At 51.2% G+C, this 123,293-nt stretch overlaps 3 protein-coding genes across 6 annotated transcripts; 1 reads left to right on the top strand and 2 right to left on the bottom strand.

Moving 5' to 3' along the window:
• Window positions 1–27,667: 27,667 nt before the first annotated feature.
• On the bottom strand, window positions 27,668–45,963 carry Zdhhc7 (zinc finger DHHC-type palmitoyltransferase 7). 2 transcript variants are annotated; one of them, XM_021654465.2, is made up of 8 exons: window positions 45,556–45,963; window positions 37,387–37,471; window positions 34,134–34,464; window positions 32,793–32,917; window positions 31,414–31,510; window positions 30,984–31,065; window positions 29,803–29,933; window positions 27,668–29,294 (listed from the first exon to the last, which is right to left on the bottom strand). In XM_021654465.2, the coding sequence occupies exons 3-8, from the start codon at window positions 34,446–34,448 to the stop codon at window positions 29,118–29,120; spliced, it is 927 nt and encodes a 308-aa protein (XP_021510140.1). In that variant the 5' UTR covers window positions 34,449–34,464; window positions 37,387–37,471; window positions 45,556–45,963; the 3' UTR covers window positions 27,668–29,117. The 2 variants fall into 2 exon arrangements, with proteins under 2 accessions (XP_021510140.1, XP_060247861.1); XM_060391878.1 differs by having other exon boundaries at window positions 34,134–34,264; window positions 45,556–45,779.
• Window positions 45,964–46,073: 110 nt separating this feature from the next.
• On the top strand, window positions 46,074–106,732 carry Kiaa0513 (KIAA0513 ortholog). 3 transcript variants are annotated; one of them, XM_021654463.2, is made up of 13 exons: window positions 46,074–46,288; window positions 85,527–85,998; window positions 89,896–89,995; window positions 90,713–90,786; window positions 91,783–91,853; window positions 93,121–93,316; window positions 94,102–94,142; window positions 94,827–94,905; window positions 97,111–97,188; window positions 98,256–98,285; window positions 100,765–100,845; window positions 101,098–101,192; window positions 102,003–106,732. In XM_021654463.2, exons 2-13 carry the CDS (start codon window positions 85,670–85,672, stop codon window positions 102,050–102,052), a joined length of 1,224 nt encoding a protein of 407 aa, XP_021510138.1. In that variant the 5' UTR covers window positions 46,074–46,288; window positions 85,527–85,669; the 3' UTR covers window positions 102,053–106,732. The 3 variants fall into 3 exon arrangements, with proteins under 3 accessions (XP_021510138.1, XP_021510139.1, XP_021510137.1); XM_021654462.2 differs by lacking the exon at window positions 46,074–46,288 and adding an exon at window positions 57,084–57,301; XM_021654464.2 differs by lacking the exons at window positions 46,074–46,288; window positions 98,256–98,285 and adding an exon at window positions 57,083–57,301.
• A 1,109-nt stretch (window positions 106,733–107,841) lies between these two features.
• Window positions 107,842–118,281, bottom strand: Cibar2 (CBY1 interacting BAR domain containing 2). Its single transcript, XM_060391879.1, has 9 exons — window positions 118,141–118,281; window positions 114,833–115,067; window positions 112,701–112,769; window positions 112,514–112,615; window position 111,960; window positions 110,482–110,591; window positions 110,000–110,113; window positions 108,782–108,883; window positions 107,842–108,123 (listed from the first exon to the last, which is right to left on the bottom strand). Exons 1-9 carry the CDS (start codon window positions 118,158–118,160, stop codon window positions 108,007–108,009), a joined length of 870 nt encoding a protein of 289 aa, XP_060247862.1. The 5' UTR covers window positions 118,161–118,281; the 3' UTR covers window positions 107,842–108,006.
• Window positions 118,282–123,293: the final 5,012 nt, after the last annotated feature.

The raw sequence follows: 123,293 nt of genomic DNA, 5'->3' as shown, positions 1-123,293 counted from the left end.
CCTGAGCCCAGGGACAGCCCTGCCACCTTCCCGCTCGGAGGGGTTGGTCTCCTCCTCCAGGGACGCTGCCATCTCACACTCTTCCCTTTTAATGGCCACGCTGAGATCACCGCTGCAGAAGTTCACACACACAGTGTCAGAAAGCTGAGGTGGTGGTGAGCAGGGATCACCCGGTGGACCAGGGTGCCTGCCAGCCCACCCCCCTCTGCCCTTACCAGAAGACACTGGCCAGATCACCTGAGCCAGGGGCAAGAGGAAAGGCATGGAAGGAACGCCCCAGCCCCACCCATGGCATCTTTGCCAGGAAAGACAAGGTTCCTGGTTTCCTTTCAGGGCTGCTTTTGGGGTTTGCCGAAGTTTAATATTTGTTTATGCATAATTTGATTAGTTGTTTGGTAACATTGATCGATTGCTTGGCTATTTGGTTGTCTGGTGGATTTGGCTGATTGGTTAGTTGGTTGTTAGGTAGACTGATTAGTTGAGTGATTGGTTTGTTGTGTGATAGGTTTGGTTGACTGGTTAGTTGTTGGTTAGTGGATTGTTTGTTTATTTGGTTGGTAACTTAGTTGATTGGTTGGTTGTGTAGTGGGTATTGTTGACTGGTTAGTTGGTTGCTGGGTTGATTGGATGGTGGGTCTGCAGTGCTGGAGATTGAGACCAGGACTCTGTTTATGCCACATAAGCACTTTCCCTCTGAGCTACATCCTAGCCCTCAGTTTTTATGTCCCTTTATAAATGGGCCACATGCCTGTTTCTAGAACCATAGCAACGGGTCAGAGGTCAGACAAGGAGGGCTTAGGGCCATGAAGGTCACCTCTACATACATGGACAGACTTGCCTCAGGCAATGGTTAGGAGTTGGGACTCAAATGCCCCACTCGTCAGGCCTGACACTACTCAGTGCCCTCTGTAGGACACCAGGCAAGCAGCTGCAAACCTCTGACGTATGTCACCTTGCCAGTCAGAGGCAGCACCAATAGTGTCTTGTTGCCTATGATCTTGTGAGGTTATGGCTGAAATGAGGCTGAGGTGAGTGCCACTGAGCACGTGGTGGAGTATCACTCTAGCTGTCACACATGAGTGCTAGCATTGTTTTGCTATGCGTGGCTGCTTCCGGTGGGTGTGTATCCCAGGGAGACACTTCACCAAGTACAGGGGAAAAGTTCTAATGGTCAGAATCATCACACACAAGCCCCCATCTCCCGCAGAGGACAGAGGCTGGAGGAGCCTGGCCTGGGTTGGGATCCATTCTCTGCCTCTTCTTCTCCCTCCCAGCCCTGCTTCTGCACATTTGTCACCATTGTGCCATGGATGGTAGGTCTCTGCAGAGAGCCGCGTGTGGCTTATGTGTCTTGGACATCCTGGCATCTGGAAGGGTGTGCTTGGCTTCTCTGTTCGTGCTGTTGGCGCGGCACAGAATGCCGGCAGATGGCTTGTAGCACGTGCCTGCCTCCAGTGAGCTTGCCAGTGTGTGTTTGTAGTAAGACTCAGGGTGTGGATGCTGGGCAGGGGCATCAGGGAAGGCACGCTCTGTCCTTCTCATGTGTCACACCAGAGGCCCAGTTGGTATCTATTCTGCTCACTTGTTAAGAAATCCCAGATGTGGGGCTGGAGAGATGGCTCAGCGGGTTAAAAGCACTGGCTGTTCTTCCAAAGGACATGGGTTCAAATTCCCAGCACCCACATGGTAGCTCACAACTGTCTGTAACTCCAATTCCAGGGGATCTGACATCCCTACACATACAAGCAGACAGAATACTGATGTACAGAAAATTTAAGAATAAATAGATTATCTTTAAAAGAAAGAAAGAAAGAAAGAAAAGAAAAGAAAGAAATACCAGATGTGAGACTCCCTTTCTTGGTTTTTGTTTTATTTTAACAGTAACTCACTTTGTAGCCTAGGCTGGCTTCCAACCTGCTCTATAGCTTAGGTTGTAAGTCTCTGCCAGCTTGGGTCACATAGTAAGTTTGAGGCTAGCCTGGAGAATATGAGACCCTATCTCAAAAAAATCAAAATGAAACAAAAATAACTAACTAAATACATACATACATAAATAAAATTGTATATAGAGAAAGCTTGAGGCTGGGTATTCTGGTCTCTAGAAAACCCTCGCTCACTGGTTTTAGCTTTTGCTGTCTCTTCCCTGATACAATCATCTGGCTATGACTACAGAGCAGTGGCCCGTTTATAAAAGCAGGTCATTTTAGTTCACATTTGTTGTTGTATAAAAACCTTTGGTGGCCAGGCATGGTGGCACATACCTTTAATCTCAGAATTTAGGAGGTAGAGGTAGGAGGTTCTCTGAGAGTGTGAGGCCAGCTTGGTCTACATGGTAAGATCTTGTGTCATATAAACAAACAAGCAAACAAATATTAAGAATAATTTTTTTAAAATCCCTGTGTGGTAGCTATAGCAAAGCCTGGGTCCTCTGTGTTGTGGGTTTTCACTAGATGTCTAGTGAGTTCCTGATAGGGAGACTTGATGGATATGGTCTTTTTCCAGAGGTCAGAGGTCAGGTAGGTGGTAGTCTCAGTGGCATCTGTGGGTGTCCCTTAGAGGCTCATATATTTGAGTGTTTAGTCACCAGGAAGTAGATCTTTGAAAGGATTAGAAGGATTAGGAGGTGTGGCTTTATGGAGGAGGTGTGTCACTGGAGGTGGGCTTTGAGGTTTCAAAAGCCCAAGCCAGGCCCAGTCTTTCTCTGTCTCTGCCTGTGGATATAGTTTTCAGCTAACTCTTCAGCATCATGTCGGCCTGCCGTGCTCCCTACCAGGTTCCCTGCCAAGATGGGAAGCCCTCAGTTAAGTGTTCTCTTTTATAAGAGTTGCTTTGGTCTTGGTGTCTCTTCTCAGCAACAGAACAGTGCCTAAGACAGCGTCCACGACAGGCTTGGTAACGTTGCCCAGGGTTGCTGACATGTAGCAGTCACCAATACAGGCCAGCAGCGGCAGCTTCGGCCTCTGGTACGGCACATCAGCATGGAGACACAGACCCCATCACCATGCATAGGACAGTGTGGGGCTTGCCAGTTTTGCTCCCCGAGTAGCCTCTCTGTATGGAAACAACAGAAAATTTGGCAAGTGATGGTCCTTCAGATGGTAGAGGCTACCTCCTTGGAGCACTTACCACCCAGGCCAACATGGCTCTTGTCCCAAAAGCCTTAAACCTGGTGGGCTCACAGATGCCCCAGGCACTCATTCAAGACACAAGGTTTCTGCTATTATTCTCCTGACCGTGGAGGTCCAGCAAAGACTTGTGAGGATGGGCCAGCCCTGCCCTGACCAGGGAGCAGAGTTCTCAGCCTGCCCTTGGCCCCTGAACTGACCATCTTCCAAACTCCAAACTTCCCCTTCAAACAGTTATGTAAGTGTTCCTTGAGACCTGGAAACTTCCAGATGGCTTTGAGGCCCACCCCAACAGCTGCCACGGGAATGTCAGTGCTGGCTACTTCCTGGGGACACGGACCAGCTGTCAAGGATGATCATGCAGGCTGAGGGTGGACCTAGCCCAACCCCACGCAGTCTTTGTATCTTCACGGCCCTTTATGAAAGCCACGAGGCCAGAGGACAAAGCCAGGGCTGCGTGACCCCAACATCTGGGCCACAGCCCCCAGCAGCTGCCCATCAGCCTCAGAGGAAGGTGCGTGGGTGACTCCTGTCCAGCCAGAACAATGGGTCTCTTGTCCCTTCCCCTGCCTGCGTACAAATCCTGGAACCCAAGCCATCATCACCCCTGTGACCAGGAGGCACAAGGCTCCCAGAACCCGGTGAGGCAGTCACCTGGAAGGCTTGCAGAAGTTCCCGTTTGGAGACATCACTTATACTGAGGATATGGATGGACAGGGGTGGAGGTACTTGCCTAGAATGCACGAGGCCTTGAATTTGATCCCTGTCATCACAAAACAAACAAAAAAGGAGGCACTTCATCCGGAAATGCCTAAAGGTAGGCCAGGAACCCAAAATTTCGACATGGGTCCAAGCAGTTTGTCCATTGCTCTCCACGGCTTTTGGGAGGATCCTCCCTTTCTCTACCTGGTAAGTGAAGTATAAAGGCGAGAATGGAGCTTTCCTGTCCTTTAGGCATGAACTTGGGGTTAAAATGGCAGTCTCCCCCAGAAGAGGAGAATCAAAGATTTTGAGCTTATTTTTTACTAAAGTGCAAAGGGCTGACAGCACCCCAGTTTTCCAAAGAAAACAAGTGTGAGCACCCTGGCTTTAAGTTCCAGAATGCAGGGGCCCCACTTTGAGGCTATCATACCTCCTGAATGGAGTCAGTGTGTAGATGCCCGTGGCTGGGAGGCAGCAGGTTACCCAGGACAGTGTGTAAGAACCAACAGAGAGGGTGGAGATGCCTCCATCTGGGCTGCTCCCCCTTCCTTTTCCTCCTTGCAACACATGGCAAGGGGGCAAGCTCCACCTAGGGGAGAGCTCAGGGGATTCCTAGGACGCAGCACCTTCTGTCAGGAAGACAGGATGTGCTGGCTAATGTTATGTCAACTCTACACAAGCTAGTCATCAGATAGGCAGGAACTTCAATTAAGAAAATACCTCCTTAAGACTGGGCTGTAGGCAAGCCTGTAGGGCATTTTCTTATTTAGCGACTTACTGGGGAGGGCCTAGCTCATGGTAGATGGAGTCATGCCTGGGCTGGTGGTCCTGGGTTCTACAAGAAGGTAGGCTGAGCAAACCATAGGGAACAAGCGAGGAAGCAGCACCCTCCATGGCCTCTGCATCAGCTCCTGCCTCCAGGTTCCTGCCCTGTTTGAGTTCCTGTCCTGGCTTCCTCCAGTGATAGACTATGGAGGTGGAAGTGTAAGCTGAATAAACCCTTTCCTCCCCAAGTTGCTTTTGGTTATGGTGTTTCGTCATAGCCACAATAACTGAAACTAAGACATCAGGAGAATGGGGTACTACTGTGACAGACCTGATTGCATTATTTTGGGGAGGATTGTAGAAGAACTTTGAAACTCTGGGCTAAACAAGCCATTGAGTGTTGGGCTCAGTGGACTGTTCTGTAGGAGCTTGGAAGATAAGAGTGTTGATAGCAGTGCAGTTGCTGGAGGCTTGGCTTGGGAAGTTTCAGAGGGATGCAAAGACTCTGCTGGCCCATTTGTGTGAAGATTCAATGGTTCTGGTCACCTGGGGCTGAAGAATCAGCTGTGATTAACAAGAGACCAGAACCACTAAAGTAAAACCTTTGCTTTGCTGGAACGATGGATGCTGGTCAGCTGGGTTATGATAAAGAATCAGCTGTGCCTGAGAAGAGACCACATCGCTGAGGTGAAATCTGGGAGATGTTTCCTCAGGGTCAGCACACAGAACATGTGGTCCAGAGGTGGCCAAGGTTGTACCTTATGTTGGCAGCCGGACTTGGTAGTGTAAGAGTCACCCAGGTGGTAGTGGTTTTGAAGGCATAAAGTTTGGCACCGTGGGATGCCAGGAGAGGCCACGGGGGAAGATGCAGCTGGAGCCACAGGGAAGCCAGTAAGCAGGAGAGAAGGGCTCATGGAGAAAAGTTGAGGCCTTGCACTAATGAAGAGAACCTATGGGTAAAGTGCAGCCCAGCGGCAGCAGAGGACCCCAGCGTTTCAGAGGTGCCGTGACCACCGTGACGGTGGAATGACCACCAAGAACAGCAGCCGCTGTGGAGCAGAGCCAGCCGGAGCTTAGAAGACAAGCTGTGTGTGCTGCAGAGGATGGAGCTGGAGAAGTGACCCACGCCCTCTGGAGTAGCCCAGAGGATCGTAAGTGAATCTCAGACACTGGGCGCTGGGTTATTTACACGGCTGGAGTTCGGTTTGTTCAGAGTGTGACTGTGCCTGGTTCTTCCTTCTGGAAATAAGAAAGTGCTTAATTTGTTTTTTATTTTCTAGGGGCCCACAGTTGAGAAATTTTGGATTTTTACAGAGACTGAACTTTAAACGTGTTTGACTTGGTAAAGATTATAGGACTTTTAAGTTTGTAATATGTTTTAAATTTGTGGTATTTATCCATCTGAGATCTTTGGAATGAACCAAAAAAAGGGGGAGAGGTTATATTTTAAAAAGTGTGATGGGTCAAGCTGACAAGGAGTTAATTGCGCTGGTCAATTTTATGTCAAATTTAGAGTCGTGTGAGAGGAGGGAACCCTAACTGAGAAAACACCTCCATAAGACTGGGCTGGAGGCAAGTCTTTAGAACATTTTTAATTAGTGATTGATGGGGTAGGGCCGAACCCACTGTGGGTGGTGCCATCCCTGGGCTGGTGGTCCTGGGTTCTGTAAGAAAGCCGGCTGAGCAAGCCATGAGGAGCAGGTCAGTAAGCAGCACCCCTCTATGGCCTCAGTATCAGCTTCTGCCTCCAGGTTCCTGCTCTGTTTGAGTTCCTGCCTTGACTTCCTTCAGTGATGGATAGTGATATGGAAGTGAAAACCAAATAAACCTTTTTCTCCCCAAGTTACTTTTGGTTATGTTGTTTCATCTTAGTAACAGTAACCCAAACTAAGACACAGGGCTTCTTAACTTTCTCCATTCCCAATGTCCTTTTGACCCCACTCCCAAAAGCATATGCAACCCAGACATAAAGGTGCATACAATGGGTACAAACAAACCCCTTACTGACAGTATATCATAGCAACATTTATTGTAAAGAGCTCTTTGAGTTGAACTGTTGAAGAGTGTATCTATAATCTCAGCACTCCTATAAGGTGGAAGTGGAGATGAGTGCCTGAGGCTCATAGTCCGTCTAGCCTGGCTGGCATACACAATCCGTACAGGAGACTGTCTCCAACAAGGGGAACACCCAAGTTGTTCTCTGACCTCTGTATGTGCACTGTGTCACATATGTGCCTGCATACACACACACAGACACACACAGACACACACACACAGACACACACACACACACACACACACACACACGAGAGGCAGGGGAGAGAGAGAGAAAGCTCCGTGGCTAAGAGAGCTTGCTGTTCTTGAAGAAGATCCAAATTTGGTTCGCAGCAGCCACGCTGGGTGGCTCCTAACCACCCCTCAGGGGACCCCATTCCCCTCTGACACCCTGCCTGGTAGAGAGCGGTTAGGACTATGGCACAGTCACCATTCAATACATCAGCACGTTCCCTATGAACTGTGAAAATCTGTGTTTCTCCATCTGGCTAGAGGTTATGCATTTGGCAACACCCCTTGTCAGTATCCGCCCACAGGAAATGGACACTTGTGTTCACACAAAAGCTTGCACGAGGGTACTCACGGCAGCCCTAGCCACAAGAACCAAATGCTTGCTGCCCAGATGCATGTCAACATGATGGCTAAAGACAAAGTGTGGAATATTACACCGGCCATGAAAAGGAAAGGAGATCTGGTATGAGCCACTGCTCGGATGCAGTAAGAAGCCAGACCTGACCCATCTGGTGTGATTTATATGAAGCATCCAGGGCAGGCAAGGTTGGGCCCCTGAAGCCCAGCAGAGCAGAGCAGAGCTGAGCCATCTAGTTGGGGATTTGACCCTCAGATGGTCAACAGAGACGAACACCAGCCTTGGCTAGATTGGGTCAGTTGATCAGGGATTAAGTCTCTGGGCAGAACCCACCAGCCAGGCACAGGGAACACTACCTGGCTGGAGGAGGAGAAGGCTACAAGAATCTGCCAGAATTCGGGGTATTTGGAAGGTTTAGGGGAGCAGGGGGCTTTGAGTCAGAGCTGTTCCATCCAAATTGGATGATTCCACTTGCCGCCAGGAAAAGAGAGCTCTGCCCAGGCTGTGGCCAATCCCAGAGTCAGTCCGTCAGCAAGGATACGGTGAGGGCCACCTGGCCATTTGATCATCGCCCTATTCAAGTCTTCACCAGCAGAGACAAGGATGGCTGCTCGAGGCTGAGCAGCAGGCAGCAAGGGAGGGCCTCCGGCTGCCTGTGCTTCCACCCAGGAGAAACCCTCAGCCCTGGCTCAGGGCCTCTGTGTCTCCTTTCAGTCCTGGATCCAGTTCTGATACAGGAGCTGGCTTGTGTTCTCTAGGAGGCCAGGTCCCCAAGGCCTCCCTGACTAAAGAAGAGCTCCAGACTCTCTGTGCCATCTTCAGCTCCGCAGACGCTGCCTGCTTCCCCTCCTCGCAGTCGGTTTGATGGTTACTATTGACTATCGCCTGGATAGGCTCTAGGATCACCTAGGAGGCCGGCCTCTGGTTAACTGAGGTGGGAGGGCCCTCCCTGAATGTGGGTGGCACCACCCCTGAACTGGGGTCCATCGGCTGCGGCTGCGTCAGAAGGACAAGGCACGCTGAGCACAGGCATTCACCTCTCTCTGCCTCCTGAATGTAGCTGCCGTGTGACCAGCTGCCTCAAGCCCCCGCTGTCAGGCCTACCCGCTGACGCCCCTCCCCCCATGATGGACTGCATCCCTTCCAACTGTGAGCTGAAAGGAACCTTGTCTTCCTCCAGTTGCTTGTGTCAAGGATTTTGTCACACCAGTGAGGAAGGTGTCAAATATGGCCATTCCACCATCTTCGCACTCCATCATCTGTCATCATGGTCATCATCCCCTTGACTCTGACGTTCTGTCGCCTCCTACACAGACCCTTTTGCTCACCCTTCCCCCACCCACCCACAGCCCAGGCTCCTCAGCTCTCTCAAGGTCCTCACTTGGGCCACTGCTCTGTATACCATGAGGATTCACTTAACCTCGGCTTTGAGATGTGACTCTAGAATCATGTCCCCAGCATCCATTCCTGGCTTCCCTCTGTCATGTGGAAGACCTCAGTTATGGACTACGTTTCTCAGCCTCCTTTGCGACCAGCATGAGAATATGACGGTGACTGGCAGGTTGCCTATGAGCAGAAGCCCTTTTCTTCTCTCTTGCTGTCTGGGATGTACATGTGATGGCAGGAGCTAAAACAACTACTTTGGGTCAAAAGATGAAACTCATGGGACTACCTGGTACCTGTCTTGCTCAGACCAGTTTGTTAGGGTGTCTCTTTGTCAACTGGTTCAATATTGTGCCACAGTTCAGATACATGGGTCCAGGGATCTCTGCCTCATTTCCTGCCTGGTCCTTTGGAAACTACTGAAGCCACTGCCAAGGGCAGGTTTTGGGCTCATCAGACCCTGGGAGCTTATGGGAAATAGGCAAGCTTCATGCAAGCTCAAACCTTCTGTGCCGGAGTCTGTGCTCCAGGAAGACCCCAGCCACCAAGCGACCTCACACTAGGCCTCAGCTCCACCTGCCCCATGCCCCCAGGCTGGCCTGTGCTTCCTGGGAAAACTCCTTCCTCTGAACTGTATGCACTCAGAACCTCGCTTCAGGCTCCACTCTGGGAGCTCTGCTCGCCACCTCATTGACCCTCCCCTGACTCCTCAGGGAATGGCTGGCATGTTGGAGTATCCCTGTCCTGAGGTCCACCCAAGCCTGTGCTCAATCCTGACCTTGAGTTAGAGCAATCCAGCGACAGCCCAGGCACCTCCTCAACACTTAGCTCATGCTGTTCCACCCTGGCTCTGCCCCCTCCAGCCCCTGCAGCCGCCAGAGTCACAGCCAGCGTGAGCAGCTGTCCTCAGGTATACTGCTGGGAACTGCTGGCCAGGAGCCCGTTCCCTGCCCAATGCCAGGCCCTTTCAAAGCCTGGTCAGCATCTTGGTACTGGCTTGGCCTGCCTGCCTGGCCTGGTCTGCTTTTGCTTGGTTTGGAACCCACACACTGATCCTGGATCCTTGCCTGCACTTGCCCCAATGGCTTTGCTTGGCTCTGTCCATGCCGACCTCAACTCACTTTCTTGGCCTCCAGCTCCGACCTCTTTCCTCTTGCTGCAGTGCCCTGACAAGGTAATGGACTTAACAGGGCAGCCCAGCACTCAGCCCTGAGTTGGACCTGGTAGGAGCCAGAGCTCAGCCAGGCAGGCTCAGGTCAGTGTGGACTTCACTGGCCAGCTGGCCTGTCCCTTGGCTGCTCCTTGCCAAACCCAGGGGCATCACTGGCAGTTGATTTCCAGTGCCCCTGAAAGGGTGCAAGGCAGATGACCCCGTCTTACTGCCACATGTCAAGCCCACAGACCACTCTGGCCATCGGGAGATACGTGGCTGGCTGCCTCAGGCTAACCTGCTCTCTCAGCCTGCCTCCAGTGAGCATGCCTTCCAGAAACTGCACGTCCTGTGCCTGAATCTCACCCCACTTTGATCTATAACTTCCTAGAACTGACAGAAGATATTTGGGGAGCGGGGGAATACATTGGTGGGCTGTGAGAACAAAAGGCACCCCCCCATCTGTGTGTGTGTCTGCACATTTGTGCACCTGTGTATGTGGAGGTCAGAGGTCTGCCTTAGGTACCATTCCTCAGATAGCCACCCCCTTCTCTTTTTTTTTTGAGAGAAGTTACTTCTCTGGCCTAGAACTTGCCAACTAGACTAGCTGGCTGGTCCCAGGGACCCTCCTGCCTCTGTGCCACCCACTACTGGCTTCAGGTGTGGGCCACCAGTAAGTGCTGGGGATCAAACTCAGACCCCCATGCACGCATGGCAAACACTGCGCTGAGCTTCCTCTTCCCAGCCCCAAAGCTATTTTCCCCCCTCAGGAAGAATCTCATTTTTCAGATGAAAATATTCTTCTGTCTTAGAGTCAGTCTTGTTCATAGTTGAGAGAACCCTTGATTATACGACACCCACCCACCCCATTTCCCGATAGTCTCATGTAGCCTAGGCTGGCCTCGAACTCAGGGATAACCGTGAACTCTCGATCCTCTTACCTCCAACTGTAGTGTGGGGGTGGCAGGCATGTTTCGCTTGGTCTGGTCCCTTCTCTGTTCCAAGGTTCATCCATGACGGCCACTACCCACCCCTCTGACCCCACCCCCCGTGTGAGCATCCCTTGGCCTGCCGAGTTCCCAGTCTAGCAGGATGAGAACTGCCACTCGTGTGTGCTTGTTGGTAAGGGCTTTAGACGCATGGAGCCCAGTGTCCGCTCACACCTCACCCCCATGAGGTGAGCTGACTACTCTCCCCACTTAGAGACGATGGCCTGGAGCTCAGAGAGGTTGAACCAGTGTCCAGAGTAAGCACAGCAGGGCCTATACGAGCTCTCAGGGAGGACAGAGGTGTCCTGGTGACTCATTCAGGAATGTGTGTCTTCCTGTGGGTTTTGTCTTTCCAAATGAGAACCAGTTGTTGTTGTTTTGTCTTGGGCTGGGTGCTGGTGACCTCTTGAAAGGAGAAGCCAGGGCCTTTCCAGAGTCTGTGGAAATGTTGACCCTGTGTTTCTCAAATGCACTCGCAGGAAATAAATCATATAGAATCACGTTAGCGAGACTGGCTGGGTTTAACCCTCAAATTGCTTCCAGCCCTTTGGAAGACATTTTTTCCTCACATTTGTTTATTTCAACATTTTTTTCCTCTTGTGCAAAATTTCCAGATCTGGCTTGGTGAGGCTGTTGACGGGGGCACATGAATCTACCCTGTGCTCACAGGGGCCCCTGGCTCACCCCGAGGCATCACCCAGGGGTAGGGAGCTTCATCCAAATGCCTAACAGGTCTTGGGGTCCTGTCTCAGTGCCCCAGGTCATTTTGTCACCCTAGGTCCCACAACCCTCCCTGTCAGAGTTCCTAGTTCAGCTGCCCAGGGTCAGGGTGTCCCTGCTCCCCACCATTCCTCTCCTAAGAAAAACCCTGGACGGGTGGCTCCCCAGGTTCCCGTTCTAGTGGACCTCATGTGACTTCACTGCAAACCAGCCCCCTGGTGGTGTTGGGCCCCGTCAGCAGATCATCCTGCCGAATGGCCCTCCAAACCATCTGCAGACTGTAGAAGGTTCTGGAACTTCAGAGGAGACTCGGAAACTACATCGATGGCCCTTAGTGCCGTGTTGCCTTCAGCAGATGCCTGTCGCTTGTTTGAGCTTCTTGTGTCCCTGGAACGTCAAGAGCACACTGCAGGAAGGGAGGATCCAGTGCATGCCCCCAAACAGATCCGCTCCAGTTGAGGCTCAGAGAAAAACTGTTTTTCCTGGGTTCGTTTTTACCCAGGTGCAAATTCCTCCCCCAGTTTCTGCTGAATACCAGGTAGGGGAAACAGAAAGCCAGGCAAGGCTAACCCTTGCCTACCCAAAGCAGCCATCTGACATACAGACAGCCAGACAGTGGTCATAAAAGCAGTGGCATCCAAGTACACTGAAGCAGAGAAGGGAGCCCATCCAGCTCCCACCCAGGAAAAGAGAAGCAGACTGTGGCTCTGGGGGACCAGCACCTGGTGGGGGTCCCTGGGGAAGGTGGCCATGGTGGTCATATCTCATCTGGGCCCAAGGGCCTGACCAGACGGAACAGTGCACACATGAAGTGGGACTCACACTGGCCTAATGCATGCGGAGCCCACTAAGGCTGGGGCTGCGAACTTTAGTTCAGACATCCAAATGGAGAAGCCCGGTTAGAAGTGTGTGAGCAGGAACAGGCAAAGTTTCATCAACAGTCTTCATCATGGTGGTTTAACTGGTGCCCAGGAAGCCCACGTGAGGCTCTGACCCAGTTTGGGAAGAGGATGGGCCTTTCTGAAAAATCTGAGGGTGTCAGGGAACCCCTACTCCCAGAAAGCTAAAATGGAGTTGCAGACCCACCAGGGAGGGCCCCGGGTGGGAAGGGACCAAACCTCAGATTGGAAAGGCAGCCCACAGAAGGTTCCAGAATACCCATCTATTAACCTTTTCTTGAAGACTGGGAATCCATGAACAACTCTCTGTTGGCAGCATTCAGAAGCTCTCTGTGGACCCCTCATGGCTTCTCTGACTCAGAGGCACCCCATTTTTGTTCTAAATGGTAGATATGAGGAAACTGCCCTACCTGACCTCTAAATGGCCAGATTCTAGCCCCAGAGGGACCAACAGTGGGTCCTGGAGACCTGAAGAGGCTCAGCAGCATGGTCCAGGCCAGCGTATCATGGAACACAGCTCCCTGCTGCTTGTATTTCAAATTCATGGGCTCAGCAGGCACCCCTAACACCCACAGGCTATGCTGAAATACTACTTACAGATGCTCGCTCAGTCCTGGGAAGGAGGTGGGGAGGCTGGGAAATGTCATACCCCCCCCCACCATCCTGCCTCATGACTCACACCTACCCGAAGGCACTCACATGAACAGCACCCTAGCCCAAGGAGGCACCAACTCCTCAGCCCAACAGAAAAGCAGCTCATTTCTCCTCCCAGAAGCTTCTGGGAGCCTTTGTACTTCAGACCCTAATGTACACAAATAAACACTTTAGGGACAGAGGGTGAGATCATCAGAGAGTGCTCAAAACTACAGAGCAACAAGTTTTCAAATAATAGACTATTTATAGACTCAAAGTGTCTCTTCACTAATTATTTATTTACCAAGAGGGGAATTGGAAGTCATCGGTTGACAGACATACCCCAACAGAGATAACACTGCTACTAGGTACTAGGACAAACTCTCACTAAATGTCGCCTCACAAGATGACCCACGAGAACCCCAGGACATTCTGCGCTGGCCTTTCTGAGTGCTTAAGTGAAAGCTCAGCTTGAAGGCTGGGCACAGTGGTGCACGCCTTTGATCCTGGCACTTGAGGGAGCAGAGGCAGGTGGATCTCTGTGAGTTTGAGGCCGACCTGATCTACAAAGTGAGTCCAGGACAGCCAGGGCTACACAGAGAAACTGAAAAACAAACAAGGAAAAAAAAAAAAGCTGAGCTTGAAACATCCCAGTCTGAAGGTATATTGCAGGGTGCCTTGGCCAAATGCTCAGAAAAGATCAGTATCCCCAAAGTCAAAGAGGGGCCACGATGGGCCCATGAGAGGACTCGGTGGGAAAGACGCTTGACTTGAGTTCGACTTCCGGGACCTGCACGGAAGAGTGAGGGAACTGAATGTCTTCGTTAGGGTTTCCGGGGCTATGAAGAGACACCACGACCGTGGCAGCTCTTATAAGGAAACCATTGAACTGGGGCTGGCTTACAGTTCAGAGCTTCGGTCCATTGTCACGGTGGTGGAAGCATGGCGGCGTGCAGGCAGACCCGGTGCTGGAGGAGCTGAGAGTTCTCCATCTTGACCCTCTGGCAGCAGGAGACAGAGTCCCACACTAGGTGGTGCGTGAGCATAGGAGACCTCAGAGCCCACCCCCACAGTGACACGCTTCCTCCAACAAGGCCACGCCTCCTAACAGTGCCACTCCCTATGAGCCAAGCATTTAACTGCATGAGTGTGTGAGGGCCAAACCTCTTCAAACCACCACACCGAATGGCTTCCAAAAATTGTCCCTGACCTCTACAGGCATACCCACACATAAGTTAATACAAAAGATTAAATGAAAATCGTTCTATAATAGAGGAGGAGCGGGCCATGTTCTAACTAAACGCAATGGGTTAGCTTAGGAAGGAAGACCCAGCTTTGAAGGCCACCTGACATGGTTGTTCACACTTGAGTGAACAAGGCTTTGATAAGGGAGCTGACTGTAGCAGTGCTCATCCCCAGTTGGTCATGAAGCGGGGGTTAGGAGAGCACCCCGCTTCTGGGAATTGCTCACAGACACGGCTATGATGTGCTGTCAAGTGGCTTGAGAAAATCAGTGTGTGTATACATTGAGTGATGGTACAGACGGGCACAACCTTTGGTGAGTCTGTGTGAGGCCGACTGGCCCATTCTACATGTTTTCCGAGACTTTGACATTTATCTGCTGCGTAGCTTTCTCCTCAGAAGGGAAATGCATCTTCCTCCAGGGAGCGTGGAGGCTCCGAAGACTCAGTGATCGAAGCTCAGAAAGGTCCATGCTGTGTGAGGCCCGCCCCCAAGCTTAGACGAGCAAGAAACGGTTGCTGGAGGCCACACTTCCATAGTTATACAGGGCGCCTAACCCCAGGATTCACTTGGGAGGCATCGCCCATGCCGGGCTGTCCAATGAGGCAGCTTCCTGAGTCCCCCGTGCTCCCGTGACTCCAGTAAGCTCACTGGTTCACCAGAATGGACTCCGGTGGATCTGTTGACAGAGCCGTACCTGAGGCGAATGGGCTACGTCCTCCTCAGGAAAAGTTCCCACAATTCAAATTCTAAAGCTACTGTTTGGTTTGAACTTGAAATGTGTTCCCACCGTGTTCTGAGTGCTGGGTCCCCTGCTAGTAGCACTGACTTGGGGAGGTGGTAGAACCTTTGGGGCCAGCGTACCTGAAAGAAGAGGGTCAGGGGTCAGGCCCTGGAAAGCAGGCCACCTGCCTGCCTCCTGTACCCTCTTACTTCATAGTCAGTGTGATGTGAACAGCCTGGCATGGGCTCTCACAGCCATGATCTAAGCATGGCTTCCCACTGTGATGGATGGAAGCCTTTGGAAACCCTCCTCAAGCCCATCAACCTCTCCTCCCTTGATTCTGTCAGGCACGGTGGTCACAGAGATTTAAAAAAGAAATCAACTAATGCAGTTGCCAAGAAAGGAAGAAAGGAAGGAAGGAAGAGGAGAAAGAAAGCAGGGTCCCTGCTGCTTCCTGGCCTGGACGAAGTCCAGAAGCTTCTCTGGCCTGGTATGACTGCACCCCTGTTTTCCTGCGGTTCTATTTGGGTCAGGCCATGTGCAGCCTGGAGCCACTGGCTGGAGACCCGGGCCTCTGTCCAAGCGCTGTATCTTCTTCACCAAGAGGATTGAAGTTCCACTTGGGAAGACATTGTCCAGCCTGGAACAGCCTGGACCAGCTTCCTGCCCGCTGCTCACTCAGCGGTGGCCTGGGTCCAGCGTGCTCTCCATCCCACACATCTGTCTAAAAGGAGGTCCTGGCCCCACTGGCCCATCTTAGCTGCCTTTGGCCCCCTTGCCATCTGTAAGCAATCCACCACCTGCCACTCGGATCTCATTAACAAGAGGCGAGCAGGAGGCCGGACTGCAGGCCAACCTGGGAGGGGCCTTCTGGAACTGCTGGGCTTGGGCACAGGCTTCTTCTTTGTCTCCATCACCTCACCCACCTTGGCCAGAAAAGCATGTGGCTAATGAGATGCTGTGGTGGCCCCAAGCCCAGCTATGCACCACAGGGCCTCTGTGCCAGGCGTAGGTGCAGAACTGTGCCATCTCATTCATCTGCAACACATCAGGGCAGACTTACGCTCCTGTGACATTTACCAAGGGGAAACTGACACCGCAGGGTCACCCGGAGGTAGCCAGGTGTTTTTCTCTTCCTTCTGTTGTCAGGGTGAGTTTTCGAAGGCGTTTTTCTTTCTCTCTCTCCCTTCTGTGGCCTCAGAATGAGGCTGCAGAGCTCACACATTGTCACACACATGCCCCACCAGTGAGCCTACCCGTGATGTAACTGCTTTCCTCGAAAGCATCCAGAGTGGGTAGCACACACATTGCAGGGGTCAGAGGCCACAGAGATGTGCACAGGTGCCCAGCACCTGTCATGCAACTGTTAGACACTGTTGTTAGCTATGGGAGGAGGGGATCAGGGCAGAGTCCCCATGAGTGCATCAGGTTTCATAGACTGAACTGAGACTCTCAGTCCTAAGCCTGAGGCCCGTTGTTCTGAGCTGGGGTACTAGATGGGGATGTTGGACAGAAAATTCTAGCGATCCAGTGTTAGTGAGGTCAGTGTCCTATCTTCATGTCCTACCTTCAGGCCAGATTCTTATCCCATCATCCTCCACAAGAGAAAGAGCACACAGTGAGGAGTACACATGGGAAGTACTTTTTTGTCAGTTCAGGATTAACAACCTTCACTGGATGAAATGATTTAAAACAGATTGACCATTTTGGATTTAAATAAAACAGTGTGAATTCTCAATAGCAACGGGATGCTACCCAAGAGGGGTCACTGGCTGCCACGCTGAGAAGTGCTATAGCTTGGGAAGTGCAACATCTGAGGTTCCATGGTAGAACTAACAAAACAAAAGGCTGGTGGGGAGGAGACAATAGCTATCTCATAAAACTAGATCTGCCATTTGGGTGAGAGGCACCTGGCTGGGGAGGCATGAAAGTAGGGAGGCAGGCTTCTGGATCTCCATAGAAGGACTGACCTGTGCTACTTGGGACCTCTGTCTGAACTGACACCCCACCCCCACTTTCCACTCCTGCCCCATGCTTTCTCCTTTCAAGGCCTGCCATGCTCCTGGGGCTGCTTCTAACCATGAAGCTGGCCTCAGGTTTGGTGCACTCTGTTCTGTATTTATACCCAGCACAGCTTTCACTCTGTTCTGTATTTATACCCAGCACAGCTTTCACTCTGTTCTGTATTTATACCCAGCACAGCTTTCACTCTGTTCTGTATTTATACCCAGCACAGCTTTCACTCTGTTCTGTATTTATACCCAGCACAGCTTTCACTCTGTTCTGTATTTATACCCAGCATAGCTTTCACTCTGCTCTAGATTTATACCTAGCAAAGCCTTCACTCTGTTCTATTACTTATACTCAGCACAGTTTTTCCTAGCCTCTCACTTTACTATCCATCTCCTGACTTCCCTGGCCTTGTTAAATGCTACCCCAGGGCAACCAAGGCACCTAGCTGAGGGAGTGTACATCCATTGCCCTTCCTCCATTGCCTTGGCTAGGTTTCTTTTTCCTACAACTTCAGGAAAATACAGTGTGCATAAGGAGCCTTCTCTAAACCCTTCACCCATCCATTTGTATTTGTTAATTTATTATATTAAATGATCAACTGATATAACAAGGTTATTCATTCTCAGACTAATAGAAATTATATTTAATGCAAGTCAGGATCATCTTGCACAGGAGAAAACATACCTGCAGGCCAGCACTTGAGAGGTGGAGGCAGGAGGATCAGGAGTTCATGGCCAGCCTCAGCTACATAAGGCCTATATTAGACTTTGTGTCAAAATAACAAAACATCAAAACAATAAATCAAAACTATCTTCTTAATACATGTTTAACAGAGGTTTCCACCAGTCTGAGCCACTGAGTCAAGCACAGTAGGAACACAAACCAGTGTAGTGGCTGGCAGGTTCTGACCCCTTCATCTCTGAAGGCTCAACCCCCTCTAGTGTTACACCAGCTCTAGCTGTCTCTAGACCAGGCTACCCCAGCAGCCTTCCTCAGCCTAGGCTCCTGGGCTCCGAACCTCATCATTCCTGCCTCAGGCAGAAAGTGGGGTGTCTCCGGAGAACAACTGCAAACACCCCCTGTGGCTGAGATGATAAAGATCTCTCTGTCCTGTGTTCCTCTCCAGGTTGAGCCAGGTCAGCAGAGGACATGACATCGGGCAATGTGATTTCACTGGAGGTGTCTTGAGAGACTCCCTTTGGGCTGATGTTTAAAGTCACACCTAAAGGAAACCTAGTGTCCTGTGGGCAAAGGGACTCTGTACTCAAGAGTCCAGTTGCTGCTGAAAGCCAGTGTTTCAGGGTTGATCATAGGGCTAATAATAAACATTATATAGCCCAACATCATTTTTAATTTACTTTAACAGCTGGCAGTATTGGGCCATAGGAGGGTGGCCTGGAGGGACACTGCACTTCACTGCAAGGTCCTGAGAGATGCTGTCCTGGGGAGGCCAGGTGAAGACAGCTCATGAGGGCAGCCTCCCCACAGAGGCAATACCTGTGTTACCTACAGGAGGTGTCTGAGAGAGCTGTGCCAACCTATTCGCTGGGCAGTCTGGTGCTCCCCAGCTGCCCTTAGCATTCCCAGACAGAAGGTCTGGCTGCTCCGTCGTTTTTCCTCGGGTCTGCCCTCTGAAGTTAAGCAAGGGATGAGTGGAATGTGATTACCTTCCCAAGCCTTTCTGGAGGGGTTATGAACCTCAGACTTTAGACACACGTGTATGGTTTATGTCTGACAGACAGATGAACACATGGCCCAGCTCTCCTCCTTACAGGAGGGCACTCAGCCAGCCTGTTGCTCGGCCATCCCCTGCCCCGCTGGCCCTCCATCTTACAGGGAGGCCTGGCTCTGTCTGAGGTCACAAATGCTTATCGCTGCTCGCTGCTCGCTGCTCGGGAGAGGCATTAGTCATGCCTCGGCATATCCTCAAAGCCCAGCTTCAAGCGAAAGATCTCTATCTGCCGCTCTGCTGTAGCACAGGCCTGTTACTGGAGCCAGTGAGTCCTTCTGGAAAGTAAGGCGAGCATGTTTGGGTGTAGATCCAAGACCCAGCTCCTTCGCGGCCAGAAGCTGCTCCTTTCCCTTCCTACCCTGTTTCCTCCTGTGGTGAATGTTTGAGACCCTGTGACCTGTCCCTGCACACCTTCCAGTTACACAAAATGAATCACATCCCCCAAAGCACAAGGAAGGAGCCAGCTCTCAACCCAGGTGGAAATGGCCATTTTCTGGGGGAACTGAAGTCAGACAGACACGCTGGTACTGGCTAGTGGGAGAGATGGGCTGTTGCCACGCCACGCTCTCAAGAATGGCTGTCTTGAGGGCTGTAGCCAGGACAGGGTGGCAAGGGTGGGTTCTTTCCCAAGCTGACCTCTGTGGTCCTAGGCCAGGGTCAAGTTACCCTGCCTACCCACCAGGACACCAACCGACCAAGTGCCTCTGTGTTTGGCAGAAAAACAAACCAGAAAAGGACACATCCTACAAGAGCCGTGTTGGTGGGCTGCCTGGAGTTTGACTTTTGGGCAGGTGAAGAAAGGGAGGGGGAGGGGCTGTGGAAATTTCCTAGGTCCGTGTCCCGGGAAGCGGGGGTTTGGCAGTCCTGCCTGTTTCCTCGGCTGCACAAGGCTTCTTTGAACAGAATCAGAAACAGCAGGGAGATGGAAATTACTGGGAACACACTGGTTTTGTTGGGATCCTCTGCTTCCAGAAGGAACACGAGAGGCCAGCAGGATTCAATTCTATTTCCCCGTGGTTTGCAGAGAGCTTCGGACCCCGGATGTACCTACCCTAACTCCCCAAACCTGGGCTTTCGTGACTGACTGGCAAAGGGGTTTCACACGTGTGGTGAGGGAGGAGCAGCCTGGGCTGCCAGGTGGATCTCACAAAACATCAAAGTCCTTCAGGTGGGAGAGCCTTTCCCAGCTGTGAGCAGAGGGCACGGGCCTAAGAAAGTCAGAAGAGTGCAGCTGGTTTGACAGTGAAGGCAAGCAAGGCTCAAGGGCCCAAGGGTATGGATGCCTGCGTGATCTGGGATAGGCAAGGGCAGAGATTAGGACCCTGCAGAAACGGGGCCTACCCATAACCAGGAAGTCAGCGCTGGGGTGAGGTGCCGGGCCCTGAGCTGTGGTGGTCAAATGGCGACGGGCTCTCCCTACAGCTACGGCAGCAAACTCAACTGTCAATTCCCTGGTGCAGGCCCCGCGACGCCCCCCCTCATCTTTGAGATCACCAAGTCTCTGGGAGATGAGCTGATGCAGCCAGTGAGGAAGTGGGACCCCTGAGCCAGTGAGCCCCAGTGCTCCAAGGTAAGCAGGTACATGGCCATTCAGGGATGGGGAATGAGTGCCGAACTGGGGTGTTCAGTCAAGGCGCCTCTGACCTAGCCTCTTGTCCCAAACATCCCCTGGGCTTTGGAATGAGGATGGCTCTGGGTTGATGTCAGCTTTCTGTCCCTGTGACAAAATGCCCGAGGAAGAAAGGTTTATTGGGCCAGGAGTTACGGTCAGCACACCGTGAGAGGCAGTAGGTAGATCTCTGAGTTTGAGGCCAGTTTGGTCTATGCAGTGAGTTCCAGGGCATCTAGAGCTACCTTGCGAGACACTGTCTTGAACACACACATCTTATTTGGACCCCTGTTTCAGAGGGTTGATCCCCACGAGCAGTGGGGACTGTGTGAGGGACTTGAGCGTCCCCCGCCCGTCATGGCAGCTCAGGACACCTGTGGAATGGCTGGAGACAAGGTGTGCCTTTGGGGCACGCCTCCCAGTGACTCACTTCTTCCAGCTATGACCCACTTAACGTGATCCGGTTATGGGCCCCAGGGGGTAAGCCCACTGATAGGGTCCTTCCCCAGAGCCCCGTCTGAAGGCTGCATTGAAGACCAAGCCCGCAGTGTTAGAGCCCATGCCAGGCACTCCATGGGCAGTGATTGTAACTGAGTGTCTTCTCCAGGCGATGACAACAGTTTGAAACTGGGTGGTAGGCCAGGGTTTCTCTGTGTAGCCCTGGCTGTTCAGGAACTCAGTCTGTAGACCAGGCTGGGCCCCAACTCACAGATCCATCTGCCTCTGCCTCCTGAGTGCTGGCATTAAAGGCGTACACCACCATTGTCCAGCTGTCGTTTCATTTCATTTTATTTTTGTTTAAGATTTATTTTTATGTACATGGGAATTTTCCCAGCATGTGTGTCTATGTGATTCTGTGCATGTCTGGTGCCTGCAGAGACCAGAAGAGGGCCTGGATTTCCTGGAGCTGAAGAAGGCCTCCAGGTGGGTGCTGGGAATTGAACTCCAGTCTCTGGAAGAGCACTGCTCTGAGCTTTTGAGCCATCTCTCCAGCCCCCGCCCCTTAGGTGTCACTTTAAAGTAGCTGCTCTTGCACCATGTGGACTTCAGTTATCTCTTTTTTTTTTTTTTTTTTTTTTGAGGCCAGCCTGGGCTGCAAAGTGAATTCCAGGACAGCCACGTATACTCAGAGAAACCGTGTTCCAAAAATCCAAAAAGCAAAACAAAAACTCAACAAACAAGAATACATGCAGAGGCCCTGTCCTGGGAGGTCCTGTGCAGGGACACCAGGATAGGGGGGCTACGCGTCTAGGCATGACTTGAAGACCCTTTGTTTGCAGATCTTAGGGACCAAGGGGAGGTCTCAACACTTTGGGAGATCAGGGTCTCGGGCACTCTTGTGCAGCTCAGGCAGAGGTGACTGGGGTCATGTGGGAGCTGCCATGCCTCACCCCTCGGCTGTGTGAGGACGGGAGGAAGGTAGAGATGGAAAAGTACCTCTGCTCCAGAGGACCGGGCAGGACAGGGCTGTGGTTTTAAGTTCACGGAGCCTCTGCCAGGGCGAGATGCTCTCTGCAAGACTGCAAACGTTAGCCCTGCTGGCGTGTGTTGTAAATGGACTCGGTTTTGTTTAGTTGGTTAAATTTTTATTTACTTTTAAAGAACCCACAAAACCCCTGACAGAACCGCCTTGAGGGAGGACACCATGTTACCCAGGAAAGCTGGCTTCCAAAAGCTGAGCTGGGCCGGTGGGGTGGGAAGCCATGCTTGCCAGCTCAGGTAGGAGTGGCGAACACCCCTCAGCCATCGCTGAGAGTCTGCTGTGTGCCAGGGTGTCCCCTCAGCTGTGTGACTTCCTTGTTTCTGACCCCCAACAGCTGCCAAGGCAGGAGCACCAAGAAGCCAGGGGGCTCCCCCTGAGTCACGCGGCCAGGGAGCAGCAGGTAGGTAGCCAGGTTTGCCCATTTCTGACTTCAGTGAGCTCAGAAAGCCTGCTGCCTTGCACCCAGGAGCTCCAAGGGCCATTGTTCCTAACCCAATGCTGTACCCGCAGCACAGATCCCAGCTCAGGAGGTAAGGGTGGCCTTTCTCCTGTCTGGCAGTGCCTGTGTGGCTGACCCCGGGGTCTCAGGGTCTCAGGGGAAATTGCATCCTAGAAGGAAGCAATGAGCTCATTCAATGAGGTGTGGGTGGCTGAAAGCTTGGTGCTGGAGACTCGCAGGTAGGTGTGCTGCTCAGAGAGGAGAGACAGAAGGGAAACCCCCACAGCCCCGCCCCTCAGCAGATCCTTCCTGTCTGCAGGAGGGGAGGGAACCCCGAGGGCTCCTCTCTGGAAAGACAAGCTGGGAAGAGGGGGTGTTTTGTCCCTAGGGCGAGCGCCAAGGTCCTGCCAGGAGTTGCAGCGCAGCTCAGGAAGCCTGGCTGGGCTGCCTCCAAGGTCACCCCGGAAGCATTTGTCCCCCAGCCTCAGATGGCGGGGGCCCAGCAGACAGCCACTACCCACCCACTGGCTTGGCAACCAGGAAAGTGAAGCCCCCGGCGTCTCTGGGCTGGGACAGTTTTCCAGCTCTTATCCAGTGTTCTGTGGTCCCAGCTAGCCCAAATTGCACACTGCTGCGTGGACCGCCTCTCACCAGGCCCTGCCCCAGAGCCCTTGCACACACTGCAGTCCCCGCCTAGGGGCTCCTCATCTGGCCCTCAAAGCCCTTCCTGACTCACACTTCGAGGGTCCAGCTGATGTGTCCACTCCTGCCATCCATTTAACTTGTATGTGTAACTGCTTCTTTTAGCGGCTTGGCAGGCTGTGTTACACACACACACACACACACACACACACACACGTATAATTTTCATGTGCATTGGTGTTTTGACTGCATGTATGTCTGTGTGAGTGGAACAACTGTAGCTCCTGGAACTGGAGCTACAGTTGTGAGTTGCCATGTGGGGACCTGGAAATTGGGTCCTCTGGAGGAGCAGCCAGTGCTCTTAATCACCAAGCCACCTCTCCAGCCCCTCCCCCATTGAAAAATAAAAGATCTTAGGAGTTATTTTATTTTACACGTATGGATGTTTTTCATGCATGCATATATGGGTGAGGCTCTGCGGAGGAGGCCAGCAGAGGGCATTATACTCCCTGGAACTAGAATTACGGATGATTTGTGAGCCACCATTTAGGGCTGGGAATCAAACCCAGATCTTCCAAGAGAGTACAAGTTTGTTAACTACTGAGCCGTTTCTCCAGCCCCTCCCCCCCTTTAAAGATTTATTTCTTTTTATTTTCTGTGTAGGAGTGCTTAGCCTGCCTGTATCTATGTGCGCCATGTGTGTACTCAATGTCTAAGGAAGCCAAAAGAGGCCATCAGACTCCCTGGAATGGCAGCTATATACCAAATGGATGCTGGGAATTGAACCCAAGTCCTTTGAAAGCAGCTAGTGAGTGCTCTTTAAGCTGCTGAGCTAAGGGGACTTACTTGTTGGTTCTCCTCCTGCTTTTGGGGACTGCCTCCCAGCAGCTCATGAAATCAGGAGGAGCAGGAGAGTGCTGTACAGAGATCCCGCACCCCAGGAACAGCTGAGGCTATCTACCCCCTGGGGAGTGGGTGGGAAGCTAAGTGCTTGGTTTGCATCATACTGCAACCTCCTACCATTAAAAAAAAAAAAAATCTAATTACCATATAGGCACAGGGTAGGGAGAGCTAGCTAGCCCAGAGCCCTGTTGTGCTGTCGGAGGCCACGGAGGGGAGGCCACGTTTCAGATGTGGTTAGAGGAGCCTTTCTCTGAAGACACTCTCCAGATGAAGTCAGGCAGAGAGCCGGGGCCCCGCTGAGGGGAGGGAGTCCTGCTCACAGTGGCTATCATCCGGACCAGGCAAGAACTGCAACCTCAACCAGCAGGGTAGCTCCAACTGGGACTTTCTCCAGGCCTGGGTTAATGGGGCTGGAGAGATGGCTGATATGGCTCATAAGTTAAGAGCACTTGCTACTCTCCAAAGGACCCGAGTTTGGATCTCAGCACCCATGTCAGTCAGGTAATTCCATTTCTACAGGATCCCACACTCTCTTCTGGTCTCTGCAGGAGTCCTCCCCCCCTTCCCCCCCCCCCCCCCCGCCATGGGACAACAGAGACACAAAAGAGAGAAAAACCTTATTTGAGGGACCTTTGCAGCACCCAGGCATTTGCCGACTTCTGGCGCCCCCTCGTGGCCACCACCTAGCATTGCAGAACCCACTTCTCTTCCAGTCTGTTCCTGAGGATAGGATGTGCCCACCCCTTACGCCTGGGTATGTTCCCCAGTGACATCAATTTTCGGGGTTTTCCTTTAAACTATTACACATTTACTTATGTGAGAGGGAGGCAGGTACACGTCATGGCATGGGTGTGGAGGTCAGGGAACAATTGCTGGAGTCTGTTCTCTTCCACCACGGAGGTCCCAGGGATGAAGATCAGGTCCCCAGGCTTGGTGGCAGGTGCCTTTATCTACCGAGCCAGCTCTCATGGCTTCACCTTGCTTTTGAAGCAGGGTCTCTCACTGTCCAGAGGCTCACGTGAGAAGATGAGGCTGGCCGGCCAGCAGGCCTCAGGGGTACACAGGACTCTACCATGATTTCAGCTGGGTGCTGCCACGCCCAGCTTCTTCTTCTTCTTTTTTTTTTTTTTCCTTAAACATGGGTTCTTTTTTGCAAGGGACCAAACTTGGGTCTTCATGTTTGTAAAGCAAATGCTTTACCAACTGAGCCACGTGTTCAGTGGGCAGCACTGTCCTGAGGAGGTGTTCAGTGGGCAGCACTGTCCTGAGGACCTGGTACGCGTCCTGAGCAGTGTGTGGAACGATGTCCTCAACCCAGCAGGACACGCTGGGAAGATGTTGAGCCTGTTTCCCTGTCTGTGAAGGGGCCTCTTGGCTGTGCCACCTCTCAGGGAGTGGGGAGTCCCCAGTTTCTGAGTGCAGTGGTTTGGGAGGGCTCTGTAAGCACGTCAGTTCTGCTCCCTGACACAGGAGAGGAACTGGAAATCTGGGGTCCCCTTCACCTCACAGTCCAACCTGCCCCTCAGTGTCCTCCTCCAAGACTTGAGGAAGAGGCTGCAGAGCAGCCGGAGAGCATAGGACTGGAGGAGGGAACGGAGGACAAGGACGAAGCCAAAGCCTTTGGGTGCCACCCCCATCTCCATGGCAGACCCCAGATGCCCTATAGCACAGAGCACAAGCTCCTGTGCCTGAAAACTGTCACAAGCCCAAGAAAGACATCTCAAGGGGTGCTGCGGACAGTGGTGAACACCTGTACTCAGCACCCAGGAGGCTGGAGCCTGGGCTACACAGGAATTCTAAGCCAGCCTGGGTAACATGAGACAAAAGGGCTCCTGGCCTCATGGTGGCACGTGCCTTAATTTCAGAACTGGAAGGCAGAGGCAGGTGGCTCTCTGTGAGTTGGGGTCTAGACTAATCTACACAGCATGTTCTAGGTGAGCCAAGGCTACACAGTGATACCCTGCCTAAAAACAAACAAGACACATGAGAAGAATTGGAAGACAGAGATGAGGGGTTTCTTTTTGGGGGGGGGAAGATGACAAAAGAGAAGAGGGTTGGGGGGTGGGCAGCGGTGGGTCTAGGCAGCTCCAAACTTGACTCACAGACCAGAGAGGAAGATGTACACTTACACATTCCCCAGAACCAAATGGGCAGGAGCCCAGGTGACCAGCACCACAAGGCTAAACCTCGATATGGAGGATAAAGTTATCTAAAACCAGACACACAAGGGTGTGTGAGGGTAACACTTCCACAGTAATCTCTGCCCCAACTCCCTTTTAAGACACTTTTACTTGCATTTCTTATTTACCTATCTTTGTGACAGGGTTTCTCTGTGTAGCCTTGGCTGTCTGGAACTCACTCTGTGGACCAGGCTGGCCTCAAACTCAGAGATCAGCCTGCCTCTGCCTCCCAAGTGCTGGGACTAAAAGCGTGCACCACTGCCAACTACAGGCAGTGAGCCCCAAGCCAACAGGAAGCAAAGGGACACCGCCACCTCACCTGTGGGGGTGTCCCCGGAACCACCTCCTCCGTAGCCTCCTGGACTTTCTAGCAGGCCATCCATGCGGGTAGGAGACTGGCCCTTGCTGCTCTCACACAGCCTAGGTTGCCCATCTTTCTGCCTAAGCAGCCACAGGGCCAAGGCATCATGCGCCTTCCCTTCTGGGTCTGTGTCTTTGTTCTTAGGTAGTCAAGAGCCAAGGAGCCACTGGGTCCTGGAGTGTCTGTGGGGCTTATGCCTCTACTACAACAGCCAGGCTGGACGGCAGCTGACTGGAGTCAAGGTAACAGAACGGCAGCTTGAGCCACATCCTACCCACGCTGTATCCACGCTCCTCTGCAGTCCTTGCTGCTGCGTGGTGAAAGCCTCCTAATGTTGCAAGAGGGACACAGGGTCACAGCCTGAAAGCCTCAGGCCTGGAGCTACACTGGTAGCCATACATCCTGTGTCTCTGTCAAGGCCACCACGGGCTTCACAGGTGCCATCTGTATAGCAAACCCAAGGCTGGGCAGATGAAGGGGCCATCTTGGCTCCCTCCTCATGAAGAATTTTTTCTTTTTTCACATGTGTATGTAGGTATCTGTGGAGGCCAGAAAAGGGTGTCCAGTCTCCTGGGGCCAGATTTAAGATGGTCATGAGCCACCTTATGTGAATGCTGGCATCCAAACTTGGGTCCTCTGAAGGAGCAGTAAGTACCCTTAAACATGGAGCCTTCTCTCCAGCCCTAGAAAATGTGTGCAAACTAAGCTGTAAGGTGCTGGGCACAATACATACCTGCTAATCCTGCCCTTGGGAGGGCAGGGCAAGATGCTGAGGTCAAGGCCAGCTGGCTCAGGTTAGGAAGGCCCTAAAGTGGGTCAGGGGGCTATCCTGGCAGCGGACTGGAATCCATAGGTAGGCTCTGCAGGGAGAGTTGGTTTGGTTTGGTTCTTTGAGACAGTGTTTCTCTATGTAACTCTGTCTGTTCTGGAACTCACGGGGTAAATCAGCCTCACTTCAAACTTGGAGATAGCCACCTGCCTCTGCCTCCCCACTGTGGAAATGAAAGGTTTTCAAAAGCATGTGTTCACCTGTTTGGGGCAGACTGGCCTCTGAAGCACAGCAATAGGCCCCGTGTCCTGGCCTCCTAAGGGCTGAGGTCATGGATACCAGCTTCTGTGCTCAGCTTTAGTGTTTAAAGTGCATTAAAAAAAAAAAAAAATTCCCCCAAGGTTAATTAGGAGAAAGCTAAGGGGTCTTAGGGTGAAATCCAAGCCAGGCAGCAGCTGCACCGGTACCACTTGGAGCTGTGCCCAGATGCCAGGCACACAGCAGCAGGGCCTGGCAGAAAGCACGGCAGGCCACCCAGGAAGAAGAGGGCTGCAGGAGGGTGAGACTGTGGACGGGTTACTTTATTTCATATAAAATCACACTGAGGAATTGAGAAGTCAAGTATACTCAGCTTGGATTTGCCGCCATAGACTCCGCACTGGAGGGCGACACCACCAGAGCCTGCATGCCCAGACACATGTGCAAACGAATGCAGAGACAATCTGAGGCCTCCCTGTCCCTCTGCAGTGACTCGGGCCCCACAGTTTGCTCACTGCATGAGGGCCAGGCTCACAGGTCCCTGGGGTTCACCTCAGTAGCATAGGAGCCCAGATTAGGGCAGGGCACAAGCAACTGACACCAAAAGAACAGTCATGGTGTCACAGGGACAGAAAGGCAGCTGGTCCCAGCAGGGAAACACTGGTGTCTGCGTGGGAGAAGACTCACAGGAAGTCCCCAGCCTCTGTCAGACCCGCTCTCACCCAGCAGCAAAGGAACAACCTACGAGTTTAAGGCAAGTCCCCGGAGGGGAGCTGTTTGTGTACTAATTCTAAGCCTGCACCAAGGCTCCACTGCAGTGCCATGGGTAGAGAAATAGTCACCATGTCACAGCTCTGACAGCTTAGGCACCAGGCTGTCTCCCCCTGCAGCACCTGCCCAAAGGGGCCCAAGGCGGCTTGCTTCTCATGCTGCGCTCCCCACAGCCCCTCCCAGACAGCGCCGGGCCTCAGCCCAGGGCCACCACCTTCCTTGTTGAGGGACTGATGCATGCTGCTAATTTGGCTGGAACAACAAAACCTCAGCTCCACACCCTCAAACACTAAATTTTCAGTGAAATAAAAGCAGGAGGCTGGGCCCATGCGCAGGCATGCCTGTTCTTTGGATCTGGACACTGTATGATACATTCATAGAAGGCCAGCAAGGGCCAGCAGTGCGTCCCACTTCCCTGAAACACTGGAGTCTGAAAGACAGCTTGTCTACCACACACGTGCCTGAACAACACTGCTGATCCTGACACATGCGCACGTATGCGGGCGCACTCACACAGACACAGACACACACAGACACACAGATGAGCACACACGGACTTGCTGGAAGGGTCATAGGATGCCCGATCTGGGATAGCAGGGAGTGTTCTGGAAGCCGCCTTTGCCATTCAGTGCTAGGTGCTGGAGCCCTCCAAGCCACAGGGTCACTGTGGAAACCCCTTCCGGTAAGGAGTGTGCTGGGGGTGGGCCAGCAGGACTCCAGCAGCTGCTGTGCTGGCTTTCTTCATGATGAGAAGCAGCTCCACCTGTGGGGTGCTCACGGCCCACGTGACATCCCAAGCGTCAGGATGGTGAGAGGATGGCCTCCCGGGGCCGCATGCTTCTCCTGGCAGTACACAGAGAAATCACAAGTGCCTGTGGCCCTAGGTCCCCATCAGCTGGCCAGCTCCATCTGCCCACAGGGCTGCTGTGCTCGCAGGCCAGTGAGCATTGAGATGTCTGCAGACATTCCTGCCCTGCAGGCTCACACAGAGAACTCAGGGCCTCCTTTCCTGGCCCTCATCTGCAGTCGCCTGAATCGGAAGCCAACAAAGGGGTTCATCCAGAGGAGGGAGGGGGGCCCCCCGAAGACAGACTTCATCCCTTCCCACCGCAGCCTTCGCTCCCACGTGGGCTTCTCACTCTTCAGCCTCTCGATCTCCTGGGGGCAGAAGGAGAAGCCGCAGGGGCAGTGAGGAGAGACTCTCAGCCAGCCTGCTGCTGTACTCGGCAGCACGTGTCTCCAGGTGCCGCCACCAGGCCTCCAAAGCCTCGTGGAGCTGGGCACCGTGTGTACTCCTTCCTCCCTGTCTCACATGCACAGCCAAGCTGCAGCCATCTACATGGACCAGCCTCCAAGGCAGCCTGGCTGTGGCTCCTGGCAGACACAGGGGCCCTTTGCATGGGACCAATGCTTTACTCAGCCTGTATTTAGGCAGCACCTACCCCAGGCCTGCCAGGGCACGCTGAGTGTTCTGGCTAGGAGCCAGCCTGGTTTTACTGACCTAAATAGATCCTGGGCCCAGAAACCACACCGTGCCAAAGGAGGGAGCAGCAAACACAGGCCTTCGGGGACCAAGGCTGCCGGAGACCCCACATCAGTGCACGTGTGCCATTCCTGCTGACAGTGCCCCCCTCCCCCACCCCCGCAGACCCGGGCCGGGACTCACTGTTTCATCATTGCATATTGAGTGAATCTGGGTACCGAACATGACTGCGGTGAACGTGAAGAACAGAAGGCCCTCAAGGCACAGGAAGACCAACAGGATTACAGTTATGGGAGGTGAGAAGTCGCTGCACTCTGAGGACAAGAGCGAGGCGGTCAGCGTACCACAAGCACCCTCCACCACAGGCAGCGCTGCCCGCGCACACCCCGGCACCCGCAGCCAGCTTCCTGGAAGGGATGTGCACCAGCAGCACCGGCCCATTCAGGCTCTCCAAGAGGCTGCCCGGGACACCGCCCTGCCCAACACAGCCTCACCACCCTTCCCGGCAGCTCTCTGGGGAGTCCACCTTCCCTGAAGTTTCTTCCTGCACTGGGGACCGTACTCCGGGCTGTACAAATGCTGGGCAAGCACTCTACCACTGAATGCCCCTCATTTTGCTTTGACAGGGTCTTACTAAGTTGCCTGGCTGGCCTTGAACTTGTGGTCCTCCTGCCTCGGCTACTTGAGCAGCTGTGCAGTTTCCCTGAGGCAGGAGACTGTCCTGAAAGGGTGCTCCTGCGTCTCTGTCTACACTGTGTGGCTGCAGGGGGCTTGGAACACTGGAGGCGCTGTCACAGCAGTTCAGCCCCACTTGCCTTTCTGCACCCGCTGAGCAACACTTGTCTGGGCTACACCTGTCTGGATGCCCCATCAAGCCACGCCAGGACAGCTGTGAACAGTGATCGGCTACGCTAGCCAGAAAGCCGATGCAAGGCTGATGGGAACAGTGGTAATCCTGTCCCCCGCAGTGTCTAAAGTCTGGAAGTAGCTAAAATGATTTTTCAGAAGTTAGGCATGCACTGACTGAGGAAGTCCAATGAGGAGGCTTCAACAAGTGGGCCGGATGGCAAGAGTGGAACTACCACATTCTGATCCTAAGAAATGTTAACTTCTTCCTGGCACAATGGCTTATACCTGTTACCCCAGCACTTGGGAAGCTGAGGTAGGAGAATCGTCCCTGAGTTCAAGGCCAACCTGAGCTACAAAGTTAGGCCCTGATTAAAAAACAAAAGTAAAAAGAACTAAACAACAAAAACCCCTTAGATTATTAAGAGTAAGGCTATGCTCCCATCCAGGAGCCCAGTTCCCTCCCATCCCCCCCGCTCTGCAATACTTTCAGGAATGACACATGGAATCTTAGTTACCTGTCCACTGCCCTCGGACACAGGAGATGAACTGGAGCCCACAAAGAATCAGAGCATGGACTGAAGACAGAGCTATGTACATCTAGAAGGAGGGAGACGGGTTAGCTGATTTCAACAATCTGTCATCCCACCCCCAATGGGGAAAGGTGGCATGGAAGAGTGACTTATGGGCAGTAGCAGCTGATCCAAGACCTCAGTGGATCAAGTCCAAAAGTTACGTGGCAAAATAAGCAGAGGGGAAATAAACTCTAGGATGGGGGCCCTGTGATGACAATGATGACTGGGGAGGGACAGACAGTCACCCCTGCCCTGTGCCCTGCATGTGCCAACACAGCCATCAGCCCTGGGAAGGTGGGGAGCCAGGTGGCTGAACCCCCCTCCCCCAGTTCCACCAGGCTCGCTGCAGCCTCCACAGAACATTGGTGCTCACGGTGAAGAGAACGAAGAATCTCTGGTTCTTCTCTCCCACGCAGTTGTTCACCCACGGGCAGTGGTGGTCCATCTTTCGAATGCATCGTTTGCAAATACTGCAAAGGAAAGGACACTTCAGGACCTTGTGCTCCGGGGGAAACCATAGTGACACCAGATGAAATCCAAGGTGGGAGAGGCTGGGCACCTCCTTTGCACAGCACTCTGCTGACCTCTCCAAGTCTCCATGTAGCACGGGCTGACATCAAACTCATAATGATCCTCCTGCCTCAGCCTCCTAAGTGCTAGAATTACAGGCATGTATTGTGCCTTTTCCTACACTGTTTCACAAGCCTGACTCTGCTGCCAGCTTCGTTTCTGAAACAGTCTACATCACTGACTGCATCCAGCGAGCACTGTGGCAGCCATACTTGGCTCTGCTGGACTCCGTAATGACGCCACTCTGTCAGATGTATTTTTTGCATGTCTCCCAAATGCACTTGCCATTCCAACAGCTTCCAAAACATCCCCAGCTCATCTCTAATGGATCTGAGGAGTAAGTTCCCTGCCATAGCAGCTCGCCCACTCTAGAGGCCCAGCTCAGTGACTCCTGCACTTGCACAGCTGGGATGTGACCACTTGTGCCCACCCTCCCCACTGCCACCCCAGCCCAAGGCCACTACTCTATCTCTCTGCCACCTGTGGTCTGGCTGGGAAGATGTACACCTTTCCGCACTTTCTCCACAGCCATGGGTGACAAAGCCCTATTATGCTGGTTTTTCCTCCCTGGGGACCGCTGAATGGCCCTGCTCATCTTCATTTGCTGCTCCTGGAAATCCCATCCCATTAGGGGGAAGACACTTCAGGGGGAGGTCACGCTCCATCTTTGTGTACACACAGGGACTCAGTACAAATCCAGGGAAGCTCAACAGATTTCCAGACTGGAGCAGTGTCGCAGGCTCACCCGCACCTGATATCAGCTCCCCTGTCTAAAATCAAGTCCTAGCACAGCAGGGCAAAGGTCACACTATAGCAAGGCCACTTGACGGAGCCCAGGAAAGGCTGACATTCAAAAGGCACATGTTGTGAGCTGGGCTGTTTCACCTTTTTCTTATTAACTAGCGTCAGAAAGTGGGTCTACAGCAGCCTCATTTCGTCTGCAGACCCTGCCAGGCATGATAAGGCAGCAAGCATACAGGGCCCTGTTTCTCCAGCTACAAAATTCACGTGCCGACCCGCAGTAGACAGGCCGGGAAAACACGCAGAGACCCTGTTGCTTCCTCTGACTGGTGCCCAGCTTGTCTCCTGCAACGGGGAGGGGCCCGAAGCCTGCGCTGTCGGCAGACTCCCACAGGAGTGCGGGTGCTGCCTGGGCTACTCCGCCGAGCATGGAGGCCTTACCTGCAGTGGTGGGCGCGCTCCGGCTTGATGCAGCAACACTTGGGGCACTTGTAGATCACCTCGCCTGGCTTCAGCTGCAAACTCTCCATGTACTCCTTCGTGGCGTTGCCTTTGGGGACAGCCCCCTGCGCACACGGATTGAGTTCAGTTTGGGCGAAAGGGAGGCAGAACTATAAAACAAGGCTCAAGCCATAATTTTAGCACTCATGAAGCAGAGGCAGGAGGTCAGCAATGCTTCACAGGGCTTCCCTCCCTTAACACCCCCCCCCCCAATCTATAAAACATGCCCATAATCCCAACATTGGGGAAGCAGGTGCAAAAGGATGGCTGAGTTTGAGGCCAGCCTGGGCTACACAGTACAGTGAGACCTTGTTTCAGGAAGACAAAGGCTTCTGAAGCCCCGAGTGTAAGTTTGAGGAAGGGAGTTCGTATGGCCAGAGGCCTCACAAGCACACTGTGCGGCACAGGGTGTGTGCTATGACACAATTCTATTCTCACCCATAGGCTGGCCAAGGCCACTGTGAGTCAGACATGGGAGAAAGCAAAGGCTTATGCTGTGGATCCCAGCACAGCAGGCAGGCAGCCTGTGAGGCCAGACAGCCTTGCCTCCACCTCAGAAGACAACGTAAGCTTAGAGCAGTAGTTCTCAACCTTCCTGAAGCTTCGACCATTTAATACAGTTTCTCATGTTGTGGTGACCCCCAACCACAATTACTTTGTTGCTGCCTCATAACTGTAATTTTGTTAGTTGTGAATCATAATGTAAATATCTGATATTCAGGATTCGTGGCCCTCCAAACGGGTTTTGACCCACAGGTTTAGAACTGCTGGCTTACAAGGAGCTGCAAAGCCAGCATTTCTCTCGTTATCTTCCTGGGAGGAGACTGACAGACACAAGCACAGCCACTGTGCATGCAGAGACCAGGAGTCCCTGAGCCAGGGCCACAGTTAATGCTGTAAGGAAGCTGAGAACTTCTCAGAAGCACAACACATGGCCTCATCCGCCTGCAGTGCAGTGGCTGCTTGGGGCGACTGCTCTCATGTGGCCTTCAGATTGCCCTCGCCAGAGGAAGCCCTGGCCACCTTCCCTGGATCTGGGTGGCCACAAAAAGGGTGTCTCAAGTTTCTGAGAAGCAGCCATCCCAGACCTGGAAGCTCTGAACTGAGCCTTCGCCGCATCAGGGACCGAGGAGCGGAAGTTCAGGTCTGCCTCTCCTCACAACCCAGCGGAATCTGCTCCAGGGGGGCCCGACCCACTCTTCACACTCATGCTCATCTGTGCTGTGTGCTGCTCCTTGACAGCGTTAGGCCGTGCTCTAGGCAGAGAGGCCGTGGACTCACCGGGTCAGTGAGCATGGTTCTTAGGTGGGATGACAGCGCGAGCACCGCCAAGCAGTTGAAGATGACTCCGTTCACCACAGAGTACCAGAAGTCTTTGGAAGGCAGCAGCATGACGAAGGTCACCACGAAGTCTGCATAGACGACGAGAAGCCATGTCATGACAGCACAGACCATGCCACAGCCATCACGGATGAACCACACCCTGTCTGCCATGTCGGCCTCGGAGGACGAGGAGGAGGCAGAGTCGTAATTGTCATTGTCGGTCAGGAGAGGATGGTGCTCGATGTCCCGGAGCCTGTGCCCTGACGGCTGCATGATTCCCTGACACTCCCTGCGGAAGGGGTGAGAGCTGGTGAGGCTCCTGGGCAGGAATACCCGTGCTCGCGCGCACACACACACACACACACACACACACACACACACACGTAAACATGATAAGCCACATGTGTAACGTCAGCTCAAATAGACCGAGCAGAAAAGAACATAAGTGCTGCTGTGTGAGGTCCATACTGTGGGGTTTGCCCGTGCATGCACAGCTGTCACCCACCACATACAGAGACAAGGCTGCAGAGAATCACAGCACCCACCCCAGCACACCTAGGGACCCTGTCCCCAACGACCTCCACTGCCTCAGCCTCCTCCTTCCCAGGTTAGCGAAGATGTGTGACCGCTTCTGTCGAGGGTTCCTGTTTTCACCTCTAGATTCCTCAGTCATATGCTGCTTCTAGCATATGATTTTTAACCTTCGAGAGGTCTCTTCTGTTTATGAATCCATTCTTTCTTTCCAGACTTTCCCCGTACTTCCTGTGGTCTCTGACTGCCCAGAACACATAGGTCAGAGAAACGAAAGAACCAGGCTCTTTGGCAGGAACTGCTCCGCCTGCGGCGCCTGCCTGCCCAGTCACCCTTCTCTTATGTTTGCTGAGGGTGGGAACACCCGTGACAGGCACGTCAAGGGGAGGAAGAGTCTGGCTGTGCCTTGTACGTGTGAAATGCTGACGGGCACCGAGGTGAGGCTGCCCCCTCCAGAGCAGCGCTGAGGCGGGCGAAGGAGAGGAGGGGGTGCTCCTGAGGCTCCGCCCAGCAGCAGCATGGCTTTTTAGGTCTGGCTATAACCTTTTTTCTTGATTGCAAGTGGAGCACACCTGCCCATGGGAGTCCCCACTTGCAGAGTACAGAGCTTGGACACAGCACACAGTAGAACAAGAAGAGACATCTGTTGCCAGAGCCGGAGAAGATCAGAGCAAAACAACTTCGAGGCAATGTCAAGCATCAAAGAAGGCGGGACAATGGGTCCATCTGCACAGCGCCACCTGCCTCATGCCCCCATGCAGCTTCCCCAGGCAGGCCCCTGGAAGCACTCAGGGCCTTGCTTCTCTTGCCCGCAAACACCATGCGTAGCTCGTCCCTCCTGGACACTCTGACGGGGGTCTCAGAGCCTCAGTACCACTGGCTGAACCTGGGTCTGAGGAGCCAACAAGAGGTGGGGTGGCTCTGCGTGGCCTAAGTGCTCTATCTGTTCCCCCCACCCCCCGCCAGGCTCCACCCACCGACCACACCTGCTACCTGCCTGACACCAACATGCTGGAGATGTGTCCCCTCCGAGACAGGACACCTGCACGCAGCAGCAAGAGCTGTCTGCTTCAAGGCGGATGTGGCAGGAAAGGGCCTCTGCAGATCCGACAGTCTCCTCTGATTCCCAGCCCCTCTTTTTCCTTTCTCTTTTTAAGCACAGACTTCATTGTGTGACCCTGGCCGGTCTGGAACTGGTTGTGTGGACCAGACTGGCCTCAGTCCCCACAGAGATCTGCCTACTTGTGCCTCCCAAGTGCTTGCATGAAAGGCAGTGTGCTACCACACCCAGGTAGTTTCTAGTTCTTTGGGCCCAGGAACATCAAGGGCCCCAGCTAAGGGCTTCTACAGGCCGGGAGTCCTTTGCTTTCTGGTTTCCTCTGCAAGGCGTGCTGTGAGAAACAGCCTGACTGGCATAGAGAGACAAGAGGTTCTCGGGTCAGAATTCAGGTTTACAGTCTGAGCTCTCCCCAGAGGGCAGGGCACTGCAAGCCATACGGGTACAGAGCCACTACTGAGTGGTGCCAGCTCTGCTGTGCTTCCTGGCTCTGGTAGAGGGGCCGGGGCACGGAGTGCTCTGCTCTTCCTGGGGTACTTATATAAGAATGGCACACCTAACAATGGCCGTGGCAGGATAGTCTTAGATGAGCACACCAAGCTGGCAGTGTGTAACATGTGAGTTCAGGAGCAGTCCACCTGCAGAATACATGGACGCCAATGAAGGAAAATAGCCCAAGATTCAGGCATCACTTCATTTTCCTGTGTGTTGGTGTGTATGCTGTATGCGTGTGTGTGTGTGTGTGTGTGTGTGTGTTTGAGACAAGGTCATGTAGCCCAGGTGTCCTTTCACTCTATGCTCTATGTAGCTCAAGCTGTCCTTGAACTCCTGACCCTCCAGCCTCTACCCACCAAGTGCTGCCATGCCTGCACAAAATCTGAAAGAAGGCAGTGAGTGAACACAGCAGGACTGTAGTTATTTTTGAGTGCACTCCTTCCCAAGTCACTGTGTCTGCTGCATTAGTGCAATGGGAAAGGGAAAAGTGAGGAAAGTGCTCCGTACACAAAGAGCACGTGACTGGCACCCAGAAATGTGACGTGGAGCTGCACGACCCACTAGGAGCCATGTCCCACACAACCAACACTGATGTCTGCTGGTGCCACACTCTTTTGATGGTCGGATCTGGAAGAGCCCCGAGAACACTGGCGTCAATGAGGTGACAGAAACAGCACCATCTTCCAAGTCTAACAATTAATGGGGTTTATCTGCACCTGAGCCTGTACCCCCACACAGAGTAAAGCTCTGTTCCTGCTGCGTGTAAAGCACCGACTCCTGAGACATTACATTTGTTGTCACAGATCTCCATCAGCCCTGGTGACAGCCACACTTGCAGCCCTCCTTGTCTTGTGATACTGGCCAAAGGGTAACGGCATTAAGCAGACTCCTCACCCTGGCGAAGGCAAGCAGACTGGCAGAAAGGGAGGCCTCGGCCTGCAGCTGCCTCTGACCTTGACCGCACACACCCCTTACCTGCCCCACGACCCACAGCTGCCTCACAAGGGGCTGGACTGGTGGCTTGTGCTCGTAACCCAGCACTCAGGCAGCTGTGACACAAGGACGGTAAGTTCAAAGTCAGCCTGAGCTAGAGTGAGACCCTGTCATGCACAGCAGCCATAGACTCACCTTACAAACTGTTTCTAAGCATGATGGGAGCTCTTGTGCCTTTTTTTCAGGACCGTAAGGCGCATGCTGTCCTGTGTGATGTGGCCTGAAAGATAATAAACCCAGTGACATGTTACTTGATGTGTGACACAGCAGCGCATGCCACAGGCTGTGGACCCTGGATGCCACACACACAGCCTACAGCAGCACCGTGGCTCTGCATGTGGGGCTGTCTACAACAACAAAGCACTGGACTTCTGAGTTCTCATCACTGGCAAATCAGCAACCCCAGAGACAAAATTACTGCTTTTACTACCATGTTTTTGAGACAAGTTATTATAGGTTGCCCAGGGTGGCCTCCCACTCCTGGGCTCAAGCCATCGAGCCACAGCAGCTAGGACTAGGACACGCACGACTACAGCCAACCAGAGCTTACGTTAGTGTTTTACCCTCCTCATGTTGGATACAAATCCAGATACCTGGGTCCTTCAAGAAAGCTGCAGGAGTCTGGTGTGGTGGCACATGCGTTGGATCCGATCACTTGGGGAGACAGAGGCAGGCAGGACCTTTGAGTCTCAAGCCAGCTGGGTCTACACTGTGAGGACTCAGGACAGCCAGGGCTATAGAAAGACCCTGTCTGAGTTTTAACACAAAACAAGCAAATAAAAACAAAACAAAAGACACCTGAAAAACCAAAAATGAAAGAAAAATCGATTCAGGATAGGCATGTCCAGCCTGTTCTCACTAGCCATGGAGAAAGACACAGGATGGCCAGTGTGCCTAAGAGGTGACTATAGCACCAGGCCTAAGAGAGGGGGCTGGGCAGAGAAGCCACAAGAAGACACTGGGACTGAATGAGGGCCACTGCAGATGGAGTCCGCAGGGCACAGGCACACTGTGGCAGTCATACAGGGTAAGAAAATACGACTCAACGAGCACCGCTGGTCAGTCTCAAACACCCAGAAAACTGAAAGAACACGTACCGAGTGGCTCTCCTGTGGGAGTAAACACCAGACAAGTCAGCAGGCTTCTGAAGAGACTGGAACAAAAGGCTGAGGCGGCCTTCTGGCTGAAGCAAGTGACAGGGGCGCATGGAGCTATCAAAGCAAAATGTACTAAGTAGCCCACTCTGGTGGCACAGGGCTGTAACCCCAGCACTCAGAAGGCCAAGACGGGAGGACTGCCTCAAGTCTGAGGTCAGCCCGGGCTACGTAGTGAGACTATGCTTTAAAAAATTCACTACGTTGTTTTAAACAGATAAAGTACAGACTTTAAATGTGTGTTTCCTGTGCATCTGTGAGGCTACCGTGAGAAAAGAAGCAGGAGTAAAATGGCCCCGTCAGGGATCTGGGCAGAGCCGGAGGAAAAAGCTCCAGTAGAAAGGCATCCTGAGCAGTGCATTCAAGAGCCAAGGCTGCCTTACTTGATTGTGCTCAGGAAGTAGAACTCAGGTAAGAGGACAGGTGTTTAAAGAGGAGGAAAACAACAGTATTTGGCATCGAGGCAGGATGAGGCTGGCAGAGGAAGGCTCACCCAGGAGCCTATTGCCTCCTCTCACCCAAGCAAAGATGAGGAGAGGATGGAAAGAGTGGGGCTTGAGGGAATCGGCAGTCACAGGAAGGGCAGCAATGCAGAGGATGGGCAGGTTCAGTAGCCTCTGGAATGCAGGAACTGCTGGCTAGTGGGGAGTGATGAGACTGGGGCTCATGGAATCTGGTGTATCTGTAGGGCATGCCCAAAAACCTACCCAGCTGCCGACCACTGCTCTGACTTAGAATGAGAGGCGGCAGCACAGCAGTGTAGGGATAGGGGAGACAGGTGAGCTCACCATAGCCGTTGGGGCTCTGGGAACATGAGCATTCCAGGGAGGAGGCAGGGCAGGGCAGGGAAGCAGGAGGGTTAGAACAGTCAGCCCCCATAGGCAATGTTCACTGGGTCTCCAGGGACCTCTTCCAGGAAATTTCAGTAAAGTGCTGAGGGCCTGGGCCACTGACTGCTTTTCCCGGGTGGGACTCCATTCAGGGCCTCATACATGCCAGGCAAGCAAAAAAAGCATCATTTTCACTGCAGTTAAGACAGAAGCACCTGAAGCTAGAGTAAGAAGAGGAAGTTTTGGCTTTCAATCTCTCCAGTGTCTCTCCTTTCATACTGGCAGGCACACAGAAACAGTCTTGATCTCCCTACCTTACAGAAGAGCTTCCCCACGCCCGTGGCACCTTGCTATGACCATGCCACATTTCGCCCACAGTGGACACTATGGGGACAGAAGAACAGATGCCAAGTAAGCCGATTAAGGCGCCAGACTGAGCGTGAGATAAGGTTCATCCTAGAGGCCCCTTTCTTTCATCCTTGTTTTGAATTTGTCTAATGGCCACCGAAGTGGTGCAGGCTCACAATAGTTCTAATTCTGAGGGACTGGGGCTCATGTGTACAGGCCCAGGGAATGAAGCCACAAAGGAGAGGGAGGACAAGGAGAAAGCTGACTGTTAGAGGGTGGACCTCATATCCAGAACTCCCAAGTCATCCAAGACAGCATTCCCACAGAGCCCTGCATGGGAGTGTACTCAGCAGTGGTCCTCACACTGCTGATGGGCAGAAGTCACCATGGCATCCTGCAAAAGGTGAGTGAAAAGCTGCCTTTGTCTGTATGATGCAGCTTGGAAATGATGCACTTCTGGAGATTCCAAGAACACAGTGTTTAGAGTGCAGAGTGAGCACAAAGGCTCCGCACTGGACAGCTGTCACCAACTCAACAAAGCAGAAGGCCCAGATATCTAAACGCATCAGCGACTGCAGGGGCTGGAGGGTGGGTAGCGTGACTGTCCTCTCTGACTGGGATGGATGGCGGCATGTAGTCAGAGGATGGTGGGAACTTGCTAAAATGTACAGTTGGGGGCACACCGCATACATGTACAGTGCATGCCTTAATCCCGGCACCCAGGAACAGAGAGAGGACCTCTCCAAGTTCAAAACCACTCTGTCTACATTGCAAGTTTCAGCTCTCATAGGGCTAGCTGCAAAGCGAGACCCTTTCTCAAATAAGCCAACCCCAAGACAAAAGCCTTTGGACGCTGGAGGAAGGGTCTGCAGAGATGCAGAGTGAGCAGAGACTAAAGCACCCCACCCTTGGAGAGAGGCAGGCTGGGGAGCCAAGTGCAGTGAGGTTCAGCTGTGGAATGCAGGGAGATCTGGAAGAGAAAGAGCAGAGATATAGCCCTGAACCCACAGTGCTGAGAACCCGAGGTGCTCTGAAAGCACTGTAGAGGGTTGGCCTCTGTCCAAAGGCCCTGCCAGGGCTCACGAAGGTCTAAGGAGGTTGAAGGCCAGCAAAGTGCTGGTGACAGGAAAGTCGGTGTTGAAGGCAAGATTTGGCCTGGAATTGTAGAACAGAGCCCACATTGGAAAGGCAAATTCTAGAAACGCGGGTAGCAAGAACCTGAAGGCGCCCAGGTTCTGAGGAGACCCAGGAGCAGATTCAGAGTGAGGGATGATGCAGGACTCCTTAAGACTGGGTGGCAGTGGGAATCCTGAGCATTCAGAGGGGCACTATCAGGGCAGTAGACTCCTCCATGTGGTCAAGTACACCTACGCCTCATGACAGTGTCCTGGGCATGTCACCAGCCAGGTGACGATGGGGACAACCTCAAAGGGAGGCTATCTTCAAGGCTCAACCTAGCACAGGGCCCGTCTAAAGTGCTCCCGAAGCATTCTTCATTCCAGTGCGAAGCCACGAGTGTGGAGCTGCCTCCCACGACATGCTGAGCACCTGTGCACATGAATCTGTTATTTTCTCCTCTAATTACTAAGTCTAAAAAACTATTAACCTTGAAGAAAATACAGACACACCTAACAAAAGCTACGTGTCAACACACTGGCAAGGGCTGTACATTGCAAGCAGTAAGCAGCCTTAGTTAACCTTTCTAGAAGGTTTCATGTCTTTTAAAAATACGTCGTCACAATAACAGCACTTGGAACACTGCAGGTCACAAAGGCTGCAAGCGGAGAACACAGGCGTGGAAGTAGGGGGCTAGGCAGGGAGATGCCTCAGGGGTGGGAGGCACCGCTGGGCTTTCCCTTCCACAGCCACACTTGCCCGCAGGTCTCCAACCAGGGAGCACCTAGAATGGGGCCTCACTTCTTTACCCCTGTGCTCTCTGAAGTGACCTCTTGGGGAATCACAGGCACAGGGAGTTGGAAAGGAGAACTGACCCTAGAAAATACCCACACTGGCGACATGACTGTCTAGTCAGCTGGCTTCAAGCAAATTCCACTGCAGGAAGGTGGGAGCAGAGCTCCCACTGTTAAGATCTCACCCCTCCCCATTTCAATAACTAGCACTACACCACCCAGCCACCAAGGTCAAATACTAGGAATCACCTTCACTGGCCTCTTCCTCCAGGCCCCACTTCTAAGCCAGGAGCAAATGCTGGGGTCCTGACCTGCAGAACTGTCGTAAACCTGACCACATCCCCACCAGCCCTGCACACCCAGATCCTGGCACTGTGAACACAGCTTGCCTCTGACAAGTCCCCTGCAGACTCGGTGGCTCTATTTACCTAACCAGCCTGCCCCGCTGGCATGCAGTGCAATCCTTCAGGGATCAGGTCATGCCAGTGCTCGCCTGTCCACAGGCCCCTCCACAGGCTGCAGTCACAGCCACTCAGAGTCTACACACAACCCTTCTTGTTGGCCTTTCCCTTGCTGCCTGTTTCCCATCACCCCCTCATCAAGGTAGTCCGTGAGCATCTCCCTACACTACAAAATGATAGGTGAGTGAAAGAGAAAAGCTGAGTTGTGTTGTGTTGGCTGGTGTTGGCTAGGTGGGGGATGGGGAGGGTGCTCGAGGCAGACAGTGTCCATGAGGCTCACCAAACACAGGGCACTGCTGTTAGGATGGGGACTCGGGTCTTAGAAATGGGTCAGCAGCTCACTCAAACCCAGCCTAGGAATATGGGGTTAGGGCCACTCTGCCTCCACTGCTGGGCTCTCCTGCTCACATCCACTCCCTCCAGAGCCCAGGGCTGAGAAAGGATACTCTATGGGACAGGAGAATTTTGATAATTCAAAACTCTCAATGACACTTTGAAAGTTTGTTTCCAGGGAAACTGGTACTTCTCTAGCTAATGGCACTTCTCCACTGTGCTCTATGAACGGGAGCCTGGCTTTCTCAAGCAGCCAGAAGCTTCCAACCTGTATGTACAATGGCCCTGCTCTCTGGTATGCCAGAGGACACACCTACTTTGGCTCTGGTCCTTGTCACTACCTCTCCATGACACATGTGACGATAGCCCTTACGCTATAGAACTCAAGCTTCTGGGCACTAGGCCCCAACAACTCTCTATATTAGTTGGTTAGTTAGAAACTGGCAGTTTCAAGGGGACAGACCCACCCTTGACAATCAGCAGCCTGTAAAACCAGGAGCTGCAGCTGCAGGACTCGGACCTGGTAGAATGGGATCTGAGTTATCTCTGGCCCTGGGTGGAGACATGATTTTCTTAAATTCCAAAAAGATCCCCGGATTCCAACCTAGCAGAGGCTTTCTGGTAAAGAATGAGGACATACCTTGCCCATCCCTTCAGGATTAATCCAGTGGATTAATCAATCACCTGCACAGGAAAGCTCTCTGCCCCAGAGACTTCAGTAGCATAGCACAAAGCCTGCCTAAGCATGCGGGCCAGCGTGATGGGCTCTGGTCACTATCAACCTGCGTTTCTTTCCATAATGGTCCCTTGGGCCACTGTCCATTCTCACCCTTGAGAGTGTCCCGCATATGATGTGTCTCTTCTCAAGTCTTTCCCCAGGAATAACAAGCATCTCAGAGCAAGATTCCAGTAGCAAGAATTCAAAAACATTTTCAAGTAGGGAGAGTAGAAAAGACTAACAATATGGTGTGCTGTGAGGCTCTGGGTGTCAGAGTATCCATCTACCTAGAAGCAAGGCCACCTGCTACACCATTGCCAATCCCGTCTCTGCATCAGAGGAGGCTTGGGTTGGCAAAACTCCATACACACTGTCATACAGCCATGTCAGGGAGCTGGGGCCCCACAAGGAGGATGGCAGAAGCAGAGACCTGAGACCTCCCTGGCTTCCATTCTTCTCCCCTGACCAAGTTTAACCTTGCAGTCTTTTTCTATAACAAATCAACTAACTGTGGTGTCTTTCGGTGAGTTCTGAGTCCTTCCTCTGAACCATGACCGAGAGGATGGCTTTGGAAAACCCCACCCCACCTTGCAATGTGGAGAGATACTAAATTCTGTATCTCAGCAATGCCCACAGTGGACCGCAACACTCAGCTGTTAGAAAAGAAGTGCCCCATGGCAAAGCGCCAGCGTTCACCCTGCCCTGGAGCTCAGTAGGAAACAAGAACTTGATCAATAGTTGTGATTTTATGTGTTCTTTTCTGTTCCTGTATTTCAAAGCATTCTTTATAAAGGGAGCCTGGAGGTGGTGGTGCCCACCTTTAATCCCAGCACTTGGGAGGCAGAGGCAAGTAGATCTCTGAGTTCAAGGCCAGCATGGTCTACAGTTAGTTCCAGGATAGTCAGGGCTACACAGAGAAACCCTGTCTCAAAAAACAAACAAACAAACAAACAACAGGCTGGAAAGATGGCTCAGTGGTTAAGAGCACTTCTCTTCTTCCAGAAGACCTGAGTGCATTTGCCAGTTCACAACCACCTGTAACTCCTGTTCCATGGTACCTGATGTTTCTTCTGGCCTCTGCAGGCACCTAGACCCACACATGGGGCAGGTGTGTGCACGGACATACACATACATACACAAACACAAACAGAAAACAATCTTTCTTAAAGCATTTGACCTTGGTTTTCCTAGACAGCGTTTCTCTTCTGTGTAAAGCTGGCTGGCCTTGAACTCACAGACATCCACCTGCACCTTCTTCTCAAGGGCTGGGACTAAAGGTGTGCACCTATATCCATCTTAGAGTTTCGATTTGTTAACTCATCAACCAACCGAATGCTGAGGCACTCAAGAGTCCCAACAAATTAGTTGGACAAATTTCTAGTGAAACTACGTCTTCACTCATTTTTGTTCTCTCCTCCTGTTCTCAATTCAGAAGCTAGTGTGCCCTACCAGTTACTCCACAAAGTACACAATCCAGTTTTAACACCTCTCATCTATTTTGTGCAATGTTCAAAAAATAAACTTTAGTTAGCATTCCCATTAGCCCATTTTGTAAAATACCCCAAGAACCTTTCACTTTAAGGAATTCTGCAGGGAAAGTTTAACAAGGTATCCTTTTTGTTGTTGTTCTTATTGTTTTGTTTTTGTTTTTTGAGACATGGTTTCTCTGTGTAACAGCCCTGGCTGTCCTGGAACTCGATTTGTAGTCTAAGTTGGCCTCGAACTCATACAGATCCACCTGCTTCTGCCTCCGGGGTATTGACATTAAAGGCATGTGCCATTGCATAGCAACAAAGTATCTTTTTAAAAAGTAGCTTTAGTTAAGTGAAAGTTGTACACAACGAGAAAGATCAGAGCAGCGATGGGCAGCTGGGAAAGATTTAAGGAAGAAATGAAAATGACCTGCCACCCAAGCCAGTAAAATAAACACAAGTGCAGTCACTCAGGGACTGTAGCTTGGATTTGGACAGCACCACACACAACAATGAAAGCCGCTATTGAGCTGCAACTCTCATTACTCCAATTTAATTGCCACAATAAACTGGCTGTTCACGAGCTAATAAAATGTGCCTATTTAATGGCCAGAAGGGACTTAGTTCTAGAAACGATGACTGCTCAGAAGAGTTGAGTCTTATTGCCCTGCTAACTGACCTGCTTGTCCCAGATGCCCTTCTGGATAACTATCCCCTTAACACCATGGGCAGGGACAAGGGTGGAAGAGAAGAAAGATCAGTAAAGAATAGAAGAGTCCGGTTAAAGAGAGAGAACAGAGGATTGGAGCAGACGTGCGACAAAGCATGGCTGCAAAAACTTCACAGCTCACAGACGGGTGACAGCACTTTATGACAGCAACCCTGATATCAGCCACAGAAAACACCTGGGTCCGGAGCGGAGTGTCGCGCCCAAGGTCAGGCAAAAGGCTGCGGGGTGCAAATGGGGCCCGATTCTGCAGGATGGGCAGAGAAGGCAGGAGACCCCTGAGAGGACTACGGGCGGAGGTAGCCGCCTGGGGCCCGAAGCCGCTGCATGCACTGCACTCACTGCACTCACCCGAGGCCCGGGCGGGGTCGCCCAGTGTTGCGGCTTCTCGCGGCCGGCGGCTGCAGCGGCGCGGGCGGCGACGCATCATGCGGCAGCGCTCATGGCCGGGCCGGGTGGACCCGGATCCGTTCGGCTCCGCTCGGCTCGGTCCGGCCGGGCCGGTGTGCTGGATGCAGCAGCAGCCCAGCAGAAGCCGGAGACCGACGCCGCGGCCTGGACAGCGCAGCGGAACGACCCCGGAACTGGACCCGGGGAGGTCAAAACACAGCGCCTGAGTCCTTCCGGCCGCGCGGCCCGGGGCTTCCGTGAGGAGGTTCGTGAGGGAACTGGGGTGCTTTCTTCCAAGACCAAGCTTCCACAAACCTGGTGGTCCTTGGAGAAGTGGCAGCATTGAAGGCAAGAATGCTAAACGGAGAACCGGGAGGAGAGTGGCCCGGAAGAGAAATCCGGTGCCTACGGGCCGCCGCGAGGGTCACGCTGCGTCGCCTTTCGCGCGAACTCAGCCACGGCGCCTGAGAGCTAGCAAGCGGCGACGCCGGTTCTCTCGTAGGGCTGGCCTGTGCCAGGTGGAGGAGGGAGGCGCGAGGGTGGAAACAACGGAGTCAGGAGGCGTTTGGGAGCCCGAGGAGGCGCCCTGAACTGGGGGATAGGGCGCCCGGGTCCGGACTTGCCCGGCTCCACGCCCTGGTCGCCAGAGCGTCGCTGCGACCCCTTCCTGATGACGGCCCTGAGTTTTGCAGAGGTAGAAACGTGTGTTTTATCCTCCTTGGGTCCCCTGGTAAACTCGACACAATTTATTGTACAGTTTGGCCAGGGCAGAGACGTGTTTGGTAGTTAAACTGGCGAACGCAGGTTGTGCTGTAAGATTGAAAAAGGCTCTCGTGACAGCTCAGCTAGCCCGCTGGGGTCTGCACGCCATCTTCGCGGAGTTTCCCATCCCCGTGTCCAGAAACTGCTATTCGAGCCGTACTTTTGGAAATAAAGGTACATTAGATTAACTTTTACAAAATTACAGCTTTTTAAAACTAGGCATGGGGCCGCACGTCTATGTCCCAGCACTAGGGAGGCTGAGGCAGGAGGATCCTGAGTTCGAGAGCACTCTAACTACATAGTAACGCCATCTCGAAAAATGCATCTTTTGTGTTTAAACTTTTATGGTTATATCTTTTTAATTTAATTTTTTTTATGTCTGTGGGTGGTTTTTCTGCACCATATGCATGTAGTGCGTGAGGAGGCCAGAAGAGGGCGTTAGATATCCTGGAACTGGCGTTAACAGTTTTGAGGGAATCAAACCTGGGTTTTCTGGAGAGACAACCGGGCTCTTAACAGACGAGTGGGTTCTCTAGCCCCCCCCCCCCCGCTTTGTTGTTATGTCTTGTTCACTATGGTACCAACCTTTCAGTCAGCTCTTGTTGGACCTGCCCTTTGTAGCTATTTCCTCAGTAGGGAACATTTGCTCTTAGAGGGGAAGGGAGGCTCAGGAAACACAGCCTTCAGCAGTGTTTTCCCATGCTAGGGTGGACTCTCCAAGCGATGCTGCCTCAGTCACCCACCCACCTCTAAGCAGCCCCTCACCCATGCACTTGTAAGTAACCCAGTGAACTCATTGGTTTGCCAAAGTGGACAGGAATAGAACTTGGGCAGAATAGAAAGACAGGGGCATCGAGAGACATGGGAAAGGAAAGAAGCCCCCTCACCCCAGGATCTAGCTGACCTTTCCTGCTGGCTGAGAGTCAAGAAACTTCAGCATGATTGATGAAGCCCACTTTGGCTACAGAGAGTGTGCTTTTCTCAAGACAACTCAAACAGGATGTTAAAAACAGGAAATAAACTGTGCGCACTCATGGCCAGGATATTTGTGACCTTGAGTATCTAGCCTAGCTAAATAACAAAATTACCCAATTAAGCAAGAGACCCTGCCTCAAAAGGAATAAGGCAGAGAGTAGTAAAAGACATTCGGTGATCTCTTAAGAACGTGTAGCCACTAAGTACCCAGGCAGACATGCAAATACACACACACAAATAAAATATAAGTCAACCTTGGAGCTGGCTAGAGAAATGGCTCAGTAATTAAGAGCACTTGCTCCTTTGCAGAAGACCAAGGTTTGGTTCCCAACATTCATACAGTGGCACACAAGCATCTGCACTCCAGTTCCGGGGATTTACAGCCCTCTTCTTACCTTTGAGAGCCAAGGTGCACATGCATGCGTTCAAAACACTCATATACATAAAATTAAAAAAGACTTAAAAAGTTACCGGCTCATATTTTACTTAACATTTACTTATTTTGAGACAGGATCTCATAGCCTAGGCTAGCTTTGAACTTACCATGAAGCCTGGGGTTCCATCCCCAATAATGTATAAAGTTGGGTATGGCGGTGGTCATGAGAGCTCATGCCTGTAATTCCAACACTTGGAAAGTGAATATGGGAGGATCAGAAGCTCAAGGTCATCACAGCCCTTTACTAAATTTTAAGCCTTGCTTAATCTTTAAAGCTCGTAAACTACATCTTTTAGGAATTAACTGAAAGGGCTGTAGGTTCATATGTGTAGCCACTGTGAGGAAGCTAAGTATGACTTTCCTAAGAAGCCCACACTCCTGTCTTGAGATTGTGTATTATCCTTCTCTGTGACTCTCTCAATACCTAATAAACTCACTGACTGTGCTTCTGTCTGACTCATCCTGGAATTCTTTTTTACAGCCAAGTATCCTAATACTTGCGTTGAAAGCCCTGGGCAGGAAGGGAACTCCTCAGGCTGCTGCTGGCTGTTGGGCTGTGTCTCCCACAGCCGCTCACAGAACCATTTCCTCAGTCTGTCCTTGGCGCATTATCTAGGGGGAACAGGTGCTTGTTCATGTCTTTCCAGGAAAAGTCATGCCAACAGCCTGCTATCCTGGTAGTTTTTGACTCCATGACCACTAGCTGGTGGCCAGGCTTTTTTGTATGTGGTGAAAGGAAGGTTTTGTTCCTTTAACATCAAGACTGAATGGCCACTGTAAGTGGAGAGTATTTTCAGAGAGCAATGCTAGAAAGGTCTCTTCCTAAAGAGGCAATATTGGGTTTTATACAGAGGGAAAGGAACACGTGTCAGTGTGCAGTGGGATCAGGTTCTGAACCTAAAGACAGACGCATAAATAGGAAAGCTGAGACGGCTTTGCTTAAGAAATACAAAACTGACTTTTTTGGGAGGGAGAGGGCAGCTGAACTTGTATGTGACAGGTTCATCTGTATGTCTGATGTCTGGACAAGATCATTTTTAACCAGTGATGGTGCTCACTACTGTAGTCCCAGCACTTAGGAAACCAAAGCAGGAAGATTGCTGTGAATTTGAGTCTAACCTGTGCTATAGAAAGACACCTTATCTCAAAAAAAAAAAAAAAAAAGCCACAAAATATGTAACAAATTGATAAGAATCCTTGTACTAACAGTGTAAGACAGGGTCACAGAACCAGGCACCCAGAAAGGTGTTGCAGACAGGCTTTTTGCTTTCTCAAGATATCTCAAAGAGATCAGAGCATGTCACCCCAAATAGACCTCTAACTTCAAGTTTATTTTGAGCTGAAGGCCACTGAAAAGCTTTCTCTGCCTCTGCCACCTCCCTGCCTAATGGCGGTGAGATCATGACTGGCGACTTCACACTTCTTCACTCGGGAGAGGGCAAAGGAGCCTCCCATGAATTTCTGAGAACATAATTGAGCTGTTTGGTCTGCTGCCTTTAACCCTAACACTGCTTTTCTTTGACCTGCCCTTCTGCAGATGTATTCTTTATTGACAGTGTTAGAGAAACCAACTTAAGTCCTTCTTGGGTTTCCTCCAAGTGTCCAGTGAGGTACATGAAGATAAATGCCTGCCTGTTTTCCTCCAGGCACTCTGCCTTTGTTTTAGGGCTCCAGCCCAGAACTTAGGAGGAAGGAAAGGGCTTTCTTCCTCTCCTATGTGCCCACCCTTTGAACCCATTCCAGAGTTTTCACAAGAGTATGGAGAGTGGAAGGATCCTCCTCCTGGTCCTGTGAACCACCCTCCATGAGAGCCAGGAACTTCTAAAGCCAAGGGCATGGTGCCTTCTTACAAATGCCAGCTGGAAAGAGCTGCAGTTTCTGGGGCAGGCTTTCCCCAACATCTAGGCTCTGTCAACAAATGCTTCTTGGACCTGAACTAAACGTTTTGTTTTTCATTTATATTTATTTTGTTTTTTTGAAACAGGATTTCTCTTTGTAGCCCTGGCTGTCATGGAACTCACTCTGTAGACCAGGCTAGCCTAGAACTCAGAGATCTGCCTGCCTTAACTCCCAAGTGCTGGGATTCAAGGCGTGTGCCACATCACCCAGCTGTTTTTTCTTTTATCGAGATAAGGTCTCACTTGCTAGCCCTGGCTGGACTGAACCTGATGACCTGAGTCTAATCCCTGGGACTCACATGTGGCAGGAGAAAACCAACTCTAGCAGGCTGTTCTCTGACTGCATGAGCACTGTAAAAATCATCAGGGCTGAGCTGGAGAGATGGCTCAGCAGGTAAGAGCACCATTTGCTCTTCCAAAGGACAGGGGTTCAACTCCCAGCACCCACATGGCAGCTCACAACTGTCTGTAACGCCAATTCCAAGGGATCTGACGCTTTCACACTAATGCACATAAAATAAAATAAATTATTTAAAAAAAAAATCATCAGGGCTGGTGTGGTGGATGCCTGTACAACAGGATGGAGAGAACAAAGATCCATCTCAGAAAACAAAACCAAACACATCCCATTTTATTTATTTATAATGATGGACCAAATTAACAAAACAGTTCAGTGTGTGTGTGTGTGTGTGTGTGTGTGTGTGTGTGTGTGTGTAGGCCAGAGGGACAAACAAACATGGGTGTCATTCCTCAGGACCTACCCACCTTGTTTTTGTAGGTAGTGTCTCTCCCTGCCTGGAGCTCAATGATTTGGCTAGAGTAGCTTGCCAGTGAAACCCAGGGATCCTCCTGTCTTTGTCATTGTTCCCCCAACACTGGGATCCCAGGCATGCCACCACACCTGGCTGTTTTTTAAAAACATGGTTTCCAGCGGTGAGACTCATATCTTCATCCTTATAGAGCAAGCGCTTTACTAACTGAGCCATCCATCCCCTGAGCCCACCTCTCACTATCTCACAAAGCATCTCTGTCTCATTCTTAGGACCGACGTTTGATCTGCCAGTCATTTCCCCTCTCTCAGCCAGAGCATTTTAAAATGGCCAAACAAAGCTTCACAGCAAAAGATTAGACTTGATTGCTAAAGGTTTCTTCCTGTTTTGTGACTGTGGTGCATCAATCTCATTGACTTCTCTGAAGGCTGTGGGGCTGAGGACTTCTTTTTCAAAAAGATTTATTTTCAATCATGGGTCTGTGTCTGCATATTAGTATGCAGACAAGTGCTGTGCCCCCAGAGGTCAGAAGAAGGTGCCAGATCCTCTAAAGCTGGAGTTACAGGCAGCTGTGACCTGCCTGCTGTGGGTGCTGGCTGCCAAACCTGAGTCCTCTGCAAAGAGCAACAGGTGCTTTTAGCCGCTCTGCAGCCCAAGACCCTGTAATGTTGGCGCTGGCAGGAGTGCCAGGCAGGTTTCTTTCCTTCCTATAGGTGACTCTTGTTTATTCCTTAGACAGGAACTGGTCCCCAGCCGAGTCCTTTCTCTAGCAAACAGCCCACAGAGGTTCCATTCAACAGTAGAGGGAGGCCCCCCACTGGTCAGCGCAGACGGGAACATCAGTGGCACCCTGTGCTGCCAAGGCAGACTGTTAAGATTTGTTCTCTCTCCAGAGCATGTCAGCAGGGAGGCTCCCAGAATGTGAGCGTGCGCACCCTGGATCCAGCTTCTGGGAGTGGATGTGCATAAAGACTTGAACGCGGGCACCTGAGTGTTGACACTAGCACCAGCCGCACCCCCTGTGCCTGTCAGCATGTTAGTGTGTTGTGCTCACTGCAGGGCGTTTGACAGGCACTAAAGGCAGCTGCTCTCGTGAGTCGGTATTTACGGTCTTTAGGATGCACTGATTCTGTTGTATAAAACTGTTTGAAAAGAGGATCTGAGGGATGTGCATGCTTATGTAGTCAGAGAATCCTATGGGAAAGAAATAAGCCTGAGGCTGAGTGATGGCTCAGTGGATAAAGGCATATGATGCCAAGCCCAACAGCCTGAATTTCCGTCCCCAGAAACCACATGGTGGAAGGAGAAAACTGATTCCCTTGGGTTGTCCCTCTGATCTCCACACCTTGCTGTGACATATGCATGAACACATATGCACACCTTTTTAAAAAAAGGAACTGTGCCTGTAATGTCAATTATATATACCCATGTATGCATATATGTGATTTGGTGTCTCTGTAAAATCTAGGGGCTGGAGAGATGGTTCAGTGGTTAAGAGCCTTTGCTGCTCTCGCAGAGGACTGGGGTCTGATTCCCACCACCCACATGATGGTTCATAACCATCCATGACACCTGTTCCAAAATATCCACTGCTCTCTCCTGACCTTCTTGAGTATCAGGGCACACACGTGGCACATACAGGCAAACACTCATAGTCATAAACATTTAAGTTTTGTTTTTGTTTTTTGTTTTTGATCTAGGTTCTGCAAGCGAGAGAAAACACACTGTTTATTCTCCTGCAGTTAGTTTGATGCACTTAATGTGCTTTTTGCCATTGCATCCATTTCTCTGAAAACAACACAGCTTTGTTCCTTACTGCTGAACAAGTCCACTTGAACCCACATTCTCTTTAGCCATCCTCTGTTCTCAGACACCCGGCAGTGTTGCTAACAGTGCTGCGGTAAACTGGTGTACGTGTGTCCCTGACATGGAGTTGTTTGGGTAATGAGTAGTATAGCTGGGACTTCCGTAGAGGCTGCGTTAGCCTTCGTTTCCAGCAGTGCATAAGGACTCCGTTGTCTGCATCCTCGCCAGCATTCCTTACTTGTCTTCTTAATGCTTGCAGTTCTGGCTGGGGTGAGATGGACTCCCACTGTTCTTCAGGTTTCGGTTTCTCAGGTGGCTAATGAAGCTGGGCATGTTCATCATGTGCCCTCTTTATAGTGTTTTTCTGAACCATGACTACTTTACTGGGAGGGGCATGTAGGATATGGAACTAAGAGCTTTGGCCATGCCAAGCCTGAGCTCCACCACTGAGCTTTACCAAGCCCCCTTTTTAAAAATTTATTTATGTGGGCTGCAGAGAGGGCTCAATGGATAAGGTTACTTGCTGTTCTTCCGGAGGACCTGGGTTTGATTCTCAGCACCCACGTGGAGATGTACAACTGTCTATAACTCCAGTCCAAAGAGATTTTATGGCCTTTCCTGGTCTCCCTGGGCACCAGGCATGCCCACGATACATACACATATATGCAGGCAAGACACCCATACACTTGATAATAAAATTAAAAAAAAAAATCTATGCCTATGTGTTTCTGTAGATCAGTGAAGAACTGGTGAGAGCTGGTTCTCTCCTTCCACCACATGGAACCCAGAGATTGAACCCACACCATTTGGCTTGGTGGGAACCACCTTTATCTTCAAGCCGCCTCACTAGTCCAGAGCTGATTTTAAAATGTGTCAGCCGATAGAAATAAGCAGCCTGACAGAACAGTTAGCAAAACACCTGAACAGGTCATCTCAGAGCAGCATTCCCAACACATTGCCTGTCACACGTTTTTATTGGTCAGAATGAGACCACGGTGTAGCACTGATCACAGTGCTGCGATGAAAACCCCCAGGTGCAGGAGCAACCAGACCTTCTACAGTCTCTGCCCCTAAGTGCCCCACACTTGCCGTAACCTAGACGGCCCTGAAGGACAGGGCAGATAAATAAACCGTTGTACAGTAGGACTACTCTGCAGTCATACAAATGTAGAGATGGTCTACAGTAATGAGAAGGCACGAGCAACAGCTTGAGTCACATTCATGACATGACATGTAGAAGAAGCAGAGTGCCAAGAATGTATATGGCATCCCTGTTAAAAACACGTAAGTGCGGCCTCAGCAAAGCCAAGGCCTCAGCAAAGCCAAAGCCCATTAAAGGGAAGGCGCATGAAGCGGGCTCTGCCCGTGGCCTGGGTGCTGTTTGACGTTCTTTTGATATGAATCCATCTAGATATTAGGGTTTGTAGCCTCCTTAAGCAAATGCTGGCGGGACAGCCCCCAAAGACAGCCCCCTGGGGAAGCAGAGCTGTGTTCTGGAAAGCTGCCTTGGGTTGGTTGACATTTTCTGCTGAGTTGGTGGGAGTGAATTTGTCAACAGCCAGATTAGGAAGGCCCGAAGACTGAAACTCCACACCCCATAGTGTTGAGCAAGGCCCCGGAAGTCAAAACCCAAAGTGGGGCAATGTGTTCCTCAAATCTTTTGTTCTGGGCACTTTGCCCCTTCTGTGGGCAGAGCCTGCTAGGGGCAGCCATCTAGGTGGGTTAGGTGCTAGGTAAGACGGGTGCTTGGTGGTATGCGTGCTTAGAAGGTGAGGTACTCAGGAGGGCAGGTGTCTGGTATCACTGTGCATGCTTGGGGCTGGGGATGGCTGTTCACTGAAAGCTGAGCCTATCCACTCTTCCCTTTGTGCCCCACTAACTGTCATGTCCCTTAAGACTGAAGTGCTTTCCTGCCTAGCCACCTGTAGAATTACTCCCCCTGTCCCATATTCCACCCCCTTTCAACCTGTCATCTCTGATCAGCCCCATCTTTCACTCATTTCCCTGGTTGTTCTCCTCCCCCTTATGGAAGCCTCACAGAGTAGAGACATGTTGAAACCTTGGCTCTGTCCTAGATACCCATTCCTCCCCCTCTTCCAGCAAGAGTACCCCTGTTTCCTGGAAATCACCTTCTTCTTGCATGAGTCAGCCTGGTGGGGCTAGCCCATACCACTCTTCAGATTTGTCCAAACCAGTTATCCAGGTGAGCTGTCCTCAGACAGGCTCTAAAGATGGTTCCGACTAAATTCTGAGATTTTTCTGGAAGAATCAAAGAGAAAGCCCCCTTATTTCACTGGGCTGGTAAGGTGAGACAGTATAATCCTGGAGCTGCTTGAGGCTATTCTGTGAAAAGATCTTAATCTGAGAAGTCGATTTAGGCTTCAGTGTCTGGTTAGGGTTTCTATTGCTGTGAGTATCACCTCGACCAAAAGCAACTGTACTTCCACATCACAGCCCATCACTGAAGAAAGTCAGGCCAGGAACCTGGAGGCAGGAACTGAAGCAGAAACCCTGGTGCAATGCAGGTAACTGGCTTGTTCCTTGTGGCTTGTTCAACCTACTATTTTATAGCTCCCAGGACCACCTGCCCAGGGGTGTCACCTCCCACAATGAGCCGGGCCCTCACATATCAATCCAAAAATGCCTCACAGGCCAATCTGGTGGGGCCATTTTCTCATTTCACCTCTTCCCAAATGACTAAAACTAGCCATCATAGGCAGGCCGGGAAAAGGTGAGCTCTAGTGACATCTTTTGTGCCCCTGGAGCTTGCCTCGGAGCTTTTTAGATGTGGGAACCCACCACTCTTCAAAGGAGCAACTTGAATGGAGTCCCCTGCTTACATGGGAAAGAATCCTGGAAGGTCCCGTCTATCAGTCAGGGTTCTCCAGCAGAGCAGGATGTTCTTGTTTTGTTTTGTTGTTGTTATTGTTTGTTTGTTTTTAAGACAGGGTTTCTCTGTGTGGCCCTGGCTGTCCTGGAACTAGCTCTGTAGACCAGGATGGCCTCAAACTCAGAGCTCCACTTGCCTCTGCCTCCCAAGCGCTGGGATTAAAGACACGTGCCACCACTGCCTGGCTGATTTTATGATTATTTATAAGGTGTGATGACTCTTTTCCACTCCCAAATCATGATTGTCCACATCTCCCTTTTAGGATTTTCCCATGATTCTCTTGAAAAACCCACAGAGGGACGCACCACCACAGTATAAGTGATAGCATGATGAAGCGACAATCTTGTAAAGATGCAGACCTTTTGTTAGTACCTACATGCTGGCAACTGGGAACGGTCTGTGGTACCTTAGACTCTGATAAAGTGGACAACCTATCTGCTGATTCAAGGATGTTTACCTCTAAAGGAGCATCCTGTCCACCAGAAAACGCAGCAACCAAGGCACGTTCTTTATCTAGCCTATCGTATCTCAGTGCTTCATTTTCAGAGGGGTCACAGATGTTTTCTGAGTCATCTGCCCTGAATACTTCTAGGTCAGTATCAAGTTCACTGGTCTGTGGCTTACAGACTGTTCTTCCTCATTTTTAAATGTCATGTCATCTGTCTCTGTCCAAGTTCCTGAGAAGGTCAGAGGCCTGTTAGAAAGCCTCTGAATCTCATGAAGAGAAATGGTAAAGTTCATTTGTTTTCAGTTCTCCCCCACAGTTGTCCAGGTGAGATGAGGGTTGCAGAAGTTGGTGCCTACTGCCAGCTTCCTTCACGGAAGCAGGGGAGGGTGCCCTTAGCCCCCGCACCACCCTCTTCCATTCTGCAAGTTTTCTGTGCCTCATCTAGTCAGTTCTCCTCCACGCAGAGCACCTGTCTGTAGCATCCACACAAGGATGAAGGCTCCCACCTACCCACCTCCACCAGAGCTGCCACTAAACACTCACCCCTAGAGGTCTAGCTTCTCCTTGGGGTGACCACAGGGACCTCGAAGGTCCCCAAATCTCCAGGAACGGCAGTTCCCAGCCTTACCCTCACGATCTCTTAAACTTTCCCAAGAAGTCTTAGTGGGACAGATCTTCCAATGTGTTGGCAGCAAAGGGCAGGCGCCTGGTTACCTTTACCTACGTCAGCTTCCTGAGTGGCAGAACTCCAGTCCCCCTGCCTAAACCTCATGACTTCAGAAAAATCCCTGAAGAATTGGCCTTGGTTTTCTCTCATTTTTGTTTTCCTCCCTGGCGCTGAGCATGGGCCTTGGCCATGCAGGGTCAGTGATCCGCCACTGAGCTCCACCCCCAGCCTCTTTGTGTTTCTTTATCGAAGAGATGTGGAAGAAGCTGAATGGCTGGACGTCGTTTATTGTTATTTATGAAAAGAGCCAAATCTCCCGGCCTTTTAAGACACGCCTTTCAGAAGACAGGACGCCTGCCACTCGAGCCCTCAAAGGCGTGTCGGTCGACGGGATCTTAGCTGGGACTCTGCGACCTCAGGCTGGGTCAGGAAGTGACCCGGACCTGACCTCAGGGAGTCGCTCCTTGGGGGACTTTTCCCTCTCCCAAACCACTCTTGAGCGGATAAAAACAAAACAAAACCAAAAAGCCGTCCGTCTGCAGGAACTCTAACCCGCGCGGCTGTCAAGCGGCGCAGGGACGGAGGTGCGCTCCTGCGCCTGCGTACAGGAGTCGAGAGAGGCGGGGAGCCCCCTGCAAAGTGACAGCTCGCTAGCGCGCCTCTGTGGGACGCTGCTGCTCGCGAGTCACGTGGTGTTCCGGAGGCGGGGCGCCTGGCTCGCTCCGGGGCTCCGGAGAGCTCGCGCAACACGCGGGGAAGGGGGGCGGGGCGCTCCCGGCTGACTGACAGCTCTCTATGGGACACCTCCGAAGGACCCGGCTGCTCGCGCGTCACGTGGGGCCAAGAGGGGCGGGGCGAGTCCGGCTGACTGACAGCTCGCTCCGCCGCGCCTCAGAAGGACCCGGCACCGCTCGCAACGCTCCGCGCCTTCGCAGCTGCTGCGGACCCGACGGCGTCCGCCCCCTGGCCGGTCCCGCGGGCCGCTGCGGTGAGAAGGCCTCGGGCCGCCGTGCTGCGTCCCCGAGCGGCTGGGCGGCGTGGCTGCCTGGGGACAGGTGAGGAGGGGTCGCTGGCGGCGTGGGCGGGTCGGCGGGACGGCGGGTGCGGCGGGCAGGGCTGTCACTCCTCCAGCCTCGGTGCAGGGCCGCCGAGGGCCGCGAGCTGGTCAGAGGCCAGGACTGCGCGAGGGGCCGCCGGGGACGGCTCGGACCCCGAGGCCGCTTCCAGGATTCGGGAAGACCGGACCCAGTCATGCACGGGGCTGCGCTCTCCCGCGTTGCTGGTTGATGATGGGATGCGGGAAGGTGACTAGGGGAGGAGGAAGGAGGCTGGGCGGTCGAGTGCGGCACAGGAGAGCGACCGATCCAGTGAGCGGGAACCTGTGCCGGCACAGGTGCGCTGGCACGGGCTGGGCCCCCGACGACGAAGTGGTGACTCAGAGGTAGAGGCGAGCTGGCAGCTGTCAGGCTGGGCTGCCCTCTCCAGGCTGGGATCCAGTAACCCGAAGCTGAGGTTCTGATTCATTCCATTCGATCTGCCTCCTCCCCAATCCTGAGAGCAGGGCAGACACATCGCATGAACCCCATCACAGGAGCAGAGGCTCACCCTTCCCTCTTTCCCACACTGTGGTCAGAAGTAGGGATACTTAGGCCTTTGAGGAACAAGATGGCAGATAAGATGTTTCGATGGACTCCGTGGGAAAAGTTGACACCTGAGGTTTTCTTTCCCCCTCAAACACTAATGATTTCTTGGTCGGCGATGGTCGGCTACCATAGTCTCTGTTGCATTCCAGAAGTTTCTTGTAATGGTTGTCATTTGGATGGTTTGTGTCAGTTCATGTGGAGTGGATTCCTATTTCTTGAGAATGTCACAATTATAAGCAGTGAGATGAGCATATCACAAGCCTTAAAGACACTGAAGTGAGGTATCTCCACAGACGCTAAATGCAAATTCTATCTTCACGGCAATGTTTGCTTCAAAGGTAATCTGTTTTATAGTAACTCCAAATGGTGCAGAGGGAGTTATAGAGTGGGCAAGTCATGTGAATACCTGGCTTTCTTCCCTTTTCTCCCTTCTCTTCATCAGGGTAAAAGAAATGTCAAGGGGCTGGAGATACGGCTCAGCAGTAAAGAGCATGTAGTGCTCTTTCAGAGGACAAGAGTTCAGTCCCCAGAACCCACCTTAGGTGAATTACAACCACCTGTTACCCTAGCTCGACAGAATCTGACTCTCTTCTTTCCTCCTCAAGCACCTACATTCACATGCGTACACAAATTTAAAAAAATAAGAACAACTCTTAAAAAAATAGGAATGAGATATCAAAAGCCAGATACAGTGGCATAGGCTTGTAATATTAGTAGTCCAGAAGCTGAGGCAAGAGTTACCATGAGATCAGGGCCACCCTAGGCTGTATAACAAGACCCAGTCCAAAAAGAGGAAGCAAAAGCTGAATGATTCCCCAAAATCAAAAGCCCACTTCAGGGAGGAACAGCAATAGGGGGATGGCTCTCACTGTCACAGTGTCCTGTTGCTCTGCTAGCTTCCAAAGTATTTTCAACAGGAGTTCTTGTTCATCTTCACCATTAATTTGGGAGTGGCAGGTGGCGTTCCTACTGTGTCACAGATGGAGAAACCGAGACTCACTTGTCCAGGACAACTTAACTGTTGGAGGCAAAGAAAGCTCCTCAATAACTTTGTTGCTACAAGTGCTGGATATAGTAACTCATCACAGAAGAGGACATGAGATGGGTCTGGATAGATCATGCCTCGTTCTGGGCTGGGGGCCTGAGTGGAGCATCCTTTTCTGCCCTCCTTGCCTCACTGACAGTCAGCCTGGCTGGTCAACCAGCATCACCATACTGTTACCTCTCCCTACCCTGGCTGTGGCAACTCAGATTTGTTTTCAGGCTTTGAGAAAGCCAGTAGGAAGTTCATTGCAGAGCATCTTTGCTCAAGTGCCTCGTGTTTCCAAACAGGCCAGATGTCTTCAGTTATGATGCAAGACAGCATGGTAGACCTAGGGAGACCTGTCCCCAGTAGTTTTTCCCCATCTCCCATCTGAAAGAGAAGCACTGTGGAATACACGGAGCTGCTGTAGGCTCTGCTGGTTTCACCTAGATTGTGTACGTGGCATTGTTTGAGGTTTCGTGGCATTTTCTCCCCTATTTTTAGTATGCACAGCTGTTCCTGTTAGGGAAGAATGGGCTTTTTATCCCATTCTCTAAATCCAGGCCGCACCACAGGACTGCAGGGGGTTGCCTTGTGTCTGTCTCAGCAGGTCAGTGGTTCAGGCCAGACTGAAAGCCAAGGTCTGACCTAAAAGGGGACTGTGTTCTTTCCTGGATAGCATGTTTAATGAAGGTCACAGGAAGCCATCCTGAGGACTCATTGCTGCAGAGGTGCAGGAATTAGGACTGATAAGCCAGGACAATCTTGATGGCCAGAATTACAGAACATTCAGGACTGTTTTTAGTAAGATCCCAAAAAGCAAAGGACAAACAGTACAATTAGAAAGTCTTGTTTGAAGAATGTCATGGTCTCTCAGGATGAACTTCAGGCTTCTTTTAGGCTGCCAGGTGCTGACTGATCTCACCTGTTTCTCCAGTGTCAGCAGCTACCCAACTCACTCCCAGAAGTCCCTCCTTAGGCATGCCCAGTTTGCTGGGCATGTACACTGGTTGTTCCTCCTTCCAGATTTCCCTGTAGCCACCTCCCTGTCATTAAGGTCACCACTCCTACATCACTCCTATATCACATGTTAAATGAGACCTTCCCTGATAGTCAAAATGATCTTTCTGTTTCCTCTGGTTCCCAGCCCACTCCCTTCAGCATATTGCACTATTCTTTCTCTGTATTGGAAATGACCTTGTTTCTTTGAGAATGTTTTTATTATCTGTTCAGTATGTGTTGCTGTATCCACAGGCCCAGAACAGTGGCTGGCTTGTAGTAAGTGCTCAATGCATACTTGCTGCAAGACTGTTTTCTATCAGTCAGAGCCTTGCAAGATGGGAGGAGGTGTTACCAAGGTAGACACTGAATTGGTTTTCTTTTACTGGAGATAGGCTGGCAGCCGACCACTGGGCAGGAGAGTTCAGGTATAGGTGGATGGGACTAGAAGCCAAGAAATGGGCTGTGTCAGTCTCCTGGAAGAGCTAGCTATGAAAAAGTGCCACACACTAGGTGTCGCAAAACTAGATAAGTGTATTCCCTCAGAGGTTTGTAGATCAGAAGCCTAATGTTGAGGCATGAGCAGGGCTGGTTCCTTTTCAGGAATTCAGACTCCAGCGTTTTTCAGCTGCTGGTGGAGGGGAACCTACATATACTTCCCTTGCAGCTGAAGCACTCTAGTCCCTGCCTCTGTGGCCACGTGGTTGTCTCCTTTTGTCTTTGGGTCATCTCTTATAGAGGAAGCAGTTAGACTGAAATTTGGGTCCATTGTATTCCATTGGGGTCTCAGCCAGCCACATCTAAAACTATACTTTTCCAAATGTCACAGATTTTGGGGGATAAAGCTTCAATTGACATTTGGGGGGAGGGGCATAATCCAATTTAACATCTCCCAACTACACGATCTAGTGACCTTTAGTTGGGCGTAGTGGCACTCACCTGTAATCCTGGCACTTTGGAAGCTGAGGCAGGAGGATTGAAGCAAGTTTGAGACTAGTAAATTTGCAGTTAGTCATAGCTACAGAGCAAGACCCAATTTCAAAACACTAACAAGCAAATAAACTTTAAAAAAAAACTACAAATGTGGTGACATTTTAACAGGGAAAACTGGTGGAAGGTGCTTGCTGATATTTAGGGATGATGGCAGTGGTATATATGCTTTCTTAGAAAGTGTCCATGATCTTCCCATCTTCAGGGGAAGGATGCTCTGTGTACATCATTGCAGGTCCTGGGGCAGGACTTTCTTCCTTGGCTTGTTGCTAGATTCCATTCAGTGAAGTAGAAATAGTTTGTCAGTGTCGGGTATTAAGAGGAAGATATCCCATCCCTGTTCTGTCTACTGTGGACTTTCCTGTGTCTCTGTGTGGAGGAGGTGATGACATCCGGGAAGATGCGCCCTCCCTGTATGGTTCCCAAAGGCTGAGCTTGTTGGTGCATGTGTTCTATGACCTTGACCGTTGACTAGGTATGAGCCCTTCAGGAGCTCCTGCCAGGACGATTTGAGGTTTGTGGGGAAAGAACTTTGCCCTTCCCCTTCTGGCTTTCTAAATCCTTGTCTTGTTTTTATTTTCTTTGAGATGGGAATCTTTCTGTGTAGCCCAGGCTAGCCTATAGCTCACAATCCTCCCTCAGCCTTCTAAGTGCTGGAATCACAAATCCATGCTACAATGACCAGGTTGTGAGTATTTTTAGATTAGGTAATCCATGTAGCTGGAGATGTTAGTGAAAAGTTGCTTTGGTCACTCTGCTGTCCTCCTCCAAATACACAAGCTACCATTATTGCCAGCATCTTGGGGCTCCTTCCAGAGACTTGATGCTCTTTTTATATTTTCATTCCCAGTCACTACAGGACTGTTGTCTCTCCTCTCAGCCTTCTTTCCTCCTGCCTCTTTGGTGCCCAGTGGACTGGTCCATGTGTTTAGAGATGATGACAATACCCTTGCCAGTTCTATATTGGGAAGGAGAGTGCTAGAAGAAATGATTCAGTGGTGGCGCATTTGAGAACATGTGAGAAAAGCGCTTCTCTGGAGGGTGGTTTTCAGCAGCCTGTTTCTGCACCCTCATTAGCTAGGTTAGAGCTGACAGGGGTGAGGACAAGGGACCCTGGAGGTAGGGTTGCCAGATCTTCCGTTCCAAGGGTGAGAGATTGTCCAGAGCCTTATTATAGCTGGTGACAAGCATTGTGCCCAGCTTTATGAGATTGTCACCTCAGTCTCCACAAGAGCAGTCTGAGGTAGTCACTGGTAATATCCCAATTTACAGCTGAGAAACTAGGCATAGAGGAGCCAAGGAATTTGCAAATCCAGGTTCCCTGGCTCTAGGCCTGGCTCCTCAGCTTGACTACTCCACTTGCTGTTCTGGGCTAAGCCCCAGTAACCTATGAGACCCCCTCTTCGTGTGTCTCTGTCAGGTGCTGGAAACAACACTGGCCCTCTGCATTCTGTGCCTAGGAATTCCTGTTGCCCTACCAGCCCTGGCATGTAGTTTCTAGCCCTTATGAGCCCCCTCCCCATCAAGAGCACTATCTCAACAGCCTGCAGCCTGGCCAGGTGAGCCTTCACCAACCTCACTCACTTTCCTGCCTGGTCTCAGCACTTCCTAGCACTTTGGGGATGCAGGGGTGCTGAGGGTGGAAGGCTGCAGATGGCTTGAAAGCCCTAGCTTCTCTGAGCCTGGCTGCCATCCTACTGCCCAGTTCCTTCTGGGATGATGCTCAGCTCTTGGCTTCAGACCTAAGAGGTCACTCACTCTTCATATGTCTTCAGCCTCCCCTTGCCCTTTCTTTGCATAGACTTTAAACAGCCTCCTCCCTCCCCTTTTTCTTTTCTGTTTCCTCCCCCTCCTATTTTAAAGAGCTTGTTGAAGTACATTTTACACATTATAGAATCTACCCATTTCACGATTCAGTTATTTTTAGTAGCTCTACTGAGTGGTAAGGCCATCATCATAGTCTAATTTTAGACCATTTCCATCACCACACCCCCTAAAAACCAAGTCTCTACTGATAGCAGTTACTCTTCGTCCCATCCCCACCCAGGAGTCACCATTTTCATCCTCATCAGGGTTCTGCCAGTCTGAGCACTGGGAAGTAGGTGGCCCTTTGCAACAAGCATTTCTAGCTGAATCTTTTTGGTGCATGGACCAGTCTTTGCTTTCATTCAGCCATTATTTAATGCCTTCTGAGAAAGTGTCGTGCCTTCTGTCCCTCTGTCTTCCAGCTCCACGTGCCATCTTACAGACATGCCTTTTGCTGTAGGTGGGCAGGTGAATGAGGGTGCCCTTAGCATCCTTGTTGACTCAGTTGTGAACTTTAATTTGGGGATGGTATTAACATCTATGTATCTCTGACTGGTTTGAACCCACATCCTCCTGCCTCAGCCTCCCTAGTGCTAGGATCACAGGCAGGTGGCACTAGATCTGGCTCAGATCTTGTTTGAATTGCATGAGTTTGTTCATGATTGTCTTATTTGTATCCTAGGAATCCTAGTTAGGGTCTCTGTTGCATTTCTGTCATAGCCCCTTTTTCTGGGACCCCTCTCTGACCTCTTCTCTCTCTCTTTCTCTCTCTCTCTCTCACACACACACACACACACACACAGGGGGGTGTAGAATGATAGTGCCTGTGAGAATCACCAGCTTTGGTAAAAGAGATACTTAGACAATGTCCATGAAGCTACCTACTTGCATTGTGGAGGAAGGATTGTCAGGAATAAAAGCTGCTGTTGGTCTTGGCTGTGTGGGCTTCTTCCAGCAACTTTTTCCAGCCTCTAAAGCCAGAATTGGGTGGCTAAGACCCACTGCAGGGCAGGAAAATTTCCAGCAAAGACTGGTGCAAGGGTTGTTTTTCTCAGTTATTTCCCCCATTCAGAGCTTTGTGCTGTGTGCACCCTAGGCAGGGGCTCCTACCCAGCCAGGTGTGCTAGAGACATTTCCCTGGCCTTTGCATCTTAGGCAGGCATGATTCAGAGCAGATGAGTCACAGCTGCAAATTCGCCACTGAGCTTGGGGGAAATGGGACACTGGAAAGAGCAGATGCAGTGCAGATGGAAAATACCAAAGTAGACAGGCACCAGTGGCTGATGTTGAGCCAACATCCTTGAGCTGGGAGGGGTGAGCTAAAACTGGGGTGCAGAGCTGGAGATCCTAAAAAGAGATAAAGGTCCTGGAAGAGGAGGAGCCCCATCCTAGTTAAACTATCAATGTGGAGAAAAGCTTTAAATGAAATCCAAACAGCATCAAATCAGAGATGTCCTCCCCTGGTATTTTAATTTGGGGTGGTCCAAAGGAAATGGAAATCCAGCCAATAACCCAACCTAATGCTGCTTCTATTCTGGGACTGTGAATACTTACAGCTTACAGCTGGGCATGGTGATGCATGCCTATAACCCTGGTGCTTCTAGCACCTAGGGCCTGAGCTATAGGGCTGGGGTCAGTGCCTCTGCTTGGTAGTCCTAATTTTGTGATGCTAATGTGCAGTCTGCTCCATGAGCAAAATGGAAATATATCCTAGGATATAAGTCTCAGTCTTTAGCTGACCCTTCAGGACTAGCTTGGAACCCTCCCAGTCCCAGTTTCTGACCCAAACCTTTGCCTCACTGTTGGCTACATGGTCAGGTTCCCTGCTTTCTCGAGCTGGAGTCTCCCTGCCCATCTAGCTTCTCACTCAGTACCATTCAGCAGAAATTTAAGGTAACCACATGGGTAAATTGTGATAGAAGCCACATTAAACTTCCTTAAATAAAGGGGACAGTATAATAAATTTAATTATTTCTATGTAGCCAGTATAACTGACTTTTATTTCCATATGATATAGTCTTTTAGAAGTTTGTTTATTTTTGTGTGTATGGGTGTTTGCCTGTACGTGTGTCTGTGTACCACATGTGGGGTTGGTGCTCATGGAAGCCAGAAGAGGATATCAGATCCCTTGAGACTGGAATTACAGACAGCTTTGAGCCACCATATGGGTGCTAGGAATCAAACCTTGGTCCTCTGAAAGTGCAGCCAGTGCTCTTAATGGCTGAGCCATCTCTCCAGCCCACAATATAGGTTTCTTTGGTTTTGTTTGTTTTGTTTTTATTTTATTTTATTTTTTTAGATAAAGTTTCACTATATAGTCCAAGTTGAGCTAGAACTACTGTCGCCTTTCTTCAGCCTCTTGAGTGCTGGGATTACAGGCAACATTGCCACACCCACCTTATGATAATTATTACTGAGAGACTTTACACTCTTTTTTTTTTTTTTTTTCTTGTATGAAGTTTGAAATCCTATGTCCAGGACATCTCAGTTTGGACAGCCACATGTGGCCATTACCACTGGGCAGTTCAGCTCTTATCTGTTCACATGTGTGTTTCACTCACAGCACTAACAATGATACTCAGGTTTCTGCCTGTTCTTTGGTGCCTCTGACTGGAGCAGAACCTTGCTCTTTGTTTTGCCCCCTCCAGACAAAAGTGTGTCCCACTGTAAATGCATGGTGAATTCTGCTCGGTAGCTCAGGGGGCATGAGGCCAACCACATAAAGTCTCCACTGTGCATGCAGAGGCAGCTTAGTAGTTAGTGCCTTTGACACCTTTTCTCACAGGACATCTTAGTGTCCAGGCAGGAAAACCTGCCTAAGGGCAGTGCTTTGAGACATTTGCAGTGTCACACTGGCTCTAAGAGCCCTTTGCTGGGCAGGGAAGTCCCTGTTATAGAGACCAGTCTGCTGAAGGAATACCATGCTACAGTGAGAAGCCCAGCTGTGGCCAAAGCAGACGGACAGCTTGCAGGTCCACCATGCTATGGAGAGATGCCATGGTCTGCTGTCACCCATGGTGCCTGCTCCATCACCTCTGGTGAAACCAGGAAGGTCCTTATCCAGGAACTTGACAACTCCATGGAGACCCCACCTTCTCATTCCCTTTTGTCCCAGGTTGGAGTCTCTCAACCTAAGGTCTTTTTCCCCTCAGAGGACAGAGCAAATGGGAGCAGCCTCCACTGAGAGCAGTTGAGCTGAGAGAAGAGAAAGGTGCCTATAAAATGAGTTAGATTTTTGCCAAAAGCAGTAGAGGGTCTGCATCTGTGCATATGGAGTGGTCCTTGCACTGTTTAGATGCTTTCTTCACCATTCACAAGACAGTGGCACCTGCAAATCCTGCACCTCCATGTTTCTAATATTCCAAAGAGTGGGGACTGAGGGTGTTTATCTCTTATTGCATATGAGTTCGCACAAGAGAGTTCAGAGCTGATTTTATTATGGTTAAAACAGTTGTCAATTATATACATTTGAATTGTATGGTTTGGGGGAATACTTCCAAATGTGAACTGAAGCTGTGCTAGGCTTCTGGTATTGTTTGTCCATCCAACTCTCCATCTAGGTCTGAGTAAGTCTGCATTGGCTATATGGGGGACGTCAGCCCACCTCGATCCTCACTCTTGCTGCTTTACACCATCTGCTTTTGTGATCTTAAATGTCTTCTTGTGTTTGCATGCTCAGATTCCTACCAGATCTGACACAGAAATGTAACATCTCTTTCTCTCTCCTGTGTGTGTATGTCTCTGTGTATGTGTGCACGTGCATATCTGTGTTCATGTCCATGCTGATGTATGAATGCAGTGCCATGGTGCTCAGGTGGAGGTCAGAGGATAGGCTTAGGTGTCAATCTTCACCTTCTTCTCTGTTTAAGACAGGGTTGTTGTTAACCAGTGTATATGCCAGGTTAGCTTCCAGGCGTTTGTCTGTCTCCACCTCTCATCTTACTGTGGGAACACTGGGATTGCAATGGCACACTACTTCTCATGGCTTTTCAAGGGTTTGGGGGTCTTCCTGCTTTAAATTGAGTTTCCCTGCTTGTGAGGCAAGTATTTGAACCACGGAGCCATCTCTCCAGTACCAGGAAAACAAGGTTCTTAAGATTCCCCAGGCAGAATCAAGCTTCCACTTCGGTGCTGCCGTTAGCGGCTGCATCCAGAATTGTGGCATTTGTCAGGGTTCTAAGATACTTTGGGTATGTCTCTAGCTTGTAATTGGGATGTGAGGCCATATCCTATTTATCTTCACATCTCTGGGGCCAGCAAGGATCTAATCAATGGATGTCAAGAAAATTACCTGAACTCTTCAGAGTAACACCCTGTATCCTCCCATCTGTGCCCTCTGTGGGAAGGAAGGGGAAGTGGCATCAAGGCAGCAGCCATAGAATCTGAGCACTCTGTACTAAGCAGAGCTGAAAGGAACGGTCTCTCCAGGGGCTGCCAGGCCACTACAGTACTGTGGTTGTTTGAAGGGTTCTTATCTGTGTTCATCAGCTTTCATTACTGAAGCATAATATCAGAGGCCACTGGGTAGAGAGAAAGGTTTGGTTAGCTCACAGGTTTAAGGCTGAGCTGCATTGTTGGTTCAGCCTCTAATGAGAGGGACATACTATGGCAGAGCCTATGGAAGAAAGTGGTCTCATCTCTAGCCTGAGCAGGACAGGATTAACAGAGTCCTAATGACATAAGTACCTCTCATTATCTCTGCCTCTAGACCATTCCCAGCTCCTTCCATATTTCCAGCCTGTGGACCACGCCTGTAACAGGATGGACCCTTGGAGGAACACAAAGTCCATTCCAACTATAGCGACATCCACAATCCGGTATAGCCAGGCTGTGGAGTCAGGCTCTGCCGCTCTAGCTGGACTTCTGCAGTAGCTCTTTGGCCCCAGGTAGCTATGCAGCTTTCTAAGCCTTAAGGCTTCTGCACCCACAGGCTGACGTAGCAATGGACTTGGCCTGTGTGGTTCAGTGCCTGGAATCTTTTGACAGCACGTTAGTTGCCATTACTTTTAATAATAAAGAAGCTCTTGCCACTTCTGGAAAACCCAGCTGGGCTGCTCTGCCAGGAGTGCAAGCAGTGCTGGATGCAGCTGGTTTTGACCCTGTGACAGTCAGTGATGTGATTACATAGCATGCAGAGGACCCATGTCACACAGTCCTGGAGAGGATGCAGCAAGGTCTCCTTCAATCCACTCTTGCATTCAAATGCAGTTTTATAAAAAAAAATTAGAGAACTATAACTGTATAGAACTTCTACAATGAGAGGCATAAAATCTTTGAAATTTAAAGTGCTTGGTACACAGCTGTAGTTTCAGCTACTAAGGAGGCTGAGATATTAGGAACCCTTGAGTTCAAGACACATAGTGAAATCTGTGTCCCTCCAAAAATCCAAAATTTGATAGTATCTCAGATACAAGTACTGGCACACAGTAAGGTGCATGCTCAGGGTTTCCAATTCCCTCTCTCTCTCTCTCTCTCTCTCTCTCTCTCTTTCGGTCTCTGGGTCTCTCCATTTCCATCTTACATGGTGTCCTTCTCTGCCTGTTTTGTGACTCTGGTGCTCCCACAAACCCCGTGTGTTTCTGTGTGTGTCTTCTTTCTGGCCACTGAAATGACTGAGCAGTCTGATCTGATCAGAGGCGTGTGGAGAAATGGTACTCCCTCACTCCCCCATGCTGTATTTTTGCAGATTCTGACCCATAAGGCTTATTTAATCTCTTGTGTCAAGTTGTCTGAAGGATCTGGCATGTAATTTTAGAAGGTTGTAAAAAGGAGGTTGGCCTCCAGGATTAGTACAGGACATACCCAGACATCAAATTCTTAGCACAAAGGAGATTTATTACCCCAGAGGAGCAGGGAAGGCACTGCAAAGGCAGCAGTAAGCGCAGGAAAGCAAGAGAAGGTGTTTCTGCAGGAAGGGGGTTTTAAGGAGAAAATTGAAGAGCTTGTGCTAGGGTGAGTTTATAAAATCTGACTGGACACATTATACAGATCATGAATTTTGATTATTGCACCTGAAATGACTTGGTGGCTAAATAAGGGAATAGACCTTGGGGGCTAGCGTTAGGAATGTAACAGGTTTTAGCATGGGAGAGGAAAAAGGGAGGAAAGGGCAAAACCTGTCTGTAGTGTTTGCCATGCTCAGGCCTGCTAAAACCCCTTCAGGTTGTCTAGATCCAACCTTCTGCAGCAAGAATAATTGAACTGGGATGAATCACTCCAGGAAAAGCATGTGAAGGCCATAGGGGCAAGAAGGCTAGGTGTGGTCTGCCAGAGTCAGGCCTCTGTTCCTGAGCCCTGCTGAGCCTGGCCTTCTTAGTACTCAGTTCTCCACAGTGTGGAGAAGGCTATACCAGTGCACTCCTCCTCTGCCACAGAGGCCCCTTCCCAGGAAGATTAAGGAGTGGCTCTCATGACTTGCTTGGCCACTCTTGCTCTTTTCTTTGGGTTGCTCTGCTCCACTCCCATGGAGATATTTGAACAGGTGAGATGCAGGAGACAGGTGCAAACATTCCCTCGCTTATTTCCTCAGTGGGTGAGGGAGAGGCAAGTGTTTTGTGTTGCTTATCATTGTCTGTGGCCCTGACTCTTGGGCAGTAAGTGGTGTTGATTTATAGGGAAGGAAGGGCATGGGTGGATGCCTGGCAGAGTGCAGGAAGTTGAGGTGACCTTCTGTGTCAACCATGGTGTTCAGGGAGCTGACTGGAAATGGAGCTGCTCCCAAGAGCTCCTGAAGGAAGCCTGCAGCACGCACCATTACTCCTGACAAGAGCTAAGGCTCCTGTTGCCCCAGCGGCTCTGGAAGCATCTGCCCTCCCACCCTGAGAGAGAGACACTCATCCTGGAGGCAGTTCCCCTGCTCATCCTGTCAGCAGTTTGTGGAGCTGGGGCTCATCTGGTTTTCTGTGACATAGGAGCCCTGGGGGCTTCTGGAACAGCTTACTTCCCCTGACCCCCACACTTGGTGTGGGCTTTCTGTGGTGCCCTGGACTCATGGCTGAGCTGCTGATGCTGAAGGAGAAGACAGCCAGCGTAGATATAGCCTGAAGAATGCCCAGCAGGGGATGTCACAGTGGCAGTGTGCAGTGTGACGTCTCAGAATCAAGCTATGGTCCTGGCAATGGTGCATCTGTCCTATCAAGTGAGGGAGGTGTTTTTCTTGTTATCCCTGGGTGATTGTAGCTTCCTGAAGAAGCCTGGTGGGACTTGTCCTTGTGCCCTGTGAGTTTTGCCCCTCATCCTCTCACTTGGTGTCTCTCTTACTATGCCATGGCACCATTCACATGCAGCCACCCTCAATTCTAGTGTGATTTGAGCATGGATGCTCTTCTCCTCATTGGCAGAGGATGAGAAGGAGTCTGGCATGGGAAGCCCCAGCTCTCCTCTCTTCCCTCCTAATCCAACATCCACTCCATTGGCAGGGAACTTGGAATTGACCTTTCTCATTTCCAGCCCTTCTCTAGCTTCTACACCTTCACTGAGCTCCATTGTTGTCATGAGAAAGTGAGACTATAGGAGTGAACACGTCTGTCCTTTGTGGCCTGCTAATGATAGCCTGAGGTGACACAGACTCTCAGAGGACCAGGTTCACAGCTTCCTGTCAGGGAGGGCGGTGGCTGAGGTAGCACAGGCCTGGGGAAACCTGGGGAAAGCTGGGTCTGAGTACCAAGTCCAGGTCCCATGCCAGGCATGTGGTGGGAGGGTGCAGCCAGCTGCTGAGTCTGGGGTGTCTAGAGCCTCCCTTTCTCTTCTTTTTCTCCTCCCCCCCCCCCGCAAGTTTATTTTGTGCTCTACTACTGCTCCACACTCCAGCTGCTTTCCTTACAATCATCGTACAGTAAAACAGACATGTTTCTCAGGTAAGGCCACGAGCAAAGCATTAATTCTCATGGTTGTAGGGATTGCTCAGACGTTAAGAGCACTTGTTGCCTTGCAGAGGACTGAGGTTCAGCTCCTAGCACCCATGTTGGATGGCTCACACTACCTGTAACACAAATTCTAAGGGATCTGACGCTCTCTTCTGGCCCCCACAGGCTCCTGTATATACTTAGTGCACATATAGACGCACAGGTGGTGGTGAGGTGGGATGGTGTATAAGTCTTCAGAAGAGAAGCCTGGAACAGCATACAAGCAGCCTGATGCCCAAGGCCAGCATCCATCCAGAGTGGCGAGTGACTTGATGGCCTGAGCACAGCTGTGGTGAGAGGGAAATGGCCTTCTCCAAAGACTGATCATTGCATCCCAGGAGTATTTCTTTTCCTGTCTTTGGATTTTTAGAAACAGGGTCTCATGTCTTCAAACTCAGTATGTGGCTGAGGATGACCCTGAGCTTCTGATCTCCTTGCCTGTGCCTTCCAAGTGCTAAGACAACAGGCGTGTGCTGCCTGCCATATGTACTTCCACCTGGTTACCTGTGCTTTTCTGCTTCTCAAGACGTCCTCTCTGACTGCTGGATTATGTGTGTGAATCGTGTATAGTGTATGTTTGAATGTGAGTGTGAGGGGTGTGAAATGGATTCCCCAGGATTAGCAGCTTTTTTGATCCATGGGCTTTGTCCTTTCTCAGCCATAGCTTCAGGGGTTTTGGTTTGGTTTGGCTACTTCTCTGTTTAGTGCTGTCTTCCTTTCCACACACACATATTAGAGCCCTTGTTGTTATTGTCCCTTGTCTGCAGGCTCAGCTCATTTCTTCCTCTTTTCTCTGTTGCTGGGATTGGATGCTTGCTGACCTTTTGGTGTCCACTGACTGTGCTCTGCCATCCACTGTTGATCCTCTCCAGTGAGGTTTTAATTTCCCATTCAACAATTTCTGTTTGATTTCCCTTTATCTTCTTCTCCCCTGAGACTTCTAAATTTTTCCTCCAGGACCACCCTGCTTTTCTTCTTGGAATAGTTTTCATAATAGCCATTCAGAAACCTTGTCAGCTGATTCCAGTAGTGGTACCCTTTAGGTGATCTGAGCATTTGTTTCTCTCATGAGGACTTCCCTGGTTCTTTGTGTGCTGGGTAATTTTGGATTAATTCTGAATGTTCTACATGTCAAGTTATAAGACTCTGAGTCATGTTTAAGTCTCTCAGGGAGTATTGATATCTTGGCTTTAGCAGGCATTAGCTTCTGCAGGTTTTGGTTTGGGCTTTGTTTCCCATGACTCTGCCCAGCTGCTCTCATCTTTCCTTGCCAATCTCTCCATACAGTTGTACCCATAGATGCCTGAAATCCTAATGGTACCAAACCTATGATAAAGCTTAATTTACAAATTAGGCACACCAAGAGATTAACAACAATAGCAATATGGTGAACAGTTACATGGCGCACTGTAATGTATGACCAGCATATAGCCTTTTTACTTAAATGGTCATTATTGAATAAAAGAAAGACTATCAAAGCACAAGCACTGGGTACTAACAGCAGATCTGATAACTAACATGGTTATCAAGTGATATTGAGTATGTAGAGTATACATATGGATATGCCAGGACCCTCCTAGGCAGGGTGGAACAGCATGTCAGGAGGTCCCATTACACTATTCAGAACAACACATGATTTAAAACAGGAATTTTTATTTCTGAAAAAGATCTATTTAGTGTTTTGAGACTGCAGTTGACTGAGTGCAATAAGGACACCATAGATAAAGAGAGACCTCTGTGTTTTCCTCTTGCCAGGACCTCCCCTCTCCTGACCTTCAGCCCCCCAGTCAGGGCTTTACCAGCCTTTGTTGTGCTTTTCCTGTCTTTGTGCTTATTTCTGTGTCCAAGAAGACGAAGAGGAAAAACAGTGTGGTTTCCACCCATTCAGACTTTTCTGACTGAAAGGGTTTTTCCCCCTCAGGGTGGAGGTACCTGTACACAGGCTGCCTGCTGCTAAGGAATGGCCTGGGGACTGGGCCACTGGAGAACGGAGAATAGAGACAAGGCAGCAGGGAAACCTTGAAGATATGTCTTACTGTATGGAAAGCAAGCCACCTTGTTCCTCCCCCTAAGCTAGGGCCGGATGAGCAGCTCCCCTTCCAATGTTCCATCCAGGCATTGGGCTATATTTAGTCCAGGCTGAGGACAGCAGAGGCAGAAGTGACAGCCTCCTGCCACTCTGTTGGTACATTACATATTAATCTCTTCTCTCACCTATTAGCCAGAATTAGATTTTCAAAGGCATCGGTCTGCATTTTCTGCAAGTATCAAGGCCACATTTGGGGTGAGGCAGGTAACCAAGCGCTTGCCCAGAAGTGCAGGCAGCCTAGTAGCTCCAGCCTGCAAGGTACAGAACAGAGAAACTGGACTGAAAAAAGAAAAGAGGAAGTTAATGCTTGTCTGGCCAGGAACCGTGTGGTTTGTATGAAGAAAGAGGAGAAAGGTGGCTGATTGAGCAAGGATAAGTGCAGTGCTGCTGTTCTGGGCCTCTCTGCAGCTCCTTCGCCAAGACAGCTTCTGGTTCTGGCTTCATGGAGTAAGTAGCCTTCTGGGCTAAGCTAGTGAGTGACACCAGATGAGTCTCCTCTCTACCTGGAGCATCGGCTGAAGGTCCATAATCTGAAAGTCTAAAATTCCCAGTCCTTCAGAGTCTGAAGCCCTCATCACTAACGTGATGCCATAGCAGACCTCATTCGAGGGTTCAAGGCAAACACAGGCACACAAAAATACTGTACAAAATTACCTTTGGGCTGTGTTTATAGGACACATGTGGAAAATGTGCATATTCCCAAGCATGAAGAATCTCAGATCAGCCACAGCCAGCCTGTATGAGATGCTCTCAGATGGAGATGCTGGGAAAGACTCCTGAGAGTGGAGTCTTGAGCTCAAGGTTTTAGGTGTTTGCATCCAGAGATGGTCACCGTGCAATGTAACTTCCTGCAGCAGAGGCCAATCAAGCTCCATAAAGAAATTAATATCTAGCCGTTCTTGAAGGAGCACGCCCTATGCCAGCACTAGAGAAGAGGAGGCAGGTGGTTTCCAGACCAGTCTAGGCTGCAGAGTGAGATCCTATCTCAACAACAATAAAAGCTCTCAGTGTGTTTATACGTGCTTGTGTTCTTTCATAATTTTTTTACTCTCAAAAAGCAAAGCTTAAGTTGACTGTGACAATACACGTCTATATTCTCTGTGAAGTAAGAATGGTCAGTTTGAGGTGAACCTGAGCTACCTACTGAGTTGTAAGCCACCTTGACTACAAAGTGAAATTCTGCCTTAAACAGACAACCAAGAAACAACCAAAAACCAAGGGTTGGGAATGTAGCTCAGTTAGTAGGGTGCTTGCCTAGCTTTTCAAAGCCCTGGGTTTAGCTCTTGGTACCATATAAACTAGATATGATGGAACCTGTAACCCTAGCATACCAGAGCTGGAGACAGCAAGATCAAAATTTCAGTATCATCCTGGGCTTTATAGTGAGTTTAAGTCTAGCCTATCTCAAAAAGAAGAGATTAGAAAAAGCTTTTATTGCAGGAATGATCCTCACTGGATTAAAAAATCCTCTGAAGGATTGGGTGCAGTCCCCATCAGTGAATACATGTTGACCAAGGTGGTCAGGGTTCCCCTCACTGTGGAGTTGCATGCTGAGCCTCCTTCAGACACTTAGTATGAAGCTGCTGAGTGCTTCTAGATCCTTCATCATTCATTTGATCCTTACAGCAACTCTCGAAGGCAGCGAGGCTTCCCAAGAGCTGTGATCATTTTACTGCTCCCCTTTTCAGTTTTAGTCTTGTTTTTATTTAACAGAAACATTTTCCCTGATGCCCTGCTGTCAGTGTTGTCCTTATATTTCAATGAAGGGCCAGAATTAATGTAATAAAATTTACGTAATGTTTTAATTGCCTGTTTTGGTTAGTTTCCCATCTTCACTGTGTGCTTAGATTATTGCCCTAGAATAGACTGAGCAGGCAGGTATGATGACATGAGGGGGTCAGAGAACACCATGTAGAACACTGTCAGCTTGAGTTTTCTGCATGTGGAGGAGCAGGTTTCCAGCTAGCTAGGAATTTAGCCAGAGGGAGAGGCAAACTAGGAGAAGAAGACAGCCTTGAAGGTTGGGGTATATGGTATTGAAAGTGGTGAAGACTCAGAGGTGCTCAGCCATCCTTCTGAGGTTGCTTCTGAATATTGGAAGCATTAGTCTTTGCCCCTGGAGAACTGTGTGGGCAGCTTTGACAGAGATGACAGGTGTCCTGAGTAGGCGGAGATGGACACTGTGGCCTTTCTGCAGAGGACTTCAGGCAGCCTTCCAGGGCTTCCTGCCTCCAAGACAATAGCTTGATCTCTCCTCCCACGGGACACAGATGTCCTCTACATACACACATAGCTTTGTGCTTGACCCTCTCCTGGGCCAGCAGACAGCACTGAACCTGAAGAGAATGAACCATCACTCTCTCCCATAATGACCTCCAATGGGCTTTCTGGAGTGGAAAACTTTCTTATTTCGTGGGAGCCTGTCTCCGTCTGGTGATAGCCAGCTCTTTTCTCCATCCCAAAAGGCAGATACTATTCGTATATTTTGCCAAATTACCTTAAAGAATGGGAAGTCAAGCCAGTCTGTCAAGATTGCATCCAGCTTTCTCAGTTGTTGATTTGTCCTGTTAACTGCAGCTGGCCAGGCATGGTGGCACACACTTTTAATCCCTGCACTCAGAAGACAGAGACAGGGAGATCTGAGTTCAAGGCTAGCCTGGTCTACATAACAAGTTCCAAACCACCCAGAGATATACAGTGAAAAAGCCTGTCTTAGATAGATAGATAGATAGATAGATAGATAGATAGATAGATAGATAGATAGCCTGTAGGTGTTCATAGAGGAAGGACAGTGACTGGCATTGAACTGGGGCTTGTGGTTATTGTGGAAACAGTAGAGTTGGGGAATGGCGAAGGTCACAGAAAACAGCAGACTTGCCTGAGATAATGGAACCACCACCTCTAAGTTTTGACACACAGAAGCCCAGGGCTCAGACTTGAAGGAGCTGTTGCTTTTAATCACAATTCCCACCCTCCCTTCCTGGCCACTTAGGCTGCTAGACTCCTAGAATATTCTGGATGTTATCTGTAGGTTGGTATTTGTTCTGGAACTTTCTGTGGTAGCCAAGTCAAAGAAGGAGAGGGGAGCCTGTCTCTGCAATGCCATATTTTCAACCTGTGGCACAAAGCCTGACTCATGTAGGTATGAACAATGCTGCCAGTTGCTGTTCATGGAGAATGTCACCTATTTTCTCCCTGTAGATTAGAGACCAACAGTCAGCTCTGTCTTTTCCCATGGCCCTTGAAATATGTAGCCATCTCCTTCCCAGAGATGATAAACTTGGCATCCCTCTGCATAAACCATGATGAGAAAAAGCTAGGTTGAGTTTCATAGAGAAACATCTCAGCTAGAAACAACAGGAGTTTCTTCCTGGGAAAACCTACTTGGCTTTCCCTGCAAGAAAACCCAGTGTTCAGGGTCATACTGGTCAGTGGGCCTTACCTTGTTGGAACCCTATGAGCCATGAAGAGTAGTCCAGTCCTTCCTACCCAAACCCTCAAAGATGGAAGACCATGATCCCATCTCCAAATAGTTGACCTCGACCATGAAATCTGCTTCCTCTTCAATGTTCCTGTGACATGATCCAGACAAGTAGCAGCTCTGCATTGTTTAATTCCAATGCCCTTGGATGCCAGCCTCTGCCTTCTCCTTTCATCTTTTTAAAAGTGCAAATGTATCAAATTAAAATGTCTGCAAATCTACTATTCTGTATAAACAGATGACTCCAGGGTCGCTCTGGACTTAGGGTTGAGGTTAACAATGTGTACAGATAGCCAATAGCCAAGGCCATGGCGACTCATGGTACTGTCGTAGAAAGGGAAACTAACCACTGCTTCCAAGGTGCAGAATGGAAGCAGAGTATTCTCAGCTTTCTCATCCGCACGTTGTTACCTGGTTTCGATCAGACACTTGTCAATGCATCTCATTCTAGTTTGTGTGGTTGCTATTCCACATATGGATTCACAGTAAGTATGTCTTTGCCCTTTGAGTGCATATCAGTGTGGTGTTTCTTCATGGGAAGGCACAAGCCTTGGCTGTTCTGTCCTTGTAGCTGACCACATGGGTGGATTCACGTTGCAAGGACTCTCTTGGCAGTGTAGTTACAGTTTATATACTTTATTTATTTTTGCCTAAAAAGTAATCAAATTCTTGCCATTCTTGTCGCCATGCAGTGATGTGGTGATGGAAACAGTAAAGGGCACATCTGTTTCAGAGGTCTTTTTTATGAGAATGAGATATAGTATCCATAAATTACTTAATCACAGTGCCAGGCCACTTGGTTCTGTCCTATCATGAGTGTGTTACCTATGTTCTAAACCTGGTGTGCTGTTTCCACAGTAGTGGGCCCTGGGCTGTGTAGACAGCACACACTCACATCCAACTCTTGCCACTCCTCCTCCTTTGTCCTCACTGAGCATCTTTGGTGTGACTTCTTCCTAGATTTTGTCTGAACCTGACATGGGACCTCTCCTACTTGTGTTTCTCCTCCCTTTGCCTGAGACAAAAAGGTACTCTGCCTGTGACCTGTCAGCGGTCAGCCCTGGCCTCCTGGTTAGCTGTGGTCACAGTTCTGTACCATCCTTAGCTGGCCTCTGAAAACAACTCCAACTACTCTGTACCCTAGACCTGCCTACTCCCCCCCCCTTCAAATGTCTCTAGCTCTTGTGTTGGTCCCACACTCTTGGCAGTTTTGTACATGCTTTTCTGGTTTATGACCCTCACCTACTTCAAGATCCTCCCCCAGAGCTATAGCCACATTTCACCTTCAGCTTTATACTCAGGGGCCATGACTGTACGTTGATGGGTGGCATGTCAGTCTTCAGTTCAGATCCAGAACCCTGAATGAAGACCCAAAACTGTCTCATTCCCCACATAGCAATTCTGTCTCACAAGGCTACTTCTTAGCACTCCCCAACATGCTCTCTACTTTTCAGTGTAGACCAAGATCATGACACAGTTGCTTACAAGGCCTCCGTTGCAGTGGCAGCAATTGGTAACCTGTTCAGGCCCACCGGTGGACAATGTCACAGCCTAGATGTCGCTCCCTCTGTGTCTCCCCTTACCACAAAGTGACCTAACCATTGATGATATTCATGGTCTCCCCTGAAATCTTTTGTCATGGTGTGCTCTTGGCCTCTCCTCAGCCACCCTTCGCCAAGCCTATTCATGGTTATGGCCTCTTTGCCCAGCTGCCCCATTATGTAGATCATTGGATTGTCCCCATTTACCAGCAGTGTGCTTTTGGAGGCTGGAGCTGAGGTAGAGTTGCTGGGAGTTGCTTCCTCTACCCTCCTCCACATAGGAATGTCTCCTGCAGATGTGTAAGGTGCTATTGGTGTCTGGGGACATAGCCAAACTTCCACTTTCTCAGTCTCATAGCAGCTCCCTCCCTAGCAACTGCAACACTGTTCCTGTTTTGGCTACCACCTTACTAAGTTGGCACTGGAAACCCTCTAGGAACTCCAGCATGAGACATCTGGCACTTGATGGGAGGCCTACAAAATGCCATGCATGTCTTCGCCTAGCGGCAGTCTCCAGCCAGGCAGATCCCCATTGCAAAGGCACAGGATTGGGTGCCTGCTGCTTTCTAGACTCATTTAAAGGAACATTTGGTCTCTGCCTTGTTAGAGACTTTGTCATTGGGACAAATGTCTTTTCACAGGGAGTGAAGCAGAGGCTCAGCGGTTGGAGAAAGTGACTACAGGTGCCTGTGTCACCTTTGGTTTGGCCACCAAAAAACTCAACTCATTCCATTGCCTAGGGGTTTATGTGATCCCACAAGTCTTTAAATTACCCTGGAGTCATATTAACTGGTATAACTCTATAAACAGCTACCTGTACACCTGGCTGTCTAAGAGGACATTGATAATTTTCTTTATGGTTTGACATACTTATATTCCTTGGAACAACTTCTGTTTCCTAGCCCAGCCATCTACCACCCCCCACCTTAACTAGCCATAGGTCCCTTCCTGGTTGCACAGTTACTTACCCTCAGTGAGGAACAGGTTGGTTGATCAGGAGCTCTGGAGTTAGACTCATCAGCTTGGCAGAGTTGAGGATCTTCTGTTGGTCTCAGGGTAGGTGGCCTGTTTTTGAACTTTTCCAGTGGCTGCCACCTTGTTGGGGTACTGGGCACCTGATTCTGTCAGGGACTGTATGAGGCACTGTGTCACAGCCTTCTGGGGTTCTTGTTAGGTTGGGAAGGATGTAGGGGGGGGGTAGGAGTGTACGCGCAGAAAATATAGAGGGAGTCGCAGAAAGCACTTGTTGGCAGCAGACTGGGTGTGTGTGCTGAGGTCCTGTGAGCCTTGGGACCACCTGTGCTTTCCTCCACTGTGCTTGCAGTGATGTATGGTTATCTCAACTACTCTCTGCTACTGTCTAAAATAGCTGATAAAAACAACACGAGGAGGAAAAGACTCAGTGTAGTTCACAGTTCCAGGTTCAGTCCATCACAGTGGGGAAATCAAGGCGACAGGAGCCTGAGGCACATAACAAACAGAAATGAATGCTGGTGCTCAGCTCACTTTCTTCTTTTTACTTAGTGTGGGACCTCAGCCCAAGGAGTGGTGCCATCCACTGAAGTGGTCATTCTAGTTTCTTTTAACCTAAACAAGATATGAAAATCCCTCATATCTTGCCAGAGGCTAACCTAATCTATATAATCGGTCTCAGGTATGCCAGAGGCTTATCTCATGGCTAATTCTAAGTCCTGTAAAGGTGATAACATGAACATCATACGGGTGTCTAGGTTAAGCACCCATGAAGGAAGTGCAATGTTGGATACTCTTGGGTTTCTCTCTTAGGAGGCTGCTCTGCCAACTCCCACATTTGCATCCACATCAGCATAGTCAGTTCCAACCAAACACTATTCAGGGCACCAGAGATCACTGTTCAGAGAGGGCCACTGGTGTGTTTGCAGCTGTCATGAGAAAAACAGCCACTAGCTAGACGCAGAAGACTCGGGTGTCTTCTAGTGTTGAAAAAGGACAGATGACAGGTATACTGCCAGGCCAGAAGGAACATGCAGAGGGAGAGGGCAAATTGCCTTCCTGCCTCCCAGCCCCACTGGAAAGGGGAAGGGACTGAAGTCTTCAGTCTCCAAAGCTTGAGTGGCAATAGGAACAAGAAGCCTTAATAAGCCATAAAAAAGCCTGTTAGATCCCAGAGCAAGCTGGGAAGCCTGTTAGATCCCAGAGCTGCCTTGGGTCTCAGTAGCTTTTTTTTCTGGTACCCCAAGGCTACAAGAAATATCCAGATGTCTACACCCAACAGGTATGTATGTCCTAACAACATTTGTCTTCCTTCCTTATTGCTACCAGAACAAATAACTGTGTACTTAGTGGCTTTAAGTACACACATTTACAACTTTACTACTGTGAAGTTCAGAAGTTCTCAATTGGCTTATTCGGATAGTCAAGGTGCTGGTAAGATTTCTTCTGAAGGCTGCAGGAAAAAATATGTTTTCCTGTTTCTCCAGCTTCCCAAGGCATCTGCTTTGCTTTGGCAGCTCCTTGGCTTCTAAGACTTTATCATCAAATCCAGCAGCCTAGCATCATCATTTCCTTTTCTGACTCTGACCTCCCTTATCTCTAAGGCCCCTGGTGATGACTTCAGGCTACCTTCATAACCCAGGACCATGATGCAGTTTTTCCAAACTCCCTCCTACCCCCACTCTTGGCAGTTTTAAGACAAGAGACAAAGCAGATACATGCAAGTGTTATGCTGTATGTCCTGTTCATGCAAGGGTTAAGCTACAGGGAGACCAGACATATGTGCACACATATGTATACTGCATGTGCATGTAACCTTTTTGCTCAAAATTACCCTCTAGGGAAGTTCCATACCTCTCACTGTGGTGGTGTGTTGGGAAAATCAGAGTTTGAGCAAAGCTCAGGGGATGTGGCCAAGGGCAATAGCCGACAGTTTTGTCATAGTTCCTCCTGAAAGCTGGCTTGAAAGGGCTGAGGCAAAGATGGGGTAGGGAGGAAGTTAGGTATCCTCCCTACCCTCAAAATGTTGATGACATAGCAGCCTCCCACAGCCTGCCTGTTTGGCTTTGCCTCTCTGTCCTATACTTACCTTCCCTCCAGACTTCCTATGGCCTAGCCAGTCCTTATATAGCCAGGAAGGCTTCCCTGGGCTACTTTTCCCAGGAGCAGCTTCCCAGGAGCTGCCAGGGCCTCCTAGGCCATGGTCCCCTTAGGACCTGTGTGTGGTTCTGGTTCCTTTCTAGACATAGCAGCACTGTTTGGAGTATTGTATGTGTGTACATTTGTTTGTTCGTGTGTGTGTGTGTGTGTGTGTGTGTGTGTGTGTGTTGTCAGAGGTCAATGTCATGTCTTACTCAGTTGTTCTGTGTCAGGTCCAGAGGAAACTCCATTTCCCCAAATTCTGGTGGTCAGACAAAAGCCAGAGTTTCTCAGGAACTTGTGAAAGCTGATTCTTCTCTACAAAAAGAAGCCATTTCCCTTATCACTGGCAGAAGAGACAAGCCCAAGCTCCCTCAGTATCACCAAAGAGTCCATGCTAGCATCCCAGCTCTTACTTTTTCCCTTACCTTAAACATCCCTAGGTCACAGGCTTCCCTCCCCACAAGCTACTCATTCTTATGCTCTCCCTCCCTCTCTCCCTCCCTCCCTCCCTCCCTCTTTATCTCTCTCCCTCTCTCCCTCTGTCTTTATCTCTCACTCTCCCCCACCCCACTCTTCCCCTCTTATTCTCCCTCTCTCTCTCTCTGCTCTGCTCCTGCTTTTCCCATGGCCAGGTCCAGTTGGCTGGCCATGTTCAGTCTACTACTTTATCTCTCCATTCTGGACTCTTCCAGATGCCTCTAGCTTTTCTCTCTCCATCTCTCTCTGTCTCTCTCTCTCCCACAATAACCATCCCCTTGGAGCATCCATCCCCATGGAGCAGCCATGTGGTCAGTTTATACATCCTGTACCTTATTTTTTGAAATTGGGCCTCTCACTGAGCCTGGAACTTGTAGATTTGACCAGGGTGGCTGGTCAGTGAGATGCAGGGTTCCTCCTGTTCTCACCTCCTCAGTGTTGAGATTACATGTGTTCATTGTTGCACGTGGCTTGTCACTTGTGCTAACATGGGTCCTTGTGCTCGTGTGGTGAGCACTTTACCTACTTAGCTGTCTCCCGCATAGTGATGTCTTAGTTTTATGCTGTTTTCCTCTCCCTGCTTCTTGTGCTTTGGAGCACACACAAGCAGATACTCCAGCTCTTGCTCTTGGCTATACCTCCAGCTCTTCACACAGTAGCTGATTCACAGTAGACTGTCAGTGAGTTTTGTGGCAAGAAGGACTCTCAGCTGAGTGTGGAAGTCACAGTTACTTGGCAGCACCTTGAAGTGGAACCAGAAAGTGCAGGGAGACTCGTAACATTTCTGGAAGCCTGCACTGTGACTGAGACTGAAAGCCAGTGTCTTAGACTGAGCACCACCAGGGGCCCGTGGAGCCTCCTCCAATAGACAGAGGTGATCCACAGACTTAGGGCCCACAAAGTACTTTGAAATGAATTTAAACTCGTTGCCACTGTTGAAAAATTGGAAGATTTCACATCGCAGGTTTCAGCAGGCCTTGAAAACTCTAGGAATTCTGACACCACCAGGCCTGTGCTTCTGAATGGGTACCCTGGCTGGCTGTAAGCAGAGACAGTCAGTTCTGTGTCCTCAGGCCACTCCAGATCCTCCCAAGGTTAGCATGAGAGCTGCTATCACCTGCAAGCCTATAGCTGCATTTCCTTCCTGGGGAGGGGACTGGGAGCTGATGCCCAGGTCCTTATGACATATGCCACCTCACCACAGCATCTCAGCTCTGTAAGGAGGGTTGGTCACCTCACCAGAACATTCTAGCTCCATAAGTAGGGTTGGCCAGCTGGCCTGTCTGTCTGAGAGAGATGAGGCCATGATGCTGAGCACCCTCAGCATGCTGCCATTCACAAAGCCAAGACCAGCATTTGGCCCCTTTGCTTCCTATCCCTTTGTCCCTGGCCTGTGACTTTTGTCATCATCTGTCATGGTTTGAATGAAAACGGCGACCATAGGCTCATAGGAAGTGGCACTATTTGAAAGGATTAGGAGGTCTAGCCTGTTGGAAGATGTCATTGGGGGTAGGCTTTGAGCATGTCAAAGGCCCAATGCCTCACTTTCTTTTCCTGCTGCCTGTGGATCCACATGTAGAACTCTCAGCTCCTCTCCAGTACCATGTCTGCCTGCATGCTGCCATGTTTCCTGCCATACTGATAATGGATTAAACCTCTGAGGCTGTAAGCAAGCCCCAATTAAATGTTTTCCTTTATAAGAGTTGCTGTGGCCATGGTGTCTCTTCACAGCAATAGAACAATGACTAAGACATCATCCTGAACCCATAGAGGCAGAGGACACTCTGGGCTTCTTGGAAAGGATGAGTCATTCACCCTGCCAGCCCCACGAGCCCCAGGCTGGATCAGAAACAGCTTTAATTAGTCTGGCCTACCTAGTCTCTTAAGCTGGCTTCTTCTTTGACTCATAGGTCACTGGTATGACAATGGGCTGAGGAGGGGGCCTGGAATTAGTGCCATCCTCTAACCAGTGCTGTGCATGTCTCCAGTGCATTGTCATCCAGTGTTCCCAGAGTCCTGGCAGGGATGGTGCACAGTGGGCTTTTCCCTAGAACTATCAACACTGTCCTCACTGCCTCAATCACTGGCTACTATGGTGTCTGTGTTATTACTTCTTCACTGGCTATATGTGTAGATGCCTGTCTGTCAGAGTCACAGATACTATTGTAGTGCTTTGGATTTTGTTTTTGTTTGTATTTGCTTGTTTGTTTTCCTGTGTAACTGGTTTTGATGGCTTGAATTATTTTCTTAGAATAAATTCCAAGCATTCAAATCCTGGAGTTACATCTGCCCTTATTGCCAATGAGCTAGAGGATGTCAGTTTTATTAGAACTGTGTAGCTGAGGATGGCCTTGAACTCTGGGTCTTTCTGTCTCTGCCTGGGATTACAGGCATGAGCCACAGCACCTGGTTGGAAAGTTTGCATAGTGATTAGTATGGATCAAGACTTGTCTAAGCATTTAGTGGCTATGTTTCCTTCTGTGTGTTTGTCTGAGTGGTTTGTGTATTAGCAAGAATCAAGGCTTTAGAGCAGACTGAATCTGTAAGGTGGGAGGATTAAGTGCCCCTGCCCTAGTCACTGCAGATGCTTTCCTTGTATGTTTTTCATGGATAGCCACAAGCATGTTTGTGGCTTTCTGCTCTTTGGAAAGGAGTAATGTGGTTCCACATGGACCTTCAACATCAACCCAGTCTTGCTGTCTCACAAAGGGAGACCTTTCCCAGAAAGCAGGACCACAGATAGCAGATGTTACTGGGAGAGGGGATCCTAATGCCTCTCATTATCTCATTCTCTGAGCTGTCACTCACTGCACTCTGACCTCGTGAGCCCTTGCTTCTGTCCTGGCCTAGACAAAATGTCAGTGCCAAGGTTTGTCGGTCTCTTCTGCACTGAGGAAGGCTGTGTGGGCTCTACTGCACGTGTTCTACTGCCCCTGTGCATGAGGATGGTGGCCAGAGCCAGCTGTTTAATCTTTCTGACTCAGAGAATCTAAAAATACCTTGGACTAAGTGTTTGGAGGGAATCTATGATCAACCTGTGAGTGCTGAGCTCTCAGGAATCAGCATGTGTGGGTTTAGACTGCATTTCCTCCAGAAGATGCAGTCATCTCAGCAGTACAGTACTCCAGAAGACTGCAGTCCCTCCCCTGCAGTCATCATGTCTGATAGGCCTGAGGCAGAGTGAGGATGCTCTCTCTACCCCTGAGCATGGCTGTCCCAGGCCTTTGCCATTTGCCTGCTGCCCCTCAGTACTGGTAGGAATGACTTCGAGAACAGCGACTACATCCTGAGCCAGTACCAGAAACTAGGTCTGGAAGCTGAGATTTGCATTCCAGCTTTGTTCTGTGTGACCTGCATCTCATGCTCTCTCAGCTCCATGAGCATATTCCTGGTGAAGTGTGCTCATCCATGTACCCAGTGCTCCATGAGAGTCTGCACTGGTTCATACATGAGTCTAGATGAAATGCCAGTGCCAGGTCAGCAGGGACCATAATTGATTTTGAATCGCTGTGGAATGAAGCCTCTCAGAAGATGGGCAGGTGAGCTTGGCCTTGAGGGTGAACAGGATTCTGCAGTTGGGATAGGGAGGGAGGAAGAAGGCGGAAGGAAAAGGAGGACAAAGGAGGAGGGAGAGTAGGAAGAAGAGCTGCAGGCTTCATGATCAGAGCACAGAGGTGACTTCTCATTGATATCCAGGTGGCCACAGACCAGGGAGAAAGGAAGAACAGGGTGGAACCATGAAGAGCCTGAGAAGCAGCTCTGGGTCTGGAAGGAAGACCGGAGAGAGAGGAGCTCAGGAGATGAAGGGTCTGCTGCTTAGCAAGATGCCACTTCCACAGCTTCTGAGGGCAGTGAGCCAGCAGGAGCTGCTTGATGTTTGCTACCAGTGAAGTCGGACATCCCTATGCTCTGACTTGGTTGGCTGGAGTGTATAGAAATTAGCTGGACTGGGGGAAGGAGGGATCCTGATGTTGGTGTCCCCGGGCTCCTTCAGTTAGCAAGTGTCTATGCCATGCTACCGTATAGCAGCAAAATGGACCCAGGAAACAGATGCCAGCTGGTGGCACCCCAGATTCTGTAGGTACAAAGATTATCCTCTGTGCAGGAAAAGTGTGACTCGTGCTTTTCCTCAAGTCGATTTGTGTTCAGTGACTTTCTTTCAGGGGACTGGCCTTCTCATAGTGACAGTATTTATGTCTGTTTCCATTTCAGATGCCGTAGGGCCTCTGGGCCTCGGGCCTCTGGAGACTCACTCAGCCTTGGTAGCCAGGAGCTCCCGACACACTTGTACGTGCTTGCAGCTTCAGGGAGCTGCTCCCTAGCCTGTGTCCATCCTGCTTGGCAGCCTAGCCATCATGGAGGCCCCAGAAGTCCCTGTGGGTTCCCTGATTGACTTTGGGACTGAACCACCTACCTCCTCTCCCATGGAAGCAGCACCTTCAACACTCCAGGACCCAGATGGTTCCCTAGGTGATGGGGCATCTGAGAGTGAGACCACTGAGTCTGCAGACAGTGAGAATGACATGGGCGAGTCGCCTTCACACCCATCCTGGGACCAAGACCGCCACTCTTCCTCCAATGAGTCCTTCTCCTCCAATCAGAGTGCTGATTCAGCCCCAGATGAGGAGACCCTAGCACTTCGAGAATTCATGCGCAACTATGTAGAGAAGATCTTCTCTGGAGGGTAGGCCCTGCGTGGGATGGAGGGTAAACCCTTTGTGGTAAGGAGGGTGGACCCTTTTTGGGATAGGGGGTTAAGCTGCCTTTGGGATGCAGAGTAGGTATTTTAAGGACACTAGCCTGCTGTCAGATTCCAGGGACCTGCTTCCTATTATAGGCTACAGTGGCTCTTAGCTATCCTAGACTGCCTATAGAGTCACATTGGGAGATTTTAAAGAGGCTCCAGTCTTGGAGGTTTGGGGACTTAGTGCAGTAGTTGTCTTTATTAGTTTCTATTGCTGTGAAGAGACACCATGATCATGCCAACTCTTATAAAGAAACACATTTAATTGGGGCTGGCTTATAGTTTCAGAGGTTTAGTTAATTATTCTCATGGTGGAAAACATGACAACATGCAGGCAGACATGATGCTGGAGGAGGAGCTCAGAGTTCTATATTGTGATCTGTAGGTAGCAGAAGGAAGACACTGAGCCATACTGGCATAGTTTGAGAACACGAGACCTCAAAGCCTGTCCCCACAATTACACACTTCCCCAACAAGGCCACAACTACTCCAAGACCACACCCCCTAATAGTGCCACTTTCTATGGGCCTATGAGAGCCATTTTTATTCAAACTACCACAGTGGTAGAGTGCTGGCTTCAGAAGCACAAGGCACTGGGTTCAGTCCTCACTCTGGAAAAGAAAAAAAAAAAAAGAGTTCTGGACTCCACCATAGACCAACTAATACCTTTCCCTGGAGCAGCATATCATACCTACAGGCTGTCCTGGACTGTCTGAGGGCAGCATATTGACAACGTTTAGGTGGGACCCAGCATCAAGGGTGGCCATAGTGGAAGTGGTCCTCAGCCCGGCCAGACCTGTGTTCTCTGCTTCTCCAAGTTGACACTGGAACACAGACTCTGAGTAGCCAGTTTATCTATGTCCCCTTAGTTTTCTCACTTAACTCCATTTCATGAGTGGCTCTGCTGAAGCCTCATGGGGACCAAAGAAACAAATAAAAGACTTTCCACCACCATGGTGTCTTCAGTATGGTCCGGAGGCTGCACCCCTGTTGCCATCCAGGCAGATGACGCTGTGGAGGAACAAATGATAAGCTCTGTTAGGTACTTATCTATTCATCCCAGAATACTCTGAGAATATTGAAGATTGTCTTAGTTACTTGTCTTTTGTGAAGAGATGCCATAACCAAGGCCACTTATAAAATAAAACATTTATTTGGGGCTTACAGTTTCAGAGGATGAGTCCATGACCATCATGTAGAGGAGCACAACAGCAGACAGGCAGGCGTGGCACTATGATCAGTAGCTGATCATAACCACAAGGCAGAGAGAGAGAGAGAGAGAGAGAGAGAGAGAGACCTGGGAATGGTGTGGGCTTTTGAACCTCAAAGCCCAACCCCCAGTGACGCACCTCCTTCAATAAGGCCACACCTCTAATTCTTCTCAAACAGTTCCACCCACAGGGGACTAAGCATTTAAATATATTAGCCTGTGGGGGCTATTCTCATTCAGACCACCACGGGGATGCCTTGCTGTTAAGCTACACCCACAGCCCTTTTATATTCTTGTGTGGGTGTGTGTGGGGGTGGGTGTGTACACACGTCTGCGCGTGCACGTACGTATGCGTGTATGTGTATGTGTGTGTGCGTGTATGTATATATGAATGTATGTGTGTATGTGGGAGGGGTGCAGCGCATGCATGCATGCATGTATGTATCTGTTTCTGGGTCTGGTCTGTGTGGTTATGCCTGTGTATGCAGGTTTGCATGCCTGTGAGTGTGCAGAGGTCAGAAGTTGATGTTGGCTATAATCCTTATTTGTCTTTCTGAGAGAAGGTCTCTCCTAAACCTAAGGCTCCTTAGGTTTGACTACTCTGGCTGGTCAGTGAGCCCTCAAGATGCGCCTGTCCCTGTCCCCAGCACTGAAGTTCCAGGTGCATGCTGGCACATCCAGCCGTTATGTTTGTGCTGGGACCTAAACTCAAGTTCTCAGCTTACTAACTGAGCCACTTCCCCAGCCCTGCTCTCTGCACTCTAAACTCTGGCCTCTGGGGAGCTGCTGCTTCTGCTCTGCACCCCCATCTCCACTGACACCTGTCTTACCTTGTTGTTGCTTTGGCCTCCCAGACACTGGGCATGTCCAAAGAAGCTTCTCCGGCTGCCTCGGCGTCTCACTGGCCAGGAGGCTGCACTTGCTGCTGTAACTGAACTCAGGATGATAAAGGCAACAAAAGCTGGTCGCCCAGCCCCCTGGTGGAGTCTGCAGGCAACTGATTCCTAAGTGGCTGTTTCCTGGCACCTCTCTGGCTTTTTATTGTGTTTTTGTTGTTGTTGTTGTTGTTGTTGTTGTTGTTTTGTTTTGTTTTGTTTTGTTTTTAACTAATTAAGAGTCAGGGGGTTGGTGTGTGTGCCACAACATGGACACGAAGGTCAGAGAACAACTTTCAGGGGTCAGTTCTCACTTTCCACCTGTTGAGGCAGGGTCTCTCTTGTCATGCTGCTGCATGGCTCCCTGCGGGCTAGCTGGCCTGTCACATCCAGCTTTTGTATGACTTCCAGGAATCAAACTTAAGTCATAGTGCTTGCACAGTTGTACCTTTATCCACTGAGCCATTCCCTGGCCCTCTATTGAAGGAGTAGAGTAGGGGTGCCAACAGCAAAAGCCCAAAAAGCAGACGCCTGGGGTTAGAATATGGCCTAAGCAGGGGGATCTCTGCGTGGGCCCCTAGCTCTGCCTGTCCATGTCACCGTTAAGTGGTACTTCGGCTGGGATGAGGAGGTTGACTCCAGCCCAGACTCCAAGGGTCCAGGGTATAGTCACCGACCTGTTAGCAGCTGCGGCAGCTCACCAGAACTTAGGTTCTTTATGGACCAGCCACATCAGCATCTGAGCTGGTGGAAATGCAGAGCTTCAGGCACTGTGGCTCCTCTGGCTGTGCACCTGGATGCTATCAAGCCTATTCCTGTGGGAACAGGCTGCCCACAGCTATAGTCTCGAGGAACTTGGTTTACAGTGTGATTGTCCATATTCATTAAAAGCAACATAAACGTTTACTTGTTGGGCTGTGGCTGTGGCTCATCTGGCAAAGTGCTTGCCCCCAGTGTGCATGAAGCCCTGACTTAATCCTGATTTAATTTAATGCATAAACCAAGCATGATGGTATGTAGTTGTACTTGAGAGGTGGAGGCAGGAGGATGAAGACATCAGGATCATCCTTGGCCACATAGAAAGTTTGAGACAAAGATAATATAGAGACTCTTATCATTTATATCTATCTATCTATCTATCTATCTATCTATCTATCTATCTATCTATCTGTATATATATAATTTTAAACATGTTTTATATTATAATGCATATATATAACAGTATATATACATATACTGTATGTATATATACAGCATTATACATATATGAAGATATATAACAGTAATTAGTATATTATACATAAATATATAAATATATAACAGTAATTAGTATATTATAATGTATTAATATTGATATTTAATTAATAATATTACTATTGTCTGGTGAGAAAACCATAAATACAAATTACATAAGCTGGCCAATTTCCAGCCTTCTGCTTCATTTTCATCTTTAAGTTTGAGGGAAATGTTTGGTATTCACAGAGCAGAAGGGCTCTTAGGGCCTGTACCCTCACCAAAGATGAGATCACCTGAGCAGGAGGCCTGCTAACAGAGAGCGGGGAGAATTCCCACACCCTGCTCCAGCCATATCTGGGCCATGAAGCCAGGCTCCTTGTTTCAGAAATAAAAACAAGACACTTTTCTGCAAGGGGAGGAGAACTGGGAACAACACTCCTCTGCTCTCCTTCCCATTTTCTCCTGGAGTTTTTGTTCTAGGAAATGAACCTTGGTTTTGCTCTGCCCTTCTCCCAGGGAGGACTTGGACCAGGAAGAGAAAGCCAAGTTTGGAGAGTACTGCAGTGGCGAAGATGGGAAAGGCCGTGAGTGGTTCGCACGGTTTGTGAGTGCACAGGTGAGTGCAAGGTGGGCAAAGGACCAACATCCTGGTCGGTGCCTCTAGGTGAAGAGCGTGGAGAACACAAGCCCGTAGAATGAAGTCAAAGGCAGCTGGGGCAGGATAGAAAGGTCACCCCATGACTGGGAGCTGTGCTTTGGACAGGGTGGGGACTATGGCAAGTTTGGGGAGCCTCCAAAACTTTCTGTTTCAGAGGCATGCACGTGGGCTTAGTCTATGCATATTTCTATTAAATAACGTGTAGTATTCAAAATTTGCAAAAGCTAACATAGTCAAGACTGTGAAAGCCAGGTAAAACCAAATGTATAGAGAAAGCTGGGGAAAGAATCTTGAACGTTTCTATTATAGGGATGTATTCTTCATAGAGAAACTAGAAATTGCACACACACACACACACAAAAAAAAAACAAAAAAAACCAGAAACAGCCAATGTTGCCATTTGGGGTCTTGTCACTTCATATTCTTCCCATGGGTGAGCTGGATGTGGAGTTTCTTTATGAAATCCTGTGAGGATGACCCAGGTGGGTACCTTCTAGGCTCCAGTGCAGAGGTCCTGGGGATTGCCTGTGTTCTGCCCTGAGTCCTGGCAGAGGGGAGGTGGCCATTGAGGCCCATTCAAGCTGAATGGAGACAGGCAGAGTGACAATCCCCCAGCCTTGCTAAACTGCTTCATGCCACTGAGTCCCGCTGATGTGGCTAGTTCTTTCTGTACAGCGCTGCAAGTCCAAGTGCGTATCTGAGCCGACCTTCTACCGCCTGGTGCAGTCCTTCGCAGTGGTGCTGTTTGAGTAAGTGATGTCCTCCCCAAAGCCTTCTGCAGCTGTCCTTTCCACCTTTCCCACCCACCACGAGCCAGCCACACCAGCTGTCACACACTCTGGGCTAGAATTTGTGACTGGCATCTTCCTGGAGCAGAGTAGTGGGCCCTCTCCTGCCCGTTCTGCTTACCCTTCTCATTCACAGTGCAGCATCTGTAACTGGACCAGCAGAATTTCCTTTCTTTTAAAGCTCCTTTCTCTCTTTTTTGTTTGCTGAGTTGAGTGGCTGTGTGACTATTCCATTAATATCTGGTTGTAATCCTTAGCACACTGCACTCCAGTACGAATGTTTCTTTGCATTCCTAGAATGCCACTCAGTATGTCACTTTCTTGTATGCAATTGTTTTTATTTTCAAAAAGTGACATGAAAGGCACGGATATCTATCTGCTTGTGGTTCATGAGTGTTGCCTGTGGACCAGGAGCATAGGGACAACCGTGGCCTGGGGTCCCCACACAACCCCTGAGTCTGAGCCTGGGGTTGTCCAGTGGTTCATGTCCTAACAGCCCTCCAGGAGATCTGAGGCTACCGACCTCTGAGCTTGTATGTGAGGGACAGCACTGATCATCCTGATGACCCCTGAAAAACAGGGGTCATCAGATCTGCCTAAATGGTGTAGGACCAACACTTGAGGTGACTTCTAGTCCTGGCCCTGCTGGGGTGCAGTGGGCTGTACTTCCTGCACCTTGATGTGGTATTAATGTGAAAGAGACCAGGTTGAGGACCACAAACACCTTCCCACACCTAGCGCCTGGCAGTGCACCTGTAGTGGCTCTCCTGACTGCGTGCTTGAGTGTCCCTGTCACTGCTGTGGCAGCATCTGGGTTGGTCCTGCTTCATTAACTTGCCGGGTTGCTGGGCAGTGGAGGAACATACCTTTAATCCCATCACTCAGGAAGCAGTGGCAGATGAACCTCTGGGAGTCAGGTAGTGGAGCTCTAGCCAGCCAGTCTTGCTCCCATTCCAGGTGCCACCAGATGGACGACTTTGGGCCTGCCAAGAACCTCATGACCATGTGCTTCACCTACTACCACCTGGGTGAGTAAGCCCCACCTGAGCAGCCACCCTGGGATGGAGTTGTGTGCTTGCCACACAGCATGAAGGGAAGCTCCCTTTATTAACAGTAGGTGCTACGGGCCTTTCAGAGAGGAGGAGCTGGTGTTGGGAAGAGGACAAGCAGGCACGAGACACCTGATGTGGGAGGAGACGTGGGCTGTACTTGGAGTTGGGGCTTGGCTGTCTGTGCAGCAAGAAAATGACAGGAAACAGAAGTGCTACATGTGGGGTCTCTGCTCCAGCAAAGTAGGGTTCAGAGCTGGCCACCCAGGGGAGCAGTCTAAGGATTATATCCTGGGAAGAGTCTGGGGTGGCTTGGATGACCAAGCAAAGATGACAGAGCCAGGAAGTCTCTTTTGGCTCAGGTTGTTGAAGGGCCCAGTGTGTAGGAGCTCCAAGGTGTCTTGTGCTGAGCCTGCAGCCTTCCAGAGGAGCCCAATTCAGCTCCTCAAGGAGCATGCTGGGAAGCTCCCTATGGAGACCTGGGCATGGATAGTTGAGTGGTCCTTCATGCCCTCCTTGCTCACTGTTGCTCCACTCTCAGGGTGCAGCCCCTTCCCTCTGCGTGTGCTCCGGGTCTTCTGCTCCCAGCAGCCCCAAGTGGCCTAACTGCTATAGATCACCAGCCTGGCCCTTTGTGCCAGGCTGCATGCTTGACGGTTACCATCAAGTCAAACAGAAAGGGTCATTCCACTCACCTAATCAGAGTCTGTGCTAAGACCCTCACACTTGACCCATTAGGGTTACCTTAGTGGGGTTCTTTCCACACACTGACCTGAGGCAGGGATTATGGGATACTTCACTTACCTTTCCCCATCTGTTTTCTCCCATATTTACCTGATGAAGGACCACCCATTCCAAATGCCTTTGAGACAGGGCTGTGTGTCTGCCATGGACCCAACCCAGGACAGCCTCTTCTTTCCCATTGTCAGTCTCTCAGACCCACTGTGTGGCTCTCAGTGTATACTTCTCTTATCTTCTTTCCAGATGCCAGCTCCTTCAGCCACTCTACCCACTTCATAGTTTCTGCCCACTTCTCTGTGTGGTCAATGCTTATTGACCACCCCAGGGAGGCCTGGCCTTCCCTTGTCTGAGGAGCTTGCTAAGCCAGATGCTTCTAAGGACCCTGTTGAGGAGACTGAGGACAGCACCTATTGTCCTGCAGTCTCCAAGAACCACCTTCAGGCACTCTCCCTCTCCTGTCCTGTGCTGCAAACCGCTTCTTACTTCCATTCTCCCCTCTTTCCAGGCAAGCCACACTTGCTCCCTACAGAGCCCAGGGAGAAGCCAGCTGGCAGCATTGACTCCTATCTGAAGTCAGCTAACAGCTGGCTGGCAGAGAAGAAGGATATTGCTGAGCGGCTGCTGAAGAACACAGAGAACATGAAAGGCTTCTTCGGGGGGCTAGAGACCAAGCTGAAAGGACCACTGGGCAGGAAAAATGAGTGAGTGTGAGCATGGGCCTGAGTTTATGTGCAGATGGATTTTGGGAGAAGCAGGTGGCTTGCCTAGTCTTGGCCTTGCAGCTGTTCTTAAGTCGCGCAGTTGCCAGCCCAGCATGACTCTAAAGTCCCAGAGCTTCCCATGGTTTCCACATGCTGTTTGCTCACTGGCACTCAGGGGTCCAGGAACCATGTTTCTCGAGCTGACAGGAGCATATGGCTTTGTCATTTGGCAACAGGGAAATCAAATACTGTCCCTCCTTCCTGCTGTCATTGTCCTGCAAGTTAATAAGAGCGTGACCTTGGATAGCGCTGCCTCTAAGAGGCACTGCTCTGGCAGACAGAGGACTTTTTGTTGATTTGTTTGAGACAAGGTCTCTATGTGGCTCTGGCTGTCCTAGAGCTCACTCTGTAGACCAGCCTGGCATCAAGCTCACAGATCCGCCTGCCTCTGTCTCCTGAGGTTCCATGAAGAGGGGGAACAACAGTACAAGGGTAACCATCCAGGGCCCTGAGCCACCTGAGGCTTGCCTATAGCCAGGGTCCATGACCTGTCCCTCCCTATCCACACACAGTGGGCTCATAAAATATGGTGCCATTACAGTCTCAGCATCGTAGGTAGGCCTGAGTCCCCTTGGTCACTGTGGCACTGGTTCCCAACCTCTCTTAAGAGGAGCCGCACAGAGAATAGGCAGCACCTGACATGTGTGTAGCATGGGCCCCTTGCACTACTTTCAGGAAGTGTGGCATGGAGCCCTTTCACTGTGTTGGTTTTTTCCCCCCTCTAGGGAAGAAGAGAACAAACCCAAGGACAGACAGCTGAAAACTGGTAAGAACTCAGTTCTCTGGGTTGTCTAGGAGGTGGGGCCTTAGGGAGATAGGGTATTTGGCATGGTGGAGCCTAGGAGTGCTATGGTGAGGTGGGACCTGGGGACAGAGGGGAGGGGCAGAGCCTCCCTCTGGCTTTGGTTTATTATTATTATTATTATTATTATTATTATTATTATTATTATGTTTTTGTTTTGTTTTGTCTTCTTGTTTTTTTTAAGACAGGGTTTCTCTGTGTACCCTTGGCTGTCCTGGACTTGCTTTGTAGACCAGGCTGCCCTCAAATTCACAGAGATCCACCTGCCTCTGTCTTCCTAAGTGCTGGGATTACAGGCATGCACCATCGCACTCAGCATTAAACTGGCTAGACTCTTAAACTGGCCAACCATTAGCCAACAACAGCAATGAGCTAGTTGCTAATGAAAAGGCTTTGCCACCTTTCTAAGCAGAGTATGCAGAAACTAAATCCTTAACCCCAGAGGATTAAGCCAGATGTTAGGGGGAGGGTGCTACTTCATGGACCACACTGGGAAGAAGCCCTAAGCTAGGGCTGGCAAAAAACTTCATGGAATTTGGACAATGTAGCTTGATGACTTTTGGGGGAAGCAGAGCCTGCTGAGTGTTCATAGGATCTACCAACATGGGTACCAGCCCAGGCTGCCCTCAGATCTCCTTACTCCTGCAGTGACTATGATCAGCCCCGAAGATGAACAGAAGGGGGAGAAGGTCTACCTGTACACACACCTGAGGCAGCAGCCCATCTGGTAAGGCCCATCCACACTCTGCCGCATTCTACCTGGTGTAGCTGCTGCCCAGCCCCTCAGCTGCCCATGTCTCCAGCAAGGGCAGTGGCCATCCTCACCTCCAGGGTAGTCACGGTGAGATGATGGATGCCTGCAAGGGTTACTAGGGATATGAAGGCATCTGACTCGCCATGGAAGTGGGAAGGTACTGCAGAGTAGCCTGGCAGCTCAGCAGGGGCTAACAGAGTGGCCACGTGACCAGCCATTCCACTGTGGGTCCATGCATGTTTCCCACATGGAAATATATATAACACACTGTTCAGAACAGTCCCAAATGGAGGAGGCTAGCTGGCTCTTGCGCAAGCGTGATGTGGTTTTTCCACACCCTGAAGTGTGGAGCAAGCCTACACGCAGATCACGACACAGTGACTACCAAGCCATTGTTCTAGCAAGAAAAGGCAGACACAAAAGAACATGAGTCACCTGGTCCTGTTTGTGCAGCGTGGAGGGAACACAGAGCCGCAGCCGGTAAGTAGCAAGAGTGATTAATGACTCCCAAAGGGGCTGCAGAAGGGCTCTGGACTGAGACGGTGGGGAGAGCTGCACAGCTGAATACACTGAACAATCACCGAATTGCATGCCTCATTTGTTTCTTTATTCAACTTTCTAAATTATTATTATGGATGTTTTGCTTGCATGTGTGTCTGAGCACTGTATGTGGGCCTAATGCCCTTGGAGGCTAGAAACTGCCATTGGATCCCCTAGAACTAGAGTTACAGATGATGGTGGGCTGCATAGGTGCTGGGGATCAGCAGCTGTGTCCTCTGGAAGAGTAGTGAGTTCTCTCAGCCACTGAGACGCCTCTCTCGTCCCCTACATACCTTATTTAATTTTGTTGTGCCAGGGCTGTTTCACATTATTGGGTAACTGCCTGGGTATAAATTATATCATAATGTTATTGTGCATGTGTGTAGACACACACACAAGCACACACACACACACACACACACACACTGGAGGCTGAAGTGAGAACCAGGGGCTGCGCTTTGATTGTGCCCCCCAAAGGCTCATCTGCTGGCTCTCTGGTCTCTGCTGTGGTGAATTTAACATGAAGGGAGCTATAGGAGTGAAGTCGAGTGCAAGGCTATCAGCCTGAGCACCATCAGGAAGGAATTTAAAAAGTTACCACATTTCCAAGCCAGTTCTTGAGAACATGTTTCTGAAGCAAGGCTTCCCTGCGCACTTGGCCTCTCCTCTGCCATGTTGGGAGGACAGGGACCCTTGCCAGAACCAGTACAAACCTGTTGGCACCCTCTTGCCATAAATATTGAGTCAAATAAATATAGTTTCTTCACATATCACTGTGCTAACATCACTAGGTGTTAGCACAGAACAGACCAAGACAGCAGCAGTTAGGACCTCCGGCAGCCGTTAGTGTTGCTTGGAGCCCTGGGCTCACGTTCACTCACCAGTGAGGAGCAACTCTAGCACAGAACAGAATGCATCAACACAGCCCCTCCCTCAAAGGTCACAGTCCAGCAAGGCTCATGTGAAAAGTGTGGTTGAGAAAAACCATGGGAACCCCTAGGGCAAAGGGTTAGATCAGCACAGGGAAGCTGGACCCGGATCAACTGGAGATGCTGTGCAGCAGAGAGGAGAGGGCCTCACTGGGTCTGTGTTACCTCAGTGACTATGCTGCAACCCCTTAGGTCCCTGGAGCTGGTTAAACAAAGGGCCAGAAGCCATTCTTGTGGACACTGGGCCATGTGGTCTCTGTTCTCCTACACACTCTGCGGTGGAGTCAAAGGTGACATGTGGCAGTGAACCTTCATGTGCAGGTGCCAGCCATAGGCCCCCCTGATCTTCTACAGGAAGAACTGTTCTTGATTCTGTGTACCTGTGGCTATGTTCCCGTGACTACCATGGTGTGTGGCTGCTGGGTCCCCATGTTGGTGAGGAGATGCTGCTCAGTAGAGCAGAGGTCTAGTTGTCCACTTTCTCTTGGAAGCCCCACTGCTGCCTGTCTGCCTGAGCCACTGAGCAGGCCAGCCTGCTCCACCTTCCCAAAGGCCTCTTCAACTCTTCCATCCCCTGCCACATCCCCAGGGCAACACTTTATTCATCTCTCAGGCTTCCCAGACACTTCTCATAAAACAAGAAGCTGTTGCTTTTGGTGTGGAGGGCAGAGAGGCCCTGGGTAGACCTTTACCATGTCTCATCCTGCAGGCACACACTGAGGTTCTGGAATGCGGCCTTTTTTGATGCTGTCCACTGTGAGAGGCGGAAGCGATCCCCCACCACCAGGTAGGAGCCAAGAGTGTCTCCTCCAGCCTTGGGAGAGAGGACCAAATCTTGGCTCAGTCTCCCAAGTCCTTGGGAGCCAGCAAACTGGCTGAGCTGCTGTTAATGGTTTCACCTATGTGTCCTAGAGCCTTGCAAGCTGCCTGAGGGGGTTAGTGCTCACAGCTTTGGGGGTGGGGTGCTCAGCTTGCATGGTGCTTCCTGTTCTGGGGCTCTGGCATGATACGGCCTGATCCTCCTTAAAATGTCACCTCTGCCCAAGGGAGACCACTGGCCTCCACTCCACCCCTCTGTTCACTGTTAGAATCAGATCTGGCAGTGCAACCACCCCCTGGGCCTATTGCTAAAGCCTAAGCAGACCTTCCCAGTTGTGCCCAAGCTAATCCTGCACCTCAGATGCCCTGTGGGACCCTGTTGAGAAAGCACGGAAAGCAGGAAGGGCTTGTCCCCAATACTACAGAGGCTTTCTCTGGGTGGAACAGGCACAGATTGCTACCCATTCCACTCAGCTTTGGGGCAGCAGCCCCTGTTGAAGCCAGGCAGGCCCTACTGGACCACCAAGTATGGGACTTTGTAGCCAGTATCTCAAAGCTTCAGTTGACTATGGAGGCTATGTGGAGGCTCTGGGCCTTCTGCTGTGTTTAGGAGGGAGCAGATGAGCAGAGCGCCTTCTGGTCATGGCTCCTCTGCTGGCAAGTGATTATTTGAGGTGGAACCCTTCCTCAGAGGAGCAGCTGAGGCCAGTGGGAATAAAGTGGCTTGCCTCCAGTCCCATGATTGTATTTTGGAACAGTTTCCTGGGGAAACAGAGGGAGCATGGGGTGGGAAAGGCCCTAGACTTCCAGAAGACCCTGGGGAAATTTCTACTCTGTCTGGAGGCTGGGCGGTCCAGGCACGCCATTGGCTTCTTGCTGACAGCTCCTAGAGATCCATCTGTTCTGGGTTCCTTGTCTTTCTCTGTCCTCTCTGCTCCTACCTAGAATAATCTTCTCTGCTTGTTCTTTTCCATCCACATATCTTGCATGACTTTGACATGTGCCTTTGTTTACCTGTTTCTGCTGCCGCTCCAGAGGGGATGCTGGAGAGCAGGAGGAGAAGAGGTGTGTGTCCACGTGACTTTGCTCCATTTACAGCTCTGGGGTTTCTTCCAAGGCCACTGTCAGGAGGGGAGGGTGCCCCTGGGGAGGCATGCCCTGTGCTAGGCAGACTGGTGACAGGGCCTGGCCCAAGACAGATAGAGCTTGCCATGGCCAGAGCACCCTAAGATATTCAGAAAACAGGACACTGTGATCTACCCCAAGAGGCACACATGGGCAAAAGGCCGCTAGCCTCAAGGGCATGGCACTCTCCATGGGTCCCTCTGTGCCTGGATCAGATACAGGAATTCCACTGGTGTGGAAGTGGAGGGTGGCGTGGAGAAGCTTCTTGTTTGCAGTTCCTTCCACTCTCACTGGTCTAGGGTCACATGGAAAGACAGCTACCCTCTCTTCTTCAGCCACTGGATAACCAGAAGAGCTGAGGGCAGGGGGTGGTCCCTTGAAGCAAAAATGGGCTGCATGGGGATTTGGGGACTTGTTTCCCAAAAGACACTGTGACACATTTTTAGAGTAAAGGCCAACCCCTATTTATAAAGAGTTGTGAACACAGGTGGATTTATTGGCACCTGGGCATGCACATTTCATGGAGATGGTTCACAGCTGTGCTGCTCTAATGACCCTTGCTGCTGTGGCTTTACAGCAGCTGTAAGGAACATTCAAACCTGACATCTCCTCACAGTACAGGGCCCCATGCTCCCACAGAGGACCCTGTGACAAACCAGCTTCTTAGGAAGAGCTTGGGCCCAAAGAGGGACATTGTCAAAGCCTCCCCAGACAGTAGATCCACTTATTTATTCTGAGTCCAGCTGAAGAAACTACCAGCTGCCTGGGCTTCACAAGCCTCCTTGCTGGAGCCCAAGTAGCTAACTGACCAGCACAGGCCTACTGGAGAATATCTGGTATCACTCGTGTCCCCCAGTGTCCAATAGCCATTTTTTTAAGTGACTCCTGCTAACAGCAGATTCCATTTCATCACCCAGACCCAGAGGTTTCCATCAAGTGCTGAAGACACACACACACACACACACACACACACACACACACGAGCTTAGATTTGTGATCAATGTTCCATGTGTAGGACATTGCAGAGGCCTGACCTCAGCTCCCAGAAGTAATTAGATACCAGCCAGGCCAAGATGCTTTCATATTTTTCTGAAATCAGGTGACATCTTAGTTTTAGTCCTTTCCACAGCAAGGAGAATCACTTCCTGATGGTGTCAGGCATAAAGGATTGAGGCTGCTATGCCACACAACTCAAGAGAGTGATTTACTGTGTACAGCTGTACATGGCAGGTTGGTGGGTGGCACAGGGCTATGTGTGCCTAAACAGCTTCAGAGTCAGTATTGGAAGGCCTGCACCGTCCCTGCAGTGCATTCTGGGATCTTTATAGATGTGCTGCCTAAGTGTGCAGAGGCTGTAGGTGAACTCATTTCTGCTGTGCTGTAGCAGTCAGTGGTCTGGGCCAGGAAGAGCCAGGCCCAGGCGTTTGTCCCTTTGTTTTGTTCTCTCCTTCCTTCCTTCTGCTTCTCTACAACTGACCTCTCCTTCCTCCATGCTACTTCTTCTCTCCCTGCTCACTTTGATCTTTCTCTCTACCGTAACCTTAGTTAGAATCATCCATCCTGAGGCTTCTCTTTGGAGGAAGTTGGCAAAATATGAGCTCCCCTCCTATCTGAAGCTGTGTGTGTGTCTTTAAGTACCAGGGTCTGACTTCACATGGGCAATGAGCATAGACACAGGGGGCTTCTGGTCCCTCTGAGGAGGTGGCCGCTCTAGGAGCCTCACCAGGAAGGGGAAAAGCCAGGGTGATGTGCGACAGGTCGCTGTGGGAGTGGCAGAAGTGTTAGCATAGGCACCTTTCTGTCCTATTCCTGGACTTTCCCTCTGCCCAAAGAACACCCCAACCTTACCCAGGTGCCCATCCCATGCCCCCTGCCCAGTACAGAGAACAGGAGTTCTTTCTTAGAGACTGTCTGCCACCCTACAACCCCACTGGGCTCTAGAGTTTGGGCTGGCTTCACAATGGCTCTGTGGTTACAGAGGAGGCCTACAGGAAGAGTGTGGAGTGTCTCCTCCATGATAAGTGGAACAGACAACAGCCATGTTGGGGAACCCTTGTAAGGCAGGCAGAATCTGTACAGAAGGGACAGCGTGGCTGTCATACATTCCCAGTCTCCCCATTCTTGTGTCCCCTGTAGATGCTGCCTTGTGTATCTGGGCCCAGGACACAAGGCAAGAAAGGACAGATTTCTCCAAGGTCTCTAGGACAATAGAGTGCCGTTAGCTTCCTGGTTCTTCATCTTAGGCAGGGAATAAATGTTGGTGTTTGGGGCTCCCCAGGCAAGTGGCAGGCTCTAGTGGAAGCCACACGCCAAAGTCCCTAGGCATCCAAGAGGCAGTGCAGACTACCAGCTCCACAGAGCAGGGGAGGGAGGGTCCCAGGCTATTCTGAAGCCCATCCGGTTCTTCCTGTGCCCACAGGGAGAAATGGTGCCACATGACCCAAGAAGAGCGGGATGACAGCCTTCGGTTCAATGAGAACATCACCTTCGGGCAGCTGGGGTGAGAGCAAAGCTGTGAATGGGCCACCTACCAGACAGGGGCAGTGTAGTGGGTATGACTTCTTAGGAGCACAGGGCTGGGTGGTCAGTCTTCCTCATGGTCCTGGGATGCAATCTCCAGTTAGGAAGTAGGGTGAAATTTTCATCTGGTACTGCCCCAGGTCCCAGCAATCCCCCAGTGTTAGAGCCCAGGATTTTGGCTCCCTTTTCTGGGCCAGCAAGAGGGTAATAGCCACGGATGTTTTTCCTTCAGCACGTTCACTCACAACATGCTGGCCTTTGGCCTGAACAAGAAGCTATGCAGTGACTTCCTGAAGAAGCAGGCCGTGATTGGCAACCTGGATGAGGGTGAGCTGGCTTAGGGGTACTGTGGGGAGGTGGGAGCCAGAGCCCTCCACAATGGGGTTTCCCACCCTGCCAGAAGGAGGGCATCTGTCACAGAAACCTGTTTCCCTGGCTTGCCTTTTTTCCCAAATCTGCGGGACATATACCCTTGGCTGTGCCATTGAAAGTCCTTTCTGCTGAGGGATGGCGGGTGGCGTGTAGCACAGCCAGGTCAGAGATGAATATGGCCCTGGCACTGTATCTCTGTGTCACTTGTGCATAGCAAAACCCTGGCCACAAGTTGGTGACTTCTAGAGTTCCACCTGCTTTGAACACACTGTTAGGTCACCATAGTAAAGAGCCTTCTGGCCTCAGTGCTACCATTTCAGCCTTGTAGTCAGCTTTATGTGTCACCATTTGCTACTGGTGCTTCTCCTGGGCTAAGGCCTTATGCTTATACCTGGGTTCTGATGAACCAGTAACTCGCCCCTGCCCTCAGGTGCAAGATCATGTCTTGCCATTGGGCAGCCTCAGTGTCCCCTCCACCTCCATGCAACCATCAGAGCTCAGAATGCCTTCTGTTGGCTGCCAGGAGCCACAGTCCATGTATGATTCCATTCCTGTAAGAACCCATGTTCCTGGGAACAAGGGCCCAGTTTCAAGCGTGTGCTCCTGGAGATGCAGTGTGCTGGTGGCACTCTGAGATGTACCAAGGAGAGAATGACTGCCTATGGCTCAAGTCAGAAACCTCCTCCCTGGCCTGAGTGTACAGACTTTGAGCCAAGTCTTTCCTGGACATCACCACTTCTGGAATAACCCTGTTCTCTCTTCCAGAGCAATACAAGCTGCTAAGTGACCACATCGAGCAAATGGCCACAGAATAGGAGACTATCACATGACGTCCTCCCACGAGCTGTCACCCCAGTGATGACCCTGCATGACATCAGCAGCACCAGAGCTGCTCCTTGCTGCCCTAGAACTAGCAGTTAAAACTTGAGAAGCCTGTCTCCCCCTGCCTGTGTCTGCTCTCCCTTCTATGTACAGTGTCCCTTGGGTTACACAGCTAAAAATGAGGGACTGTCTACCACCCCACACATACTTAACCTTGAGCACCAGGCTTATGAGACAGAGGATGGAGGAAGAGGCCATGAGCGAGGGTCCCCAGAGTTCCTGCTGAGAGCCAGGGACATGTGGGCACAGGAGGGGGTCCACACAGCTACAAGGTAAGGACAGAACCGCTACTATGGGTCACAGCCTGCCACTTCCTGCCACAGGACATCCTGTGAGTGTACGCTATGCACAGGGACCATGGAACCTTCCTGAAAGGTATTGGCTACCTGCTCTCCTCCATCTCCTCATAAACAGGGACTGGAATTCACAGGAACTGGAAGAGAACGCAAGGGTTTTGACTTTCTTAGGGGTATGAGCATTCTGCCAGCCACAACTATGTCTCAGACTCGGGAGGCCTGTCAACAGAACCTGTGGCCTGTCCTTCAATAGCAGAGAAAATCCTTCAGCTCCCAGACAGGAGCAATATGCCATGGAAATGCAAGAAGCATGGGGAAAAGGTTCCTTCAGCACCTCTGGGCTGACACTTTTGCTAAGAGCACTGGTTGGAGCTGGAGCACACAGAATGACTCTGATTGAATGAGGAGGCTTTGGGGAAGTGAGGTTGCCTGGTAGCTCTAGCCCACAGCCCTCTCCTCCTGAAAGACCCACAGGAATCTGCCTCCTCTGCACTCATGTAACCAGGCCAGATCTGACCCTCAGCATCCAGCTGGCTCCAGAGCTGCTGTCCCCATCCACCCCAGTGGCTTAGGTTCCTTCTGGGCCAGCCATTCTGGTCACTGAGCTTGAACTAGGCCTGCAGGCTCTCCTGTCATCCTAGATCGCCTCATCCTTCTCTGTCCCTCACCCTTTGGTCACATTTAGTCAAGGTCTGTCTGTGAGCACAGCGATTCTCTCCTGACAGCTGTGTGCTTGGCTGGTGTGAGTAAGCCTTCCCTGTGGGAAGTGCCTCCCTAGGACGTCCAAGGAAGAGCAGGATGGGTTGAATTGTGGAATGAGCATTTCCTGGGTGTCAGGGGTGATGGAGGCTGTACATCCATCACTGAGAAGTTCAAGCAAATGCTGGCAGGCAGATCAACTCCTGATGGCATACTATGTGGTACTGGGGCAAGCTAGGGCATCCACCCCAGTGTCAGGACCCCATAGCTGTGCCTGTCTCCACTCCTGTGTTTTACAAAGGTGACATAAAGTGAGATCGCCCCTGCTGATGCCTGCTATCCTTTCTAGATCCTCTTTTGGCTGTGCAAGCATGGTGACCTCTCCTTGCTCCTCCCAGTCCTGGGTTAGTGTGAGTTCAGGTGTAGTAAGACATGACTCCAAGGGGCCATGAGATACATCGTTCTTGTACAGCAGCACCTGTGTGGTCTAACTTCCACCTTGCTCCCATGCAGCCACGCACAGCTTTAAGGTGAAGAGTGCCAATGGTTCCAGCACATGGACTTCACAAATGACTCTGAGACTGTCTCAATACTGATCTTTTGAGACAGTCATTTAAGGATGAAGGAAAGATGGCCCTGTTTGGTCTGTCTCCTGTTCCTTATTGTTGCAGATACAGCCCTACAGAGTCGGAAATTCTGACCCATGTTAGACCCACATGGCACTGTTAAGAACATGGTGATCCTCTAAGGACAGGGCAGCCCTGGATGAGATAAAGATGCTGCAAACCTTCAAAGCTGCAGGTGCCTGGAGGTGGTTCTACCATCGCCAGCAGATTCCTCTGTTGGCAACTAGCTTTGGTGAGCATTTTTCATCTGGGAGCCTCTGGCCAGTGTCTCTTTCTGGGACTACCCCTGAGGTATCCTGTCTTCCTCTCATAGCTTTCCCCTAGGGCCCACCAAGCTGGCGTGAACTGGGCTCTATTGCTAGCACCCCTTGGCCACCCTGCTTAGCTCATGAAGCATAAACAGGTCAGATTACCTGGATAATTCCAAGCAGTATCTCCAGTCTTGGCTGGTAGCGGCCTAGATCTGTGCAGCCCGTTAGCAACACACTCAAGCCTTTCCGGGATGTGACCTTCAGGGCTTCATAAATCACTGTCACACGCATCATACTGTTTGACCTCACAGGAAAAAAGTCCCCTGTTCTGAAAACAGACTATGGTGAGCTGCCAGTCTGCTGAGGCTCAGCTTTGTTAAGATATTGTGGATGTTGAAGGCAGAGCACGGCAACCTTCAGGCTGCCTCTGCTGAGTGTTTGGTCATGGACAGAGACACGCTCTGGTATATTGAGAGGTCTGCATTGTACAACTTGCCAGGCTGCGATTTTCCTCTTCTCCAAGAAACAAAGGGACGGAGGAGCTCAGCATCTCACAAGAGGATGGGGTCAAAGCTGGTTTTCAAGCTTCGTCTGCATAGGAAGGAGGTCTTCTTAGTTGGGCCTATTGTATATTTATAATCCCTCACTCAGGAAGGGGAGGCAGGAGAATCAGGAGTTCAAGATCATCTTCAGTTACATAGGGGTTTCAAAGCCAGCAGGGCCACATGAAGCCTAGTCTAAAGAAAAAAACCATAAAACAGGACCTGACCTGGTCTAGAAGGAATACTTACAGCCTGCCTGTCCCCTTCACCTGAGAGGAAACAGTGGATACCCTGTCTCTGTTTCTGTAGTCCCAGGGACATGGCAGGGCCCTTGGACACAGGAGGCTTCAGGGACAGCGCCCTATTCTAGAAACACCTATTCTAGCCACTACTCTAGCCACCATTCTAGCCACTCCAGGTTGCTAGTGTGAGGTGCCCAGGCTTCTCTGCAGGCAACTATATGAAAAGCAGAGGTCTACTTGTGGTGACCTTAGTAGTCTTAGGCCATAGACTCAGCAAACTTTGACCTTCCTGGGTCATACCCACTAGTTGGTTAGGGAGGAAAGGTCTGGGCCTGCCCAGCTCAGGCAGCTTAATTCTAGTTCTCAGACCGCAGTCAGACAGCCAGGGGACCTCAGAACTAGAGGATCCTCATGTGGGGGTAGTCTGAAGGGACTCTGGGAGGTGACGCTGGCTCCACAGCCTCAGGGAAATGACAGGATCCTTCTCAGCAGAGGTTCCTTGGCTCTAGGGCCCCTAGGGCCCACCAAGCCAGCATGAACTGGGCTCTGTGGCCAGCACTCCTTGGCCACTCTGCTTAGCTCATGAAGCATAAGCAGGTCAGATTACCTGGATAATTCCAAGTAGTATCTCCAGTCTTGGCTGGTAGCAGCCTAGATCTGTGCAGCCCGTTAGCCCGTTGGCCCCTACTCCTCCCACCTTGCAAGCCAGCTAGCTCTGCAGAACCTTTGCTAAGGGCTGAGCTGCCTTATTCATCTGTCCTGCAGATCTATCCTCACAGCCACAGCCTCACATTTGTTTAGCTTAAGAACGTGGATGCCCACGTTCATGGGCCTCATTGGCTGGGCCGACCTCTTGCAGGCTGGGCTCCTGAACTCCACTTCATCAGGCCATGTACGGGAGTACACTGTTAAGTCAGGAAGTGAGTGAAGGATCTTTTCCAGACGGCTCACATGTGGTGAACACACCCCTACTAAGGTCATCCCCATGAGAGGCGCCTGCAGAGCTTTCATTCTGTACCACAGTCCCCCTGAAGTCCATGGGTCAGCATGTCACCTGCTCCTGGGGAGGGTTAGAGTCCAGGGCCCGGTGAGGGCCAGCTTGCCCTGTTGCAGGGTGATGGGGCAGCTCATGCCAATGTTCTTCTGGTAGTTGGTCTGAGCTCTGAAGAGCAGATAAGCACAGAGCTGGGAGCACCACCCCAAGTCAGGCTGTGTCCGTGAGACTTCTGAGAAAGTTGGTGATTTCAGGGACCAGCTTCACTGCAGACTCCAGGCCCAGCCACAAGCCCTGCTCCCCTGAGCTGTAACTCCAGAGACTTTGCACTTTATCTAGAAAGGACCCCTGTCCATGCCTTTGATCCTGCGCTCGTGCTGGCCCTATCCCATCCCTTACTCCTAGATGATGGGTGTGTTAATGGAAAGGAGGAAAGAGGCCCTCCTGGGGAAGAAGGCTGGCTCGTCGCCATCCTTGCAAGAGGTGCTAGTTTAGGGCCAGCTGGGGAGAAGAACCCCGGTCAGTGGCCTTGGACTGACACTTCATTCAGGATGGGGATCCCTTAGGAGGACTGAACTGGATGTTGGCTGCTGGGGGATACCAGAGGCTCAGACAGCAGGCATGCATCCCCATGGAGTGTAGTCGGCTGCCTAGGCTGTACCCAGTTTCCAATGCAGCTTTCTGTGGGGATTCTATCTGCACAATCTGTTCTCTCTTGGGGTTCCACACCCATCTGTTGCTAGCAGCCCCCAGTGACGCTGTGTTTTATATGTTAGTTACACAACTTTGTGTCCTGCCAGGTCATGTTCTAAAATTAAGGTTGAGAAAGGTGTGAGGTCGAAGATCTCAGGCAGTGCTATTTCCTGTGAAGAAGAAGAAGAAAAAAATGTGTATATATCCATATATATCATACCTTGGCTTGTCAGGAGGTGGAAACGGAAATAAATTATCTTTTAAAAAGAAGTCAGGTTAACTTGTTTTTACATATCCGTGAGGACCTCACGGAACACATAGTCATGTCACTGGCCTTGCAGAAATAGATATCCCACCCTCCTCAGACTTAGCTGACTACAGCAGGGGCTGGCTTAGGGTTTGCCTGAGGGCAGAGTGTGGCCTGCCACTGGGATATGTGGGCCTCCCTGGGCCTGATCGCCACCTGTCATGTGGGACCAGAATCAGGGCCTAACTCCTGTCACTCCTCAGGTACGAGATGGAGGTGCTTTGGCTCAGAGACGAGGCAGGGTCAGGAGACATCCTGATGCTTAGGTGGTGACCAAGCCTGATGGTTCAGCCAAGTTGTCTGTGGAACCAAGTTGCAAAGGACAGAGACATTCCCTCACACATGAGTACACAGATCCAAGTCTCATGGCATGCTCATGAGAGCCTCATTCTTCCTAGGGAGCAGATAACCTGAATAGTATGCCAAGGGCTCACTTCACACATGTTTCTGGGGGTTCCCATCTATCCTCTACCTACCCCTACTGGTCTCTGTCCATGGTCCCATGGCATGCAGATAGATAGATAGATAGATAGATAGATAGATAGATAGATAGATAGATACATATCATGTCATGTCTGTGTAATGGCTGAGTTCAGCGCCCATCTGCCAAGTTCATGCACCGAAGAGTTAAGAGCTGGGTTGAAAAGCCTGCAAATGGTCCTTACAGAAGGGTTGGGAGGCAGCCATAGCAGGGGCTTTGGTCTTACAGTAGGGGACATTTGGGCAACGACCTTGGTGCACACAGGGAGATCATCATGTAGAATCAAAAGCAGACAGGAATCATGGACACAGGAACAGGAACTGAGTGTGGCTGCCCTTGTCAGAGGCTGGACAGAGGCCTGGGCAGCCCCTTCCTCCCAGCCTTCGGAAGAGTGTGCCTTCCAACAGCTGATGTGGCTTGTGGCTTCCAGGCCGGAAGGTCCATGTGTCTGTTGCTTTAGCCTCCCAGTTGATAGTGCTCAACAGGGAAGACCCCAGAAGTGAATCCACCATGCTTTTAGCATTAACACAAGTATGGCTACTCCTGTCCCCAGATGAAGGCAGGAACCGGGCAAAGCAAGGATGCAGATGAAAATCACATATCTTTTATTGATAGTGGGAATTACAGGTCTGCAGAGCAGCCTACTGCACCGATAAGGGAAGTAAGGTCCCAGGGACCCCTGACCCAAGGACATAAGCAGAACACACCAAGGTCCAGGCCAGCCTAGGCTTTCCACTTGCCACTGGGATCCTCTTCCTAGTCACAGTGTCCCTGCTGCTGTCCCCTGAGGTCCTCCAGAGGGATCTCTTCCACAGAGTCAGCCTCACACTCCTCCTCATCCTTCCCCTGTTGTGCCACAGTGCTCTGAACACTCTGAATGACAAAGAGAAGTCACAGCCACAACATCCAAGCCAGCATTGGCAGTGAGTTGGAAGGTGTCTCTCCTATACCACTATAAGGAGTGACTATGGCCATGAGCACCTTGGCAGGTGAGGTCAAGAGAAGGCAAGACTACCAAGCCAGGTAGAGGGATTTTGGAGAAAGCCCAATTTCTTTCACTGCTCTTAAAAAAGACCTTCATGAAGCTCAGTGATAGACCCTGGCACTGGTCCTCTCCCCTCACAGTGGCCACCTGTATTCATAGTTCTCACTCCCCTCACTGTCACTAGGGCCATGCCTGTCCTGGCCACATTCCACTTACAGACACTGCCAATTTCCCTGAGCAGCAACCTGAGGCTGATGAGAGCAAACTTTTCCCGAGCCGACAGATGACATTTAGTGAGTGTGCCTTGTTCCTACCCTCTGAGAAGTTCTGGATCTGCCTGTGGCCCAGGTGAGGTCAAGGCAGATCTGTCATGCCAGACCCTTCCAGTGCACGCCCTTTGGCATGCCTCTGGGGTGGTGAGCATATGCAGGCGGATATGGAGCCCTCCCCAGCAGTACCTCCGATGCTCCGGCTGTCAGCCAGCCAGCCGCTTGCTTGCTTCCTTCACATTAACTGGATTAACTCCCATGATATGTAAGTGCTCACCTGGCTGGCCAGAGGCCAGGGGACAGATGGAGAGGGGTTGGTGTCTGTGAGTGGCCGAGCTTCACTGTGCCCATAAATTCCACGCATCTTGGTTCTGAAGTCCTGCCAAGGAAAGATAAGGATGGCTAGATCCAGCTCAAAAGCACAGGAGCGGAGTGGGAAGCAAAGATAGGAGGCTGTGAGGCACCTCTGGGCACTTCCTATTTTTGATATTTCACGGATCCTACAGCAGCCCCCTGGAGGGTGTTCTAATCCCATCAAACAGATGGAAAAGCTAAGACCCAAAGACTCTAGGTAATGCTGTCATACAGGAGAACAGCCAGTTTGAAATCACTCTCAACCCCTGAGACAATATAGAGCTGAGAGTTGGGCCGCATACCTGTGGCTCTGGCACTGAGGCTGAGGCAGGGGGATCATGACTGAGGCTATCATGGACCATAGAGATGAATGAAACTTTGGAGAATATGGGGCTTTTCTGTAGCCTACTGTGGTCTTAATGTTTATGTAAAAACCCTTTGATGGATCTTCCATCTCCCATTCCGTTCTTGACCCTTAGTGGATCACCTGTAACATCCCGAAAGGAGCACAGAGAGTGACTTCCTCTTGGTTCCACCAAGGCCTTAGTCTACCCCATGTCTCAGGCCGCTGGCTGGTGGGAACAACCCACCATGGGCTAGGTGCCATGCTGTGGGCTTTGTGGGCTGCTGGCTCAGCCACCAAGTTCCACACCCATAACCCTCCCCCCCCCGCCTCCCAAGGCACCTTTCCTCTTGCACAGAGCATGTGTCCGGAGGACAGCTACCTCCCACCACCATCTGCACACACAGAAAGAGGCCTTTGAAATAGCCCAGTTCCAGATTGTGGCCCAAAGCCACAAGATAAAGGCACGGGTGATTGGCTCACAGGAGTGGGTTTGGGGCCGGGCTCTGCAGGCAGAGCTTGCTGCGAACCTAATCCGTGAGGCTGGGGACAGTCAGAGCCTTTCACTAAGAGCTGAGTGCCAACCACAAAAGGCTTTTGTCCTTGCTTCTCCTCTTCAGTACTAAATGGTGGTGTGGTGCCGAGCAGGTGACATTCCAGGCGGCCAGAGGAAGACTGCCCGACAGGGGTGGTACCAGGACCAAGCGTTTGAAGTAGCTCATCAGAGCTACTTCAACCAGCCCTCAACCAGACAGAAATCCCCGAGGGAGCAGTCAAGCCCACGGAGGGGAGACCCACCTGCAGGTCTCTGCCCACGTCATAGTTCTCCAGGGTCTGGAAAGCGCTGGAATACACCTCCACCGCCTTTGCGTGGAATACCATCTCAATGGTCACGAAGTCAGAGAAGATTTTCTATGGGAGAGCACAGGTCAGCGTAGCAGCACCGCACAGGGTCATGCCGTGGACACCCAAGCCTTTGAAAGTTTTCCGGGCATAGCCCTCTACTCGCAGGCATGAAGACCCCATGGGTGCCAAGTCCCTTTCACCCCACACTAACAGTGGCCTTTTGAAAGGCCTCCTATCTAGACAGCCTGCACCAGTTCCCAGATTTATTCATTTAGATGCACATTCATTCATTCCATAGTTTCCATAGTTATTTCTCCAATACCCACCCAGGGCCTAGAGGCCAGGTGGTCTTGGGTTTAGCTGATCTTATGGATCCTGGAGATGAGAGGCATTTACATATGCCTACATACGTGCACAAGGCTGCCACTGCCTACCCGGAGGTCCTTCAGCTTTTGTTCCTGGAAGGCATCCACTGTCTCTGCCAGGTGGTGGGTAGAACGGTTAGTGTCCACTGAGGCCCTCTGTGCACTGGTCTCCGCCTGGCCTCGGGGACACAAGAGGCAGAAAGCATCACAGGGTGGTCCTGGCCCCTGCATACTATTCTCAGTTGTTCTCAGTCCTTCCATCTTCTTTGGAACAGTTTCTCCTGACTCCTGAGGTCTCTTGCTAACATAGTCACTGAAGAAATGGCCAGGTCGGACCATGGTAAAAGAGTGATCACAGTTTGGACAGACTTGCTTCTTAGCTGTGTGACCTCAGACAAGTCACTTAACTCCTCTGAGCTTGAATTTCCTTGCCTGTGACTGGGAGATGGTAATGAGACCTGCTTGCAGAGTTGGGAGAATTAGACAGTAGGGAGTGTGGAGACCCTCTACAGAGGAGCCCATGCTCCGCCCATGCAAGGCCTTGAGAGCCCCAAACCCACCCCCAACATCGCTAACAACAGCAATTATCATTCCAAGGTGGGCACTTGCAGGTCTGAGCTTTATCCTGTGGGGCCTCCATATTCTTAGTAACAGATTCTGCCTATGGACAGTGGCAGATGAATGCCCTGTTCCCTCCTTTTCAGAGCAAAGCCGGCTCCATGCCAAGCCCAGTCCCCAAGAAGCCTTCACTAGAACTTCTGTGTTTGGCATTTAAGGACGCGTGTGACATTAAACAAGCTGTGTCCATTGTAAAATGGTGGGACAGGGGAGCTAGGGGCTGGTGCCCAGAAGGCTCCCCAACAGGGGAGGAGAGCTGGGCTCTGAACAGATGGGCTATCAGGACATGGGGGCCCTGGTAGGGGCTGAGGTAGAATTCAGAGGTGCCCATTCCAGGCCGAAAGCCATGCCTGATCCCCTTGCTCCCAGTGTGGTGTTCTTTATGTTACAGAATGGACACCAACACGGTGGATCCAAAGGTGTCCACCTCCTAAGACCTGTGCCCTGTCCACAGGTCACCAGACACAGTAGAGCGTACCATAGGCTGCTGCAGCACGTGGGCTGCTGATTCACCTGACCTGAGGTGTGCAGTGATCCCTAGTTCTCTGATAAACAGGAGTGAGCTGGAGGAAGCTGTGACTGCAGAGGGAAGGTGTGGGAGGGGACAGGGGTGAAGAGCCCAGTGGAAATGTGGCCTAGATGCTGGAAGGGGTGGGGCCAATCCCCTATGTTCCCAAGGGAGCAGCCTGCTTACCTACCCGTGATGAGGCCAGAAGGGCCCCACAGTTATGGATTCTGACCCCAATCTCTGAGCAGTGTGTGTGTGTGTGTGTGTGTGTGTGTGTGTGTGTGTGTGTGTGTGTAAGCCAGCTTAGACTGGAGACTGTCTGCTCTGGTGACACCCTCCCACGTGACAATCTAAAATGTCCCCAGGGGTCAAAGCAAAACTATGACTTAGGTCCATGAAGGGCCACTCTGAATGAGGCCACTCTTCTAGTGACAAGCAGGGCAGAGGTGACAAGCCCCCATGGTCCTGCGCTGGGCTCACAGGCACCTAGTTGAGAGGCATGGAGAGACGGTAGTGCCCGCCATCTCTCAGGGACTGGCATTCATACCCAAGCTTTCCAGAGCTGCTTAGGCAAGGGCTGGGGTGGGCAGTGGCTACCCTGTGATCAGGGTAGGTGACCCCTAGACTGGGTGGTTTGCTGGGCAGACCCCAGATCTCCTGATCCTTAGCAACCACCCTCCCCTTGCCTCACCCTGCTGCACCATGCCCTGTGTGTGCCAGCCTCACCCAGTAAATCTCACCTGCCATTCCACGAGGTCTTTTCTTTTTACCTGTCTAAGGTGTTGTGGTGCCACCTGCCCCAGATGAAAATTCGACACATGACACTCACCTGAGACTGAGGAGGACTGTTAAGGATTCAGGTGAAGCCAGGTGGCCTGCGGGTGGTACCCCTTGGCAACCCCTGCCCGGTGGGTCCAGATCCCAAAGCCCTTCAGCACACTGCGTGGGAGAGCCCCAGCCTAGCAGGAAGGATACAATCATCTGTCTATCTGAGGGTGACTTCTGCCTCAGTTTCTCCAGCTTTTCCAGTTGTTTGATCTCATTATTTTGGACACGTTTACATTTCTTGATATCTGCCTATACAGAAAAAAGAGGGCCGTTTCCTAGGGATCCCAAGGGGCCTGGCCCTGCCCCTGCATACCTTGAGGCGCGCCCAGCTCACCCGGGTCTGCTTTATCTGGGCACCATAGAGCTTCAGGGGGCTGATGACCTTGGCTTCCAGCCTCTCAACCTTCAGGGCACATGTGGCAGCATGAGAAAAACAGAGATGTCAGCTTTCATGAGGGGCCAGGCGCCTGAAGCTCCAGAGGGCACACGCAGGGTCCACACCTGGAACAGCAAGCCCCAGGCCTGGCAAGCACCTGGCTCTGCCTTCGAGGGGCTCTGATCATGTGCTCAGTCCTTTAAGCTGGTGTCCCCCTCTGTGGCCTGGGACAGTGGCTGCACCCCAGGGTATCTCAGTGGGATGTGCACAGAGTCTAAGGGGACACCACCAAGTACAGGACTTAGGGGTACCACTAGGGAGGGTGGCATGTTCTGGGGAGAGTTTATGTGGAGAGACCCAGCACAGCAGAGAGAGGACTTCAGACCCTCCTTCTCTCTCCTGGGTCTAATGCAGTTTGGGGCCCCAGACTGCCTCGAGGTGTCCAGCTGCTTGGAAAAGTAAATGGAGGTTGCAGAAAGCAAAGACTGATGTAGGAGTCCCAGCTGATTGCTCTCCCTGATCTCTGGTACTGGCGGGGCCAGTGAGTGGGCGCAGGAAGAGATGTGAGACCCTCAGACCTCCGGCACCATCCCAGCCTTCAGATTCCTGGTTTCCTTAGCAGCTGACAGCTCAGGAAGCAGAGAAAAAGGGCAAGGGCCCCCTCTCGCCCACGTGGTTGACATTGATTGTCAACTTGACGGGACCTAGAATTACCCAGAGGGCAAACTCTGCCCACATCCGTGGGGGCAGTTTCTGGGTTGGGTTAACTGAGATGGGAAGGCCCGTCCTATAACAGTGGGTGGCCCCATTCCCCGGGCTGGAGCCTGGGACTGAAGAAAAGGGAGGTGAGATGAGCACCCACCTTCATCACTGACTGCAAGGGCAAAGTGACCGGCCTGCCTCACACTAGCTGGCATGACTTCCCCGCCACGTGAACCACAGTCAACCCTCCCCTCCTTAGGTGTGAGGTGTTTGATCTCAACCATGACAAGCTAACCCTCCCCCCACACACACACACACAGCACCCCGTAGGATCATAAGATGCTGTTCTGGGTCTTGGGGCTGCACCAGCTGCAAAGGAGTCCTGGGCTTGATGGAGGAAACCTGGGAGGCCGGTGTCTAGGCAAGGCAGCCAAAAAGGTCTCTCCCGTCATGGCTCCTAGCGTCTTGGGACTTGGCCTTCTCAAAGAAGCAGAACTGGCAGGAACCCATCAGGCCACTCCTTGCCAGTACCTCTGACCCTTGAGAGGGGCCGTGTTAGGAGAGGACAGGGCCATGGAAAGGACAGTCCCACCCTTTCCCTACTTTCAGAAAACTCTGTTGCAATTCCTTTCTCTGTCCCTTTGATGTCCTAAACCTTTTAAGAACAGAAACCTTTTAAGTCCTTCTTGGTGGCTGCATGAGCTCTTTCTTAGGCTCAGCGCCAGCTCTCAGCTTGAAAGGCAGGGCAGAAGCCAGGCCCTGAAACCAGGTGGGGATGCCCTCAGCTGCTCAGCATGGAGCCGGAAGCTTCAATTTTCCCTCTAGTTAGAGAGCAGGGAAGGTTACCTCACACCTGTGATCTTGGCACACAGGAGGCTGAGGCAGGAGACTGGCCTTGCGTTCTAGGCAGATAATGCTTCAGAGTGACCTTGTTCCCCCAGAAGGACAGTGGGCATAGGCAGTGAGCACGTGACATCCCTCCACGCACAATGGGAGAAGCACAGTAACCTCTTTCAGGGACAGTCACCCTGTCCCAAGAGCTTGCCCCTGCCTGGCTATACGTGGGTGTAGCAGGAGCTGTCTGTTACACAACCTGTGCCTCGTGCCCCCCCTCTGTAATGCTCGGCCACAGTAGAACCAAGTACTCTTCTCTGCAAGTCACACAGGGGTTTCTGAAATGACATCACTCCATCGCTGTCTCCTTCATCCTCTCCCCTACACTCAGAACTGTCCCTCATGGGGCCCTCAGTAGCCTCCCAGGTCCCCTTGCCTGGAGTGGTCCTCAACCAACGTAGTGAAGCCTTCTAGCTCTCTGCCCTGTCAGCAGTGTGACCGTGATTGGAGGGAATGTTCCAGTTCTCACTCCCGCCCCAGGCCGCCATGCTTACCTCGGCCTGACGGTAATCCTGCACTTTAGCCAGGTCCTCGGCGAAGTCACGCATGGTAGCCCGAAGCTCGGGGTTCTCAGTGTTGGCGAAGTCGATCAGCTGCTTCACCAGCTGGTCAGCCTTGTCACGGAGCCGGGCCGTCTTACGCGTGTACGAGGCCAGCAGTGAGCAGAACTGACCGAAATACCTCTCAGCATTGGTCACCGTGTTCTCCATAGCCCTTACCTGGCTGTCTCTGGATAAGGGTGGTGACACCAAGTGCAGACAAGATCAGGGTCACTGGAACCACCATACCCACCTCTCTAATGTGGCAGGCACCATCTAAGCACCTGGTCCCTGGACAGTTCTGAGTGAAATCTTGGGCCCACTGAGGCAGAGGACAAGACCAGCCTGTAGGCATAAGGTTATTGTGTAATTCAAATGCTGATTTCTGTACTCCCTACCCCCCATATCTGGTTGCCGTCCTTGTTCTGAGAATCTCCTGTCTCAATGCTGTGTAAACACCGCTCCCCAATTGTTCCCTGATATGCCAATAAAGCAGCTTACAGCCAATAGCTGAGCAGGGGAGAGAATAGGGCTGGACTTCCTGACAGCCAGGGGAGGAGGACTTAGAAGAGGAAGTAGGAGACTGAGAGACCAGCAGAGGTCTGGGATGACATCAGGAGAGGAGCTGGCAGGAAAGCTACAAAGTGTGAGTATCTCTGGGATGTGCGCTGGGAGGAAACCAGAAGAGTGTAGAGGGTTAAAGATATATTAATCACTGCTCAGTTCTTGTGCTGTGAAGCTTGTTAAAATAAGAGTCTCAATTATTTGTGTGATAGCTGGGCTAAAGGAGAAACAAATATAGTTCTATATAAACAAAACCTTAACACCTGCCTGTGCCCCATGGATGGGCAAAAGTGAATGGATCAGGTAGGGCCTTTGTCCAAACGCAGCCTCAGTCCCTGGGGCCTGTGAAGGGCTGCGGCACTCTCCACATTGGTGTACCCCACTGTACCAGCTGCAGAGGCTTCTTCTCCAGCCCCTCCACTCCCACAGGTCCTCCGCACGCTACCCACGCTTTCTCCCTTCTTAGAAGCTTTTGGGTTAAATGAATAACCCTGTGGGAATCTATTTGAGGCTGACAGAGATAGTTTGAAGGCCTGGAGAACAGCTCAGTGGGGAAAAAAAAAATCCCCACCCCACAAGCATGAAGTCCCGAGTTCAGATCCCTATTGCCACAGCCAGAAGGCAGAGGCAGGCAGATCTCTACTGGCCTACAAAGTGAGTTCAGGGTAGCCAGGGCTCTTACTACACAGAGAAACCCTGTCTCGAAACCCCCCCCCAAAGTGTATTTACACAGATCCCTATCACCTGTGTTAACTACGGGGTGGGGGACGGAGCTGAAGAGATGGCTTAGTGGTTAAGCATGTCTAGTGCTGTTGTAGAAAAACCCAGATTCAGTTCTCAGGCTCACAACCACCGTAACTGCAGTTCCAGGGGATCTGGTGCCCTCTGCAGGTCTCTGTGGGCCCCTGTACTCCCGTGCACAAATCCACACCTGTATGCACACATACATAACTAAAAGTATAAAAATATGAGCTGGTGTGGTCATGCATGACTTTAATTCCAGCACTGGGGAGGCAGAGACAGGCAGATCTATGTGAGTTTGAGGCCAGCCTGATCTACACAGAGTTCCAGGACAGACAGCACTACATAAAGAAACTCTGTTTCAAAAACAAAACAAAACACACAGAGAGAGAGAGAGAGAGAGAGAGAGAGAGAGAGAGAGAGAGAGAGAGAGAGAGAGAGACTCCCAAATTAAAAAAAGGGGGGGTCAGGAGTGGTCCTAACTGCCCCTGAGTGCCATCATTCTGGGGCACAGAGACCAGAGGATGCCTGATTTGCTGGCTGCCAGCCTAGCTCCCGGCTCTGTGAAAGAACCTGTCTCAGGAAATAAGGCAGAGAACAATAGAGCAGGGTACCCAATGTCCTTCTCTGGTCTGTACACAAGCGTGCACAGGCACACACAGCCAGCCACAAACATGTCAAAGACACACAAATACATAATTAATTTCATACTTAATTGTTAGGAGGACTGTTTTTGCGGGCCCTCTCTCCTTCTCAGCCTCTTGTTTCTTGCAGTCCCCTGGGTACCAGGGATGCTCCAACGGGGACATGCTGCTGTGGACAGCTGTGATGGCCCCCCTGGGTGCTGCATGGCACCATGTGTCCCCACCAAGCTCACTGCGGGGTGCCCTTGCCCACCCTTACTCCTCTAGTTGGTCTCTCCTTCCTCCCCGCCGGCCCTGGGCTCCTCCACAGAGCACCTTGAAGACCCCTGACTACCATCCCTCACACTCTCCTGCCCTTCCTGACACACTGCCAGGGCTCACGCCACACACCCCCATGACCCATCCTTGTCCGCCCCACCCCCACCCTGCAACCTGTCCACAACTAGTGTTCAGTGATGACACATGGACCCAGTCTTAAGAGTACAGGAACCTGCTGCAGCATCTGCCTCCTTAGGCACCCCGCCGCATTCACCCCCTCAGCCCCAGGTTGTCCCTGTCCCTCGCTGCTCTCCCTCTCTAGAACCCAAGCCCCTCTAGCAGTGTTCCCCAGCGGGACTGGTGGGAAGCAGTCTCTCACCCCTCCTCACCTTAGCTTTGTAGTTTGCAAATGCTCTGTTCACACTTCCAAAGATGTTGCCATTGCCATTGTGTGTGTGTGTGTGTGTGTGTGTGTGTGTATGTGTGTACTGGAACTCTCTCTGTAGACCATCCTGGCCTTGAGCCCAGATACCACCTACCTCTGCTGGGATTAAAGTCATGTGTCATCGCCGCCTGGCTTGCTGTTGCCATCTTAAAATCAAGTAAACTGAGGCAAAGAAAGCTGCCCAGACCCCAGAACTACACCACTCAGACACAGCTGGACATTCGGGTCCCAGGCTCTGGGAATCAGGGAGTGAGGCTGGCAGCCGGCTTTTAAGAAGCACACTAGGCACATCCAGGCACTGGAAGTCTGGGCCACATGGAGTCTCAAAGCCAATCAGGGAGGGCAGGTGACAGTGAGCCTGGGGCATTAGGTAGAGCAGCGGTCAGTGCTCCCCGAGGGCAGCAGGGTCTGGGGCCTGAGTTGTTGGAGGGGTTTCCAGGAGGTACATGCAGGAAGCGGAGGACAGACCATGAGTGAGTGGCAGACAGATGGGATTCTGGGAAGCTCTGTGGTCCAAGCCCTATCCTCCGTCCACCGGCAGGGAGCTCACCTGCCCTCCTCCCAGATGCATTGCGAACGTGAGACTCCCGCCGGCAGCGCAGGCTGCTCACCTGGAGAGGAGGACGTTCATTGTGGACGGAGGCACCTGCTGCCTTGATCTTGGGGAATAAGGACAGGGCCTCAGGGGGTCCCCTAGGCAGAGAGAAGCCAGCCACGGCTGGGCCCAGCTGTGTGGTCTGGCTGGGCTCAAGGGACTCTGCTGCCTGGTTGCCAGGCAACAGGCCATCCCAGGCAAGCCCTGGGAGGAGCCCAGCTGGTTGCCGGGCAACCAGGGCCTCCCCGCAGCAGATGAGGAGGGCCAGCCTTGCTTTGGGGCTTAACTGCACTCTGACATGGGAAGGGGGACAGGGGGACTCCACATACTTTTGAATATGGGGTTCAAAGCGCCTGAATATGGGGTTCAAAGGAGGGGACAGGTAAATCCCTGAAGGCAGCTTGCCTGGGACTTCGCCCAGGGCCCCGGTGCAGGTGTGAGTCCCAAGGCAGAAGGCCAGGTGGGCGGGGCCTAGGAGCCAGTGTCACTGTGAGCGCGAGGTGAAGTAGACAGTAAAGAGGGGGCCGCGAGGAGGGCGGAAGACTTGCTTGCGGATGGAAGGGCAGCAGCTCGGAGCAGCCCTTAGCAGATCAAGCAGGCCTTGGTCTCTCTGAGGATGTGACTCTCACTGTTAGAGTTGGGAAAGGTGACCCCAGCATGGGAACACTAAAACCCCACTGACCCGGGTGTGTTTTACTCATGGTGAGAGATCTATGGGTCACAGCCTGGCATTTCACTGAAGCTACAAAGCAGAGTCATACCCAGGCCTGCTGGCGGAGGCAGGGAAAACAAGGCAGGAAGTTGATAACTCATGAGAGGGGAGGGGCACCAAGATGGGGTGTGGGGGGAGAGGGGAACCCGCTGGGCCCTCTTTGTGTGCCTCCCAGCTCTCGTCGTGCTGGAATTTGTTTTAAACACTTACTAAAGCAGACATTTTAAGGTCAGCTGCACCAGGTTCAAATCCTGCACTTCAGCCCTGTTGCATGGCCTGAAGCAAACCGCTGATCCCTCTAGACTTTTAGATGATTACCTAATAAGGAAGATGGCGCCCCTGGCCCTGGGATGGAGAGGTTTGGTGGGAGCTGGCTCCCCTGGACAGCTGGCCCCAGGAGCACGCCTGTGTGCTCCTGTCGGTGGCAGCTGTGATATGCTGTCCTTCTGGGGAGCGGGCATAGGTCCCCCAGACAACACACAGACAAATCTCTGTGCTCTTTTCAGTACTGTCTTCTGTTTGGGGCAGCCATGGCCCTTGCCCCACAGGGGCTGTGCCAGTCCTGTGGGTTTCTCTCTAGATGGTGTCACATGGGGTGCTCTGTGCCTCGTGACCCACACAACCCCTAGCCCTGTTCTACTCCTTCCGCTCTGGGGTGCTTGCTGGTTGGAAAGTGTCTCCCCAAAATACAGGTCCACCCTAGGCCTCAGAACATAGCCTTATTGGAAACGGGGTCTCTGCAGATCGGATCAGCAGATGCGTCACCCCAGCATGAGAGGTGGGGTTCATTTGGAGGCTACTGTTCCAATCCGCCGAGGAAGCACCCATGCAGGGCACCTGTCCACTTCCTGTGCCCCTGGGCCCATTCATTGACAGCTCGTGGCTTTTCTATCTGTGGGTGAGGAGGGGTATCAATGCCCCAAGGATATGGCCAGCTCCTAGGATGCAGGAATGGATGAACCCTGCCCCTAAGAGCCCATGGGCTAGTACATCCCTACCTCAGTCTGTCTGTGTGTCAAGGACCCCAGCAGTAAAACAGCTTCGCCCCTGCCTGCCCTGTACTATAGCATGTGACCACCAGAGGGCGACAGAGACCGCACTCAGGCCCTCCTGCTTCGGGCGGAGGGGCTGCGGCGGGGACACAGGAGGCTAGAGACACGGGTGTGACATAGGTGTGGAGAACAGAGTCTGTGAGGCCTCGTTCCTTGGCTCTCTTGGAAGCCTTGAGAGCCTTCTGAATTTTGAAAAATGAAAACTGCCTTGGGCTACACAGAACAAAGACATCTGGTGGCCGCCGGGGGAAGTTTGCATCTCCAGTCACCAGCCCGCAGCCCAGGGTGGCCGCTGGAGGGCGCATGCTCTCTGCTCTTGTCTGGGTCTCTGCAGTCTGTCCTTTTCCTGTCTCTCTCTCTGTTTCTGTCTCTGTCTCTCCTGTCTCTCTCTCTGTTTCTGTCTCTGTCTGTCTCTCCTGTCTGTCTCTCTGTTTCTGTCTCTCCCTGTCTCTCCTATCTCTCTCTCTGTGTTTCTGTCTCTGTCTGTCTGTCTTTCTTCTCCCCCTACAGATGAACATCTTTCTCAGCCGTGTGGGACAGGTGCACATACCGTGAGGCCCAGCTTGCATCTCACGAAGGCAAGTGCATGCATCCTGGTCACTCCCCACCCGAGAAAGGAGCCCAGAGACCATCTGGCAGTGGCCATTTTCTCCAGGGGCAGGTGTGCCATGCGACTTGGACAGTCACTCTCCCCCCCCCCGGGGCAGTTGTGTGAGGCTCTGGAGTCCACGGCCATGGTGAGGCAGCTGGCCCGGGAGGTGTGGACCGTGAATGGTCACCTCACCCACCACCACCCTTTTGGTGATCTATGGTTTCCTAATGTCTGCATGCCGTGCCTGCCATGTGACCTCCTGTCCTCCGGGAGCTCACCTTGATGTCATGGTCACCTCCTCATTAAGAAGCGTTTAAATAACAGGGCAAGAGCAACCAGACTGCGTGGTGGGTAGGCCTGCCACCTGCATCCCTGTGGGCATTTTTTTAAAGGCTGAGTACTGGTCCATCCTAGGCCATTTGTTCGGATGTGATCTCTCGCTGGAGTATAAACTAGGTGCCTACTGGGTACACAGCCATCACCAGGCACTTGTGGCCATGTCAGTGAGAGAACAGCGGGCGCATGGCATTGTGCCCACTCGGAGAACAGTGTCTGGGAGCACAGGAGAGCCTGGCCGACAAGCAAACATCACATAGTCCTCCTCCGGGGGCTCATGCGCCATAAAGGGGGAAGGTCTCCATGGCAACTCCCTGATGATATTCTGGGGACCGCTTTCTCAGAATGAGATCACAGGACTGCCCCCAGCCAGCACAGGGCCAGAGCCATCTATACACACTGCCAAGTGTTGGGGCATTTCTCCACAGCCAGGAGCCAGGCAGGAAAGAGGCAGAACATACAGCGCTCCCCACACAGGAGGCCCTACTGGGTGGGCTCACAGCATCTTGCTTGGGTTGGCCTCGTGGCTCTCCCCTGCTGGCAGGTGGGGGGGGTTGGTTTATTTTCGAGACAGGGTCTCAGGTATGACAGGCTGACCTCGGACTCACTATGTAGCTAAGGATGACCTTGAACCCCTGACCCTCTTACCTTTAAGTGTAAGATGAGAGGCTGTGTGCAACTTATAAACATGGTCTTGTGGCCGGCATGTGGCTCAGAGGTAGAACTCTTTGCCTGACACTTAGAAGCCTGGGGTTCCACCACTCCCGGCCGTGAGACAAACAGGGGACCCCATTTGGTACCACACAAACTGACACCCTCTGTGAGTCCCGGAACCAGGAGAGAAATCCCCTACCCGGAGTGTCTGAAAGCTGGCGATGACTGTCGGCTTTCAGCACAGCTGGGGGATGGGGGGCGGGCATCCCTGAGGCCAAGGGCCACGGAACACATGGCAGCCTCCCCTCCCCAGTCTGTCCTGGCGCTCACTTCCCACCTGCCTAGCTTGGAATGGCTGGTGGCTTTAGTCTGGATCCTGACTAGCCACCCTCCCACCGTGAGGACCCCACAGCCAAACCGCTTGGTTCTAACCCCAGCTCTAGAGCTGATGGTTGGTTTCTCTGGAACCAGCCAACTTGAACAGAGAAAGTGGGACAGTGCCCAAGTCAGCTCTGCTGACTCAGGCGATGGCTGCGAAGGCCAGCAGCCACCATCTAAGCCACCTGTATCCGAGGGAACAAAGAGTGACCTCCCTCAGGCCTGGCTGCACAGGGATATTCACCATCCTGAGGCTTTACACAAGTTTGTCCTTTGAACAAAAAGTGCCCTGTGGCCAGCTGGGCCTCTTCCCCACTGGCCAGAGGCTTGTCCACTAGGGGAGCAATTCACCATGCTAGGTTCCATGACTCCTTGGACCTAGGACCAGGGCCGCAGTCAGGCCACCATACCAGTCCAGCAGCCTGGCCCTATTCTGCTTGCTCCAGAGCCAAGTCCTGTCTGGGGCAGCCATGGAGGATGGTGCCTGGACAGCAGGCTGGTACCTAGTTGTCAGAGTGCAGAAGCGCCCCCAGGACAGAGGGCTTGGTATGGTACCCGGGTATCGGGTTGCGAAAGTCTGTAGCTCCCTTTATGTTTGTATGCTGTGTATCTGGATGTGCAAATAGAGGCGAAAGGAAGGCATGCTGGGAATCCGCGCTCAGGTCCTCCTGCTTTAGCAGGAAGTACCTGTTGATCTGTCTCCCAGCCCCTTCACTGTTTCTGCAGATTTGACAAGCTGTGGGTCCAGCCAGCCACAAATTTAAAAATAAAACTAGGGGGAGGGCAGGTTCTGTGTGCCGAGGCTGTTTTCAAACCGTCTGCGTAGCCAAGGATAACCTTGAACGCCTGATCCTCCTGTAGCCACCACCCGGGACCTGGGATGGCAGGCGTTTGCCACCATGCCCCATCCAGGGCTCTGCGCCTGCCAGGTGAGCACTCTACCCACCCAGCCGTGACCCAAACTCAAAATGTGTTTTTCATCGCACACATGAAGGCTTTACTGGGAGGGAACTGTTGGTGCTGTGTGATGTGGTAGGGAATGAACGCCTACCGTACGCCACGACGCATGCTGAGCACTCTGCCCACAGTGGGCCCTTAATGCTTTCCCACTCTCTGTCGGGAAACATTCGCCGCGTCCCTCAGGCAGGGAGAGGAGTCACCCTGGCACGGCTTCCCTGAGCGGCCCCAGAGCCTGAGCCCTGACTGTAGCCAAGGCTCTGCGTTCCGCTGCTAGTCCACGCGTAGGGGCCGTTGTTTCCCCTCCTGCCCAGAGGGCAGGGATGTCTGCTGTCATGGTCTGCTGCCCTGTCCCTACAGTCCCCAGCGCCTGGAAGTGACCACCGTGCTATAACAGAAGCACGTTTGAAGAAATGAGCGGAGGAGCGATTGCGCATGCGTACTGCGAGGCGCTGAGCGGGGGAGACCTTAGAACCGTCCGTGGGAGG

This window comes from Meriones unguiculatus, chromosome 10, assembly GCF_030254825.1.
Source record: "Meriones unguiculatus strain TT.TT164.6M chromosome 10, Bangor_MerUng_6.1, whole genome shotgun sequence".
Classification (NCBI taxonomy): Eukaryota; Metazoa; Chordata; class Mammalia; order Rodentia; family Muridae; genus Meriones; species Meriones unguiculatus.
This window is presented reverse-complemented; position numbering and strand designations above follow the sequence as displayed.

Coding starts and splice junctions, on each gene's coding strand:
- Kiaa0513 (XM_021654463.2), top strand. CDS start 85,670: ATGGAGGCCCCAGAAGTCCCTGTGGGTTCCCTGATTGACTTTGGGACT. Junction 97,189..98,255: donor AAGCGATCCCCCACCACCAG/GTAGGAGCCAAG, acceptor CTGCCGCTCCAG/AGGGGATGCTGGAGAGCAGG. Junction 100,846..101,097: donor ATCACCTTCGGGCAGCTGGG/GTGAGAGCAAAG, acceptor TTTTTCCTTCAG/CACGTTCACTCACAACATGC.
- Cibar2 (XM_060391879.1), bottom strand. CDS start 118,160: ATGAACGTCCTCCTCTCCAG. Junction 115,068..118,140: donor ATGAACGTCCTCCTCTCCAG/GTGAGCAGCCTG, acceptor ACCCTTATCCAG/AGACAGCCAGGTAAGGGCTA. Junction 112,770..114,832: donor AGGATTACCGTCAGGCCGAG/GTAAGCATGGCG, acceptor TGTGCCCTGAAG/GTTGAGAGGCTGGAAGCCAA.
- Zdhhc7 (XM_021654465.2), bottom strand. CDS start 34,448: ATGCAGCCGTCAGGGCACAGGCTCCGGGACATCGAGCACCATCCTCTC. Junction 32,918..34,133: donor GAACCATGCTCACTGACCCG/GTGAGTCCACGG, acceptor CCGTGTGCGCAG/GGGGCTGTCCCCAAAGGCAA. Junction 29,295..29,802: donor CAATATGCAATGATGAAACA/GTGAGTCCCGGC, acceptor TTCTGCCCCCAG/GAGATCGAGAGGCTGAAGAG.